Source organism: Rana temporaria, chromosome 12 (assembly GCF_905171775.1).
Source record: "Rana temporaria chromosome 12, aRanTem1.1, whole genome shotgun sequence".
Taxonomy (NCBI): Eukaryota; Metazoa; Chordata; class Amphibia; order Anura; family Ranidae; genus Rana; species Rana temporaria.
Window position 1 is genome coordinate 64,714,023 of NC_053500.1, and position 121,896 is coordinate 64,835,918.

The 121,896-nt window shown below is 45.3% G+C and overlaps 2 protein-coding genes across 2 annotated transcripts; one reads left to right on the plus strand and one right to left on the minus strand.

Moving 5' to 3' along the window:
• The first annotated feature begins 21,762 nt into the window (after positions 1-21,762).
• Positions 21,763-28,082, plus strand: LOC120918224 (histone H3.3A). The gene is made up of 4 exons (XM_040329726.1): positions 21,763-21,879; positions 25,825-25,959; positions 26,627-26,780; positions 27,905-28,082. The coding sequence occupies exons 2-4, from the start codon at positions 25,832-25,834 to the stop codon at positions 28,031-28,033; spliced, it is 411 nt and encodes a 136-aa protein (XP_040185660.1). The 5' UTR covers positions 21,763-21,879; positions 25,825-25,831; the 3' UTR covers positions 28,034-28,082.
• Positions 28,083-28,904: 822 nt separating this feature from the next.
• On the minus strand, positions 28,905-115,515 carry LOC120918226. Its single transcript, XM_040329728.1, has 16 exons — positions 115,315-115,515; positions 105,588-105,704; positions 102,118-102,193; positions 97,778-97,934; positions 94,829-94,874; positions 94,586-94,644; positions 91,695-91,730; positions 79,364-79,416; positions 69,547-69,679; positions 67,506-67,702; positions 67,379-67,424; positions 63,923-63,988; positions 52,510-52,569; positions 46,492-46,574; positions 39,037-39,131; positions 28,905-29,173 (listed from the first exon to the last, which is right to left on the minus strand). Exons 1-16 carry the CDS (start codon positions 115,349-115,351, stop codon positions 29,139-29,141), a joined length of 1,296 nt encoding a protein of 431 aa, XP_040185662.1. The 5' UTR covers positions 115,352-115,515; the 3' UTR covers positions 28,905-29,138.
• Positions 115,516-121,896: the final 6,381 nt, after the last annotated feature.

The following is a 121,896-nucleotide window of genomic DNA, read 5'->3' on the forward strand; positions in this document are numbered from 1 at the left end:
GTTAAATATGTTGCCTAGTGAGTGATTTTATCTGTAGGGGGAGGGGACTCACAAGGGGAGGAGACCCATGTCTGTTCCTCTGTAGTACTGGGAACACATATCCGTGTCTCCTCACCTCACAGGACTGTGGATGTATCCATGGTCCTGCCGTCATTGTGGGCAATGGCAGGTGGGTGCCCGGCGGACATCGCGCCCGCCGGAAACCGGGTCCCGAGCGATGCCGCGCCCACCCCCCCAGGCGGCCGGGAAGCCCAGGGAGATGCCATCTGTGGACGTCATATGACAATGGGCGGGTAGGAAAGTGCCTAAAAGAGGTGGTGACATGTCGACAAAAAAAAAAAAGAGGGGGGGAGGGCATACTCCATGGACCACAGGGTAATTTTTCTGCAATCGCCTTTCTGTGTCTCCTATCTACCTGTCACCTGCCCTCTGAAGAGCGATCACTTTTCAGAGGGCCAGCAAGGTCTGGTGTCGGTGCAAGCGTAGATGGGTTTTTTAGAGGCCTTTTCCACATGTTCTTCACTCTTCACTCTTTGGGGGGCAGGGGGTCTCACATCTTCAGCTCTGGGGGGGGGGGGTCATGCTGGAACCTGTAGTCCTTAACTTTGGGGAGGTCACACCCCCCTAAAGTAAAGGACTGTGCTGCCCCAATAGGGGCATAGAATATGAGATGCATAGCCTCAGTTAATATTAGCATTGTTATATAGATTGGAGTCTATATAGTGTGGTTTGCCTACTATTTTCTCATAGCTAAATCTATGTGTTATCCTATGCTGCCATCTAGTGGCCTTTGTTGCAATGCACATGTTTTTATGTGATTCTTTGAGTTACCACATATTTTCACTGTATGTATGCCCCTCCCTGCTTCCTGTGTGGAGTACTTCCTGTGTCATCTCTTCAGCCAGCAAGCCACATGTAGAAGGACACTCATGTACTCTGCCCAGGGTAGGAAAGGCATCATCTTTTGACCGTACAATACTATCACCATTCATCTGCTGTTCCTGTTATCTGCTGTAACCCCTGAAGTTAAAGAATAAACACCTCTTTTGAATGAATCGGTATTGACGAGTTCAGCTGTCTGACAAGGATTGTCCACAGTGAGTATATCTGCTTATACAGGCCAGGCATAGAGGTCTCAGCAAGGGATATATCGCTATCACAACAATCGGAGTCAGAATAGTCAAAAGATGCATAGAATTCTTACAGCCTGCTGGGTATATGTGTGTGCCTAATCTGCAATCAAGCTCAGTGCCAGCCGCCATCTTGTGTAAGCACATGGTCGCACAAGCTTACTGCGCTTCATGTGAATGTTGAAAGCTGTTTCTCTAATTGAACTGTGTTACCCCACCTGTCTAAGCTGCTGTTCGTCTTCTTAAAGAGACAGTACCATTTTTTACAAAACCGTGAGAAATGTCTAGACAAGGCTCTGAACACTCTTTTACGGCTGAACCAACGCAGATTCATCATGCCTCTGAACCCGCAGACGTACAGGGAGCAGACTCTGCAGATATTGCTGAACAGAGTGTAAGACCCAAGCGTACAATAAAACCAATACAGAAACTCAGAGAAAACTACGAATACACTAGAGATAAGTTCTCCAGCAAGCTATCAGACTTCTGGGACAGAACTTCACACTGCATGTCAGTTTTGCCACACTTTAATGATCAACCGGCTGAACTAGGAGATTCTATAGTTCGCCTATCTGCTGCGTATGAACACTACCAACGGCTGTCTGCAAAATACACTGCTTTCTTGCAAGACTGTAATATAGAGGACTCTTCAGCAGAACTGACCAAGACTGATGCATTGAACCAACAAAGGGATCTCTTAGTGAAAAATGCTCAGTGTAAGGCAGAACTCCGCATTGCTCAACTGCAAGAGACCAGATCTCACAGATCAACATCAACCAAGCACACTGCACGCTCTTCTAGATCCTCTCGCTCCAGAAGTTCAACATTAAGCGACAAGCTAATAGAGGCCCGCGCTGATGCTGAATCCAAAAAAGCGCAAAGCTCCCTTGCTAAGAAAGAAGCAGAGATGAAGGCCCAAAGCAAAGCTCTTGAAGCCCAGAGCAAAACTCGCCAAGCAGAGATGGAAGCCCAAATAAAGATTCTGCAAATAGAGAAAGAGGAAGCAGGTGCGCTAGCAAGGCTGAAAGTCCTTGAACAAGCAATGGGTCAAAGTACTAATTCAGACTGTCTTATCCCAGCAGAACTGGAAGATCCAATTGATCGCACCAGTGATTATGTGCTAAAGCATAATGTTTACAAAGATACAGAGTCATCTCCTGTACCTCCTACTAACAACACTGTTCTGACTCTCAACTCAGGGACCTCCCAGCTCAAAATGCCTGAGTCTCCTCAAGTCCACAACGCCAGAGCATCTACGCAGCAAACCACATCAACTCCTGCCATCAACAAGGTGACTTCCAGCGACAAGCCGCAGCTCCAGCCACAGCCAGCAGAAGCCTTAAAGACTACACCAAAGTTAAGCGCTCATGCAACATCATTTCATCCTGGTAAACCTCACCTTTCTTCACCAGAGAACTTTCACACCCAAGGGGTTCCACAGATTACTTTGGCACCAAAGAGTGAGAGATCAGACTTGAATGACTTAGCCAGCTATATGGCACGCCGTGAGCTCATTATCACCAGCCTCTCAAGGTTTGATGACTGTCCAGAGAGCTACAGGGCCTGGAGATCAACCTTCAAGGCTGCTATTGCTAATTTCAACCTTAATAGCAAGGACGAACTTGATTTGCTCATAAGGTGGCTGGGGCCAGAATCTGCAAATCGTGTTAAAAGACTGAGGACAGTACATGTTGACCACCCAGATGCAGGTCTTGTTGCCACATGGGCAAGACTTGAGCAAGCCTATGGTAGCTCAGAAGCCATAGAAAGCGCTCTATTCAAGAGACTGCAAAACTTCCCAAAAATAGGGAACAAAGACTATCGCAAGCTCCAAGATCTAAGTGACCTCCTCATGGAGTTAGAGTTGGCAAAGACAGACCCACGTCTACCTGGTCTAAGCTTCCTGGACACTGCTCATGGTGTCAATCCAGTGGTGTCTAAACTGCCATATGGCCTGCAGGAGAGATGGGCGCAGCAGGGCTCAAGGTACAAAAGAGACTATAACGTATCCTTTCCTCCATTCTCATATTTTTGCAGGTTCATCAGTGAACAAGCCTGGATGAGAAATGATCCCAGCTTCAGCTTCAGTGAACCCAACTTGCCTGCTTCATCACCATCTCCAAGGTATGACAACACAGCAGCTAAACACAGAGACTTTCATAGAGCAATATCTGTTAAAAGGACAGACATCTCACCACCCGTATCCTCTCATGCATACCAGAGTAATTCGGGTGACAAAGATCCTAATCGTCAGTGCCCTATTCACAAGAAGCCTCACCCTCTTAAGAAATGCCGAGAGCTGAGAGCAAAGACTTTACAAGAGCGCAGGGAGATTCTCCAGAAACTTGGAGTATGTTACAGGTGCTGTGCTTCTTATAGTCATTTTGCCAAGGACTGTAAAGTTGTCATCAAGTGCACAGAATGCAGCAGCGAAAGACATGTGACAGCTATGCATCCTACTCCACTTACAGACAGCCCACAGCAGCTACCTACCTCCACCCCTCTCTCAAATCATGGCGGGGAGCAACGAAGCCACGCTCTAGCCCAGGAGAACGTTTCTTCTTCATGCACAGAAGTCTGTGGAGAAGGTTTAGATCACAAGTGCTGTGCCAAGATATGCCTTGTTAAGGTATACCCAGAGGGTCAACCTGAAAAAGCTGCCAGGATGTATGCCATAATAGATGAACAGAGCAACAGATCCCTGGTCAAGCCTAAATTCTTTGAGATCTTTGGCATTGAGGGTCATGCCACACCGTATACTCTCAGAACCTGTTCTGGTCGCGTAGAGACTTTCGGCAGAAGGGTCGATGGGTTCATGGTGTCTCATATCGAAGGGAAAGAGGGCATACTCCTACCAACATTAGTCGAGTGTGACCAGATACCAGACGAAAGAGAAGAGATTCCTACTCCAGAGGTTGCATATCACCATCCTCACTTAAGGCACCTTGCTGATGAGATTCCCGCAATGGACATGAATGCTGAAATCTTAGTCTTGCTAGGAAGAGACATTCTTAGAGTACATAAGGTACGTGAGCAGTGTGATGGACCTGAGGATGCCCCTTATGCACAAAGACTTGATCTAGGCTGGGTAATAGTGGGCGATGTATGCTTGGATAGAATGTGTACATCATCTGAGATCCACTCCTTCAAAACTTACATGTTAGGAAATGGACGCGCATCCCACTTCAAAGAGTGCCCTCACCATTATGAAATAAAGGAGAAGCCTCTTGACATCATCCAAGTACCTGATGCCACTCCTATCCTGTGTGATGACAACCTAGGTACCACAGTGTTTTGTACCACAAGTGACGACAACAAAATAGCCTTGTCAGTTGAAGACAGAGAGTTCATCAAAATAATGGACAAAGAATTCTTCAAGGATGAGTCTAACAGCTGGGTTGCACCATTGCCTCTTCGTGCTGCAAAGGTCAAACTGCCAAACAATCGGGAACAGGCTTTATCCAGATTCAACTCACTTCAACGAACATTAAAGAACAGGCCTGAAATGAAGGACCATTTCATTACCTTTATGAAGAGGATCTTTGACAATGAGCATGCTGAGCCAGCTCCACCTCTTCAAATACACGATGAGTGCTGGTACCTACCCTTCTTCGGAGTGTACCATCCACGTAAGCCAAAACAAATTAGGGTAGTGTTCGACTCCAGTGCCAAGCATCAGGGCGTATCCCTGAACGATATTCTTCTCACTGGTCCTAACCTTACCAACAACCTTGTAGGTGTACTCATGAGGTTCAGAAGAGAGCCAGTTGCCATAACTGCGGACATTGAACAAATGTTTCATTGCTTTATTGTACGAGAAGACCATAGGAACTTCCTAAGGTTTCTGTGGCACCGTGACAACAACATGAACAATGAGATGATTGAATACCGCATGAAGGTTCATGTTTTCGGAAATAGCCCCTCACCTGCCGTCGCAACATACGGTTTACGAAGGACTGCTCTTGATGGAGAACAGGAGTATGGCGCAGATGCTCGACATTTCGTCGAGAGAGATTTCTATGTGGACGATGGACTTAAATCTTTACCTACAGCGGAAGAAGCCATAGACCTGCTCCAAAGGACACAAGTTATGCTTTCTGAGGCTAACCTCAGACTACACAAGATTGCCTCAAACAGTGTTGCTGTTATGAAAGCCTTTCAACCTGGCGATCATGCCACAGGGTTTAAAGACTTAAATCTGGGGATGGACATGCCACCTGTGCAGAGAAGTCTGGGCCTACGGTGGGACTTATTAAAGGACAGCTTCGGCTTTCAAGTCAGCTCTGCAGACAAACCATTTACCAGGCGTGGAGTTCTGTCAGTGGTGAACAGCCTATACGATCCAATGGGATTTGTGGCTCCCATCACCATACAAGGTAAATCCATACTTAGACAGCTCTCAGAGACTATCAAAGATTGGGATGCCCCACTACCAATAGACAAACTTTCAAGGTGGGAGTCCTGGAAACAGTCGTTACATGCCTTAGATGGAATCCGTATACCACGCTGCTACACTCCGACTTCCCTTGCTACCAGTCGGAGGAAAGAGCTGCACATCTTCTCAGATGCATTTACTGAGGCCATAGCGGCTGTTGCCTACCTCAAGGTAAGGGATTCAGCTAATCTGACCCATGTAGGGTTTCTGTTTGGGAAAGCTAAGTTAGTGCCCAAGCCTGAACACACAATTCCTAGGCTTGAACTTTGTGGGACTGTGCTAGCTGTAGAGATTGCAGATTTCATACTGCGTGAGCTAGACATTCAGATAGATGACATCAAATTCTACACAGACAGCAAGGTTGTTCTGGGTTACATATACAACCAGACTAAACGTTTCTATGTCTATGTCAGCAACCGTGTAGAAAGAATAAAAGAATCATCTAAACCCGAACAATGGCATTATGTTCCATCTGAAATTAATCCTGCAGATCATGGCACCAGGCCAGTGTCTGCGAGTGCCTTCGTAAATTCTTCTTGGTTAACAGGTCCTGAATTCTTGTTGGCTGATCCAGGAGAAACCACGGCTGACGTCTTCAGTCTTCTAGAACCCGACAAAGATCCAGAGGTTCGTCCTGAAGTTAAAACCCTTGTCACCAGAACTGAACAAAGACGTGCCTTGGGCTGTCAACGCTTTGAAAGTTTCTCCAAGTGGACAAGGCTGGTACGCACCACCGCGAGGTTAGTTCATATTGCACACTGCTTTCACACGAAGCTCACAGATGCTCACTGTCAAGGTTGGCACATGTGCCAAAAGCTTCTTTCTGCAAAAGACATTGCTGAAGCTGAACTGATCATAATACGCAGTGTACAACAGGATGTCTTTGGCTCAGAAATCAGACGTATCCGTGACAAGGGGGACATTCCAAAAAACAGTCCAATCGCTAACCTGAACCCATTCATTGACAATGATGGCACGTTAAGGGTTGGTGGACGCCTAAACAAGGCTAAGTTCAGTGAGCAAGAACAGAATCCTCTCATTATACCTGCTCGCCATCACATCACCACTTTGCTCATACGGCACTACCATGAAAGGGTGAAACACCAAGGTAGACACTTCACAGAGGGAGCCATAAGAGTTGCAGGCCTTTGGATTATAGGGACTGTAAAGACTTTCATCAGACCTATCACGGAACTCATTTTGCTCTTGCCGTTTGGAGACTGAACTTACTTGGGTATGCTGTTGGATCCTACCTGCGACTTCGAGAAGGAAGTATCTGGAACTTTAGTTGTCACAACTTGAAGCCTTATATTATAGTTGTTGTATTATATGCATGTTCTCCATTATGTCTTTCAGGTTTTCAAGACATCAAGCAAATTGCGCTGTTGTTTATTTGCATAACTACCATTGTATTATGTAAATAGTGGCATTATCATGCCAGACGGGGAGTGTGCTGCCCCAATAGGGGCATAGAATATGAGATGCATAGCCTCAGTTAATATTAGCATTGTTATATAGATTGGAGTCTATATAGTGTGGTTTGCCTACTATTTTCTCATAGCTAAATCTATGTGTTATCCTATGCTGCCATCTAGTGGCCTTTGTTGCAATGCACATGTTTTTATGTGATTCTTTGAGTTACCACATATTTTCACTGTATGTATGCCCCTCCCTGCTTCCTGTGTGGAGTACTTCCTGTGTCATCTCTTCAGCCAGCAAGCCACATGTAGAAGGACACTCATGTACTCTGCCCAGGGTAGGAAAGGCATCATCTTTTGACCGTACAATACTATCACCATTCATCTGCTGTTCCTGTTATCTGCTGTAACCCCTGAAGTTAAAGAATAAACACCTCTTTTGAATGAATCGGTATTGACGAGTTCAGCTGTCTGACAAGGATTGTCCACAGTGAGTATATCTGCTTATACAGGCCAGGCATAGAGGTCTCAGCAAGGGATATATCGCTATCACAACAATCGGAGTCAGAATAAGGACTATAAATCCCAGCATGAACCGATGATATCTAAAGATGTGACCCCCATCCCCCTCAATTTTGAATCTCCCAGCATGAACCCATGAGATCTAAGGGTGTGACCCCATAGATTTCACAGATCTATGCTGGGACCTGTAGTTCTTCACTAGTTTGGGGGGGTGTTACATCTTAAAGCGGTAGTTCACCCTAATTGGCAACTTTTTCTGTTTCAAACCAGCTTCCACAGTACGCTCTGCATCCGTTTTTTTTTTTTTTTAATTGGCCTCCTTACCTTTGAACGAGGGCCTTTAGTGAGCTGTCACTCACTTTTCCCCGCGGGAGTGGGCGTGGCTTTCAATCCCCACCAGCGCTATGTCTCCTGGGAGTTAGTCCTGAGAATCCCAGGAGACGCGCCGTGTTAGAAAATCCCGCGATATCTCGCGGGTCACGTGACTAGTAACTTGTCTGCTAGTCACAGCGGGGAGTGTCCTTTTCAGGACGCTGCCGGCCGTTGTCCTAGCAACGGCGCAGTGTTGACGGCGCTGCTCGCCGTCACACTGTGCGTGCGCCTGATACAATCACCGCATCCCGGAAGGGCTTCAGGAGGGCTTCAGAGTGCCCGCAGTCAAGATGGCAATGTCCATCATCGATTTTTATAAAATATTCTTTTGGGGGAAATCGTCTTCGTAGCGGCTGCAAGCAGGAGACTGGTGAGTACAATTTTCGTTGTACCATCAGTGTTACAAAAACTTCTTTAAAAAAAACGGTTTTCCAGCAGAACTCCCGCTTTAAGCTCTGAGGGGTTGATGCTGGGACCTGTGTCAGTTTCATTCCGGGACACTGTATTGTCCCAGAGTGAAGGTGCCCGGGACAGACCTGCAGAATGCGGGACTGTCCCGGGCAATCCGGGACACGTGGTCACCCTAGGCCTGCTGTGCTGATAATCAATGTCCTGATTATCAACACAGACCCCCCCCCCCCCTAAAAGGGAGAGCCGCAGATCAGCTCTCCCTGTCAGCGTAAACGGAGGAAAGCCGGTAAATGGCACTTCCTGGTTCACGCGATGATCAGCTGTGATTGGTCACAGCTGATCATGTGGTAAGACGCCTCTGTCAGAGGCTCCATACCACGATTGGAGTAACACACCGCACCTCCGTTCGCCACACTGCGCGCCCCTCGCCGTCTCTGTTATCCTGTTTGCGTCATATGACTAGGGTGACCACATTTACAAACTGCCATTCAGGGACACCCCCCCCCCCTTCCTAAAAAAAGATAACTTTTTATAAAAAAAAAATTGTGACACCCCCCCCCCCCTCCATGGTTTTTACCGGTACATCCTGGGACCTGTAGTTCTTCACTAGTTTTTATTTTAATTCTGCACTGATTGTCTTTGAAATTACCCCTGCCCCCTATTAAATCCAATCTGGGGACAAAACCAGGGACAGACTTGGTCCGGGGACAGTGTCCTCAATCAGGGGACTGTCCCCTGAAACTGGGGATGTCTGGTCACCCTACCTTAGATGAATTACGCCTGGATCTCCTTCAACTTGCCGCCCAGGTACCGACTGACAGGTGATCAATCCCTCAGTATCATGCTACCTTGATCCCAGGTGGTTTGTCCAGGCCCTTTTGGATCGCCAGCCTTTCAATGGCGCTCCTCAGACAGACTCCCCCCCCCCCCCTGAACAGCAATACAGCTTGGGATCCTCAAAGGTGGGAACCCAGTCGCTCACTGGGTCCCTGTCGCTGTTCAGATGCTCCGGGCCAACATGCACGCACGGCCCGGCCAGGTAGGCCATAACTCCGGGGCGCCGTGATGTGGTCACCCTAAAGGTGGGTGCCACACTAGAAGAAGAAGACCAAGAACCAATGGCGTCTGCCCCATAAATACCCCTCCCCAGCATGCACAGTGAGGCCAAACCCTCCTGATTGGCTGCTGGGAAAGAGCACCCAAACCTTGACTCCACTGCTGCCACCTGCAGCACCGGGGTTGGAAGAACACCACAGTACAGCAGAATGAACCCACAGCACAGCCAAGCTGAGACAGAGACCCTGTTTTGCACTTAAGAATCTGGATCAGAGTTTAACTACACTCTGATCTCCCTCTAAATTCAACTAGCACCAGTACCATAAAGTACACAGGCGCTTCACATCTTAGTTGTGTGGATGGGGGGATCTGCTCAGTTTTCTGTGATCGGACATAGACTGATAAAAAAAACTGATTCATTTATGGGCAGCCTCCAGCTTACCATAAACTATACAATATGATTGTACGATATATTTTGGATCTACCACCAACTATGTAGTACAAAGGCCTGCCTGATTGGATACTACTTAAATTAATTGTTTAGGTTTGACCATATATTACAAATTTTAGTAAATCTAACAGAGATTGTGTAGAGATTGTACAATCAGATTGTATAGATGCTATTCTTTGCAGTGTGATATGAGCCCATTCATTATGTATGAGCTCAAATCACACTGCAAAATATTGGTTATAGGTATCGGAGCATTTGCATGAGTACAAGTACTTGTGCAAATATTTAGTATCAGCAGCGACAGCGGTATCAGTACAACTCTAGTACACGCAATTTTTGGCATCCTCGCCCTGGGCACTGAAATACCTTGTCCTGCCACTGCATGTGACCCGAGCCTTAGGGCCCGTTCACATGGGGCTGTCCGTGTGCGGGCTCCGCTTTAGGTCTGAGCAGGCAGGTGACAGGTCTGTCTCTGCACACTGAGATGACTGAGCAGGCAGGTGACAGGTCTGTCTCTCCACACTGAGATGACTGAGCAGGCAGATGACAGGTCTGTCTCTGCACACTGAGATGACTAAGCAGGCAGATGACAGGTCTGTCTCTCCACACTGAGATGACTGAGCAGGCAGATGACAGGTCTGTCTCTGCACACTGAGATGACTGAGCAGGCAGAGGACAGGTCTGTCTCTGCACACTGAGATGACTGAGCAGGCAGATGACAGGTCTGTCTCTGCACACTGAGATGACTGAGCAGGCAGATGACAGGTCTGTCTCTGCACACTGAGATGACTGAGCAGGCAGATGACAGGTCTGTCTCTGCACACTGAGATGACTGAGCAGGCAGATGACAGGTCTGTCTCTCCACACTGAGATGACTAAGCAGGCAGATGACAGGTCTGTCTCTGCACACTGAGATGACCGAGCAGGCAGAGGACAGGTCTGTCTCTCCACACTGAGATGACTGAGCAGGCAGAGGACAGGTCTGTCTCTGCACACTGAGATGACTGAGCAGGCAGGTGACAGGTCTGTCTCTCCACACTGAGATGACTGAGCAGGCAGATGACAGGTCTGTCTCTCCACACTGAGATGACTGAGCAGGCAGATGACAGGTCTGTCTGCACACTGAGATGACTGAGCAGGCAGAGGACAGGTCTGTCTGCACACTGAGATGACTGAGCAGGCAGAGGACAGGTCTGTCTCTGCACACTGAGATGAGTGAGCAGGCAGATGACAGGTCTGTCTCTGCACACTGAGATGACTGAGCAGGCAGAGGACAGGTCTGTCTCTGCACACTGAGATGACTGAGCAGGCAGAGGACAGGTCTGTCTCTCCACACTGAGATGACTGAGCAGGCAGAAGACAGGTCTGTCTCTCCACACTGAGATGACTGAGCAGGCAGAGGACAGGTCTGTCTCTCCACACTGAGATGACTGAGCAGGCAGATGACAGGTCTGTCTCTCCACACTGAGATGACTGAGCAGGCAGATGACAGGTCTGTCTGCACACTGAGATGACTGAGCAGGCAGAGGACAGGTCTGTCTCTGCACACTGAGATGAGTGAGCAGGCAGAGGACAGGTCTGTCTCTCCACACTGAGATGACTAAGCAGGCAGATGACAGGTCTGTCTCTCCACACTGAGATGACTGAGCAGGCAGATGACAGGTCTGTCTCTGCACACTGAGATGACTGAGCAGGCAGATGACAGGTCTGTCTCTGCACACTGAGATGACTGAGCAGGCAGATGACAGGTCTGTCTCTGCACACTGAGATGACTGAGCAGGCAGATGACAGGTCTGTCTCTGCACACTGAGATGACTGAGCAGGCAGGTGACAGGTCTGTCTCTCCACACTGAGATGACTGAGCAGGCAGGTGACAGGTCTGTCTCTCCACACTGAGATGACTGAGCAGGCAGATGACAGGTCTGTCTCTGCACACTGAGATGACTAAGCAGGCAGATGACAGGTCTGTCTCTCCACACTGAGATGACTGAGCAGGCAGATGACAGGTCTGTCTCTCCACACTGAGATGACTGAGCAGGCAGATGACAGGTCGGTCTCTCCACACTGAGATGACTGAGCAGGCAGATGACAGGTCTGTCTCTGCACACTGAGATGACTGAGCAGGCAGAGGACAGGTCTGTCTCTGCACACTGAGATGACTGAGCAGGCAGATGACAGGTCTGTCTCTGCACACTGAGATGACTGAGCAGGCAGAGGACAGGTCTGTCTCTCCACACTGAGATGACTGAGCAGGCAGATGACAGGTCTGTCTCTCCACACTGAGATGACTGAGCAGGCAGATGACAGGTCTGTCTCTGCACACTGAGATGACTGAGCAGGCAGAGGACAGGTCTGTCTCTCCACACTGAGATGACTGAGCAGGCAGATGACAGGTCTGTCTCTCCACACTGAGATGACTGAGCAGGCAGATGACAGGTCTGTCTGCACACTGAGATGACTGAGCAGGCAGAGGACAGGTCTGTCTGCACACTGAGATGACTGAGCAGGCAGAGGACAGGTCTGTCTCTGCACACTGAGATGACTGAGCAGGCAGATGACAGGTCTGTCTCTGCACACTGAGATGACTGAGCAGGCAGAGGACAGGTCTGTCTGCACACTGAGATGACTGAGCAGGCAGAGGACAGGTCTGTCTCTGCACACTGAGATGAGTGAGCAGGCAGATGACAGGTCTGTCTCTGCACACTGAGATGACTGAGCAGGCAGAGGACAGGTCTGTCTCTGCACACTGAGATGACTGAGCAGGCAGAGGACAGGTCTGTCTCTGCACACTGAGATGACTGAGCAGGCAGATGACAGGTCTGTCTCTGCACACTGAGATGACTGAGCAGGCAGATGACAGGTCTGTCTCTCCACACTGAGATGACTGAGCAGGCAGATGACAGGTCTGTCTCTCCACACTGAGATGACTGAGCAGGCAGATGACAGGTCGGTCTCTGCACACTGAGATGACTGAGCAGGCAGATGACAGGTCGGTCTCTGCACACTGAGATGACTGAGCAGGCGGATGACAGGTCGGTCTCTCCACACTGAGATGACTGAGCAGGCAGATGACAGGTCTGTCTCTGCACACTGAGATGACTGAGCAGGCAGATGACAGGTCTGTCTCTGCACACTGAGATGACTGAGCAGGCGGATGACAGGTCGGTCTCTCCACACTGAGATGACTGAGCAGGCAGATGACAGGTCTGTCTCTCCACACTGAGATGACTGAGCAGGCAGATGACCCCTATGGGGAATCGGATGGCGACGGACCATAGAGTCTGCCAGATAGATGGAAAAGTAGGGTTTTCCTCCATCACACTTTGGCGGATCGGAGCGGGTCGGATGTCAGCGGGCATGTTACCTCTGACATCCGTGGCTCCATAGAGGAGCATGGAGCACCCGTTCAGGTACACCTTAAAAACTGACCGGCGAACCTGAACGGTCCGCCCGTGTGAAAGGGCCCTTACAGTAAATGTCAATTAGAGATAAAAGTTTTACCAAAAGGACTTCATAACCACCTAAAGGCCGGGCAGGTCACTCTGCCACATCTGTAGACACGCCATCACGGTGGCACCAGAGGGCGGTGGGTCCACTACAGAGAAGGACTCTAAATGCCTCTTTATCCAGCAATCGACTCCCATTCCCCTGTGTATGGGATCAAACAGCTTGTCCACTACAGATTGATTGTTTGGGGAAAACCATGGATCATTTCTAGAAGTGTGTATGGCTACTATATAGGATTTGTACAATCACGTTGTATTGTGTATGGCCACCATAAGGGCTCATGCACACAGGACGTTTTTAGCTGCTGTTAGGGGCGTCTGACGTTTGCTTTGCACTGCCTCTATGTTATCCTATGTGTCCATGCACACATCAACTGTCAGTGGCGATTAGGGGCAGTAGAAAAAACGTCAGTCTGTGTGCGTCCAGGAACTGAGACTGTTGAAAAGGCGTTTAGCCGCGTTTGGCATTTTTACATCATAGGGCGTGTTTTTACTGAAAAAACACAGAAAAACGCTCATTAACGCTATTCAAAAAGTTGCTTTTTCCTGGCAGCAGCGATGGCGTTTTTAAACATCCTGTGTGCACGACTCCTAAAGGGGATTGTACAATCAGATTGTATAGAAGAGGTCCACCGTAAAGGGGATAGTACAATCAGATTGTATAGAAGAGGTCCACTATAAAGGGGATTGTACAATCAGATTGTATAGAAGAGGTCCACTATAAAGGGGATTGTACAATCAGATTGTACAATCACCTTTATGGTGGACCTCTATTATATACAATGTGATTGTACAATCCCCTTTATGGTGGACCTCTATTATATACAATGTGATTGTATATAGTGTATGGGCATTATAAAGGTGATTGTACAATGTGATTGTATATAGTGAATGGGCAATTGGGCACCATAAAGGGGATTGTACAATCAGATTGTATATAGTGGAGATCCACCATAAAGGTGATTGTACAATCAGATTATATATAGTGGAGGTCCACCATAAAGGGGATTGTGCAATCAGATTGTATAGAAGAGGTCCACCGGCGCATGCGCGGAGGCACCCGTGATGGCTGCTTAAGCCGGGAGCTCCGCACTGACCCGGTCATCTCGCCGCCCTAGCCCGGAACGAACGGCAGCCGACGGCCCGAATTTTGGCCACACATCTGGGGGAACCTTAGGACTGCTTGTACATGTACAGCAGCGCGGTCCGGCGGGACCCGAGGACCCGTAATTCGCCGGTGGAGTTACCGAGCGAATCCAAGATGGCGACCGCGCCTCAGGTAACAGAAGCCAGCGCTGGGGGGAGACAGGAGGACAGACAAACTCTGTCCCAGAAACCCATCTCCTATGCAGACATGACTGCCCATGGCGCTCCTGCTCTCATGTCTCTCTCACCAGTGGCCATAGTTCCTGATATGGAGAACCCCTCACAGCAGCACTCAGCCTCTCATATCTCCCCCATGGGAGCTGCATTATCCCCCTCAGGCGCCATTTTCTCCTCAGGCATACCTGAGCCCATTATGCCTCAAAATGCAGGAGAACTTTTCCTCAAACTCTCTGAATTGCTGGAGAAAGGCCTGGCCAACACTGCCAACAAAATAACTAATGACATTAGAAATGACTTTCAAAACCTCGGCTCTAGAATGGAGGTGATAGAACAAAAATTGGATATCACTGTTTCTAGGGCTAATCAGAACACTGACCACATACATGCTTTGCAAGAACAGCTTGACACTGCTTTGAACAGAATTGACGACCTCGAAAATCGTTCAAGGAGAGAGAATTTTAGGGTCAGGGGGATCCCAGAATCCATTCTGGACGTTTCTACAGCAGTGCAGGACCTCATAAAGCACCTGCTACCGTCAATAAATGCTCATAAATTAGAATTGGACAGGGCACACAGGTCCCTTGGCCCTCTCAGAAAAGACGGTTCACCTAGAGACATTGTGGTAAAGCCACATTACTACACAGTAAAAGAGGAAGTAATGAAAGCCTCACGTCAACATCCCTCCATCCTGTTCCAAGGAGTCAATGTACAAATCTTTGCGGACATATCCCCTCTAACCATCCAAAGGCGTAGGGCCTTGAAGCCTTTACTTTCTATTCTAATGCAGAAAGAAATTCGATACTGGTGGGCCTTCCCATTTGCCCTGAAATTCTCACATAAGGGAAAAACTTATTCCTTCACATCCCTTCCTGAGGGGGAAAAACTTCTACTCTCCCTGAAGCTTATCACGCTGGATCCAGCGATGGACACCTCCACCCCACAGGCAGGATCGTCCAAACGGCCTACTCCTACCAGCCCTATTTCACCGCCATGGAAATTCAACAAAAGTAGACGTATCAAGGACTCAGTCACAACCTGACTTTTTTTTTTTTTTTCTGTGTCATCAGATATGTTTTCCTTTTAGGGTTCCTGGAATGCCCATGATGGGGCATGTTTTACCCGGGATTTTCCAACAACTTTGGGAGATCCCTGGTCCACTTGGTTCCCAACCGTTTCAACCACCTTAGGTTGTCTTTTTCTCCTTCACAGGATTAATTTTTGCAAAACTTAGCATATATTTTGTATATTACTGGTGTCGCCGGTTTTGGTCCGGGCCCCTTCTCAGTTTGGCGGGAGGGACCGGGATCAAGGCTCTTTTGGTATTTTATTGATGACATCCAAACTGATTTTTGAACCACTCGGGTTTCTATATATATATAGCCACTGACTCAAGGTCATTAAACCTGGACTTAAACTTAGTAATGTCCTGATTATCTTATATAGCATACTGATAGGTCCTAATTGGATCCCTTCCTCTTTGATCTACGGGCTTCGGCTGCCCTTGTTCTATATGTTCTAAACTGTTATAGTTTTTGGTATTATATATTAATAATAACTTTATGTGCCTTATTCCTTTTAGGGATGGCTATGACCGGGGCAGATGCCTTGTGCCCCCGTCCAACCCTCGACTGTGGATTCTCCGCTGTCGGGAGTTGGTCTGGTAACCCTTGACTTGGGTTACGTGTATGTTTTGTTTGGCGGGAGGGGGTTGGGACTTTTTCCACCCCACTCTTGCCGGTTTCATTTAATATGCTTTGTCATATGTTCCTTCTTTTTTTTCTTCTCCTGCTTTTCTTTTTTTTTTCTTGAGGTTGCCAAGCTGCGGACACAATTCCTTACTAGCTCTTCTCCGGGTCCAGGCCCTTTATATGCCGTTTGCTCTCGGATCCCACGCCTCCTATCCCCTGGGGTAAGTGCACATAGCTACCATACGCTCTTGTTATTTTTTGATTATGTCACGTAATTCCACTTCACCTCCACTTCTTAGAGTAGTATCCCACAACGTCCAAGGTCTAAATTCCCCTGTCAAGAGGAAGAAAGTGTTCCAATCCTATCGCTCCCAAAAACTAGAAGTACTTCTTTTACAAGAAACCCATTTCCCTACAAGTTATTCCCCTTCATTCATCCATACTCACTATCCTCAATTCTTCCTGGCAAATGCAGAGGACAAGACAAGAGGGGTTGCAGTGCTCTTCGCTAAATCTTGTAAATTTACATCATTATTAGTACACAGGGACCCTGAAGGGAGATTTATCCTAGTGAAAGGGTGGATAGATGAGCAACTTTTTTCTTTTGTCTCTTATTACGCTCCTAATAGAGGGCAACTCAAATTTTTTCAGTCAATGTTCAATGCCTTAGAAACACTCTTGGAAGGGATAGTCATATTGGGGGGAGATTCCAATGTGGCGTTCGACCAGAGTCTTGACAAGTCCAGACCTCTGTCTTCACAATTGACCCGTCCTACTAGGACAAGTTCGCAAATAGCTAAGCTCATTTTTCAGCGAAATCTAGTGGATGTTTGGAGGGAATTTAATCCCTCTAAAAGGGATTATACCCATTTCTCCAACCCTCACCGCTCATACTCGAGAATAGACCACATCCTTGTTTCCTCGAGACATGTCCCTCTGATCACTAAAGCACGCATAAAAGAGACAGCTCTTTCTGATCACTCAATGGTGATTTGCTCCCTTCAAAGCAGGTCAGGCGACTTTCATCATTTTCACTGGAAGCTTAATGAAACCCTCCTTAAAGACCCATTAGTTGTCTTGGAAATTGAGAAAGCACTTCAGGAATATTTTAACTTAAATGATGTAGAAGGGATCTCAGCTGAGACTCTATGGGCTGCGCATAAGGCTACGATCCGTGGTAAGCTCATACAACTTGCGGCTAAAATAAAAAAGGACAAAGCTTTGGAAATTGAAAAATTGGATAGGGAATTTACAGATTTATGCAAACGGCACAAGAAAGATCAAGCTACGATCCAGATTTCCCAACTGGACGCTGCTAGACTAGCCCTTAACTTAGCGCTTACTGTAAGGGCTGAGAGGTCCCTTGGGTGGAGCGGAGCGAAATTTTACCAACATAAGGATCGAATGGGTACTATGCTAGCCACCAAACTTTCACCGACTTACCGCACATTCTCTCTCCCAAAAATCAAAACTCGCGAGGGGGTTACTACCCGTAACCCCGAAATTATTCTCAAAACTTTCCAAGAATTTTATTCTGAACTTTACCAAGCCGGTGACTCAGCTGGGATTCCGGAGATTCAATCCTACATTGACAAACTGCCTATCCCTAACCTTCACATTGATCATGTGAAGCTTATGGAGGCTCCCATATCTGTGAAGGAAACCTTGGATGTGATTAAAAATTTGAAGGGAGGTTCAGCTCCTGGGCCAGATGGCTTTTCGGCCCCTTATTATAAAAACTTCGCAGATACTCTAGCCCCTCACCTTACAAAATTTTTCAATTCTAAAAGAACGGGGGAGGACCTCCATCCTCAGCTGAACGAGGCATTCATATCTGTTATCCCCAAACCTGATAAGGACCCGGAACAGGTGGAAAATTACAGACCCATCTCATTGATCAATAACGACGTGAAAATTCTCACAAAAATATTAGCTAACAGAATAAATTCATTTATCACCCATTATATACATAAAGATCAGGTAGGCTTCATACCGGGGAGACAGGGTCCGGACCAGATCAGGCGGGCGATAGATGTGGTTTCGTTACTACAGTCGGGATGGGATGGAGGTCCTTCCCAGGAGGGACTGCTTCTGTCGTTGGACCTCCAGAAGGCCTTCGATTCTATATCTTGGCCTTATCTATTTGAGATCCTGAAACGGTGGGGGTTTGGAGAGAATTTCCTGGGAACGCTGCGCTCCTTATACTCAGGACCGCAGGCGAAGGTCAAATTGCAGGGATATTTCTCAGATCCTATATTGATCAAAAGAGGGACCAGACAGGGATGTCCCTTGTCTCCTATCATTTTTGCTGTGGCAATAGAAACATTAGCTATTGCCATCAGGTCCAATCAGGATATTACTGGAGTTTCTTGTGGACAGCAAACCCACAAATGCGCTTTGTTTGCGGACGACTGTCTCCTATTTGTCACCTCCCCGGGAACCTCCTTGAATGCTATCTGTAAAGTGCTTGACTCATTTGGACATGTCTCGGGATTAAGGGTCAATATGAAAAAATCAATGGCATTGAACATAAATATACAACCTATAATGGTAGAGCGACTGAAGACTTTGTTTAGATTCCAGTGGGCGGACTCCTCTATCCGTTACCTGGGGATAAACCTGACTAATAAATTTGAAAACCTTTATCAGGCCAACTTCCCTCCTATGTTCCGCAAACTCGAAACTGATCTACAAACGTGGGCCACCCACAAAATATCCTGGCTAGGAAGGATCAATTCGGTCAAAATGACTCTCCTACCTAGACTGCTATATTTATTTAGATCTCTCCCCATTGCAATTAGGAAAGACCAACTTAAAAAATTCCAGGGCAAAGTGTTGAAGTTTATTTGGGATGGTAGAGGATATAGGTTGCCCCAAAATGTTTTATATGGACCCGTAACTAAAGGAGGTCTGGGTTTACCACTTCTTTTTCGTTACTATCAGGCAGCTAGATTGACCCAACTGTCATCCATCTACTCCAGCCGAGAGAAACCAGATTGGATTGAGATGGAGGGTCAGGCAGTTCCTAATAATCCCCTGGATGACCTGCTCTGGTGCTCCCAAAAACTAAGACCGGCCATAATGGCCCCAACACTCTCTCAGGCATTCAGGTTTTGGGATGACTTGCGGAAATCTCCTGCGATAATCTCCGATATGCGACCTCTAGCTAATCTGTTCCAGATTCCCCACTTTAATCCAAATAGAGACCCTACGATTTTTCGATGGTGGTTGGACAAGGGACTTTATAGGATTGGACACTTTCTCTCCCCAGTGGGCCTGATCTCATTGGCACACTGTGTGGGACCCTTGGGTATGCCGGACTCTGAAAGGGATAGATATTCCCTGATTTCCCATTTTATTACATCACTTTGGAAAAATAAACCAAATCCCCCTGAGTTCACCCGTTACGAAAAATGGTGCATTAGCACTACTGAACAGAGAGGTGGCATTTCTATTATTTATAACTCACTATCGGATCCTACTTCCAAATTTTCTTACATGGAGGCGTGGGAGAAAGATCTACGGATGTCCTGGACTCTGGAGAAGTGGCATGAGGTAGGATTGAGATCCTCCAAAGGTCTTATTAATATCTCTTTGATTGAAGCTAACCTTAAAGTATTAATGAGGTGGTACTTGGTCCCTTCCAGACTAGCAGCTATATTTCCAACCACATCTCCATTGTGTTTCCGGAATTGCCAAGCCCAGGGTTCCATGTTACACATTTGGTGGGAATGCCCAAAAATAAGGGGATTTTGGAACAAAATGTTTTCTCTCATCAGAAAGGTAACCGGTGTACCGGTTGAAAAATCTCCCCAAATAGCATTACTGGGGGTCGGTGTACCCCAAGCATCTAAATATACTCAAAGACTAATAGCCTTCATGCTCACAGGTGCCAAAATTACGCTGGCGGGTGCCTGGAAACAACCTACTGTCTCTGTTCAGGTGGCCAAGAGGAAGATCTCTTGGATCATGCACCAGGAGAAGATGGTAGGCTCAATACTCAATTCTTCCAAAACCTTTGAAGCGGTGTGGGAACCCTGGGCTAGACATTTAGGTTTACCTACGATATAAAGATGAGAGAGGGTGGAGTTCCGCCTGCTTGTTCTTGTCCTTGGCTCTCTGCTCTGGTTGTGTCCAGGGATTGTGGCCCGGTCAGTGTAGTCCGTAGCTGGCAACCTCAACCTATACTCTTTCTTTCTTTTTCTTTCTAGGTCTCTCTGACCTTTTACCTTCTTTCTTTCTTCTTTCCTTCTTTCAGTTACATCTTCATATAGATTTGAAGATAAAGTAGTCAGTTTAACTTTAATGATTACACTAGAGTATTTATAGTCTTTTTTATTTTTATTTTTTTATTTTTCCCTTCTTTGCTGTAAAGTACCACTGAAGATTACTGCCAATTTACTATGTTTTCTTCTGGTCTCTCCAGCCCTCACTGAAAATGTGTTTGTGAGATAGGATATTCCATACTCTGGGATTTGCCCACGACTCCGGATACCTCAGTTATTCTGGGACTGGGGGTTTGTTTTCACTTTTATTTAGCACATCCAATGAGTTTAATGTATTCACTGATTCTTAGGCACAGTGTGAACCCATTGAGGGTGCCGGGAATACAGTCAGTATTAGGTGCTATTCTCCCTTTTCTATTTTTTTTCTCTTTTTAATATTAATTTATTTCCTTATTTATTTGTTTTTGCCCGTTTTTCCTTTCTCTTCCCCTTGAACATTACAGGTTCGGGGGTGGGGAAGGGTAGGGGGGGAAAAAAGAAAGAAAATTATCTGGTTCTTCACATAGTTTTGTCTTTGCTATAAAATGATTTGAAGATTCTACCTCTGTACTGTATGTATATCATTCGGCCCCAGGCTGTTCTGGTGGCGCTTGCAATGTACTGTACTGCTTTTCAATAAATCTCTTTAAAACGGAAAAAAAAAAAAAAAAAAAAAAAAAAAAGAAGAGGTCCACCATAAAGGTGATTGTACAATCGGATTGTATATAATAGAGGTCCACCATAAAGGTGATTGTACAATCTGATTGTATATAGTGTATGGGCATTATAAAGGGGATTGTACAATGTGATTGTATATAGTGTACATGAATAGTTCTTGTAGTAGTAGTGATCCTTGTGAAGAGACAGCCAGTGCTCTGAGCTCACCCCTCTATCATTGGCTGTCATATAAAGTTCCTATCATTGCTCCTCCATACACATCTACTGTCTCCTCTACAATAGCGGAGCTTTGAAACAATGCAGGATACAAACATGCTCGGATTCAGCCAATCCCGAGTTAGGGGGAAGTGCCGCGCGTGATTGGTTCGCTATCTCTCCCAGAGGACCAATAGGAGCGCTCAGCTAAGAACCAATGGGATGCCGCCAATTTTAGGGCGAGACTGAGCACCGAGGAACGCCCACAATAATTACTGTGACCAATGTCAGACGGGGAAATTGGTAACAAACAGTGACGTAGCTGTCTGCGCGTTGTGCGGCTATATGAAGCGCGGTCCCGCTCAGTGACTTAGAGACTAAACGGCTCGGTGTATTGAGGACTTGTGGAGAAAGCAGTTGGAAGCGGTAAGTACGGCAGTGTGAGGGATAGGAGAGGCCCGTGTAGCGGAGTCCTTGTTCGGGGTGACTAGGAGGGTTCGGGGGGTGTACGGAGGAAGGGGAGAGGCCGCTCCCGGGACTTTCCATGGCGCCCAGTCACCTCAGCACGGCCATGACGTCATCCCCCTCCGTGTGACCTCCATCATTGTCCGCCTCGGCACAATGTCTGCTGTGTGGGGGAGGGGTTGGCGCCTCTTTTTTGGCCAAATCAACGGCATTTCATTAAAACTTCCCCCCTCCATCGGCTGAACACGGGACGTGTGTGGGCTTGTGCTGGGCAGAGTGTGGTGATCTGATGGTGTGAGTGCCCCGCCCTGCTGGTGATGAGTGAAGGTGCAGACTGCATAGAAGAACAAAGAAATCCGTCGCTCGTATTCCGAGTCCTGTCCTCTTCTGGGAATAATTCCTCTTTCTGAGTTCCTCATCGTATGAAGAGCAGATGTTGTAGAAAGGTGTCCTTGTATGGAGGGGGAGGGGACATGATGAGGGGTAAACATCTGTAATGATGAGGTGATATCCTGGGCTTCACCTCTGGGGGCTGCTTGTGTTTATACAATCCTTCATTCCTCTAGTACAGCTCTCCTTCCCACTCCATACATTCATCACATGGAACATCCTCCATTGTACCCAATCACCTGATCACCTCTCAGGAGGGGGGGGGATTACTTCCTGGGACTCCGCACCCCAAGCACAGGTCTGATGGTGACCACACACTTTACTAAATGATCCATTTCTGATTGGAGGAACAGATGTAATGTCAGCAACAAGATGCAGTATATCAATGTGACACATGGGGGAAGTAGAACAAGATCAGTTGTTGAACTCTAACTTTCTGTTTTCATACCTCATCAATGTCTATCAGACACTTCTGATCAATTTAGGATTGTTATCAAATCCACCGTTTGGCAGCATGGAGATGATTTGGTCATAGATCTGATTGAGGTAGGAAAACTGGAATAAGTTAGAGTTGCCAACTATGATTACTTTCCACTTCTCCAATAATTTAGTAAAGTGTGTGTATGGGCCACCATTAGACCCTTGTTTGGGGGGGGGTGCAAAGTACTAAGCAGTAATAACCCCCCCCCCCCCCCCCCATCTCTCTCCTCTGCTCCTGAGATGTGATCAGGTCATCATATAGAATGGAGGATCTTGTCTGCCATGTGATGAAGACAGGGGTATGAGCACATCTCCATGCTACCAATTGTTATGCCAAACGGTGGATTTGATTTCAATAATGAAATGTATGTATGGCCATTAATAAACTGGGCAAGGAGAAGATAAATTGTGTTAAAGCGGTCCTCCACCCTAAAGTGGAGTCCCGCTGATCGGAACCCTCCCCCCCTCCGGTGTCACATTTGACACCTTTCAGGGGGGAGGGGGGTGCAGACACCTGTCTAAAGACAGGTATTTGCACCCACTTCCGGCCACACGCTACGGGCGAAAGACGGGCATTCTGTCACATCCCGTCTGTCGCCCGTTGTGTGCTGGGAACACTCGGCTCCCAGCACACAGCGTGTGAGCCAATCGGCGGGCGCGACTCGCGCATGCGCCGTAGGGAACCGGGCACTGAAGCCGCAGCGCTTCACTTCCTGGTTCCCTCAGCGTGGATGGCGGGGGGAGCAGCAGAGTGACGAGCGATCGCTCGTGCTCTGCTGCGATCGGCGCTGGACTCCAGGACAGGTAAGTGTCCTAATATTAAAAGTCAGCAGCTGCAGTATTTGTAGCTGCTGGCTTTTAATATTTTGTTCCCATGGCACATCCGCTTTAAATGTATACAATAACAAAGTGTATCAGGCTACTCTTTACAACGGCACTTCTCAACAAAGCTACACATGCCCACATATCTAGTTAAATATAAAAGGTTAAAGAGGGAGGGCTTTTAAGGGATACTTGCTGACTAGGCCTTTTTTCTTCCACTTGTTGAAAAGTAAAAATCAGTATTTTTGCTAGAAAATTACTATAAACTAGAGCTGCACGATTAATCGTGAATTGATCTCGATTCTCACCCCCTCCTGCGATCTCCAGGCCGGATGACCTGCGATTTTTGGGTGCGGCTATAAGATCCGGAGCGGGGGCCATTTTGGTACACCCGACGGCGGCTGTCTCGTCAGGAAGTGACGTTTTCGCCGCCGCCATCTTGCTCCACCTCACACTCCTGCACAGTAATGTTGGTGAGAAGGGGGGGCGAGCGGACATCCTGTTACACCCAACAGAGTTTTAAATTTCATTTTTTTTTTTTCCCAACACAAAACGGAGCTTATATGCTTAAAGGATCACTAAAGGAATTTTTTTTTTTTTTTAGCTAAATAAATTCCTTTACTGCAGTACTGGTTTCATGTCTTCATTGTTAGTTTTTTGCTTTGAAGTTGCTGTGATCTCCACACTTCCTGCTTGTCTGGCTCCTTATGAAAAATCCCATGGCAGCTTTTCACTGTAGTCCAAGCTGTGTGGTTCTGAGGAGTTTTACACAATCGGATTCATTTTAAAAACAAAACACTGCCCTGGATTTGTTTGTTTTTGTTCTGTGGGTCTCTTTACTTCACAGAAACATGAAACCAAATTAAAAAACGAAAGTGAAACTGCAGGTACATTATGATTGAATTTAATCTATTTTTAATCATTTTTAAAAGGAATCAGTTTTATGTCTGTTTCCTTTAGTGACCCTTTAAATAAATTATGTGTAAATCTGACAGACTGTTTACATGTTACATTTTAAAATCTGCAGCAAACCTGCTGACCTTGCATGCTTGCTAATGTGACAGAACACCTCTGGTTTTCACATTTAACTAAATGAGAAAATCAGAGGTGGTGTTTCATGTTAGCAAGCATGTAAGGTCAGCAGGTTTGCTGTGGATTTTAAAATGTAACATGTAAACAGTCTGTCAGATTTACACATACTTTATTTAAGCACATAAGCTCCGTTTTGTGTTGAAAATAACATTAAATACCTTTTTTTTTTTTTTTTTTTTTTTTAATTGAGAGAATCATAATCTTCACTTTATGCAAAAGAATCGCAATTCTTTTTCCCAGAATCGTGCAGCTCTACTATGAACCCCAAATGTGTATTATTTTTTTATTTTTTCTTAGACCCTAGAGAATAAAATGGCAGTCATTGCCATTTTGTCACATTGTTTTTGCACTGTGGTTTATCAAATGTTTTTTTTGGGTTAAAAATGCACTTTATTGCATTAAAAAAAGTAAAATATACCTGTTGTCTTTTTATGATAAAGATGTTGCGGCAAGTAAATGGATACCGAACATGTCACTCTTTAAAAATGCTCATGGCATGGGGCCAAACTATGGTACTAAAAGGGAAGAGCTGCCTTTTTTATTTTTTTGGCAGCTGCAAATGCTGCAGCTGCTGACTTTTGCCTGTCCAGTGCGCCCGTAAGTCGGCATCCAAGGCCGACCTGGGCCTTGTATGCTGCCACCACCATCTAAGTGAAGCCTTGTTGCTTCACTTCCTGGTTCCCTACTGCGCATGTGTGACTCGCACTGCGCAATGCCACTGGTCCCTGCTGTCTTCTGGGACCCGTGTGTCTCCCAGAAGATAGCGATATGGGGGGTGATCTGCAGGGGTCTATGCCCAGAAGTGGGTGCAAATACCTGTCTTAGACAGGTTTAATTTTAGTGTGAACCTCTGCTTTAATCTCCATAGGTGATGCTTTAAAAATTTCTACAGGTTACCAGTTTGGAGTTGGAAGGAGGGCCTGTGATAGGACGGCCTCTGCTTCCAAATGTAACCCACTGGCAAATCTGCTGCTTGGAGCACTTTTATGAGACTGGTGCCCGGGCAGAATGATACCAGGGTTGTGGCATCTGGCTGCAGCCATAACCCAAATCATTCTTGGCAAATGTGACCTGTCACACATGACATTATACTTATTGTATCTTATTTATTTTTTTCTGCAGATAAAACATGGCACGTACCAAGCAAACCGCTCGTAAATCGACTGGAGGAAAGGCTCCACGAAAACAGCTGGCTACAAAAGCAGCCCGTAAAAGTGCACCCTCTACAGGCGGTGTGAAGAAGCCCCATCGTTACAGGTAAGCAGTTTTCTACTTGATGTAGAATAGCGTGACTAGTTGGGTGCTGCCCTCTAGCTGGTTCTGTAACTGCACAAGCCAGACGCGTTCCCTCCCCTATACTGTGGGGTGTTTGTATGTATTTATCCACTCCTACCTTGTGTGCTCGGTTAGCTGCAAATGGTGATTTGTAAACCTCATTTTATTTGGTTTTTAAGCATGTTGTACTTGCCTCCTCTGGGGACAAGTCCCCCCCCCCCCCCACCAATGTCACTGGCTCCTCATGTTCAGTGTACTTCCATAAGATGCTGCTTCCTATTGTGGCAAACTATTGGCTTGATCCAAACCCACACTGTCTGTGTCTTGACCCCACCATCTTCTCCTTGCCACGAGATTTGATTGACAGCAGCTGGAGCCAATGGCTTCACTGCTGTCCCATGAGGAAAGAGCCTTTGCACACAGAAGGTTGTGTGGAGGGTTTTTTTTTTTTTATTTTTTTTTTGTAACCTGTTAACCCTTACGACCACCATAATGCTCAGTGAGTCCCGCATTGTTGTGGTGCTCAAAGTGCCACCTGTAGGATGCAACTTCCATTTTTTTTTTCCTTCTATCTCATTGGAGAGCCAAGTCACTGGTACAGAATATGTAATGCTGGCGTTGGGATCTTATCAAAATCTATTTATTTCAGGCCTGGAACTGTTGCCCTGCGTGAAATTCGCCGTTACCAGAAATCAACCGAGCTTTTGATTCGCAAGCTCCCTTTCCAGCGACTGGTGAGAGAAATTGCACAGGATTTCAAGACTGATCTGAGGTTCCAGAGTGCTGCCATAGGTGCACTGCAGGTAAATGCCATTCTACCTACACTATTAGCTGGCACTGTAGAGATCACCTAGACGTCCTGCATCTTTCATCTAAATATTGAGTGGCTGATCTAATATTGGCTTGTGAGTGCTGGGTCCTGTTGGGTTGAAGTATACTTATTAGAAGTATAAAGGCTGCCATTGCTAAACTTGGGTGAAATCCTATGTATCTGAATGTTCTAAACCAGGGATATGCAATTAGCGGTCCTCCAGCTGTTGCAAAACTACAAGTCCCATCATGCCTCTGGGTGTCATTCTTGTGGCTGAGTCTTGCTATGCCTCATGGGACTTGTAGTTCTGCAACAACTGGAGGTCTGCTAATTGCATATCCCTGTTCTAAACCATTGGCTAGAATAGTTTCACAGATCAGGAACAAGCATGTGGATATGGAAAGTCGGTTCTTGGTAAAGGATTTCAACTATTCAAGCAAGCAGAGATGTATGATTGAGCAACTAGAATTTTTTACAATTATTATTATTTTTTTTTTTTTTTTTTTTTTTTTGTCTGCTATGGCAGCCTCAATGCTTCTTTCTCAAATCTATGTATTGTGTGCTGGGGATCAGGTCTGTGTGGGGAAAATTAATTGATTTGGCTTTCTGCACGGGGGTTTGCACAGTTTATAAATGGAAGGCTTTCCTTGTGGTGATGTGCACCCACAGCATGCCAAGATGTGGTAGTTTAGGTGTACATCAGAGTACATTGTATACTTGTGCCTTCACTACCAGGAAGTGACACTTGCCAGTCACATCAGCCTGGAATGCTGGGAGCCCAGACTGCAAAGTTTCTACAGAGAACTTGGTCCCTGAGAAGACCTTCTGGGGCAATACTGTTGTGTGGTCCTAGCTCTAGGAAGTACACAGTAATTTAGGGTGGAAATGTTTGCTTTTGTATATTTCCAGGGTGATTATATGCAGTAGCCCAGCTTTACTAACAAGACAGGCAGTTGGTGAATGTTCTGAGTCTTGGTGCCAGTGTGTCTTCACCCCATTACAGAAAGTGGTCTCCTAAATGAATAAGCGGGGACATGATTGCATTCATTAGCTGGTTCATATATAGTTTTCTCATGATAGTACACCTCCCTAATACCCTGTCTTTGATCCTTGCAGGAGGCTAGCGAGGCCTATCTGGTTGGGCTGTTTGAAGATACCAATCTGTGTGCCATCCATGCCAAGCGGGTGACCATCATGCCCAAAGACATCCAGCTTGCTCGCAGGATTCGAGGCGAGCGGGCATAGTTGCACCTGGAAAATATTTTATATTAAATGCTGTATATATTTGGTTTTATTTTGTGTTTATTTTATATAAATCTGTATTTTTATCTTACAACCATTCCATCTGCCACTCAGGGTAAATGATTATGCTCAAGGCTGCCCTTTGCTGCCTGCCTAAAGCAGGCACGTTAGTATGGGGACAGCGGGTGCTTTTTTTGCTATTTGTATGACAGTAACATGTTCCAGGGTGCTTTGCAGCCAATGCAATACAGCAGAACCTCGGATTACGAGCATAATCCGTTCCAGGAGAATGTTTGTAGTCCATGGTACTCGCATATCAAAGCGAGTTTCCCCATTGAAGTTAATGGAAATGCAAATTTTGTTTCGTGTTGACTTCAATGGCATGCAATACCGCATGTGGCCAGAGGGCGGCGGGGGGGGGGGGTGCCCGAGAGCCACAGGAAGGTCTTTCTGATCAGCTCGATGCCTGCCCCCTCCAGGCCAAACGTGGTACTGCACACCGTTTTGGCTTGAGTCATGCTCATTTTGAGGGAACACTCGCAAACCGAGTTAGAATTTTTTTTTTTTTAAATGCAGAGGTTTCACTTTGACTTGTTCTATTTTCAGCTTGAATAGTTGGGGCAGTGCTGCCCTCTAGCTGGTTCTGTAACTGCACAAGCCAGACACGGGGACACCTTCACTTTTTTTTTTTTTTATCACTTATTTCATGGGGTTCATCTGCAACTGTAGATGGGTACATCAGGTGATAATGAATTCTAGTCTACCACTGTGAACTTGTGTCTGTTCATTCAGCGTCTCATTGTAACTCCTAGCTTTGTAGTTGAGTTAATGTTCTGGTGCTTTTGATGTGTTAATAAGGCAGCTAAACACAATGTGCATTTAAGAAAGCTATTTTCTATTGTAGTGTCACTATTTTAAATTAAATTGTTTTACAATGATTCATGTTGTGTGCTCCTTCACTTTACACTGCATTTCATATAAAAATAGCTTTATTTACAGAAGTCTATACAATATACATTGTAGTACAAAGTAAAGGTTATCTCTCTAGTTATGGCTTCATTAACATTCCTTGGTCTTCATTCAGTACTTGATGTAGTATTTCTTTCATTCACACAAACCATTCTGTATGCTTGAATCCTGCAGCTGTAATGGAAGCATAGCAGGTTTATTATGGCCACGTTCACACCAAATGTGCAGCAAAAAACATGCAGATTGGGATTATTCACACTATATACAGACATGTTCTTTTCTACTGTAGGTCTCTGCAATGTTGTGTAAACGGGGCACTGGGAGAACAATTGTTTTCTCTGTCCTTGCAGAGACAGGTGGCAGAAAAACCCACGCCTCGTCCCATGGAGGGGGCATGTATCAAACTTGTGTCATGTTCCTGCCTTTTGGTTCTGCAGAAGCTGTATGAGATTTTAATGGGTGTTCTGAGCAAGAAGGCTTGCTGTCTTCATGGGTACTTGGATTGGGTTTACACACATTCATGGTGCACGCCTACATTAATGTGTCACAATAGCCTATTTTGAATTTCAAAATGAATGTTAATGCACTAAAGTACCTAGCGTGATCCCAGTCTTGGGTAATGAATACAATAATTTTAGCTTTATACACACAATGGCAGTGTAGCAGTAATCCAACACTGGTAAATGGATAAAAGTTCAGTCAGTAATGAGCTGGTACCACAAACTTAAAAGTAACGTGTTTGTTTTTTTCTTTTTTTTTGTTTTATTATCGTCTTAGCCAAAAAAACAAACCATAGCAGCTGAATGAATGACTTGTATAGCGCTACTCATGCGAACTGAATCGCCTCTGGGTGCTTTTTCCAGCCAGCGGCTGGTGCGTTCATTTTACCCTGTAGGATCGTGACACGCTTGGGACACGCAGTCATACACATAGAGATTATATATATATATATATATATATATATATATATATATACACTGGGCCAATTTAGAGAAGATCCAATTTACCTACCAGCATGTCTTTGGAGTGTGGGAGGAAACCGGAGTACCTGGAGGAAACCCACGCAGGCACAGGGAGAACATGCAAACTCCAGGCAGATGGTGTCGGGATTCAAACCAGCGACCCTTTTGCTGCTAGGCAAAAGTGCTACTCACTACACCACTGTGTAGCTGATCAGTTTCAAACTTGCAGGGGAAAGGTGCACATGGGGTAGGGGCAACATATAGATTCCTCTTTCAAACGCATACTAACTAGGAAATGGCTTTGGGGCTAAAATGGGGCGGGGGCTTAAGGGAAAAAAGCATGATTAGATTCTGTATAATATAAAGCTGACGTACTAATACACTTGAGGTCCTGAGGGCAAACCTGGGACTTGCAGATCTTCAGGTGGGGAGACCACCTCCTGATCCTATAATGATGTTGGCCTTATTGGCAGTGCCGCAATGGAAGAACCCAGTCCTCATTGCTGCGCACACAACCACTGTGTCATGAGCCGTCACAGCCTTATCCCCCTACAGGTGAAACTCAAACGATTTGAATATCATGCAAAAGTTTAATTTATTTCACTAATGCAACCTAAAAGGTGAAACTAATATGAGACTCATTACATGCAAAGCAAGATAGTTCAAGCCGTGATTTGTCATTGTGGTGATTATGGCTTACAGCTCATGAAAACCACAATCTCAGAAAATTAGAATATTGTGAAAAGGTGCAATATTCTGGCTCAGTGTCCCACTCTAATCGGCTAATTAAGCCATAACACCTGCAAAGAGTTCCTGAGCCTTTAAATGGGTTCACACTGGTACAGGCATACAACTTTTATCCTACTTTGCTCTGCGACATCGGTCTGACTTTCATGAACAGGATACTACTTTGATAGTCTGACTTGCTCTTTGACCAATCAAAACGATCCCAGAGAGAAATTCCTTTTACTGCTGCTGTAATCACAATGTCGGATGCCACAAGGATCCTACTTTGATCCGAATTCAATGGGCTGAAGTAGGATCAAAGTAGTGCAAGAACTTTTTTCAAAGTCGGAACAGTTAAGACCGCTCTCATAGGAAAACATTGCTTTTCATGCGACATGAGCTCATAATGTCGGAGCGTTTGTCGGACCAGTGTGAACCCCAGTCTGGTTCAGTAGGAATCACAATCATGGGAAAGATTGCTGACCTAACAGTTGTGTAGAAATCCATCACTGACACCCTCCATAAGGAGGGAAAGCCTCAAATGGTAATTGCAAAAGAAGTTGGATGTTTCCAAAGTGCTGTATCAAAGCACAATAATAGAAAGTTATGTGGAAGGGAAAAGTGTGGAAGAAAAAGGTGCACAAGCAGCAGGGATGACCACAGCCCGGAGAGGATTGTCAGGAAAAGGCCATTCAAAAGTGTTGGGGACTTTCACAAGGATTGGACTGAGGCTTGAGTCAGTGCATCAAGAGTCACCACACACAGACGGATCCTGGACATGGGCGTCAAATGTCGTATTCCTCTTGTCAAGCCACTCCTGAACAACAAACATCAGAAGCGTCTTACCTGGGCTAAAGAAAAACAGATCTGTCTGTTCTCAGTGGTCCAAAATCCTCTTTTCTGATAAAAGCTCATTTTGCATCTCATTTGGAAACCAAGGACCCGAAGAATGGAGAGGCACACACTGCAAGATGCTTGAAGTCCAGTGTGAAGTTTCCAGTCTGTTCATTTGGGGAGCCATGTAATCTGCTGGTGTTGGTCCACTGTGCTTCATTAAGCCCCCATTCACACCTAGGCGTTTTGTTGCCTGTAGTGAGACGCTGGAGGGATGAAAACACATTGCCCTCTATGGAGATGGTTCACATCTCCACGCCTGCCGCCTGAAAAAAAGTCCCGGACCTTTTTTTCAGGCGGCTTTTGGCGTTCGGCATAGGAGATGTGAACCATCTCCATAGAGGGGGTGAGGCTGCATTCACAATCGCGGCGTTTTGTCGCCGCAAATCGCAGTACAAAACGCCGCAATTTGTTGCCGCAATTCGCGGGACAAAATGCCTAGGTGTGAATGCAGCCTAAGTCCAACGCAGCCGTGTACCAGGAGATTTTGGAGCACTTCATGCTTCCTTCCGCAGAATGGCTCTATGGGGATGCGGACTTCATTTTCCAGCAGGACTTGGCACCTGCCCACACTGCCAAAAGCACCAAAACCTGGTTCAATGACCGTGGGATTACTGTGCTTGATTGGCCAGCAAACTCGCCTGAACCCCACAGAGAATCTATGGGGCATTGCCAAGAGAGACATGAGACTGAACAATGCAGAAGAGCTGAAGGCCACTATTGAAGCATCCTGGTCTTCCATAACACCTCAGCAGTGCCACAGGCTGATCACTTCCATGCCGCGCCGCATCGAGGCAGTAATTGCTGCAAAAGGGGCCCAAACTGAGTACATATGCATGCTTCTACTTTTCAGAAGTCTGATATTGTTCTATGTACAATCCTTGTTTTATTGATTGCATGTAATATTCTAATTTTCTGAGATTGTGGATTGGGGGTTTTCATGAGCTGTAAGCCATAATCATCACAATTATGACAAATCACGGCTTCAACTATCTTGCTTTGCATGTAATGAGTTTCTCTCATATATTAGTTTCATCTTTTAAGTTGCATTAGTGAAATAAATGAACTTTTGCACGATATTCAAATTTTTTCGAGTCATCTGTATATTAGAGCTGCACAATTAATCTTAAAAAAAAAAAAAAAATCATGCTCTCCATTCAATCCCTCCCTGATCTCTATGCAGAATTTCCCAATTCATTTATGTAAGTGTAGAGTTCTCTGCTCGCTCAACCGTCAAGAGAGAACCTGGGCAGCCTACCAAGTTTTTCACAACATTGTCAGCACTGGCAGATAACTATAAACATTGTAGCTTTTCATTCTTGGATCAACGGAAAGAACTTTGGTCTGTATATGAGGGAAGTTTAACCACCTAAGAAATGGAACTTTCGCTGATCTGGTCTCTCTGGTGTCACCTTTTCAGGGGGGAGCAGATACCCGTCTAATCCAGCTTATTGCTCCCGCTTCCAGCGAAAGATTGCCGCAGAATCTGCTGTGAACTACGCCACGTCCGACCTCATGCACTTAAGTATCCCACGCCCCCTAATACATGTATGCATGAAGGTTAAAAAAAGCTTCAGCCTTTACAGCCACTATAAGTTGCATTCTGCACCTGAAGGTGGCAGCATGAAATCCATCCATGAAGTAAGTACAGTGGCGTCCTTAAGGTAGGGTTTTTTGGGCTGGCTTGAAAGTAGGGCCTGTATTGTACATCTATGAAACATTCACACATTCCTGAGTAATTCCCCCAGCTGTATCGTGCACAGAACCATAATTGTACAATGCTAATGCTTTACAAGAGTCTAAATAGGAAGCTTGTTTAATTTGGATCAAATCTTTAGCAGTGGGAGTCCCCCCCCCAATGTCACAGCCGCAAGTCAGGCCCATGGTTCCCTCAGTGATGACTCTGCTGTGAGCAGATAAGTAAATGATCCAAAACAATTTGCTAGACGTTACCATCTCTGTAGCTGAACACCATCTTGTGGAGGGTTCCTATGCTAAAAAGGATCTAAATCCCTTGAAGGACTGGGAGGCATGGGCTCCAAGAGGTTAAGTCAAACAAGTGGTACGTACTATGGAGGCTTTCGGTACATTCAGCCTGCGGTTGAGTGCGTATAGCCAGCCATAGTAGCTCAAAACTGCTACTAAAATTTGTGATTATTCAATAAAACAAATGTCTTCCTATTTAGTAGGTTATAAGTAATGAGTTTCTGGGCTGCTTTGCAGGGCAGCATTAGAAGTGTGTGTTATATTGCCAGCTTACAGAAAGCTTATTTAAAAAAAAAAAGAGAAGAATAGAACTAAAGCGACTTTCTTAACCACTTAAGACCCGGACCAAAATGCAGCTAAAGGACCCGGACAGGTTTTGCGATTTGGCACTGCGTCGCTTTAACAGACAATTGCGCAGTCGTGCGACGTGGCTCCCAAACAAAATTGGCGTCCTTTTTTTCTCACAAATAGAGCTTTCTTTTGGTGGTATTTGATCACCTCTGCGGTTTTTATTTTTTGCGCTATAAACAAAAATAGAGCGTCAATTTTGAAAAAAATTCAATATTTTTTACTTTTTGCTATAATAAATATCCCCCAAAAATATATTAAAAATAAATAAATAAATGTCCTCAGTTTAGGCCGATACGTATTCTTCTACCTATTTTTGGTAAAAAAAAAAAAATCGCAATAAACGTTTATTGCGCAAAATTTATAGTGTTTACAAAATAGGGGATAGTTTTATTGCATTTTTATTCATTTATTTTTTATTTTTTTTATTACTTATGGCGGCGATCAGCGATTTTTTTTCGTGACTGCGACATTATGGCGGACACTTCGGACAATTTTGACACATTTTTGGGACCATTGTCATTTTCACAGCAAAAAATGCATTGTTTACTGTGAAAATGACAGTTGCCGTTTGGGAGTTAACCACAGGGGGCACTGATGGGGTTATGTTTGACCTCATGTGTGTTTACAACTGTAGGGTGTTGACATCAACACCCTATATCAGGTGTGCATAATTATTAGTCAACTTCCTTTCCTTTGGCAAAATGGGTCAAAAGAAGGACTTGACAGGCTCAGAAAAGTCCAAAATAGAGAGATATCTTGCAGAGGGATGCAGCACTCTTAAAATTGCAAAGCTTCTGAAGCGTGATCATCGAACAATCAAGCGTTTCATTCAAAATAGTCAACAGGGTCGCAAGAAGCGTGTGGAAAAAACAAGGCGCAAAATAACTGCCCATGAACTGAGAAAAGTCAAGCGTGCAGCTGCCAAGATGCCACTTGCCACCAGTTTGGCCATATTTCAGAGCTGCAACATCACTGGAGTGCCCAAAAGCACAAGGTGTGCAATACTCAGAGACATGGCCAAGGTAAGAAAGGCTGAAAGACGACCACCACTGAACAAGACACACAAGCTGAAACGTCAAGACTGGGCCAAGAAATATCTCAAGACTGATTTTTCTAAGGTTTTATGGACTGATGAAATGAGAGTGAGTCTTGATGGGCCAGATGGATGGGCCCGTGGCTGGATTGGTAAAGGGCAGAGAGCTCCAGTCCGACTCAGACGCCAGCAAGGTGGAGGTGGAGTACTGGTTTGGGCTGGTATCATCAAAGATGAGCTTGTGGGGCCTTTTCGGGTTGAGGATGGAGTCAAGCTCAACTCCCAGTCCTCCTGCCAGTTTCTGGAAGACACCTTCTTCAAGCAGTGGTACAGGAAGAAGTCTGCATCCTTCAAGAAAAACATGATTTTCATGCAGGACAATGCTCCATCACACGCGTCCAAGTACTCCACAGCGTGGCTGGCAAGAAAGGGTATAAAAGAAGAAAAACTAATGACATGGCCTCCTTGTTCACCTGATCTGAACCCCATTGAGAACCTGTGGTCCATCATCAAATGTGAGATTTACAAGGAGGGAAAACAGTACACCTCTCTGAACAGTGTCTGGGAGGCTGTGGTTGCTGCTGCACGCAATGTTGATGGTGAACAGATCAAAACACTGACAGAATCTATGGATGGCAGGCTTTTGAGTGTCCTTGCAAAGAAAGGTGGCTATATTGGTCACTGATTTGTTTTTGTTTTGTTTTTGAATGTCAGAAATGTATATTTGTGAATGTTGAGATGTTATATTGGTTTCACTGGTAAAAATAAATAATTGAAATGTGTATATATTTTTTTTTTGTTAAGTTGCCTAATAATTATGCACAGTAATAGTCACCTGCACACACATATATCCCCCTAAAATAGCTAAAACTAAAAACAAACTAAAAACTACTTCCAAAAATATTCAGCTTTGATATTAATGAGTTTTTTGGGTTCATTGAGAACATGGTTGTTGTTCAATAATAAAATTAATCCTCAAAAATACAACTTGCCTAATAATTCTGCACTCCCTGTAAAAGGGATCACACGATTAATGACGCAGCCTCAGTGTAGAACGGGGAAGCCGTGTTTACACACGGCTCTCCCCGTTCTTCAGCTCCGGGGACCGATCGCGGGACTCCAGCGGCGATCGGGCGCACGGCTGGACAATAGCACAGCATGTACCTGTACGTACATGTGCCCAGCCGTGCCATTCTGCCGACGTAAATGTGCAGTCCTTAAGTGGTTAAAGTTGTGGTAGAGTAAGGCCCCGTACACACGACCGAGTTTCTCGGCAGAATTCAGCCAGAAACTCGGTCGGAGCTGGATTCTGCCGAGAAACTCGGTCGTGTGTACACTTTTCAGCGAGGAAGCCGACGAGGAACTCGTCGGGCCGAAAAGAGAACATGTTCTCTATTTCCTCGTTAGTCAATGGGAAAAGTCGGCCCGCCGAGTTCCTCTGCGGCTTCCACACTGAACTCGACGAGGAACTCGATGTTTTTGGCACGTCGAGTTCCTCGGTCGTGTGTACGGGGCCTCAGAGTTACTCGCAATCCGAGGTTCCACTGTATTTGTAACGTGGTTAACGAGCGTTTCGCAATATGAGCACTGTTTTGAAAAAAAAAAAGTGACTCAGTTTGCGAATGTTGTCTCGCAGAACAAGCGCGATTCAGGCCAAAGCGGTGTGCAGTACTGCTTTTAGCCTGGGAGGGGGGGCCGGAGCCAAGCAGAGCTGAACGTCGCTGAAATGCACGGAAAGGCCCGAGGACAGCACGGCTGACCTCTGCAAATCTCCGGTAGGAAGTCTTTCCAAGGTTTGCTGAGGTCAGCCGAAGTGTCCTCAGGCCTTTTCGGCTGTTTCCGAGGCTCTCCGGCGCCCCCACCCGCCTCTGGCCGCATGCGGTATTGCATCCCATTGAAGTCAATGCGGAATGAATTCTTTTCATTGACTTCATTGGGGAAACTCGCTTTGATATGCAAGTAATTTGGATTACGCGCATTCTCCTGGAACGGATTATGCTCGTAATCTTCAAGGTTCCACTGTACCTTCTTGCACAGCATCACTGTTCGGGCAAGTGAACTCCCTCCTGATCTAAGGAAAGCAGCGGGAGGGGCTGAAATTCCCCTCTATCGTCAGCCGAGGGAGATCACGTGACCACACAGCGGCATTGTGCAAGAAGGTATTTAGAATTATAATTTTAGAAAAAAACTGATACACAGTACTTTATATCTTCATACAACAGAGGGGATGCCAGTTATTTTTATATCTTACTTTACAGCAGCAGAAGGGGAGGAGACTGGCTCTCGCACAGAAATGGCAGGGAGGGGGAGAGACTGAGTATACGCTGGATGACAGAGGCACATGAACTGACCATGGCTCAGACAGACCTGGAGCCGAATGAGGGAAAGATGGCCTCCGCTCGATTTCATAACATTGGATGGCGGAAGCGACATCAAACGTCACTTTCGCCTAATGGTCTTAAAGGGGATTTTTTTTTCTTTATTGCATTTTAATGTAAATATGAGATCTGAGGTCTTTTTGACCCAAGATCTCATATTTAAGAGGACCTGTCATGCTTTTTTTCCTATTACAAGGGATGTTTACAATCCTTGTAATAGGAATAAAAATGACCCAATTTTTTTATTTTATTTTTTAAAAGGACAGTGTCAAAATATATATTTTTTTTAAGTTAAATAAATAAGAAAAAATTTAAAGCGCAGAGCTTGCGTGCAAAAGCGACCACATACGCAAGTCGCGCCCGCATATGCAAACGGTGTTCAAACCACACATGTGAGGTATCGCCGCGATAATGCGAGTGAGAGCAATAATTCTAGCCCTAGACCTGTAGAACCGGTAACCTGTAGAAATTTTTAAACATCGCCTATGGAGATTTTTAAGGGTTAAAGTTTGTCGCAATTCTGCGAACGGGAGCAATTTTGAAGCGTGACACGTTGGGTATCCGTTTACTCGGCGTAACATTATCTTTCACAATATAAAAAAAAAAAAAATGGGCTAACTTTACTGTTGTAAAAAAAAAAAAAGAAGTGTATTTTTTCCCCAAAAAAGTGCGCTTGCAAGAACGCTGTCAAATACGGTGTGACAAAGTATTGCAACAACCGCCATTTTATTCTTTAGGGTGTCTGGGAAAAAATAAATAAAACATATATAACACACACACACACACACACACACAATATGTTTGGGGGTTCCAAGTAATTTTCTACCAAAACAAAAAACTGATTTTAACTTGTAAACAAGTGTCAAAAAGAAAATTACTCAGAACCCCCAAACATTATATATATTTTTTTAGCAGACCCTAGGAAATAAAATGGCGGTCGTTGTAACTATTTATTCACACAGTATTTGCGCAACAATTTTTCAAACGCAGAAAAAAAACTTTCATGAATAAAAAAAAAAAAAACAACAAAACAAGTAGTTAGCCCAATTTTGGGGGATAATGTGAAACATGATATTATAGCGAATAAATAGATACCTAATGTCACACTTTAAAATTGCGCACACTTGTGGAGTGGCGCCAAACTTTGCATAGGTGCCAAAATCTCCATAGGCAACGCTTACATTTTTTTCACAGGTTACCAGTTTAGAGTTACAGAAAATTGTTGCTCTCGCTCTAACACACACGACGATACCTCACATGTGATTTGACCGCTGTTTACATATGCGGGTGCGACTTACGTGTGCGTTTGCTTCTGAGCACAAGCACACGGGGGCATTTAAAAAATAAATAAATAATTGTTTATTTTACATTCATTTTTTGAACTTTCTCTTTATTTTATTTATTTTTTGGTCACTTTACATTCCTTGTAATAGGAATAAAACATCCTTTGTAATAGAAATGGTGCGTGACAGGTCCTCTTTATGGAGAAATGTGGGACTCCACATCTCTCCCCCAGACTGGAAAGATTTAGATAAAAAAAAAAAAAAGGAACGATCCCCCTCTTTTCAGGCATTGTTTACTTCCGCTGGCCAGACGCAACGTCATAGGCCACAGGCCACCAGAAAAGGGAGTATACTTCTAGAAGAGTAGTCTTCTTTTGCAGTAATCAGATTTTTTTCATGAATAAAAACAGTATTTACAACTCACCAATTCGCTTTATGACGTCTTCACACTCTTTGTAGTTAAGTGTCTCAAACACGTAACAGTTAAAGGAGTTCATATCTGGGGGTCCTTCCTTTTCCCTAGAGGAGATAATGTGGTTTTATTAAAAAACATCAGGACATTTATATTTCTGTACAGTTGTGTTCAAAATAATAGTGTGGTTCACAATAGCGTGATGGTGGAACCAGCACGATTCCATCGATGCCCACTGCCCTATGCAAACCGCTGCTGGTGTTAATTTACTTTCAATACGTTTTTATTAAATATTTCATATAGGAATACAGTCATCATATATACTTTTCAAAAATAGATATGGCACCTAGGATCATCACATAGCCGAATGCTAATAAATCTTGTAACGTTTAATACAATTAAATAAAATAATTCTTTGAGGAAAAAACAGAAGAAGTAGTGACTGTCTGGTAGGCTAAATAAAGTAGTAAAATTAACTACCCTCATGACCTAAGAAGGTCATTCTAAGTAAACTGTGGCTCGGAATCGAGGGCAACTCGGAGACCAGACCCTCAGCACCCCGTATGGGATCCTGCTGTGCTAAGGGAAAGGTCCCCGACCCCCGTCCCTCGCCATCCCCCCCCGCACCACTCTCACTAGTGCGGGCAAGTGGAGTGCAGCGGGATGCGAAAAACCCACTATGAAATTCCCCCTACAACACTTGCTATAAATAGAGGAGTCTAACAAGACATTAAAGTGTCAGTATCATCGACCGTAATCCTGTAAAGATCGCTTGGTTAAAAAAAAGAAAACAAGAGGATCTAGTACCAAAGGGATTCTGGTGTTAATTTAAAGGTAATAACACCCTCAGATCGGTTCACATATCGCAGTGCGAACTGTCAAATGGTACAGGACCAAAAAAAGGGAACCTGCACCATTTTGGTGCAAATGCGATACAATCTGTATGGCTGAATTTGCATCGCACAGACATCGTATGTGATCCGCACAGCAGTGTGGCGCCAATTACATGCAATGTAGAACATTGCACAAGTGCGAACCGAGCCTGAAACTCAAAATCCTTGCAATAGCTTTTATTTACAAATCAAAACGTGAAGAAAAATGTTTCAAGTTTGTCATTACTTTACAGAAAGTGAAGAAAAATGGAATATTAAAGTGGAGTTCCACCCATTTTTTTATGTTTGTCTGTGCTGCATGCTCTAATCTCATAGTGTTCAGAATGGACAATTTTTATTTAATTTGTTGCTTGTAAATACCTTTATTTTGTAGTCCTTCATTACTTCCTCCTCCTTATTTGCCTAGGCTATTTGCAAGGGTTTCTGGGATAGGCATCATGTTTCCCAGTAGTCCTTGCAAACCTGACTGAAACCTATTACATTGCTTGTGCACTGAGCATGTGCGAGATATGCAAAGCTAAAATCCAGGAAGTCATACAGTCTGGCTTCATGATGCCCACACTTAAGATGGCCACGGTCTATTTCTAGATTATAAACTAAATGCTGTAACAACCTAACAAAACGGACCTTAGTTTACAGACTAACTTTACTAGAATACATTAAGCTTGTGTATTACAGGGGTATTTATATTTAAAAAGTGAAATTGTGGGTGGAACTCCCCTTTAAAGGAGTTCTCTGACCTAAAACTTTTAACCCCCGCTGTGCCCGGGCTGTAAAACTATACAAAATAAACTTTCACTTACCTGCCTACGATCCCCCGTTGTTCCGATATCGCCGTCCTGTTCTCCGGTCCCGGTCTCTTCCGCTTCCTGCGTGTCGGTGACTCACAGTGCGCTCAGCCTATCAGCGGCCGCAGCAATGTCCCGTCGCGGCCGCTGATAGGCTGAGCGCACTGTGAGTCACCGACCCGCAGGAAGCGGAAGAGACCGGGACAGGATAATGGGACGGCGATATCGGAACAACGGGGGATCGTAGGCAGGTAAGTGAAAGTTTATTTTGTATAGTTTTACAGCCCGGGCACAGCGGGGGTTAAAAGTTTTAGGTCAGAGAACTCCTTTAAGCTTCGTACACACAACCGGTTTTCCCGGGAGGAAAACTGTCAGGAGAGCAACTAAGGGAGAGGGTATAACATACCTTCAAGCCTTAGCCTAAAAAGGTTAAGCGAACATGTTCAATATTTTAGGCCACAGGCCCATATACTTTAAGCAACAAATGTCAAGCACGTAGCATACGAGAATACTGTATGCGGTTAGCATATACTTGAGAGAGGCAACTATAGCTCAGATGGTTTCAGAGTGTATGTCCCTTTAAGATATTACACAGCTGTCAGCTGGAAGCACAGTAAGTATCCCAAGCAGTATTGTAGTATAAAGTGTAAGCAAATTCAAATACAGTACTTAGTAAATGCAATATATGAACCGGGTAATTCTAAAGTAGTAAATGCAACGTAGTAATGGTACTTATCCGTTTGCAGAGGATGGGAGTACTTCAATGAGTAACATAGTGTGGCAGCAATGGTTTACAGTGCTGAAGGAACTTCTGCTGCAAGATCTCTTAGGCCCCGTACACACGAGAGGATCTATCCGCTGGAATTTATCCGCGGACCGGTTTCAGCGGATAGATCCCCTGGTGTGTACGATCCAGCGGATATTTATCCGTGGATATTTTTCGGCCAGATGGATTTCCAGCGGATCAAAATTTCTTAACATGCTAAGAAATTGATCCGCTGGAATCCAGTCCAACGGATTGATCCGCTGGTCTGTACAGACTCACCGGATCAATCCGTCCAAATCCATCCCTTGCATGCGTCGTAATGATTCGACGCATGCGTGGAAGTCCTTATATCACAGCGTCGCGCACGTCGCCGCGTCATCATCGCGGCGATGGCGCGACACGTCACCGCGGAGGGAATTCCGCGGGGATTTTGATCTCATGGTTAGTACAACCATGAGATCAAAATCCGCAAGAGGATTTATCCGCGGAAACGGACCTCCGGACCGTTTCCGCAGATCGATCCTCTCGTGTGTACTAGGCCTCAGGGTGTCCCCAGCAACAGGAATATGCTTGGCAGCGTGAAAGCAGATAATGGGTGACTCTGAAGTAGCATGGATCCGGGTGACGCTGTTGTTCAGTTGAGGGGATATGCCAGTAGAATGTCTGTAGCGTGGTCCGGCTACGGCCGACAATAATAGAACGCTGTTTGAATGTGGACTGGAAGCATTTATAGGCAGCAGACAGGTGTATGTGGAAACAGCGGTGATCATACTGCGCACTTCCGCGTTCCACGCTGGAACGCGGACGGCGTGGGCCGATGGCGTCAATGCGCCGTCGCCGTATGCGTTCCAGCGTGGAACGCAATATGGCACAGGCGCCGTTTACACTGGGATTACCGGCCAAAGCTCCATGGCAGTTTTCCTGCCAGGTTCTCGGCTTTCCCCTCAGTTTTCTCGGAAGAATTTTTACCATCGAGAAAACCGAGCGTGTGTACAGGGCTTTAGTCTTTGCCCAAAAAAATAACAGTGTCTGCATTTTTCTTTACAAACACTATGTGGGGCTAGGTGGATTCCCGACTCCTCCTCCCTTACATCCACTGGATCTGGAGGAGCAAGTCCAGAGAACACCACCATGCCATAGGGCAGCAGAAGACGCAGTGTCATATTCATGAAGCCAGGTTTCGGTAATGGGGAGTAGATTAAATGAGTCAGCGATAAAGAGGTCGTGGAGGGAGGCGAGTTTGTTACAGGCAGAATTCTAAAGGGCACAAGAGAAAGGGAGTCTGGTCTTTGGAAGAAGAGACATGGGAACTAAATTGTGTTGACTGTGGCTGCTGCCAGAGGGTGCATGGGGTACAGTTAAATGATGGAGGCCCGCGGGTTTGGGTTATATCTCCAGAGGTTAGGAGAAGCAGAAGGGTGAGGGAGGTAATATGGGAGTGGGATATATATGAAGGGACAAAATGTGAAAAAAACTCTATTGAGGGATTTTCAAGGCAATGAAAAAAAGTATTTTTGAAAAAATTCATTTATTATACAAATATTAATGGAAAAAATTTCATTGAAAGTTCAAACATATTGCATATAGATATTAATACATTGTATATTGAAAGAAGAGATAAAGTGATACTGTCCGCCATATGATTCGGAGACCACCAGATCAACTGGTGGTAATGAAAGAGCGGTTGACCCAATGCGTTTCAAATGGTAATAATCATTAAAATCTTTTCATATGGGATATTGTATCACTATCTACAGAAAATCAAAAATACAGCATTTAGGAATTGCATCCGGATTGCATGCGTTCAAGTGCCATTTTCTGATTTATTATAGCCGTCCTTCCTGTAGAGCAGGGGTGTCCAAACTTTTTTCAAAGAGGGACAGATTTGATGAAGTGAACATGCGTGAGGGCCGACTATTTTGCCTGACATTCTTTGAACGATTAAAATTCGGTCTAAGTGTGTTTGTCTGAGCACCAATACACTGCCCAACAAGAATTCTCTTGCCTTTCTGGCTGTGTGTGGTAAAGAGATGAGCTTGAGAGTGTTATTTGGATATACTGTATATATTTGATTTGTGGCCCCCAACGAATCCCAGAGCGCTGCTTAGGACCAAGGATGAGCTTGGGCGTGTTATTTGGATATACCGTATTTATCGGCGTATAACATGCATGGGCTTATCATTGCCATGAATGCAGCCTCACCATTGCCATGAATGCAGCCTTACCATTGCAACCAATGCAGCCTTACCATTGCAACCAATGCAGCCTCAGATGTGCCATAAATGCAGCCTCTCATGTGCCATAAATGCAGCCTTACAATTGCAACCAATGCAGCCTTAGCATTGCAACCAATGCAGCCTCACATGTGCCATAAATGCAGCATCACATGTGCCATGAATGCAGCATCACATGTGCCATGAATGCAGCCCTACCATTGCAATCAATGCAGCCTCACATGTGCTATAAATGCAGCCTCACATGTGCCATCAGTGCAGCCTGAACAATGGCCATCTGCAGCCTCGGAGGGCAGAGGGAGGGGGGCGGGACGAGTGCCGACAGATTTCAAACAGGAGAATCTCTTGTTTACCCTGTGGCCTCTTTAATACAAAGTCCCGCCTCCTATGACAGACAGAACAGTCGTCCAATGGCATCCCAGGAGACGGGACTTCCAATAGAGACGCTGTTGAGTAAAGAGGAGATTCTCTTCATGTAATCCGACAGCGCACGTCCTGCCCCCTCCCTGTCACCTCCAAGGCAGCGGCAATAAATACAGTATATATCTTTTGTGGCCCTGGGGGCCACAAACAATATATATATCCAAATCCCCAGAGGGGCATATTAAATAAACAGGGGGGCCGCATTTGGTCCCCGGGCCGGACTTTGGACATGCCTGCTGTAGAGGATTAGGCATATACTATGTGGTTTTTGGACCTTTTCTTGCTGTCATCATGGGGAATGCACCTGCTATTTGAATAATTGAATGTATGTAATGTATTGAAAAGTTATCATTCTATATACTCATGGATAATATCTATGTGTATTGAATATGATTCTTATATGCAATTCCTAAATGCTGTCTTTTTGATTTTCTGTAGATAGTGATACAAATATCCCTGATAAAGATTTTAATGATTACAAATTGAAATGCATTGGATCAAACGCACTTTCATCACCACCAGTTGATCTGGTGGTCTCCAAATCATATCTTTATCTCTTCTTTCAATATACAATGTTTTAATATCTATATGCAATATGTTTGAACTTTCAATGTATTTTTTTCTATGAATATTTGTATAATAAATGAATTTTTTTAAAAATACCTTTTTTTCATTGCCTCGAAAATTCCCCAATAGGGGTTTTTCTATTTGTTTCATATTACAAGGGATGATGGCAATTACATGCCCAATCACATGAATCGGTTTGATTCTAAATGAAGGGACATGACCTAGGGTCCCTCAGATTTTTTGTGTGTGTGGATTTAGAATTATCAGGAGTTGGTAGGTGTAGTAATAAGGAGAGGACAGAGGTGAGGGTGATTATATATATATATATATATATATATATATATTCATAGGCGTGCACACGGGGTGTGCCTGGGCACACCCTAATGCTCAGGCACATCTGGCACACCCCAGGGCTTATTTTCTGGCAGCATGTGTAGGATCTCCATTTTGGCATCTCTGCTATGCCACAATGTCAGTGCTGCGAATGGGACCATTTTTAATTTGCCTCCTGTGTGTTCAAGCCACTGGCCACGGAGTAAGCTGACAGGCAGCAGTATTTTCCGATGCTACCTCTATAGTTCCGGTGTAGTGTCACAGTCTTCTGCCTATCGTAGAATGCTGCGGAAGTCACGTTTCGGCCAACTGCGCATGCGCAATGCGTTCCAAACGCAAGTGCGATGCGTTCCAATAGATTTACGACAGTACACACCAGCGAACCCGGCATTCAGGGCGACGTGGATTTAGAGGAAAGTGGCCAGTCGGCCTCACGTCCTTGCTTCGCTCAGAAGCAGAGCTTTAGGAGCGGTGAATACACCTTGGCAGCGTCGCTTTGTGGGTGCTTTTAACCCTTTTTTCGGCCACTTGCGGGGGTTAAAGCACCCCCTAGCACTCGAAAAACACCAGTAAAGCGACGCTAGTTTTAGCAGTGCTTTACCAGCGTTTTTCGGTTGCTGCCAGTGTGAAAGGGTTCTATATGACCTCCTGAGTCCCTCAATTGACAAGAAAGAAAATATTTAAATTCTGTTTGCCTTCTGTTAAACCCTGCAGTGTAGGACTCAGACTGGCAGAGGGAGGGTCAGCACTATATGCCACTGAGGGGGACAATACTTGACCAAGCTGAATTGGTGGTCAATGACATGGCAATTCTGTCTGGCAAGGGAACCTAGATTACAAGACTAGCTAAGCATAATTAGAACTATTTGGGCAGGTATTACACTTCACATACTGTATATGTATTTCAGCTGTATTTTAAGCAGATTGACTCAAAGGGGTTGTAAACTCTTGAGGTTTCACATTCAATGCATTAAGGTGAAAAACCTCCTGTGATGCAGTTGCCCCCTTTTACGTACCTGAACCCGGTCTTTCCAGTGACCGGGGCGAGCACACCAGCTCCAGCCGGTGTCCCGGGTCCTGATTGGATAGATTGATAGCAACGCAGCCATTGGCTCCCGCTGCTGTATCAAATCCAATGACACGGGGGCGGGGCCAAATCCTGCTGTCTGCGTCAATGGATGCAGCAGCAGGATACGGAAGTGTGCCCGCACCAGTGCCCAGAGGGAGAGCGGTTCTCTAACGGGGCACCCGAGAAGAGGAGGAGCCAGGAGTGGCGCTAAGGGTCCACAGAAGAGGAGAATCAGGGCCACTCTGTGCAAAACCAACTGCACAGACAAGGTAAGTATGACAGGTCTTTTCTTTTCTTTTTTTAAAATAACAAAAACGAAGCTATACATATCCTTGAAGTTCAGCTTTTGGAAGATGCTACACTATACCACAGATGTGTTTGACAAAATACTTACACGGCACATAATGCAAACACCTTCCGGTTATCCATTCTGCGTCCCACACTGGAAATCTCTGGGTATGGATATTGAAACATGACCTGTAGAATAAAAAGTTCTTGTTTGTAGATGCAATTAAAACGATGGAATAAAATTGATGGCCCCAATACCCAAACACACATATGCGTTAAGGTATTCTGAGCTTAAAGAACAAAAAACAAATACAGTTTGGGCATCATTGCGCATAGGTATGGAGCATGCAGAATTGCATTTTTTATTTTGACAAAATATATGATCTGTACAATTTTACATTGCTGAGTAAGGAGAATGCTTATAAAGTGCTGTTTTTCTGGTACACGACTCCCACCCGTCTTAATTAAAGTCATTTAACCTTCATCCTCGGACTGCTGCTGGCGCTGCTGTAAGGACCGTGGTACTCTGCTCCATATTTATTGGCATTGTCCACTTTATTGAACTAATTGAACATCGCTCAGCTGTGCGCTGTAGCAACTGTCCTTGTTTGTTGGATTTTTTGTTCTGGAATATCTCTTTTGATTCCCCTTTTCTCAATCTTGTTGTAAAATGGAAAATGTAATAAAAATTGTCAATAAAAAATAAAAAAAACTGTACTGTACATAGTTCTTAAAGTGGTGTTCCAGCCAAAAAAATAATAAATTAAAAGCTTTTAATAAATGGACACTTACCTGTCCTGGAGTCCAGCGATGTCGGCACCACAGATGATGTTTCCATCAGCTGTCGAGTGCTGCCGCCGCCATTGCGGGTAAGGGAGCCCGGCAGTGTAGCCTTTTGGCTTCACGCTGCAAACCCTACTATGCATTCGCAAGGTCCCGCTCCTCTCTCCTATTGGCCCAGCGGCCAGGGGAGGAGGAGGAGGGAGCCCCGTGTTGACATCACGGGCTGCCGTGCTGGACTCCCGGAAGTGGTAAAGGATACCCGTCAAAGATAGGTATCCTCTCCCCCACCGAAAGGTGCCAATTGTGGCCCCAGAGGGGAGGAGGAATCAGATGAGCGCAAGTTACACTTTAGGGTGGAACTCCGCTTTAACCACTCAGCTCCGGAAGATTTATCCCCTTCCTGACCAGGCCATGTTTTTCAATACCGCACTGTTACTTTAACTGGCAATTGCGCGGTCGTGCGACACTGTACCCAAATATATTTTTTGTCCTTCCCCCCCCCCCACAAATAGATATTTTGGTAGTATTTGATCACCTCTGTGTTTTTTATTTTTTGCGCTATAAACAAAAAAAAAAACAGTTAATTTTGAAAATAAATATATATTTTTTTACTTTCCGCTATAAAACATATCCAAAAAAATTATCATTTAAAAAGAATAATTGTCTTCATCTATTTAGGCCAATATGTATTCTGCTACATGTTTTTTGGTAAGACTAATCCTAATAAGCGTATATTGATTGGTTTGCGCAAAGTTATAGCGTCTACAAACTATGGGATATTTTTATGGGAATTTTAATTATTTTAATTATTTTTTTATTTCTACTTGTAATGACAGCGATTAGCGGCACTGCGATATTGCAGCAGACAAATTGGACTGTGCTAAAATATGCACTCACTTTTGCTGTACTAAGGACACTGGGAAGGGATTTAACATCAGGGGCGATCAAAGGGTTAAAACTGTGTGCCCAACTTGTGTTTTACTGTAATGTGGGAGGTGCTTTTACTAGGGGAAAGACATAAATCCTTGTCCTTTGCAGGAACACAAGATCCATGCCTTCCTTACTGACAGAGCAGCAATCTGCCTGGTTTACATAGGCAGATCACTATTCTGCCTGTGTATCATACGATCAGTGGGTGTCGGCGGACATCGGGTCCGCGGGACCCGCTGATAAGCTCCCGCTATGTAGATTCACAGATTCAAAATGCAGGATAATGTACTGTCTATATACACACACGTGATCCTGTGCAGCGCAGCCGCCATTTAGCAGTAAAACTGCTATAGGGCGGCCGGCAAGTGGTTAATCGGCTTGTTCAGTTCAGCTTTGAAAATTAACCACTTAAAAAAGGACCAGGCTTTTTCTGGCACTTTTTGTTCACATGTAACATTTTTATTTTTGCTAGAAAATTACTTAGAACCCCCAAACACACACACACAAACCGGAGTTGGTGTTAGGTCATCACTTGCGGGTTACCATAAACAGACATCTGATCAAAGCCGATGCTGGCTTTCTTCGGGTGTCTGACCAGGATGTTCCCTCCCGCTGTTTGTAATACCAATCGAGCGGCTAGTTAGCTGTTCCGATTGATATTACAAAAGAGCCCACTACTGGCTCTAAAAAAACGGTGCCAGGATGATGTCTGCAGCTTCAGGCATCATCCCGGTAAAACCATTTGAAGACCGATGACATACCAGATATGTGACTGGTCAGCAAGTAGTTAAAGATGGAAGCTGACTGGTTTCTATGCACAGCTGCTCCAGATTCTGGCCATTTCCCCATATGTGTTTTGTAAACCAAGAGCACAACAGAAGCAGTGTACCTAAAGACACCGTTTTGCCTCTCTTCATGTGGCTACATATGGAGATTCAATCTGAATAAAAAGAATGAAAGTGTATTCAGTTGTGTGTGTAAACATCATTTTGAGCTATTGAGCTCTGTAAGAAACTGGCCTTTTCTCAACAAAGCAGGTAAGGAGAGTGTGAAAAACATGACAATGATCCCAGCGCTCCACCTGCTGGCTGCATACAAAAATACTACTTACTGGTATTTATATTTCATACATACTGGATTAGAATTTTTTTTCAACTTTTATCTTTTGGTTCTAATCATAATAAAGAAAATACAGTGTATCCTATATGCAGTGAGGGAAAAAAAGTATTCGAACCCCTGCTGATTTTGTATGTTTGCCCACTGACAAAGAAATGAGCAGTCTATAATTTTAATGGTGGGTTTATTTCAGGCATGTCCAAAGTCCGGCCCGCGGGCCAATTGTGGCCCTCGTTCCAGTTTAATGCGGCCCCACTGGGAAATTTGGATATATATCTTTTGTGGCCCCCAATGAATCCCTGAGCGCCACTGGGATTTGTTGGGGGGGGGCCACAAAAGCTATATACTGTATTTATTGTTCTGGCAGCCTCGGAGGGGACAGGGAGGGGGCTGGACGAGTCCTGTCAGATTACATACTGGAGAATCTCCTGTTTACTCGATGGCGTCTGTAAAAGGAAGTCCCGTCTCCTGGGCTGCTATTAGATGACTGTTCTGTCTATCATAGGAGGCATGACTTTGTATTAAAATAGCCACCGAGCAAACATGAGATTCTTATGTATGTAATCTGTTTGCGCTCATCCCGCCCCCTCCCTGCCCCCTCAGAGGCTGCAGATGGCCATGGATCAGGCTGCACTGATGGCAATGGTGAGGCTGCATTCATGGCAATGGTAAGGCTGCATTGATGGGCAGTGAACCTTATTTTGCTTCACAGTTCTTCATTTAAAAAAAAAAAATCCCGAAACTTCTCTCTTAAAGAGGCGTGTGGCGTGTGTTATACGCTGATAAATATGGTATATCCAAATAACACGCCCAAGCTCATCCTTAGACTCCTCACCACACACAGCCACAGAGGCAAGATAATTCTTGTTGGGCAGTGTATTTTTTAATTTGCATTTAATTTTAATGGGTCAAAGAATGTCAGGCAAAATGGTCGGCCCTCACGCATGTTCACTTCATCAAATCTGGCCCTCTTTGAAAAAAGTTTGGACACCCCTGCACTACACCATGAAGGACGCAAGGTCCCCCTGCACAAGAAAGCACATGTACAGGCCCCTCTGAAGTTTTCTAATGAACATCTGAATGATTCAAAGGAGAACTGGGTGAAAGTGATGAGACCAAAATCGAGCTCTTTGGTATCAACTCAACCCGTGTTTGGGGGAGGAGGAATGCTGTCTATGACCCCAAGAACACATCCCCGCCGTCATGCATGGAGGTGGAAACATTATACTAGGGTGGGTGGGGATGGGGAGGGGTTTCTGCTAAGGGGACAGGACAACTTCACTGCATCAAAGGGATGATGGACGGGCCGTGTACCGTCAAATCTTGGGTGAGAACCTCCTTCCCTCCCTGAAAACAGATCGTGAATGGGTATTCCAGCATGACAATGACCCAAAACACATGGCCAAGGCAACTAAGGAGTGGCTCAAGAAGAAGCACATTAAGGCCCTGGAGTGGCCTAGCCAGTCTCCAGACATTAATCCCATAGACAATATGTGAAGGGAGCTGAAGGTTCGAGTTACCAAACGTCAGCCTCGAACCTTAATGACTTGGAGAGGATCTGCAAAGAGGAATGAGACAAAATCCCTCCTGAGATGTGTGCAAACCTGGTGGCCAACTACAAGAAACGTCTAAACTCTGTGATTGCCAACAAAGGTTTTGCCACCAAGTACCAAGTCATGTTGTGTGAAGGGATCATATACTTATTTCACTCATTAACCACTTCAATACCGGGCTTTAAAACCCACCTCCTTCCCGGGCCTATTCTGGCACTTCTTTCCTACATGTACAAATCCTCATTATTTTGCTAGAAAATTACTCAGAACCCCCAAACATTATATATGTTTTTTTAGCAGACACCCTAGGGAATAAAATGGCGGTCATTGCAACTTTTTATCTTGCACCGTATTTGCGCAATAATTTTTCAAACGGCTTTTTTTTGTAAAAAAAATGGTTTCATAAATTAAAAAATAACAAAACAGTAACGTTAGCCCAATTTTTTGGTAAAATATGAAAGATGATGTTACGCCGAGTAACTAGATACCAAACATGTCACGCTTTAAAATTGCGTACACTCATGGAATGGCGCCAAACTTAGTTACTTAAAAATCTCCATAGGCGACACTTAATTTTTTTTACAGGTTGCCAGTTTAGAGTTACAGAGGAGGTCTAGTGCTAGAATTGTTGCACACGCTCTAACGCACGCGGCGACACCTCACATGTGTGGTTTGAACGACGTTTACATACGTGGGCGGGACTTACGTGTGCGTACGCTTCTGAGCGCGAGCTACCGGGGACAGGGGCATTTTAATTTTTTTTTTATTATTATTTTTTCTTTTTTCTTTTACTTATTTCTTTATTTTTTACACTTTTTTTTTACATTTTTTTTTTTTCAATCGCTTTTATTCCTATTACAAGGAATGTAAACATCCCTTGTAATATGAATATGTGTGACAGGTCCTCTTTAAGGAGAGATGCGGGGTCAATAAGACCCCACATCTCTCCTGCAGGCTGGAAAGAATGAGATCGTGAAAAAAAATTCACAGATCTCATTCAAACTAGCCGCAATTGCGGTTTGTTTACTTACGGGGACCCGGGCGTGACGTCATCACATCGCGCCCGGGCCTCCGACGGTCATAGAGATGACTGGTGACCAGATGGTCACCAGTCTTCTCTATGGCAAACATCCGGCGGACGGCGATCATCTCTCCGGGCCCCCGGTGGGACGGGAGAGCCCGGAGAAGCACCGGATGGCGGCGGGAGGGGGGGATGTCCCCTCCCGCCGCCTGTAAGAACGATCTAGCGGCGGAACCGCCGCTATGATCGTTCTTACGGTGCGCAGGATCGCCGCCGCTAAAAAATGATATCTCAATGATGCCTCCGGGTGCAGGCATCATTGAGATATCCCCCCGCAAAGCCCAGGACGTCATATGACGTCCACCCAGGATAACAGGTCCCCGTTTTGGACGTCATATGACGGCGTGCGGGTGTCAAGTGGTTAAAATGCAAATCATTTTAGATCTTAAATTAAATGTGTTTTTCTGGATATTTTTGTGGTTATTCTGTCTCTCACTGGTAAAATAAACCTACCATTAAAATTATAGACTGATTATTTCTTTGCCAGTGGGCAAACGTACAAAATCAGCAGGGGGTCAAATACTTATTGTATACCCAGAACAAGTATCTTTAGCACCTATCTCCTGTTGGTTCTGGGAAGACACACATGTAAACTAGTCTACTTCCCTCTCCCTGTCATTAGTCTATCCTTTTAGAAGCCTGTGGCATTTCTCCATTTTACCTCAGATGTCTCCTTGTCTTTTACTGCCAATTCGGTCTCTTTGATGTCCAATAAAACATCCTATAAAAGACATATTTAAAATGTAATATGTTACTACAGATAAAAAAGGACTTCTATCAATACAATGACAGTAATACAGGACTAAAGTAAATTTCCCTATCATCTGTTGACAGACACTGTACTTCAGCTTTTACTGGTGTGACGTGCCTGCCCCTCTGTTTTTGTGATTATTTTTTCCTCTTATAATACAATCTATTTTTTTCATTTTGGATAGAGTAAGGGAGTGTCATAACCCCTGTCAGATTTTCACCACCCCCCCCACCCCCGTCTGTGACCATTGCGTTAATTTCCCTTTACTTCCTGTCCCATAGCAAAACAGGAAGTGACAGGAAATCCCTGCAAATAAAGGGAATTCCTTAGTGACCCCCAGGTCACCAGAACTAGTGTCCCCAATGTAAAATTTCCCCTCTTTTACTTTTCTGGGGACAATCCAAAATTTGGGTTTTACTTTCACTTTCAATAATAATGGTAAACACGAGAGAATGACTCTACTTAATGGGGGGCACAAACAGAAATAAAGACTGACAGGTATTCTAATCCCTCTCCACTCTATCCACAACTAAAAAAAGTTTTGCCTTTAGTTATACTTTAAGATGGGGTATTAAATAATTGGATTATAGGGTGGTGGCGCTGCTTGTGCTTATTGTTTAAGTGTCCACAAGATGTCCTATGTGTAGTAAGATATTGTATTTGTAGGGGAGCTCCAATTACTAGGAGAGACCAATGGAGGTGGGTCTCCTAGACCTGCATATCGTTTGTCCAAACGTCCAGGTGCTACCCCCTATTATTGCTTATAATCAGCACTGGTGACCCAATGATCTGTTGGTTCTTCCAGTGAAATTGATGTATGTGTTACAAAAGAGTGTAAAGGCAGCCAGTAGATTATATTTCAGTTCTGGTGATATCCTATGTACTTCTATCTAATTCAGATAGATGTATCCGATTATATTCAAAGGTGTCTCAAGTGGTTCCAAAGTGTAACCTCAAAGTGATAATATGTGCAATAGGTGCACAGATCCAATGTTCCGTGCGATCTAAATTATAAGATATATATATAAAACACAAAAAAATATATTAGTTATAAAGTGTCCCCCAGGGCACTGAGAGTGATAATTCAGGGTTTAACACCCTAAAATAGCTGTGAGATAGAGTGTCAAACGAAATTTATATAAATTGTTAGTGCCTTATCCAGGACACTGTGCAAGCAAAAAGTAAAATTTATACTATAGGCCTTAGTTAGATCAACTCTAGCATCAGGTGAGTTGAAAAATAAGTGTAAAGAAAAAATGAATAAAAAGAAACAATACAGTGTGATTAGGACCACCGACAATTATTGTCAGGTCTTAAACCAAAAAATAAGTGCAAAGCGACAATTGATTAATTGTGAATATATACCGTCCCTCGATAGGGTACACAGAATAAGATATTAAAAGATATATATGTTTGCTGTTAATTGTCACTTATGAGTGGAACCAGCAACAGTGAAAAGTGAACATGTAAGGAGTGAAGTTGAACGTCCGGGCTCAAATATATAGTTAATCCGAATAAACAAACAACCCTCAGTGGGTATAGGCAATTGATTGCTAGAAAGATCTCTTGGTTAGCCGGGATCTCAGAGACCAAACAAAAGTTCAGTTTGGAAACAATGTATCACTGATGACAAAGTGCATATTTAAGGAAAAGCAAAATAGTGACTTCATGTGATTTTCTTCTTGATGGATTTTATCGTGACTTTTGTGCTCCCCCTGCTGGGTCCCCACTCACCAGATGTTGGCACCCCTAGGGGCAAAAGGCAATGGTGGTGGTACCTCGGTATTTGCTGTTGCGCTGGTTTATATTTCTAAACGACAGGAAAATTCTTTATCACCTCTCCAGAGGGGGAGGGAAGAGAATCCAAGCAGCTTCCAGGTGTCCAAAGGATAGTAATTAAAAAAAGAAAAAAAGAAATCCACATAGCGTGACACTGCGTTTGCAAGAGAAAAAGACCATTCGTCTTTATTTAAAAAATGTAACCCCCCATGGGTAAATGACGGGTCCTCTCATACAGGACTTGTCCACTATGTATATAGGACAACACATCACAAACACAATGAGCTCTTTGTATATAATTATTTACAGTATTGGGCAACTATGGAACTTGGGCAGGATTCCTTCATTCTGACTCCAGTCTTATATTTTAATTACAATTACCTCATATACACTCTGAACTTGGATATTATTTCTTTAATATCTCTCCTTAACCATGTAGGTCAGGGAAAATATATTACCAACCTGTATCTTTTTAAAAATTAATTCATTTATTATTACTGTTATATATATATATTTTTTTTGTTGTGTACATGCATATAATAGTTTGCAGTACAATGGAGTTTTCAACTTAAGACCTTTACTAGTTACATGTTCACATTGTGGCAGCACTAATTGAGTAGCCAGCTATGTTGTTTATCATATCAATATAATTTCTAATAGAAAGAGCTATTTTTATCTTCGGCGCCGGCTGTGTCCTTCCCCTTAATACAATTGGATTCTACCAAGGGTTAACGGGTGGGAGGACTAGGGGCTGAAAGTAATCGTATAGCCAGCAATCAAACTCCTCACTACAGGCGGGACACATCTAAAGCCGTGTATAAAAATCAAGAGCGTACGTCTGGTGCTTGAATCGCCTTTGAGAACGTCATACGACGAAACGCGTCAGGTGACCCAGACGCAAGCACACACGTACGCACGGCCCACCAGCTGACTGTATCGTTGTCCTCCGAGCCGCGATTTGCCTGTACGGGAAGCCACGAACGCTCTTTGCTGACTGCACGGCGGTATCGTGTGACACAGGCTTCGCTCAGTAGCTCGTGAGTAGGAACGGATAACAGGGCTTATTGTGCCATTGCAGCTCTTTTTTATTTTATCCAAATCTGCATCCTTATTTTTGAATGGCCCTCTGATTTTTAATTTTATCATTAATTTTACTTATATACATTTTTTTAACTATTTCCTGGAAATGTCTTTTTAAAAACTATTTTTCTGCTAACTCTTATATATATCCCACAGGGATTTGGGATTACTGGTTGGTCTGTCAAAACCACCTAAAAATAAGCAGATTTATATATGGTTACATTTTTTAAATAAAGACGAATGGTCTTTTTCTCTTGCAAACGCAGTGTCACGCTATGTGGATTTCTTTTTTTCTTTTTTTAATTACTATCCTTTGGACACCTGGAAGCTGCTTGGATTCTCTTCCCTCCCCCTCTGGAGAGGTGATAAAGAATTTTCCTGTCGTTTAGAAATATAAACCAACGCAACAGCAAATACCGAGGTACCACCACCATTGCCTTTTGCCCCTAGGGGTGCCAACATCTGGTGAGTGGGGACCCAGCAGGGGGAGCACAAAAGTCACGATAAAATCCATCAAGAAGAAAATCACATGAAGTCACTATTTTGCTTTTCCTTAAATATGCACTTTTGTCATCAGTGATACATTGTTTCCAAACTGAACTTTTGTTTGGTCTCTGAGATCCCGGCTAACCAAGAGATCTTTCTAGCAATCAATTGCCTATACCCACTGAGGGTTGTTTGTTTATTCGGATTAACTATATATTTGAGCCCGGACGTTCAACTTCACTCCTTACATGTTCACTTTTCACTGTTGCTGGTTCCACTCATAAGTGACAATTAACAGCAAACATATATATCTTTTAATATCTTATTCTGTGTACCCTATCGAGGGACGGTATATATTCACAATTAATCAATTGTCGCTTTGCACTTATTTTTTGGTTTAAGACCTGACAATAATTGTCGGTGGTCCTAATCACACTGTATTGTTTCTTTTTATTCATTTTTTCTTTACACTTATTTTTCAACTCACCTGATGCTAGAGTTGATCTAACTAAGGCCTATAGTATAAATTTTACTTTCCTGGTGCCTCCATGGCAGCATACCAATGGTCATGGCTCCGCCCCCGACCGACCCACAGGACCTATTAACTCTCTAATAAAAGGAGTAATCCCCCCCCAGTTAGGCATTCTTTTTTCTGTCCTCATCCCCGCAGGATCACGCGTCAGCCCTACCTCACCGTCTTATGGTGTACCGTTGCAGGTTCATGCTCTCCTGCAGGATGGAGTCCTATCGCTTGGGTTGCTAAAGGCACCAGATAAGTATAGGAGCCCTTTTTTCTGTGGATCTTTTTTTGGCAATACACACACTTGTAACCTCCAGGAGCTTCTTCTCTCCTCGTTAGGTGCACAGGCTGACTGTCCTAAACATACATTTCCCCAGTACAAGCCACATCTTGGTACAGGAGCGCAGCCTCATCTGAGGTACTTTACCTGACCCCCGCCACCCCAGCCTCCGCTCGGTACGGCAGGGAGAGGGGGAGCGGGTCAGCTGTTTCCCCTGCTTGCGGCTCCACATGCTGTCGGCGCTTCGCGCGCGTCACGGAGCTCAGCCTCGTCATCTTGGTGGGCGGGGCCTCAGTCGGCGCGGCGGCGCATGCGCAGTACGTCGCGGGCGGCCATCTTGGTGCTCTCATCTACTTGAGGACAGGCTGTCTTGAGGGAAGCATCTCTCCACCTCTCCTGCTCTGATCATGGACCCCTGTCAGGGTAAGGCTAATTTTCTTATCAGAGAAAAAGGGAGAACCATCCTTTCTTTTAAGTGGATTGCTGTGCTTGTGTATATATATGTATATGTAGGTATGTATATATATATATATATATATATATATGTATATATATATATATATATATATGTATATGTTATCCAGCTGATCTTGTGTATAAAATGTATAGCTTCATTTTTAGTTTAAAAAAAAAAAAAAAGAGATAGTAATTTCTGAAATAAATCTACCCCTAGCTGCCCTGGACATAGTCATGCCGCTACAAAAAGATCCTCAACATTCCACTAGGTAAGGGCTGCAACAGCAGGTAAGCTTTTTTAAATAAAAGAGCACTACAACAGGTGGGAGTCAAATTAGCATCCTATATTTTTTTGTCTTCCCAGCCCGCAACGAGACTCTTCTCGCAGATCTTCCCAAGACAGAGGCTCAAGGAGCCATAGAAGCTCGGGACACTCAGCCCACAATTCCAGTAGTCACCAGAGTTCCTCCCACCACGCGTCCTCCAGACCTAAGAGGGACGATTGTTGGGTGTGTGGCAGAAAGGCCCTTCCTGGGAAATTAGCCTGTGGCCAGTGCTTTCTGGAGGCCACAGCAGAAAGACAAGGTTCCTCTAGTTCCATTAAAGATCTAATCAAGGAGTCTATCAGGGAATTGGCCACAGTACAGAGCACTCCCGCCTCCCCTCCCGCTGATCAGGAGGTCGCAGGGACATCCGTCTCTCGCCCTGAGGGAAGCATCTCAGAGGATGAGTCAATCCTGAATGAAGAAGAGCCTTCAACCTTTGACTTTGGCCTGGTTGAGCCCTTTGTGGTAGCGGTCAAGGACGCTATTCAATGGGAGGAAGACCCGGAACCTCCTTCCAAAACAAAAAAGTACTTCCCGCATTTAACTAAAAAAGTTTCCAACTTTCCCCTAATGGAAGAGATTAAGGGGGTTATCGTAGGAGAATGGCAAAAGGTAGACAAGAGGCCGGTCGCCTTTAACCGTCTTCAGAAATTATACCCATTAGCCGAATCGGATGCAAAACTTTTTGACTCTATCCCTTCCGTAGACGCTTCAGTTATGAGGCTAGCAAAAAATACGACCTTGCCATTAGAAGAGGCAGTCTCTTTCAAGGATACCTTAGATCGAAGGATCGACACGGACCTCAAGAAGATTTACCAGGCGACCGGAGGGGCTTGCAAACCGGCAGTAGCCTTATCTTCTATTTCTAGAGCGACCAAAGTATGGGCGGATAACATTGAGACAGCCCTCAGGGCTGGCATAGATTCCGAAGAAATTATAAAGGCCTTGGATGAGCTGAAACTGGCCTCAGATTTTATGGCAGAGGCGGCCATAGACGTCCTGAGGTGTTCATCTAGAGCAGGGGTCTCCAAACTACGGCCCTGGGGCCGGATGTGGCCCTTTGCTTGCCTTCATGCGGCCCTTGGGGAATTACTCCATCCAATATAAATAGGGCATAATTCTTGTTGCTGACACCAATGGGGCACTATTCCTCCAACTGACACCATCAATTCTTTACATTAACACCAGCGATGTGGCACTAGTCTTTCCACTGTCACCAAAGATATGGTATTATTTACTCCCACTGGACATTTTTTACTCCCTATGGCCCTAGTCTGGCCCCCCTAAAGTCTGAAGGACTGTAAACTGGCCCTTTGTTTAGAAAGTTTGGAGACCCCTGATCTAGAGCCATGCTGTATTCTATTACCGCCAGAAGGGCCCTGTGGCTGAAACCATGGGCGGCAGACGCATCATCTAAACAATCATGGTGCCGCATCCCGTACGACGGGAAGGCGCTGTTCGGAGAGAAGATGGACTCCGCAATCACCAGAGTCACGGGGGGAAAGAGTGGTCTGATCCCTCAAGACAGAAGCAGAAGAAAGAGGTTTGCCCCTAGGCCAGCGGCTCAACAGAGGGGAAGGGACTCAAGATTTTACCGCCCAGGTAGAGAATACAGAAGGGGCTGGAAGGGCTCACAAGCTTCCTTCCTCAAGCTGGGAAAGCCAAAACCCGCTACCTCAGTTGGGGATAACCAGAAGTCTTTTTGACTCCCCTACCGCCCAGACCAGCGTAGTGGGAGCAAGGCTAAGATCCTATGCGCAGATCTGGGTGGAGGGCTGCACAGACCAGTGGGTAGTGTCCACTATTCTCCAAGGTCATTTTTGGAGATTCAAGACACGTCCTCCACCATTTTCTTTTCAAAACACCAAAATCCCGGCCTCCAAGGAGAAAAGGGAAATATTATTTCAGTACGTTCAGATGCTCCTGCAGCAAAAGGCAGTTCTACCAGTTCCGGAGTCAGAGATAGACTCGGGATTTTACTCTCCAGTCTTTCTAGTGCCCAAAAAGACGGGAGGGTGGAGACCCGTGTTGGATCTAAAGAGACTGAACAAGTACATTCGTTTAGAACACTTCAAGATGGAGTCCCTAAACACAGTGATTCTATTAGTCCAGCCGGGGGACTGGATGGCCTCCATAGATCTTCAGGATGCGTACTTCCACATCCCCATCCACAGCCAGTTCCAACATTTCTTACGTTTCAAAGTGGGCAATCTACATCTACAATTCCAGTGCCTCCCCTTTGGAATCTCGTCAGCACCCAGAACCTTTTCAAAAGTCTTGGGAGCCATCCTGGCCCCCCTCCGAGAAAGGGGGATAAGAGTATTGCACTATCTAGACGATATACTGGTTCTGTCGCAACACAAGAGTACCCTGGAAGAACACACTCAAACAGTGTTAAACACCTTAACCAGGTTCGGTTGGTTGATCAACTTCACAAAAAGCCAGCTAGCGCCAACACAAAGAATGGTGTACTTGGGAGCCTTATTCAGCACCCCGGAGAGAGCAGTCTCTCTTCCTCCAGAGAAAATACCAGCATTAATCCAGAAGGTGAAGAGGGCGTTAGAATCCCACAGCATGTCAGCATCAGATTGCTTGAGCCTCACAGGCTCCCTCGCGTCGTGCATCCCAATGATAAAGTGGGCCAGATGGCACCTACGGGACTTCCAATTGGGTTTCCTGGCACAATGGGGGAAAGTACATCTCAGGCAGAGGATAATTATTACCTCTTCTATGAAGTCCGGCCTCTGGTGGTGGACAAGGCCATCCAATCTATTAGTACCTCGGTCCCTAGGGCCGATTGCCTGGACTGTTCTTACCTCAGATGCCAGTCAGCTCGGTTGGGGGGCTCACTCCCAAGGCAAATTAGTTCAAGGGAAGTGGCCGTTCAGTGCGGAGGGCGTGATCTCCAACGTCCTGGAGCTCAGGGCCGCTTGGATGGCGCTCCTACATTTAGCTCCTCTACTCAGGGGGAAATCAATCCTCCTCCAAATGGACAACAGAGCAGCAGTGGCCTACGTCCAGAACCAGGGTGGGACACACAGCAGATCACTATTCAGCGAGGTGACCCCAATAATTTCCTGGGCAGAGAAGAACCTATGCAACCTGAGGGCATCCTATATTCCGGGTCCCGAAAACCAACTAGCCGACCACCTATCGAGGTCGTTTGTGAGCAACAACGAGTGGTCGCTAGACCAAGAAGTCTTCAATACAGTATGCCGGCAGTGGGGGACTCCCCAAATAGATCTTTTTGCCTCACCCCTCAACGCGAAAACCCCACGATTCTTCTCAAGGGGCCCCTGTCCGACCTCGGCAGGGGTGGACGCCCTGATACAGCCATGGTCTTTCCGGTTGGGGTACGCCTTTCCCCCAACACCCTTAATACTACGCTTTCTCCAACGGCTGACAAAGGAGGATGTCACCATCTTAGCGATAATTCCATACTGGCCGAAGAGACCCTGGTTCCCACTCTTGGTCAGTCTGGCACTGGGCAATCCGCTTCCTCTACCTCACAAAAGCGGCCTACTGTCACAAGGAACTTTTCTTCACCCACGCCCAGAAATCCTGAGTTTGAGGGCCTGGAGATTGAACGGAGGAGGCTGGGCAGCTTAGGGTGTTCTCAGGAGGTGATTCAAACTCTCCTACAGGCAAGGAAGTCTTCCACAAATGCCACTTATTACAGGATATGGAAGAGGTTTATAGCTCTGGCGGATTCCAACCAATTCAACCCTCTAGTTCCCGGGATCCATAATGTACTGCTGTTTCTTCAGTCAGGTCTGGACCTGGGTCTTGGCCACAGCACACTAAAGGTCCAGGTATCTGCCATCTCAGCCTTAACGGATACCAGATGGGCCCATGACCCTCTAGTCGATCGTTTCCTTAAGGCGGTCCTAAGATTACGCCCCCCTAGGAAAACGCTATATCCCAAGTGGGATCTTACTGTAGTCTTAGAGGCGTTGGCACGTCCACCCTTCGCCCCTACAGAGGAATGCTCGCTGGAGGACATCACTTGGAAGACGGCCTTTCTAATTGCTGTCACGTCGGGTCGCAGAATATCAGAGATCCAAGCTCTCGGTGCTCAGGAACCCTATGTCACATTCTTCCCAGACAGGGTGGTTTTGCAGCCTATTCATCAATTCATTCCCAAGGTCCCCTCGGCCTTTCATCTTAATCAGGAATGGGTCCTTCCAGCATTTGGAGAAGATCAAAACTCCTCGAACTTACACGAGCTAGATGTGGCCAGGTCCTTAAAACATTACCTAAAACTCACACAGGGGTTCCGGAAGGGCCAACGACTCTTTATCATCCCCAGAGGGGCAAGGAAAGGAGAAGCGGCCTCCAAGACAACAGTAGCTAACTGGATTGTGAAACTTATTCAAAACACCTATCGGGCTAGTGGTCTCCCTATTCCCAAAGCGGTGAACGCCCACTCGACGAGAGGAATCGCATCATCTTGGGCAGCCTTGGCTCGGGTCTCTCCGGAAACGATCTGCAAGGCGGCAAGCTGGTCATCCTTCAGCACATTTATGGCTCACTATAGCCTAGATCCAGCAGCTCTCACCTCCCGCGATTTTGGGAGAAAAGTGCTACAGCAATCTGTTCTGTAATTCATTAAAATATATTTTTTGAGCAGTACCCTCCCTGTAAGCGAGTTATTGGACCATTGGTATGCTGCCATGGAGGCACCAGGAAAACGGAAAATTGAATACTTACCTTTCCGTAATTTTCCTTTCCTGGTGCCTACCCATGGCAGCATACACCCTCCCTTGTTGACTTGCTCTTTGGGTCTGAGGTCTAGTTACTAAGAATGCCTAACTGGGGGGGGATTACTCCTTTTATTAGAGAGTTAATAGGTCCTGTGGGTCGGTCGGGGGCGGAGCCATGACCATTGGTATGCTGCCATGGGTAGGCACCAGGAAAGGAAAATTACGGAAAGGTAAGTATTCAATTTTCCGTTTTTTGCTTGCACAGTGTCCTGGATAAGGCACTAACAATTTATATAAATTTCGTTTGACACTCTATCTCACAGCTATTTTAGGGTGTTAAACCCTGAATTATCACTCTCAGTGCCCTGGGGGACACTTTATAACTAATATATTTTTTTGTGTTTTATATATATATCTTATAATTTAGATCGCACGGAACATTGGATCTGTGCACCTATTGCACATATTATCACTTTGAGGTTACACTTTGGAACCACTTGAGACACCTTTGAATATAATCGGATACATCTATCTGAATTAGATAGAAGTACATAGGATATCACCAGAACTGAAATATAATCTACTGGCTGCCTTTACACTCTTTTGTAACACATACATCAATTTCACTGGAAGAACCAACAGATCATTGGGTCACCAGTGCTGATTATAAGCAATAATAGGGGGTAGCACCTGGACGTTTGGACAAACGATATGCAGGTCTAGGAGACCCACCTCCATTGGTCTCTCCTAGTAATTGGAGCTCCCCTACAAATACAATATCTTACTACACATAGGACATCTTGTGGACACTTAAACAATAAGCACAAGCAGCGCCACCACCCTATAATCCAATTATTTAATATTTCCAGGTTTTCTTTGAGACTTGTCAGGGAGGCAGCAGCTTAACATCCCCTTATCCTAAGCGCGGATCCCCCCGATCTATTAAGATGGGGTATGACAGGGCTTTTGGTTTGGTCTCCATAACGTCTTCCCGCTAGCGCCTCGATTACAAGGGCGGGTTATTACCTACCACCCCGCCAGTTCCTGGGTTATAGAGGGCACAATCTGAAGCATTCTTTGTGTGGTCCCAAACTACAGTAGGCATGGTAAGATGTGTTGGGCTTCATAGGGCCTTGTGTAGCACAATGCCCCCACTCTGATGAGGTGGCATGGCCTGCAACATGTCAGTGGCTGTTTGTATTCAGAAGAGCACAGTCTGCTAAGAGAATTTGTATGGACATTGTGCCTATACTTGCTGGGATGACAACCTAGGTTTTACCACACAGGGGGACCTTATGCTTGCTGGCATTTATTAGGAACCTCCTGAATAGGTTAGTGAAGTTGGTCCTAGGTGGTTACTTCATGCAGACTTGTGCCAGTATGCTTGGATTCTCTTTTTACTGCCTTGTTTTAATAAATAGTATGATCTGCACTACTTGGTGCGCCTGTGTTTTGTTACATTGGCTTTTCATATGGGTTGCTACAACACAGCCGACTAGTTATGGAGCTGGCCTCCAGGTTTTGTGTCTAGTGTCCAATCATCATGTAGACCGCTGTATAACCCATGGTTCTTGAATATAAAGTGCGGTGTCCCTCCATAGACTCTGAGAAAGAGGCTACAATGACCACAAAAAATGCCATTTCATCTGTGGGATACTAAAGTCCGTAATACCAAGTTTATAATAACACTTACCTTTGGTATGGGGTTCTGATTTCGCACCCTAGTTATTCCTTGATCCAGGATCTCTTTGCCCCCAAACTATTTTGAAAAAAAAAAAAAAAAAAATGTGATCATTAGTTATAATAATATTACAAAATAGTTAGTAGCGGCCCGTCCATTAGGTGTGCCCAGGCACTGCCCCCTCTATCCACCCCACCCCCTATATGAAAAATGGATAGATTCGTGCATAGCATGAATCTATCCACGGCCATCCCATATTTATGCGTCCGGCCCCTTTCATTACGCCAAGTGCCTGAATTACAGCGGCAGGGGTGTTTTTTTGAAGCTCCTGATTAGAGCCATAGCCAGAGTGGGCTCAGAGCACAGAGCATTGCGCCATGAGCCCACCCAGTGAATAAATATTCACTGTTGTAACACTGATCCTCAATCTGACAAATCAGAAGCAGATCTGAGACCCGTTTTCCGATTGGCTGAAAAGAGAAGACTCCTGATTGGCCGCCGAGGAGGGAGAAAACTGAAGCCACCAATGCCCGTGGAGAGCAGGGGAAGGGAAGGCCGTCGCCGCCCCCACTGCTGAGCAAGGGAAGCCACGAAGGGCTGCATTGATGGGGTAAGTGCACCAGACCCACCCACCGACTGAGGGGGGCTGTGGTACTGTTTGCTGCCCCCTCCTAAAAAAAATTAATTACCACTGGCCGCCACTGATACTGTATATTTAATATGGAGCTCATATGCCACACACAGGACTTGCATGGAATATTAAAAAAGAAAATGCTTTTTTTTAATTTTTTTTTAACAATATTATTCTTGTTACTTCTTGCCCATTGTCAGTGTATGTCATTGACAGCACCCTGGCTGCTTACTATTTATGTAACACAAGCTGGGATCACCTCCTTTAAACACCATATATAAAAGTGTCAGGCAAATACAGGAGCAGTCATTGCCAATCTTCTGCAAATGCTAGTTCCCTGGCTGTTATGTTGATGCATTGGCTTCATTATACTCTAGATCAGTATAGTATAGTGTAGTGGTTAGTATAGTGTAGTGGTCAGTATAGAGGTCAGTATAGGAATCCTGTTGGTCAGTGTAGTGTAGTGGTCAGTGTAGTGGTCAGTGTAGGAATCAGGTAGGTTAGTGTAGTGGTCAGAGTGTAGGAATCAGGCTGGTCAGTACTATTGTGGAAAGGGAAGGGATTTGGGGAGTGCTAAAAGTCCAAAACATATGTATAGTAGCGCTAAAAGTTATACCAAATGACATAAAACACTGTGGGGTAGATTCAAGAAGCACTTGCGCCCGCGCAATGGTGCAACGAGTGCTCCTGATTCAGGAACCTCGTTACACCGACTGCAGCCTAAGATATGACAGACATAAGCCTCCTTATGCCTTCATATCTCAGGCTGCATTCTTGCGTTGGCCGCTAGGGGGCGCGGCCATTGTGATCGGCGTATAGTATGCAAATTGCATACTACCACCGATTCACAAAAGTTGCGCGGGCCCTGGGCACGCAAGGTACGGAGTTTCCGTACGGCAACTTTAGCGCAAGGTTGCTCCTGCTAATAGCAGGGGCAGCCAATGCTAAAGTATAGCTGCGCTTCCCGCTCGTGAAATTTAAATTTCACGTTGTTTACGTAAGTGATTCGTGAATGGCGCTGGACGCCATTCACGTTCACTTAGAAGCAAATGACGTCCTTGCGACGTCATTTGCCGCAATGCACGTCGGGAAAGTTTCCCGACGGAGCATGCGCTGTTCGCTTGGCGCGGGAGCGCGCCTAATTTAATTGATTCCCGCCCCCGGCGGGATCATTTACATTAGGCAGCCTTACGCCCGGCTGTTTAGCATATCGCCCGCGCAATTTACGGAGCTACTGCTCCGTGAATCGTGGGCATCTCAAAATATTTGCGTGGGCGCAGAGAAAAATCTTTGCTCTTTGCCCACGCAAATATTGCGCGGATCTAGCTGAATCTGGCCCTGTGTATATAAATGATAATGAAATATATGATGAACATGTGTCTAGAAATACATATATATTATAAATGAAGAAAAAAGTCTCTAATGTGACGTGTAATATATTAAGTGACAGTCCAATAGATGTTGCTCCCCCAATCCAATCGTGACAAACGTTGTGAAGAAAAGAAGAAAAAGAAGCCGCCACCATCTGAAAAGAGGTTTACCGGAATTATTGAACCCTGAAGAACATACGTTCAAAAAAGGTCAATAAAGCATGATGGAAATCCTGTGGGACCCGATCCTCAGCCGCAGCTCTCATACGACATCCAACACACTAATGTGCCAAACCCAAAATGGATGGATTATGGATACTTGTGGGAAATGGCCCACCAGAGATCAGGCAACAGCACCAAAAAAAGAAAAACAGAAGACCACATAGCGCAATACTGTAGATAAGGGTAATTTAATGTAGGTAGGAGATTAGGTGATAAAAACAGCGCTGATCAGATAAAAGCAGCAACAGTGGAGTCTCCCGACGCGTTTCGCAACCTAGTGCATCGTCTGGGGTATCAAAAGTGGAGTGTTAAAAGTCTTCAGGTTAGGGGGCGCAAATTACTTGCCTTGCCCCGGGCGCTGACAACCCACGCTACGCCACTAAACACAGGCATCAATAAAAACCTCACAGAGGATTTAACCCTTCACCAATTTATCCAAAGAAAAAATGGCTTTAGATGCATTTTAAAATGTTATTGATTTGTGGTAAGCAATCCAACAACAAATTGAAGCCCGGAGTGGAAAAGGAACAAAGAGGAAAGTAACGCAGTGCTGGGCATGACCAGGTGTATGGGAGACCAGCAAAGGGTTAAAATGGGAAAAACTAAGGGGTAATGACAAGTGGAAAGTTTGCTTTAAGGGGGTGGGGCTGTATAAAAGGGGGAGGCGGGGACTTCCTGGCACAATCAGCAAGCGGATTGGCGTTTTCTTTCTTTTCTTTCAGGATCAAGGATTCGGGTCGTCATAGCAGTGGTGTAACGTTGGTGTCCTTGGTCTTTGATGGTGGAAGATAACAGATATGATGGAAGTGGTGGGGGGGGGTCCATCAGTGATATGGGCCCCTCTGGGGTATTCCAGTGGAACGGTGTCCGCTGGAATACAGTTATTGGTTGCACTGCGGAAAAAGGAGTGCCTCCGAACTGTGATACGGCTGGAGGCCTGGTATGGAAAAAGGTCCCGCAGTGTAGTGGTGGTAATGTTACGTTTTTGGGGTGCCGTCAAAGACCCTCAGGCTGTGTGTGTGCGTGTTTAAAATGTTGCCGTTAAAAATGTTATTTGAAATTATTTAATTAATTATTTTGGTTAATAAAACGGCTGCCATGGCCAGTTATACTCCAAACGCAGGTGTCGTCTCTTTACTGGGGGGTTTTAAGGAAGGGTATGTGGGGATGTGGAAATGGGTGTTGATGGGAGCTTATCCAGACTACATGGGTCAAGTACTAAACTTAAAATCTCTACATACTTACCATTCCAACATTAGCATGTCCAAGATACTTGACAAAATACAGAAGTCTGTGGAGGAAATGCAAAATAAAAGTGTTAAATGGTGGAATTCAGTGAGGTCACCCTCCACCACCACCACCAAGGTGTCACCTGCCGTCCTGCTGGGGACGATCGAGGTCGCTCTCCTGGTTTCTGGGCCTCTGCTGGAGTTGAAAGTTTGGGACCCGCTCCTGAACACCTCTTATGTAAGGGATTAGGGGACGGAACACTTCCCCGTCTTTCCAGCACCATCGGATTATCCGGAATACTAGAGGCTCCCCCTTCACTTTACCTAGTACTGTGCCAGCCTGTACAATGAATCATTCAACAATCATTTTCAAATGAAAGCTGGAATTCTACTTTAAGAAGTCATACAGAGCAGAAAGAGAGAGGAAGAAGAAGGTGTGAATCAATTATCTTATTCAGCTGTGTGTAATTGAGCTATTGAGCTCTGTAAACAACAGGCACGTTAACAAAGTAGTTAAACCTAAACTCTGGGCAGATATTAAATAATGCACGGATTAAGGCAACTACTGTAAGTAGCTGGTTTTTACTTAAAGCGGAGTTCCGGCCACAATTTCACTTTTTAAATATAAATACCCCTGTAATACACAAGCTTAATGTATTCTAGTAAAGTTAGTCTGTAAACGAAGGTCCGTTTTGTTAGGTTGTTACAGCATTTAGACACTTTATAAAATAGAAATTGACTGGGGCCATCTTAAGTGTGGGCATCATGAAGCCAGACTGTATGACTTCCTGGATTTCAGCCTTGCAGATCTCGCACATGCTCGGTGCTGCACAAGCAGTGTCAGATCAGGTTTCAGCACCTGTGCTGTCCAAGTCACATGATTCTTTGAGACTGGGGAGTGCACAGACTCCTGGAAAGTTACACCCACTACATTCCCAGGAGTCTGTGCGGTGTAGGTTAGGAAGCATTAAGCACCTAGGTGCAGGAAGTGAGAAGATTAACTATTCTGCCTAGCAACAACACTTTGAAGGCATCTAAAAAAAAAAAAATGTTTTCGTAAAGGACTAATGATATTTTTTTAAAACTACTGATGTAATGTTATATTTATGGGTGGAATTCCACTTTAACTGGCCATGCACTAGTAGATTTTTCCGAGAAGACTGCAGAAAGGTGGGGGACTGAATTTTGCATGGATCGCCAAGTCGATCAAAGAGGAAGTGGGAGCAAGTACTTGTCAAAGATAGGTACCAACTACCCCCCTGAAAAAATGACCTGCCAAATGTGGTAGAGGAGGACTTAAAGCAGAACTTCCCCTTTTGGGTGAAGCTCAGCATTAAGGCAGCCATAGACGGATCAAAGTTCAGCAGGAACTGGCCACATTTCAATCCATCTATGGGCAGGCTGGTTGTACTAAAGTCAATCAATCGACTTCAGTACAACCAGCCTGTTGTATTTTTTATCCATTCAATTACTGTCTGCGGCTATAGCCACCAGCTGTGATCATTGTACTCTAAAGGCTGGGAAACCTCCCGCTGTCAGAAACGTGCAGTGGAAGGGATTCACAGTCGGAGGGAGGGATAAACGCAGTCAGTTTTGATGGGGGAATCAAAAAATGTATTTCCTTCAACCTGTAGTTCATCAACAGAATGCCCATAATTTAAAGCGCAACTCCACTCTTGCAGAGAAAAAAAAAAAAAACATTCCCCTCTGAGTTATCTATGTACATTACAAAGATTTTAACCAACTTTGTTGCAGATTCCTACCGTTTGTTATTCTGAAGAAATCCCTGTGTGTTTGTCTGTGTCCATGTGGGAAAGTGAATCTAATGGGAGTGGTTTCATAATGATCAATCAGCTGCTGCACCTGCATGGATCTAATGAGGAAAGCTGCTGGGTCTGCATCCCTTTAGCCGTGATTTCCTATTGAAAGTATCTCACCAAAAATGACATTTTTCTTGCAGGGGATGTCTGAAATGTGACTTGTATCTTAGGGAAAACTTATGGGAAAATTGTGAGCCAATCACAAGGGCGGGAAATGATATATCTGGGGGTCTAATAGTACGGATTGTGCCTTGTATAGTTGGAACAAAAGTCTACCATAAGGGTCATGAAATAAGAGAAGTGGGTACTACTGCCACACAATGCTTAGAATGCTCACATTGCATTAATCAGACTAAATCCTTACCTGTCCATTATATGCATGACGTAGTGAGACTCCATTAATTTCATCAATAACATCTCCTGCAAGAACGACTTCATCTACTTCAGCCTGGCTGTCTGGAAGTACTTCTACCACAAGCACTCGGCCCTCCAGGTACCTGAATAATACACAAGAAGAGGTGTGAAAGCACTGCAATTCTAGAATGCCTGTACGTTAGAGCTGAGCGATTCTGCCCAAAATGAGAATCGCATTTTATTTGCTTGGAATAAAGATCACGATTTTTGCGGCGTAACATCATCTTTCACATTATATACAGAAATTGGGCTAACTTTACTGTTTATAACAACAAAACCTGGGGAATGCCCAGGGAAAAAACAAGCCTCCTTACCGACCAGCTCGCAGAACAACCAATCAACCTGTCTAACAGTATGCGTTAAAAACAGGGGTGTATTTTTCCCCAAAAAATTAAGTTTAAAAGACCGCTGTGCAAATACAGTGTGAAATAAAATATTGCAACAACCGTCATTTTATTTTCTAGGGTCTCTGCTAAAAAAAAATATATACAATGGGCTAGATTCAGCAAGAATTTACGCCGTCGTATCTTAGTTGCATATTTACGCTGGCCGCTTGGTGGCGCTTCCCTCGATTTCAGCGTAGAATATGCAAATGAGCTGGATACGCCGATTCAGAAACGTACGTGCGCCCGGCGGATTTTTTTACGTCGTTTGCGTAAGACTTTTTCCGGCGTAACGTTACTCCTGCTATATGAGGCATAGCCAATGTTAAGTATGGACGTCGTTCCCGCGGCGAATTTTGAAAATTTTACGTTGTTTGCGTAAGTCGTTCGCGAATAGGGCTTTGCGTAAATTACGTTCACGTCCAAAGCATTGACTATTTGCGACGTGATTAGGAGCATGCGCACTGGGATACGTTCACGGCCGGCGCATGTGCCGTTCGTAAGAAATTTAATTTACGTGGGGTCATGTTTTATTTACATAAAACACGCCCACCTCTTGACAATTTGAATTCGGCGCGCTTACGCCGGCAGATTTACGCTACGCCGCCGCAACTTACGGAGCAAGTGCTTTGTGAATACAGCACTTGCCTCTCTAAATTGTGGCGGCATAGCGTAAATAACATACGCTACGCCCGCACAAACTTACGTCCCCATACCTGAATCTAGCCCATTGTTTGGGGGGTTCAAAGTAATTGTCTAGCAAAAAATACAGATTTTAATTTGTAAGCATTAAGTGTCAGAAAAAGGTTAAACTGACCTCATTTACAGACCAAAGTTCATTCCTTTGATCTAAATTCTAAAGAACTAAAATTGTTACAATGTTTATCTCTGCCTAAGCTAAACTTGGTAGGATGCCCGTTTTTTTTTGTGAATTGTGATCTTGATTCTTTACAAATAATCGCGCAGCTCCACCATATGTTAATAACTAAAATATGAAGTTGAAATTCCAAAAATCATCTTCTGAAAAATGGCAGGTGCTTGGCTTCCAGAAAATCTTCCAGAAAGTCTATAAAATGTAGATTTCATATTAAAAGGAGGATACCAGTGGCCAGAATTGTCCACTGACATATTACTTGGGGACAACATTAGTGACTCAAAATGTTGGTTTCACTCTTCTGCAGCTGCATTGATTCTACATTATGGAAACACGGTTTACTCACTAGTGACACTATGGGGTTGATTTACTAAAGGCAAATATACTGTGCACTGCAAGTGCACTTGCTCCAGAGCTTAGTAAATGGAATTAAATTTCACATGCAAAGAATACTCAATCACATGCAAGAAAAAAGCCTTATACAGGATTGGATGATAGAAACCAGCAGAGCTTCCCCTCAGATCTAGAGTAACTACACCTAAAAGTGCACTTGCAGTGTACAGTATATTTGCCTTTAGTAAATCAACCTCCCCTGGCTTTGTAATATCTGAGCTAGTAACTGGCAGGATAATCTCACCAATGGATCCTCTACGAGTTGAAAGATGCCAGCATGCGATTCTGCTCATCAGCCAGCATGTAAAACAAAACCAAAAAAAAAGAAAAAGGGGGAAGAAAGCAATTGAACGCATGAGGCTTATTTGCAAAGGCCGAATTTTGGGCCGAAATCAGACCCGAATTTTGGGCAAATTTCAGACCTGAAATGGACCAAAAGATGCATAGCGTTTTTGCACAAAATGCACCGGACCCTCTGCAGTTCCCTTTGCAGGACTAGAGCAGCCGAGCCACCCGAGCCAATCCTTCACTAAGTGGCGATGCCCAGCTCGAGTCACTGTCAGGGGCAGGCGAACATTAGTAATCCTTTATGTTACTGGCCGCTTCCTCTATATGGATTCATCGGGTAGTGTGCGGGTATTCCGTCATTTCCTCGATGCCGCAATGTCTCCTGGGAGATTTTGTCATTGTTCCCAGGAGACATTGCGGAAGTCTGCCGCGAGTTATCGCGGGATTTAGAAAGAACTTGCTAAAAGTTCATTCTAAATCCCGCGATAACTCGCGGCAGACCTCCGCAATGTCTCCTGGGAACAATGACAAAATCTCCCAGGAGACATTGCGGCTTCGAGGAAGTGACGGAATACCCGCACACTATCTGATGAATCCATATATAGGAAGCGGCCAGTAACATAAAGGATTACTAAGGTACAGTGGATCAAAAAAAACATGCGGTTTAGTAAATATGCATATGAGCGTATCATTTTTTTTTTTTGGTGGGGGAGTGGATCTTGGGTGGGAGTTCCCACACTTTTTTCCCCAGGACTTGACCCCTGGTCTCCATAGAGAGCTAGTCAAAATATCCTGCTATTGCGATTTGGATGCAGGGATCCTGCAATGGTGTGAACCTGGCCTTCTAGACAAGTTATGCTGCTACTGTGCTGGACTTGGGATTTACTGTAGTGCTTGAACTTTAAGTCTGTGATAATTCCCAACCAGTAGTTTTGCTTTAATTCTTCATTTCCGTTCAGGGTCCCCACCCTGGGTGCCAAGCTACATTCCCACGTGTGGTTTCTCCAACTCGAACAACCAACCACGGCAAGACAGACTACACCTATCACATACGGATGATGGTATCGCAAATAATACATAGGTCCAAAAGGCTTGAGCTCAGGATGTCCTCTATAGTCTATAATATCCTTCTCTATACCAGGGCAGCAAGAACCTGAACAAGACATATGAAAGCAGCTTTGTCAGGTGATCAGTGTCAAATGACAGTGATCAACTGTTAGCTGATGTTTTTGGGTCTCAGTCCTCTCGCTTTTAATATTGGTCTGATCAAAGTTAACATTTGCAAATATTTGTACATGCATGTAAACACTTCTGCAGATGGAAATAAATGTGTGCAGAGGCATGTATAGGCACATACCTTACATTTACAACACAAAAATGTAATGTTTCTAATAGAACAAAAGCGAAAAGAGTAGGTGAATCTATCTAGCAAATAAACAGAGAGTAGTAAACACTAGGGGCCAGATTCTCAAAAGAGATACGACGGCGTATCTCCAGATACGCCATCGTATCTCTGAGTCGCGCCGTCGTATCTATGCGCCTGATTCTTAGAATCAGTTACGCATAGATTTCCCTTAGATCTGACAGGCGTAAGTCTCTTACGCCGTCGGATTGTAACTGCATTTTTACGCTGACCGCTAGGGGCGTGTATGCTGATTTACGCGTCGAAATATGTAAACCAGCAAGATACGCAAATTCACGAACGTACGCCCGGTCGACGCAGTACATTTACGCCGTTTACGTTAGGCTTTTCCCGGCGTATAGTTACCCCTGCTATATGGTGGCGTAAGTGCGGCGTACCAATGTTATGTATGGCCGTCGTTCCCGCAACGAAATTTGAAAATTTTGCGCGGTTTGTGTAACTCATCCGTGAATGGGGCTGGACGTAATTTACGTCCACGTCAAAACCAATACGTCCTTGCAGCGTATTAGGAGCAACGCACACTGGGAGATTTCCACGGACGGCACATGCGCCGTTCGTGAAAAACGTCAATCACGTCGGGTCACAGAAGATTAACATAAAACACGCCCCCCTGTCCCACATTTGAATTAGGCAGGCTTACGCCGGCCGATTTACGCTACGCCGCCGCAACTTACGGAGCAAGTGCTTTGAGAATACAGCACTTGCCCATCTAAGTTACGGAGGCGTAACGTAAATAGGTTACGTTACGCCCGCACAAAGATGCGCGCACCTACGAGAATCTGGTCCTCGGGGTGTAATCGTATAAGCGATGCATCGCGATTCAGCCTTTCAGTATCGATGCAGAAAAAAGGCTAAATCGTGATTGTATCAATGACATCATCTGTCATAGTCCTCCCATCCTTCCCTCCTCCTCATCTCAACCTGTCACAGGGCTTGCATGTGAAATGCCAGGGCAGGAGCTCACCACTGTGATTCAATTTCCCAGTATTGGATCAGTGTGCTGCCTATCAGTCTAGGAGGCGTGACTTTGTTACAGCGGCCGCTGGAGGAGGAGGAGGGAGAAGAGGAAGGGCGCGCCGGGATATCCATATCAAAACTCTGTGACACAGCGGGAGAGGCCTGCTGTGTGTGATCTAGGCAATGGGGAGGCTGCATTTGATGGGCACAGTAAGGCTGCATTGATGGGTACAGTCAAGCTGCATTTATTGATGGGCACTGGTGAGGCCGCATTAATGGGCAATTGACAGGCACAGTGAGGCTGCATTTGATGGATACAGTAAAGCTGCATTTGATGGGCATAGTAAGGCTGCATTTATTTATGGGCACAGTGAGGCTGCATTTATTTATGGGCACAGTGAGGCTGCATTTATTTATGGGCACAGTGAGGCTGCATTTATTTATGGGCACAGTGAGGCTGCATTTATTTATGGGCACAGTGAGGCTACAATAGACGGGCACAGTGAGGCTACAATAGACGGGCACAGTGAGGCTACAATAGACGGGCACAGTGAGGCTGCCTTTGATGGGCACAGTGAGTTTTTGATAAAACTCATGGGCATTGGGCAGTAATCGTAATGTCATGGAGCTTGCATCTGAAATGCCCAGGGTGGCCGTTCACCATTGACTGGATCACACACAGTGGGCATCTCTCGTTGTGTCACGGAGCTTTGATATGGATATCCCGGCGCACCCATCCACCTCACCCACCTTCTCCAATGGCAAACAAACTGTGATAGGCGGCACACTGATTCAATTTGCCGGCATTGGATCAGTGTTTTACCCATCAGTCTAGAAGGTGGGATTTTTTTACAGCGGCCGCTGGAGAAGGAGGAGGGAGAGGAGTGGCGTCCCGGATATCCATCTATCCGTGACACAGCAGGAGATGACCACTGTGTGTGATCCAGGTAATGGTGAGGCTGCAGTTAATGGGCACAGTGAGGCTGCATTGATGGGCACAGTCAGGCTGCTTTTATTGATGGGCACTGGCTGAAAGAAACGATGGGAGGGAGGACAAAGAGCCATCTATCTACTCCAACATTGGGCCCAAGTTGTTTGAATGTCTTCAGCAATTTTTGATTTGTTAGGTTGTACAACTGTACTACATTGGCAATGGATTTTTCCTACTTTGAAAGTTGGTGACAAATGATCTCTTCTGATATAATGCAGGAGGTAAAATATCAAAAAGGTTAAGAGGTGGGAGAGATGTGCATCATGGTCAATACCTAAAAGTAGCAAAACAGGGTTCAACTGTAGGGTTATATGCATTTTAGAAGTTAGAGAAACTAGGATGTTTGACCAATAGCTGTGGATCTGTAGGCAAAACCAGAACATGAGGAAGGACATCTGGTTACAAAGGATGGGGAGATGGCGAAGGTATTGCACTTATTCTTCTCCTCAGTCTTCACGAGGGAATCGGGGGCTTTAGTAACCAAAACTGCAGTGTTTATCCTCATGACACATCACAGGAAGCACCTCCATGGTTAACAGAGCACAGAATTAAAATTAGACTTGGGAAACTTAACATTAATAAATTACCGGGACCAGATGGCTTGCACCCAAGGGTATTTAGGGAACTCAGTCAAGTACCATTGTTCTTATTTTTACTGACTGGAATGGTACCAGCCGATTGGAGAAAAGCCAATGTATCACCAATATTTAAAAAGGGTCCAAAATACATCCCTGGGAATTACAGTCCAGTTGGCCTAACATCAATAGTATGTAAGCTCTCGGAGGGGATGATAAGGGACTATATACAAGATTTTAGTAATGAGAACGGTATCATTAGCAGTAATCAGCATGGATTCATTAAGAATCGTTCTTGCCAAACCAATCTAACCTTCTATGAGGGGGTGAGCTGCCATCTAGATAAAGGAAGGCCCGTAGACGTGGTGTATCTGGATTTTGAAAAAGCATGCGACACAGTTCCCCATAAACCTTTACTGTACAAAATAAGGTCAGTAGGCATGGACCATAGGGTTTCTTAAACCTTTGCATGCCTGCGCTTTATATGATGACTAAGCCCCTCCCCTTCATGACATTGTCAAAAAGGGGCGGAGCATGGGTGACCTTAAAATGATGTCCCCCCTGAAAATGGTGGCAGGGGTAAGGTGGGGGTTTGGGGATAAAGATTTAAAGGAAAGTAGGAGCCAACAGCACAAGGGACACATCAGGATTAACAGTAACTAATGTCCCTTGTGCTGATTTTTTATTTTGACTAAACGTTGCCTTTAAAGTGACTGCCATATACTTACCATTCTATTGTATACTATACACTCTTCTTATACATGGATAGCTTGCCTCAGCAACTCTTCTATAGTGAAAGGGTCACGTGTAATGCAATCAGACTGGATGCGTTTTTATTGGTAATTAAGGAAGGAAAAGAAGCCAAAAGGTGTGTCCTATATACACAGCACATAAAAATGACATAAGATCTAAACCTTTCCAATATAATTAAAAACTTGGAAAAAAAAAAGCTGGAGTTGGGTTTTAAAGCAGTGTCTTGTTTTACTTCAAATCCTAATTTTTCTGGGAAAGATTATTTTGTTTTCTTGGCACTTTATGGCCGGTTTAATCATTTATGAAAGTCAGAGAAAGTAACCGGACAAAGAGCTGCGGGTTTGAAGGATGAAGGTGCGGTCGCCCTGGCAGAACTTGTAAAACCAGTTATTGAGGCAATTCTAGATGACTTTATATATCTCACAAGTAGGAGAGGCCTGAGTGATGATCTATGCCAACACCCTATAAAACAACACAAGCAGTGGCTGGCATGCAGGTCAATGGCCATACAGGAGACTATTCCATTATAGCTACATGTGTCTGTTAGAACAACCTGATTGGGTTTTACATCTAGCCATAAACACTGCATATGACCAATATACTAATACTGTATAGGAGTACTGTATCATACCTCAATATTCATTGTAAGTGCCATCCAAAACTAGCAGGTGTGTTTTATAAGGAAGGGGAAAGTACTACGTTTATTATTAGTTGTTGAATTTTTATTTACATGGTACCCTAATTACCCCCCCCCCCCTCCCGTGGTAATGTGAGCTTTCCATTAAGTGATCTTGCTACATTAGATATACAGGCAGGGCTGCTAATAAGGCAGTACAACCAGTCCTCCTGTGCTGGGCCCGGGCCCCATCCATTCAAAAGTGGGGGGGCTCAGGTACCTGCTGAGCAGGAGGTCCTGCATTGCCATGAAATGAGATTTGCCATGGAATGAGATGGTCCGCCTCCATCTCATCCTATTGGCTCACTCATGTCACGTGACAAAACTTCAGTCACAGCTAGGCTATCATAGGGAGAGGATCTCCTCTCCCTGTGATAGCCCGATAGCACTGTCAGCAGCGTGCCTCCCGCTCCCCGATTAAGTACACCCCGCGCCCGCTCTACTCCCCGTCCCCCGCACTCTACTCCCCGTCCCCCGCACTCTACTCCCCGTCCCCCGTTAAGGCTCAGGGAACGGGGCGAGTCTACGCTATTACCGTAGACCTAGCGTTGGATACGTTAGTAGCGTACACCTGTGCATGCGCAGTATTTTCAACACCAGCCCAGTAGACCTAGCGTAGGCTACGTTAGTAGCGTAAACCTGCGTATGAGGTTTACGCTACTAACGTATCCAACGCTAGGTCTACGGTAATAGCGTAGACTCGCCCCGTTCCCTGAGCCTTAACGGGGGACGGGGAGTAGAGTGCGGGGTGCGGGGGACGGGGAGTAGAGCGGGCGCGGGGTGTACTTAATCGGGGAGCGGGAGGCACGCTGCTGACAGTGCTATCGGCCTATCACAGGGAGAGGAGATCCTCTCCCTATGATAGCCTAGCTGTGACTGATGTTTTGTCACGTGACATGAGTGAGCCAATAGGATAAGATGGAGGCGGACCATCTCATTCCATGGCAAATCTCATTTCATGGCAATGCACCGGTACTGTCTTAGTGCAAACACCGATCCTCTTGTGCAGCGCTGCCAGCTTCTCCTCTTCTTTCCCCCTCCAGCTGCACTGCAGGGGGACTGGTTCTAGCTAGGGTTGTCCAGATACCGATACTAGTATCGGTATCGGGACCGATACCGAGTATTTGCGGGAGTACTCGTACTCGCGCAAATGCTCCCGATACCTAAATAGAATACTTTTTTTGTATTTATCAACATGTTCTATGAAAATTCTTTGAGTTTTTTACTACTGCGTGACAAGCAAATAAAACATTTTTATTCATTTTTACTCATTTTTATTCTTTTATAATGTCTTGAGTTAGAGTTCTTCATAATTCTAAAGAAAATATCCTTAGTCTGTATTGTGGTTTGAAAACTGTCACATGACATTTAAAAAAAGTATCGGTATTCGGTATCGGCGACTACATGAAAAAAAGTATCGGTACTTGTACTCGGTCCTAAAAAAGTGGTATCGGGACAACCCTAGTTCTAGCACATCCGTCCCCTCCAACTGCTGTCTGCCCCCCCCCCCGTGTGCCCCTTTCCTTTCCTGCAGTGCTGCCAGCTTCCCTCCTCTTCCTCCGGCAGCTGCTGTAGGCACACAGGGGGATGTTTCAGGATGGATAGCAGGGAAAGGGGCCAGTAAATATGTAATTTACTCGCCGCTTAATTTCTTGAATGAACATGGTGAGCGATTGGTACCAATCACTCCATGTCCATTCATCACTGAAGCATAGTAAACTGTTTATTATGCTTCAGTTTGTGAACAGTATGCTTCAGTTTCATTCATCTGTGCAGCTGAGGCTACAGAGAATGTCCTCAGTCACTTTCAGTCAGGGGGGGGAGGCCCTGTCAGGTATGCTGTATGGAGCCCCATGATATCCAACAGCAGCCCTGTATATGGGATCTGCCATTGCTCTATTATCTTGGTCCTGGCTTGCATAGCAAGTCACAGAAAGCATGCAGCCAGTGAGATAAGAAAAGTCTGCTCCCTCTTCCTGCATGCTTGTTTAGATCAGTGCACAGGTGTGTGCAGCCTATTGCATTATGGTGTGCACCTCAAAGCTCAAACACATATGCATGTGTGACATATTTACCGGCCACTTCCCCGCTCTCCATCTTGAAACAACCGGAGAGAGGAAGAGGAGGAGAAACCTACTTTCAGCTCCTGCAGGAGAACAGATCGGTTCCACTAAATTCCACCCCAGCCATCCCTCCTGTCCAGGTTCTAGGGGTCAGCAAGGAAGGATGGTGGTTTACCCGTCACCTGCCCGCGATCGGCGGGTAGATCACGATTGATGGGTTGCCAACCCCAGGATTAGGATGTGCCCAGGCACATCTGGCACACGCCAATGAATCAGTGAGCCACCAGGTGGTGAACCTAAGAGAAGAATGGCGCCTTCATCAATCAAGGCCAGCATCCCCATAGTCTATCCTCACATGATGTTATATAGAGAAAGGGAATTTATAAGTCACCTCAATACCATTCCAAGCTCTCGACATGGCACAGTCTGATAAATGGCACACACCTAGAAGGCACAAGAGAAGACATTTTATTCTAGATATCTGCCTCATGCCACCTTGGCTCAACAGTTACAGCAGAGTTTACAAAAACTGTAAAAACATCAAAGATAGAACAGTAACAAAAGGTTAGAAGAACGAAGATGTACTGATCTGCCAATACAATGTATTAAAACCCAAGAATAACAATAGAATATTTTGCAGCTTGCCAGCCTCAGATGTGGTCATTGCATTAGTTATCTTTTTCTCCAATATTTTCACTTGGTGATCCCGTCACAAACACATTTCCCGTCTGACAGACATAACAAATTGCTTTCAATTTCAAAAAGGAACAAATACTGTAAGAGAAGGTCATTGATGGGTTTTACACACGGTACACTAATATTTATTTCTTGAATTTACGTAAAGAGTTATCAAACCATGTATCCATAAATGTGTGAAGATACCGTACAACAGACTGAGGAATGCGATAGATCCTCTTTAACCACTTGCCTATTGGCCACTTTTACCCCCTTCCTGCCCAGGCCAATTTTCAGTGCTTTCACACCTTGAATGACAATTGCGTGGTCATGCAACACTGTACCCATATGATTTTTTTATATTTTTTTTCATACAAATAGAGCTTTCTTTTGGTGGCATTTAATTACTGCTGTTTTTTTTTTGCTAAATAAACCCAAAAATACAGAAAAAAAACAAAAAAAAACAAACAACAACAACAACACTTTTTCATAGTTTGTTATTTTTTTTGCAAACAGGTACTTTTTCTCTTTCACTGATGTGCACTGATGGGCACTGATGGGCTGCACTAGTGGCCACTGATAAGGCGGCACTAATGAGCACTGATAGACTGCACTGATGGGCACTGATGAGGCTGCACTGATGGGCACTGATGGGGTGATTGGATGGTCACACTGATGAGGCTGCACTGATGGGCTGCACCTATGGGCACGGATAAGGCAGCACTAATGAGCACTGATGATCACCGACAAGGCAGCAATGGAGGCACAGATGAGACTGCACTAATAGGTGGCACAGATAATCAGGACATTTATAATCAGTGCCCCAATTATCAGTGTAGATGTCCCTTTCGCACAAGATAGTCATTAGATCTCCTCTCCTCACGCTATCAGCATTAAGAAAGGAATGCCGATAACGGACTTGTGTTTACATTGTTATCAGCTGTGATTTATCACATGGTAAAGAGCTGTTGATTGGCTCTTTACCCCCATCTGTGATCAGCAGTGTCCAAGGGACACAGTGATCACAGAGTGTGCTGCTGTGGGGGTGATCACGGGAGGACATCACATGACGCCCTCAGAGAACTGGCCAGCCACACTGTAGCCGTCATTCAGTTATAGCGCGGTCGGCAAGTGGTTAATAAAAACCAACCATTTCATTAAAGTTTATCTAAACCTAAGAACAGAAATGTAATGCATTGCATTCCACCAGTCCTTAGAGGTGGTGATGGTCTGGAGGAGGTCTGGCCCTGCATGTCACCTGCCCTGGAGCAGAGTTATGTGTTGGTACAGTACAGGTGAGCCAGTCACCATAAACATGGCAACAAAAGACACCATACTTCCTGGTTCTAGAGAAAGAGTGTTACGGCGCCAGCCCACCCACACCATGGCAGCTCATTGGGCTGGTCCAGGGTAAACCAGGCCCTGTGCTTGTGTCATGCCAAGGGAACCCAGACTGCAACCTGCTTGAGAAATACTGCCCTGGGACATGGAGACATTTGCTTGCATGCTGCTAGGGATGAGCCGAACACCCCCCCCCCCCCGTTCGGTTCGCATCAGAACCTTCTAACGGACCGAACGTTCGCACAAACTTTAGAACCCCATTGAAGTCTATGGGACCCGAACGTTTGAATTCAAAAGTGCTAATTTTAAAGGCTAATTTGCAAGTTATTGTCCTAAAACGGGTTTGGGGAGCCGGGTCTTGCCTCGGGGGAACATGTATTGATGCAAAAAAAGTTTTAAAAACTAAAGTTTTTTCGGGAACAGTGATTTTAATGATGCTTAAAGTGAAAAAAAAATTGAAATATTCCTTTAAATATCATACCTGCTGGGTGTCTATAGTATGCCTGTGAAGTGGCACGTGTTTAGAACTGTCCTTGCACAAAATGAGATTACTATAAGAAAAAAGTCATTTAAAAACTGCTTGCGGCTTTAATGTAATGTCTGGTCCCTGCAATATGGATGAAAATCATTGAGAAAAATAGCATGGGTTTCCCCCCAGGTCACCAGCCTCTTTGGCCCTATATACTTTGAACAGCAGTATACAGGCGGTGCAAACAAGACCGGGACTGTAGGTTTGTTGTTAAGTAGAATCTGTTTGTAATTTTGAACTGGTACTTTTTTAAAGTGTAGCTCCAGCCCAAAAAATTTTTTTTAAGCTTTTCGGAAAACATAGAGAAGGGTTATCACCCCTGTAACATTTGTTTTGCTGTCTGTGGGCATCTGTTCTGAAGATTGCACCTCACTTTCTGTCCCAATGACAAATGATTTTTTGAAAATTTGGGTTTTTTAGTGAAACAAGGATTGGTGATAAAGCATCAGTGTACAGGAGACACCTCTTGCAGAAGAGAATTTCTCTTCCTAGACGTAGATTTCCTCTCACTTCCTGTTGTCTCCTTCCGTTTGCAAGTAGGAGTCGTTTGTAAGTTGGATGTTTGAAAGTAGGGGCCTGCCGTATATACTCTGCAGAAATTTGGGCCCTAGGTGTTGCCACAACACTGTAAGCCCTCACAGTTAGGCCCCATACACACGAGAGGATTTATCCGCGGATACGGTCCAGCGGACCGTATCCGCGGATAAATCCTCTCGAGGATTTCAGCAGATTTCTATGCGATGGCGTGTACACACCATCGCATTGAAATCCGCGCCGAAATCCTCTGGCGATGACGTGTCGCGCCGTCGCCGCGATTATGACGCGGCGACGGGCGCGACGCTGTCATATAAGGAATTCCACGCATGCGTCAAATCATTACGACGCGTGCGGGGAATCCCTTTGGACGGATGGATCCGGTGAGTCTGTACAGACGAGCGGATCCATCCTTTGGGATGGACTTCAGCAGATGGATTTGTTGAGCATGTCAGCAAATATTCATCTGCTGGAAATCCATCCCAGGGGAGATTTATCCGAGGATAAATATCCGCCGGAGTGTACACACCATAGAATCTATCCGCTGAAACCCATTTGATGGGATTTATCTGCGGATAGATTCTATGGTGTGTATGGGGCCTTACACACCATAGAATCTATGGCCCTGCTGCAAAAGTATTGCATCAAAAATTGTAATTACACGCCCCTGTTGAACAGGGGCAGAAAAATTGGGCCTTAGCCACTGGTGGCGGTGCCCAGAACCAAAAATGTTCTTACAAGCTATCAGCATGATGATCATTGAGGAGGAAAAGGATAGTCACTCAGCATAACAGGATAGTCACTCAGCATAGGCAGTCTTAAAGGGATCTGACATTTAAAAAAAAATATTCAGTTACATCAGCATCAGGTGCTTGGTAGCTGGTGGTGATCCAAGCCCGATTAATTTTTATGAAGGTCAGTCGATCGACCGAGTCGGTGGAGAGGCGCACCCTGTGATCGGTTACAAAGCCTCCAGCAGCACTGAATGTGCGTTGGATGTTGGATGAAGAACGCTGGATGCAGGACAGGCCAGTAGCTCAATTGCATACTGTGCAAGCTCTGGCCAGTGATACATCCTCAAGACCCAGTAAGCCAGAGGATTTTCAGTGGGAAAGGTGTTCAAGTCTGATCTTGCCCCTAGGTATTCACGCACCATGTAAAACAGACGCTGGCGATGGTTGCTGGAACCGGTCATACCTTGGGGCTGAGGACTAAAAAATTGTCTGAACGCATCGGTCAGACGACCACCTTGAATGAATGAATGAAAACTTATATAGCGCAGCACATGCGAATTTAATCACCTCTGGGCGCTTCCACCTCCACTGCTCCTTCTGTGACTGACCGAAGCCTCAGCAAAGCGTTGCACAGACCTTTCTGCAAGGCCTCCCGAAGATGTTTCATCTTCTGCTCCCTCTGCGCCAGCAAGATAAGGTCCGCAACCTTACCCTTGTAATGTGGATCAAGGAGGGTTGCCAGCCAGTAATGATTCCTCTTCTTGATAGCACGAATACGAGTAGGTTTGCTGAGGCATTTGGTGCGGAGTCCTCTGGGTCACTGATGACGACATGATCTGCAGCCACCTCGTCCCAGCCACGTACAAGTCCATGGGTTTCTTGGGACTGTAATTGATCCCTTAAAGACTGCTGCTGATGCTGAGTGCTAGGCTCCACCTCCATGCTGACACAATCCTCCTCCTCCTCGTCCTCTTCCTGTATAATAGGCGGGCAAGCAGGAACACTGTCTGGATAAAGGGGGCCTTGAGAGGTAAGGAAGTCCTCCTCTTCCTCCCTCTGTTCTGCCTCAAGGGCCCTGTCCATTATTCCACGCAGTCTGTGCTCCAACAGATGGATAAGAGGGACAGTGTCACTGATGCGTGCACTGTCACTGCTCACCATCCTCGTGGCCTCCTCAAATGGTGACAGGACAGTGCATGCATCCCTGATCATGGCCCACTGGCGTGGGGAAAAAAAACAAGCTCCCCTGACCCTGTCCTGCTGCCATATTGGCACAGATACTCATTGATGGCCCTCTGCTGCGTGTGCAGCCGCTGCAGCATGGCCAACGTAGAGTCCCACCTGGTGGGCATGTCACAGATTAGGTGGTTCTTGGGCAGGTTGTATTCCTTTTGGAGGTCTGAAAGCCAAGCACTGGCATTATATGACCATCGGAAATGCACACAGAGTTTCCTGGCCTGCTTCAGGACATCCTGCAAGCCCGGGTACCTGCCCAAGAACCGCTGCACCACCAAGTTAAGGACATGAGCAAAACAGGGCACATGGGTCAGTTGTCCCTGTCGCAGGGCGGAGAGGAGGTTGGTGCCTTTGTCGCAAACCACCATTCCTGGCTTAAGCTGGCATGGCGTCAACCACCTCTGAGCCTGCCCCTGCAGAGCTGACAGAACCTCTGCCCCAGTGTGGCTTCTGTCCCAAGCACACCAGCTCAAGCACCGCATGGCATCTCTTTACCTGCGTAGCCCCTTGAACTCCTACGGAGCACCGCTGGTTCCCGAGGACACATCAGCACAGGAAGAGGCCACAGAGGAAGAATAGGAGGGGGTGGAGGAGAGAGGTGTGTCACAACCAGTAGTAGCATTTTGGAGGCGTGGTGGCAGAACAACCTCCAACACTACTGTACCTTGTCCTGCATCCTTCCCAGCTGCCAGCAGAGTCACCCAATGCACCGTGAAAGATAGGTAACGTCCCTATCCATGCCTGCTGGACCATGAGTCAGCGGTAATATGCACCTTACCACTGACCGCCCTGTCCAGCGAGGCATGGACATTGCCCTCAACATGCCGGTAAAGAGCCGGAAGCATCTTCCGTGAGAATAAATGCCATTTGGAAACTTGCCACTGAGGTACCGCACATTCCACAAACTCATGGAAGGGGGCAGAGTCTACTAACTGAAAAGGCAGCAGTTGAAGTGCCAGCAATTTAGCTAAGCTAGCATTCAACCGCTGGGCATGTGGATGGCTGGGAGAGAACTTCTTGTGGCGTTGCAGAAGCTGGGGCAGGGAAATTTGCCTGGTACAATCTAATAGATTGCCCGCAAGTACTTGGCTGTGACACACCTAATTCTACACCTTCAGTTCTATCAGTGCAGGCTTCAGAGAGGACTGAGGGTATAGTGGGGTTGGAGATCCCAGCTGATGATGAGCAAGGAGAGGTCCGCTTTGTTCTTTGGTGTGGGTCTTTGAGGTACGCTTTCCAACGAACTGCATGGCAGGTCGACATAGGTCTGGTCAAGCATGTGGTGCCCAAGCGGGTGATGTTTTGGCCACGCGAGATACGCTTGAGACATATGTTGCAAATAGCAGCGGTGCGATCTGATGCACTCGTCTCAAAAAAGGCCCACACCAAAGAACTTTTGGAATAACGCTCAGAGACAGCAGCGCCCTGCACATGCGGAGCTCTGCGTTGTGATGCAGTTGGTGTGCTGCCCTTAAGCTGGCCCCTGGAGGGCATCCTGCCTCTTTGGAGATGTGCCTCATCCTCCTCCTCTTCTCTCCTATCAGGCACCCACGTGGAGTCAGTGACCTCATCATCCCCTCCCTCCTCATCACTGTAGACAACCTGGCAGTTTGCTGCAGCTGGGGGAACATGACTGCCATATTGCTGTCCTTCTTGGGGACCCACTCTCTCTGGGCTCACGTTGCTGTCTTCCTCTAGCTGTGTACCATCATCGGAGCCTTCAAAATGCTTGCGCATCCTCCTGCAGCATGTACCCAACACTGTGGTCAAACAGTTCGGGGGACTCTTTAGGAGGATATGGTAGTGCTAGGGAAGGAGTGACTGATGCCATTGAGCAGAGGGAAGAGGCCGTGTTGGCAGCTGCTTTGCCAGACAAAGTACCCTGAGCCTGGGTGAGAGAGGATGAGGAGGATGAGAACAGCTTGGTCATCCACTCTACCAAGTCTTCGGCATGTTGTGGCTCAACACGGCAAGCTGCCGAAAAAAAGGACGAGCATGTCCCTTGGCCACGTGCTGATGAGGATGCACCGTTTCCACAACCAGCACTGTTGCCTCTAGATGCAGAGCCTGCTTGCCCTCTTTTATCGTCTTGTGACTCTCTGCCTCTCCTTGTTGTCCTTCTAGACATACTAATGGCCTGCAGGGAGCTGCACAAATACTGACAATACCTGCTGATCCCTGCCTGTGGTATTAATATGAGCAGATCTCTGCCTGTAGGAATTAATATGAGAACACCAGCTTTTTGTAGCTTTAGGTGCACACTGTGCAGAGGACACAGTTAGTACACACACACCACGTAGCTTTAGGTGCACACTGTACAGAGGACACAGACAGTACACCACGTGAAAGTACTTGCAGAATAATCCCCTGCCTGTGGTATTAATATGAGCAGATCCCTGCCTCTAATATGAGAAACACCAGCTTTACGTAGCTTTAGGTGCACCCTGTACAGAAGACACAGACAGTACACCACGTGAAAGTACTTGCAGAATGATCCCCTGCCTGTGGTATTATTATGAGCAGATCCCTGCCTCTAATACGAGAAACACCAGCTTTACGCAGCTTTAGGTGCACACTGTGCAGAGGACACAGACAGTACACCACTTGAAAATACTGCAGCTAGCACAATCACCTGCCTGCCTGTCAGTATATTAGGAAGAGCGAATCTAGCTAAACTTAATACAGTGTATATATATATATATATATATATATATATATATATATATATATATATATATATATATATATATATATATATATACACATACACACACACACACACAACACCTGGGATGCATATATATCCTCTACACACTAACTCTAACTGACTAGCCTGCCTGCTCTATCTAACTGCAAAAAATGACACTCTGTCTCTGTCTCTCTCGTCTCTGTAAACCACTGCAACACACTACACAAGGCTGCCAGGGAGGCGACCTTATATAGTGTGGGGCGTGTACTAAACCCCCTGAGCCATAATTGGCCAAAGCCACCCTGGCTTTGGGCAATTATGGCTCTCTGTTTTTTTGCAAGCTGTGATTGGCCAAGCATGCGGGTCATAGTGCATGCTTGGCCAAGCATCAGCCAGCAATGCACTGCGATGCCGCAGTGAATTATGGGCCGTGACACGCCACTCGAATTTGGCGTGAACGGCCCATAACGTTCGTAATTCGTCGAACATGGGTTAGACTCGAACACCAAGCTCATCCCTACATGCTGCCTGTTTCCCTTTGTGGATTCTTATTATATTTGTTTTGTCCAATGAATTTTGATGATTGGTATGCAAAACAAGCATCAAGCACTGGGCTTCTGGTCTGAAAGCAGAACTTGATCTCTCAATCAACATTGACTATTTGTAATCCTTATGTTGCTTGCCTTAGTAAATAGGAAAGGTATATGATATTTATTAATGATGTAAGAAATTTAGAGTTGTTCTTCCTGTGTTATGTCAAGGAGTCCAATTAGCCCTTCTAGGTGTGATCTTGGAACTACAGAATTATCAGTGGAAAGGGATAGGGGAGAGCTTGAGTAGTTTAGTAAAGGCAACTGAGCAGGGCTGACACCACTCATTACACAAAAATGCTGTGTGTTGTCAGCTCACAAGAGGACATAGGAACGGAGGACATTTTTGGGCAGATTAACAGGTATTTGTTCTCCATCTGAAAGGTCAAAGGAATAAAAGACGGGGAAATAAATGGCTATGTATTGCAGAGATATAATTTTACCCGTACATACACTTTAATATGGTGTTCTCATTCTCTTTCCCTTTTTTTTTTGTTTCCATGCAAGTTGGCCCTTGTGCACATAGGAGTATGCCTGCATGACTAAGCACCCGTTCACACCGGTGCAATTTGTCATGCGATTTGACAGTAACAAATAGTATGACAAGTCATACCCTATTGTTATCACTGGAACCATTCAAATTGACGAAACTCATGTCACAGTGACATTAAAAAAGGTTCCTGCAGTACTTTTTGCTGTTTTCATTGCGACTTGCATAGACTTTTGTTGAATAAAGTTGCAAGCCACAATGGAATCAGCAGTGCAAATCGCACTGATGTGTTGCTTTTAAGCCACACTGAAGTATTATTATTATTATAATACAAGATTTATATAGTGCCAACAGTTTACGCAGCACTTTACAATGTAGAGGGGGGACAGCACAATTACAGTACAATACAGAAGGTACAGGAGGCCGGCCTTGCTCGTACAGATTACATTCTAGAGGGGGTGGTGGTTCAAAAGGTAATAGCTGCAGAGAATGATTTCATGGGGGTGGCTCGGGGACAGTTGTTAGGTGGGTGGGGGATAGGCTTCCCTGAATAAATGTGTTTTCAATATTCTTTCACAGTTCTTCTGGGGAAGGGGGTGGGTGGTATGTGGCAGTGGACGGTGTCAGTATTTTTTTTTTATTTTTAATAATTGATTTTTTTACAATTTAATTTGTTTCTTAATTTTTTTTCACAATGCTTTTTGGGGGGAGGGGGGTTGAGGCAGTGGACAGTGTTGGTAGGGCAGGGAAGAGTGGTGTCAGTAGTTTTTTTATTTTGTTTTTTTTTACACTTTTTAGAATCTTTTTACAGTAATTATTTTTATATTTTTTGGGGGGGCTTTGGTGAGATATCAGGGGTCTAAACAGACCCCTGACATCTCCCCTTTGAGACAGACAAAGGCACTAAAGACACATTCCCCAGTCCCTTTCTCAGCACTAAAGATGAATGAACAGGAGAAAGAGACTCCTGTTCATTTATAAACTGAGCAGAGTAAACACTTTATATTGTCCTATGTTGTAAGGACGTGTTTTTTTTTTTCTCGGAAAATGGTGGCGCCTGGCCAGAGACTCAACACAAGAAGAACGTTTGTTCTCTAGCATTTGAGAATTCTCCCATTAAAATCAATGCAATTTGGTCCACCACAAAATGGCCGCCAGCCGAAGCCCTAATTACAAGGACAGATTGTTCTTTAGTGTTGTAGGGGATGCTGGGGGCGGAAGCTGTGTTTGCAGAGACGTCTGGGGGACAGAAATCAGTGTTCACAGCTGTTCCCCGCCGCAGCAATCTATCCTGGGAGATCGCGAAGTCTCCCGCACCTAGCAGGAGACTTGAGATGTCCGAGTACACTGATTCGCTTTGGCGTTATAAATAGCGGACACATAGGCTAACATGGAGGGGTGTTTAGAGGCAGGGTAAAAAAAAAGAGCCCCTAAGAGCAGCATTAAAACAAGTCCAGTGTGCATGAGGCCTACAGCATTTGAGAATTTTTAGCATTATGTAAATTAATAAAATAAACTGGTTTATATTGACTGGGGCCAAGTCACGGTGATGACCTGATCAAAATCAGCTATTGCAAATGAAGGTGTGCATCATTAAATCAGTTCAAAATCACTGACTTCTACCTAACCGTCAAACACTGACAGGTATTCACATTTTTATTTGTTTTTATTCTTATTATAGAATGCACAATATAAAGCACAAATATGTTGGTACACGTTCGGAGGAAAGCACAGCCACATGACCTGTTAAAGTCATGTGACCAGCCTCGTCACCAATCAAGTGCACTTAGCAGCATTATGCACAGAATGAGGGACACCACAAGCTCCTCGCCATGGCCTGCATTTAAAGTGGTATTAAACTGAAAGCAAACATTATATTGTAGCGGACTAATACTTAGTTGTGACAGGTGCATTCGTTTTCTTCTATTTTTATCTGGTGATCTGGCCAATAAGTCTGATGTTTTTCAAAAGAACACGTGCTCCAACAGTTACAGGGATGAGACAAACCATTTAACACTGGCAGGGGTGCTTTAAAATATTATTTATGTAAAACATGTATACAAAAACAGTTTGCTGTAACTGATTACAGTGAAACCTCGGATTGCGAGTAACACGCTTAACAAGCGTTTCGCAATACGAGCATTTAAAAAAATAAATAAATCAATCCTGACTCGGTTTGCGAGTGTTGTCTCGCAAAATGAGCAGGATTCAAGCCACAGCGGTGTGCAGTACTGCATTTTGCCAGAGGTGCGGGGGCGCCGGAACCGAGCGGAGCAGTTCGGAAATACTTGAGAAAACTCGGAAATACTCCGTTCCCGAGTTCAGCCGAGCTGTTCCCGAGCCTTTCCGAGTATTTCCAAAGCTCTCTGGCGCCCCCCACCTCTGGCCACATGCGATATTGCATGCCATAGAAGTCAATGCGGAACAAATTATTTTCGTTTCCATTGACTTCTATGGGGAAACTCGCTTTGATATGCGAATGCTTTGGATTACGAGCATTCTTCTGGAACGGATTATGTTCGTAATCCAAGGTACCACTGTATAATGTATTAGCTGGAGTTCAGATTCAATTTCTTAGTGAATCTGCTAGTACATCTCAGTGTTGCCAACTGTCCGTATTTTTACGGACAGTTCGTAAAAACTGGCACTTTTTTCGCCCGTTCGTAAATGTCCGTGGTTGCGTGAATGTGCCAGTAAATATAGCCGAGATCGGTTCAGCTTGGAACTGCGCATGGAGATTAGAGGCAGGGGGTGATTGGAGGCAAGGGGTGGTGGTGGCACCGCAGAGGGGGATGGAGGCAGGGGGCAATAAAGGCAGGGGAGATTGGAAGCAGGGGGTGATGGTGGCACCACAGAGGGGGGTGGTGGCACCGCAGAGGGTGGGGGATGGAGACAGGGGTTGTTGGTGGCACCGCAAAGGGGGATGGAGGCAGGGGGTGATTGGAGGCAGGGGGCTTGGGGGAGATTGGAGGCAGGGGGAGATTGTGGCACCGCAGAGAGGGGTAAAGGCAGGGGGTGTTGGTGGCAGAGGGGGATGGAGGCAGGGGGTGATTGGAGGCAGGGGGCTTGGGGGAGATTGGAGGCAGGGGACGATGAAGGTAGGGGGAGATTGTGGCACTGCAGAGAGGGGTGAAGGCAGGGGGTGTTGGTGGCAGAGGGGGATGGAGGCAGGGGGTGATGTGACTAAATAATTTGCTCTTATTATACCGAAAATAACAAAAATATGTTTTTTTACCTTAATATCTACCTTAAATCACATTGCTATTTGCCTAGCGTACTTGTTTGTAGCCTAAATACTGAGATTTGCACCTAAAAATTTAAATCTAGTAACTTTTGTGAAATGCCAGTAAAAACCTGGCTGCGCCAGTAAATTTCGGGTGTCGTGACAGAAAATTTCAATCTGGTAGGTTGGCAACACTGGCACATCTAACACTCCCCTCCCCCCCAGACTGACAATGCCGCTGTTGAAATGTGCTCTATCATCCAGAGTGAGGACACGAATACAGGACGGGAGTCCAAGTGCCTGAAACATGTTAGTACAAGGGTATTGTGCAATGTAAAAGAGCCCGATTGCCACACAGTGCTGCCACCACCAGTAGTTCATTGACCTCCCTGCCTGTATCGGAGGCATGCACAGACAGCTCTACTGACAGTCTGCAGGAGCCTGGCATTGTACCCTCAATCTGACTGTGGGTCCAATGCTTTGAAGGCTCCTAACAAAAGAAAATTAAAATGCACATTTATTTTTTTTTATCTGCGCATTTATTATTATTTTTAAGGTGAACTTTAATTTAGCATGGAAACTTAGGGTTAGCAATACAGCGATTAAATACTTTTTAACAGAAAAATCTAAAGCCACCACCATGGAAGACATTCTACATAAATCAGCAAGGATAATATTTACCGGTATAAGCCAGCTCTCATCAAGGAAGCTGGAATTCTGAAAGAAAAATACCAGAAATGTGCCTTTAATTACCAAGATAGCCAGCAATGACAAGATTATGTATGCATACTCCCAGAATTATTGGTCAAATAAAGCACAATTTAGTAGATAAAGCCCTGTATATTCAACAGATATGTATATTCAATCGATGATTTAAAAAAAATATCAGATTTTCATTTTTATTTAAATCCGATTTTTTAGATTTTTATAAAATGTATTTTAATAAAATCCTTTTAGAGTAAAAATCGATCTATTTAAGATACATAACTAATTGATTTTGTTTTTCAGCATGAAATGGAGCTTAGTTTTGTAGCACGAGGCTGTATATTCTGCAATATTTACATTTTTGGTAAACTCGTTCAATGAATCCAAGCTGAGATAACATGCACTCCATTGATGCATTCACACAATTTCACAGTAACCATGAGAAAAAAAAAAATCAGGAATATTCCTTTATCCCACTGTTTTGTAAATCTATGTACACTACAAACTGTATGATTGGATCGGTTCTGATATCGCTGTTTTACTAACCTGATAGCTTATTATTCTAAATAGAAAACCTTCATTTTGTTTGCAAATATTAAAGATTCTAAGTACCGGCAAGAATGAGTCCTTACATTTAACCACTTGCCTACAGGGCACTTACACCCCCTTCCTGCCCAGGCCATTTTCAGCGATGTCGCACTTTGAATGACAATTGCGCAGTCATGTAACTCTGTACCCAAACAATTTATTTTATAATTTTCTTCACACAAATAGAGCTTTCTTTTGGTGGTATTTATTGGCGTATAACACTCACTTTTTTACCCTGAAAATAGAGGGTAAACTGTCCCTGCGTGTTATACGCAGGGGTCTGTGGAAAGTTTTTTTCCTGAAACTTCCCTCCTAAAGTTCGGGTGCGTGTTATACGCCGATAAATACGGTAATCACTGCTTAGAGCCGAAAGTCTTAAGTCTTGCGACTTCTGATCTGACTTTGCCCTGCGACTTCATGTCTGACTTCCATGCAGCTTCAACGAATGGGATCCAACTTTGATCTGACCATACCAGACCCTTCGAGACTGAGGGGAAAACCCCACTCCAAAAAAAAAAAAAAACCCATCACAAACCCGGGGAGGGGGGCAGAAATGTCCCCAATGGATACACAGATAACTAGAATACTGGACAGGCAATCTTCCCCACAGTAACCAAGTGAGTCTGCCCTTTCCCATGCAGAGTAATACCACAGGATACCTATAATCCTCTCCACAGCGGCACATACTCACCTTTACTTCTTCCACCATCCCTCTATTTGGCTGCTGGCAGCAGGTGAAATGGCCCTGTGTAGGCCAAGAGTCATGGGGCCATGGACTCTCCCCCATGTGACTTTCCTGACGATTCAGGATTGGCCCAGAGCTGCCACATGCTCCCCCATACCCATATATACCAGGTATTTTCAGATCTGAGGGGGGTAGGCAGTGCCGGGACAAGGTCATCTAGAGCCCAGAGCAAACTGCACCCCCCCCCCTTCCCCAAGATGCATGGACATTGTGTCAAAAATCCCCCCCCCCCTCCAAAAAAAAAGCACTGATCTGCATGATTATCCCCCCCCCCCCCAAGCATAAATCCTCCCTCTTCCTAGTACAAATCTGCCCCACTTCTGAAATCCTGACAACCAGAACAAACCTTTGCTCTCCCAAATCACCCTCCCCCCCCCCCCCCAAAAAAAACAGTCACTCTTCCTAGCACAAATCCTCTACCCCTAAAATTTCCCCTCCAAGTTCACATCCTCTTCCCAAATTGCTTTCCCTTCCTAGCACAAATTCCACCCCCACCCAAAAAAATGACCTCCCACTAGCACAATCCCCCACCATATTACCTCTTCTAGCACAAAAACTCCCAATCCCCCCTCCTAGCACAAATGCTCTTCCCCCATCCCCTCTTTCAACACAGATCCCCCTGAATCACCACTCCTAGCACACACACCCAAATTTCCGCTCCTAGAACAATTCTTACCCCCTAAATTCCCCCTTCCAACACATATCCCCTCCCCCCAATCTCCTTACAGCACCCTCACATGATACCAAAGTGCCCAGGGCAGCCTTCCCTCCTGCCCACCCCTTGTCCCGGCCCTGGGGGGGGGGGGCGGGGGGGTAGGTGCTGCTGTTGAGAAAGAGAATATAATGCCGCGTACACACAATCATTTTTCAGCATGAATAAAACGTTGTTTTTAAAAAAACGTCATTTAAAATGATTGTGTGCACATCGTTTTTCAGTTTCTGAAAAACTACCAAATTTTTTTTCGAACATGCTGCATTTTTTAACGTAGTTTTAAAAAATGTTGTTTTCTCGGGTTGTAAAAAATGATCGTGTGTGGGCTAAAACGACGTAAAAAAACAGCGCATGCTCAGAAGCAAGTCATGAGACGGGAGCGCTCGTTCTGGTAAAACTACCGTTCATAATGGAGTAAGCACATTCGTCATGCTGCAACAGACAAAAAAGCGCGAATCGTCTTTTACTAACACGGAATCAGTTAAAGCAGCCCAAAGGCGAATGGAACTTCCCCTTTAAAGTGCCGTCGTACGTGTTCTACGTCACCGCGCTTTGCTAGATAATTTTTTTTTAAAAACGATGGTGTGTGGGCAACGTCGTTTTAATGATGAAGTTGGGAAAACGTTGTGAAAAACAACGTTTTCTTTCATGCTGAAAAACGATCGTGTACGCGGCATCACAAACCTGTTGCTTTCCTTTGAATGGGCAAAAATAGAAATTTGCTTACAAAAATTTTAGATTGAGCTTCACATTCACCACTGAAAACTGTTAAAAAATGTTGTCAATGCTTTATGCAGGTAGGTGTACGGGATCTCAACTTACCTGAAGATCTAGAGCAAAATTGCTTTGAGACACAACCAGGAGCAAAGACAGGAAGGGTTCTGGAAGACAAAATTTGTTTCTCTCGGTTATTTTAGATTTTGGGAATTTTGTGTCTGAAATGTACAGAGGAGATGAAATGTACAAAACCCGAGCTGACTGGCAAATGGGCTGCATACTAGGAATAAAGTAATATACCATCATCATGTATTATAAAGGCTCGCCGAAGAAAAGGCTTCACATTACCTAAATGTTCCTCATTTCCAAGCACAGAGAAGAGCGGGTCATACCACTGAAAGAAAGGAATGTCAGTACAGAGGACATGGCGAGGAATATGCAGTGCAAAGTAATGGAGAGCCACCCAGCAAAAACAAAGCTAAACTCTAAGGAGATAAACACACTAAAGATACACAGCAGGAGGCTGATATCAAAACAAAAAATGTAATGATAAATGAATAATTATCTTCATTAATTCAGGTCTTTTAGATCTGCTCAGCTTTAAATCACATACACTATATTACCAAAAGTATTGGGACACCTGCCTTTACACACACATGTGAACTTTAATGGCATCCCAGTCTTAGGGGCAGATCCACGTACATCGGCGCATTATTGCGTCGGGCGTAGCGTATCTAAGATACACTACGCCGCTGTAACTTTTTTTTTTTTTGGAATCCTCAAAAAATTTGCGCCGTAATTTAGTGTATCTTTGGCGGCGCAAGGGCGCGGAATTCAAATGGATGTGATGGGGGCGTGTTTTATGTAAATCCGTTGTGACCCGACGTAAACAATGTTTTTATTTAACGGCGCATGCGCCGTCCGTGGGGGTATCCCAGTGCGCATGCTCGAAATTAAACCGGAACAAGCTAATGCTTACGACGGTGACGTCATCCTACGCAAATCCCTATTCGCGAACGACTTACGCAAACGACGTAAAAAATTCAAAATTCGAGGCGGGAACGACGGCCATACTTAACATTGAGTATGCCACCATATAGCAGGGGTAACTATACGCCGGAAAAAGCCGAATGCAAACGACGTAAAAAAAGCGCCGGACGGACGTACGTTCGTGGATCGCCGTAACTAGCTAATTTGCATACTCGACGCAGAAAGCGACGGAAACGCCACCTAGCGGCCTGCGTAATTCTTTTGTGGATCTGCCCCTTAGTCCGTAGGGTTCAATAGTGAATTGGCTCACCCTTTGCACCTATAACAGCTTCAACCCTTCTGGAAAGGCCGTCCGCAGTTCGTCTATGGGAATGTTTGACCATTATTCCAGAAGTGCATTTGTGAGGTCAGGCACTGATGTGAGAGAGAAGGCCTGGCTTGCAGCATGCACTCTAAAAGGTGTTCTATCAGGTTGAGGTCAGGACTCTGCAGGCCAATCAAGTTCCTCCACCCCAAACTCACTCATCCATGTCTTTATGGACCTTGCTTTGTACACTGGTGCGCAGTCATGTTGGAACAGGAAGGGGCCGTCCCCAAACTGTTCCCACAAATTTGGGAGCATGAAATTGTCCAAAATATCTTGGTATGCCGACGCCTTAAGCGTTCCTTTCACTGGAACTAAGGGGCCAGGCCCAACCCCTTAAATAACAAACCCACACCATAATCCCCCTTCCACCAAATGATTTGAATTAGTGAACATCAAGGTCCATAAAGACATGGATGAGCCAGTTTGGGGTAGAGAAATTTGACTGGCCTGCACAGAGTCCTTTCCTCAACCCAATAGAACAGCTTTGTGATGAATTAGAGCAGAAACTGCGAGGCAGGCCTTATTGTCCTGACTTCACAAATGCGCTTCTGGAAGAATGGTCAAACATTTCCATAGACACACTCCTAAACCTTGTGGACAGCCTTTCCAGAGGAGTTGAAGCTGCAAAGAGTGGGCCAATTCAATATTGAACCTTACAGACCAAGACTGGGATGCCATTAAAGTTCATGTGTGTGTAAAGCAGGGTTTTGACAAATTTGCTTGGAATCTAGGAGCCAGCTAAAAAAGTTAGGAGCCAGAAAACCCTATCCCCCCCTTTTTTTAACAGGAGCCAGAAAACATAACCCAGTCCCGGAGAGCTCGCGTGCAGTAGCGCCCGTATATGTAAACGGTGTTCAAACCACACATGTGAGGTATTGCCGCGATTGGTAGAGCGAGAGCAATAATTCTCGCCCTAGACCTCCTCTGTAACTCAAAACATGCAACCTGTAGATTTTTTTAAACGTCTCCTATGGAAATTTTAAAGGGTAAAAGTTTGTCGCCATTCCACGAGCGGATGCAATTTTGAAGCGTGACATGTTGGGTATCAACTCGGTGTAACATTATCTTTCACAATATAAAAAAAAAATTGGGCTAACTTTACTGTTGTCTTATTTTATTAAAAAAGGTGTATTTTTCCCCAAAAAAAGTGCGATTGTAAGACCGCTGCGCAAATAAGGTGTGACAGAAAGTATTGCAATGACCGTCATTTTATTCTCTAGGGTGTTAGGATAAAAAAAATATATAATGTTTGGGGGTTCTAATTAGAAGGAAGGAGATGGCAGTGAAACCACTGGGGAAGCTTCATTAGAAATGCTGGTTTACTTGTCATGCCAACGGCCACCACAAGATGGCGCCAGATCACAGAAGGAAGCTTAGGCCTACAGAAGGCCACAAAGCCGCGGCCTCAATTACCGGCAGGAGAGGTGGGGGCGCACAGAGACGCAGGTAATTGAGGCCGCGGCTTTGCGGCCTTCTGCAGGCCTAAGCTTCCTTCCCCGGGCGCCAGGTCGATAATTCTAGTCGCAATTGCGACCGGTTGCTCGGCTTTTGTCGAACCCTGGTGTAAAGGCAGGTATCCCAATACTTTTGGTAATATAGTGTATATTACATATACCAAGCACACCACAACCATTACAGCTGGAGCACACTCCATCCCCTTTGACATGACCTGTACACAGAATATGGTTACAAATGGCAGATGCAGAACCTGGTTGACTGGTTTTCTAAAATGATCAGAAAAAAAGTGATTAGGGTAAAAAGAAAACCGGTATAGTTAGTAAAATACTTGAACTCTTGATCTCTTACTCATAAAGGATAACGCACATTGGAATATGCACTGTCCTAATGAACATTTGGTATCACAGAGGCAAATACTTCCAAGTTTCCTTCTCTATATGTTACAGCCATGCTACAATGTCACAATCAATGCTGGAACCTACCTCCAGGAGTCTCTGCGTGTGCTGTAAATGCTGCACCGCAGCCGCTATGAACTTTCTGTTGAGAGCCAGTCGCAGAAAATACCTTCCTCTTCCCTGTGCAGTTAGAACCTTCGTACAGACAAGAGTATGCTGGATCATGACGGAGAGGTGTGACAGCCTATCAGACAGGAATGTCATCAAATTTATGTCTCCTGAAAAGGATATCAAATCTCCCAAAGGTGATCGGTTAACCCAAAAATGTCTGTACCATACATTCTGAATATCAAAAACACTATAGGGAAGGCAATTTGAACATTAGTGTTGAATTATATGGGGGGGGGGGGCGGGCAAATCGTGTTAGAGTTGGTGTTAAAAGATAGTGGGGTAGATTCAAAAAGCAATTGCGTCTGCGTAACCATAGTTGCGCAGCGCAATTGCTTACTTGTGATGGCGTATCAAATGCTCCTGATTCAGGAACCTCGTTACGCCGACTGCAGCCTAAAATATGACTGGCATAAGGCTCTTAATGCCGTCATATCTTAGGCTGCATTCTTACGATGGCCGCTAGGTGGCGTTCCCGTTGTGGTCGGCGTAGAGTATGCAAATTGCATACTAACGCCGATTCACAACCGTACGCGCGCCCTGCATACGCAGTTTACGTCGTTTGCGTACGTCGGGTTTTGCGTAAGGCTGCCCCTGCTATTAGCAGGCGCAGCCAATGCTAAGTATACCCGTCGTTCCCGCGTCGCGAAATTTGAAAATTACGTTGTTTGCGTAAGTGAATCGTGAATGGCGCTGGACGCCATTCACGTTCACTTTGAAGCAAATGACGTCCTTGCGACGTCATTTACCGCAATGCACGTCGGGAAAGTTTCCCGACGGAGCATGCGCACTACGTTCGGCGCGGGAACGCGCCTAATTTAAATGATCCACGCCCCCTACGGGATCATTTAAATTGCGCGCTCTTATGCTGGGCATTTTTCAGCAGCGCCCACGCAATTTACGGAGCTACTGCTCCGTGAATCAAGCGTAGCGCAGGAAATTTACGGAGGCGCAGCGGCAAAACGGTGCGCTGCGCCTCCGTAATAAATGGGCAAATGTACCTGAATCTACCCCAGTGTTAGGATTACAGGCAGGGTTAGTGTTAGGCAGTGGCGGCTGGTGCTCCATTTTTTGGGGGGGGGCCCACTTGCCACCCCCTCCCCTCGGTCTTTAGGTAGGTTGGTCACGCCCCCCGTCACTCGATCATCAGCCCACCAGCCCCGCACTTATCCCCATCTAGGCCGCAAAAAACGCTTCCTCCTAGGCCGCTTCACCCTGCATCTCCTCTCGGCCAATTGGGACCCGCTTCCTGATCGTCCGGGAGAAGAATTAGGAAGACAATAGCAAATATTAATTTGATATGGTCACACAACTGGGTGGGCTCAGGGCACAGTGATCTGCGCCCCAAGCCAAAGCCAACCCTTTTTTAAACCAATTAGAGCCTCTGGCCTCAGGGGATCTCACCCACCTTTTGTGGAGATGTCAAAAATGATCCTCTAATGCTGCATACACACGATCGGAAATTCCGACAACAAATGTTCGATGTGAGCTTGTTGTCGGAAAATGTGTAGGCTCCATTGGACATTTGTTTGAGAGCTGGTTCTCAAATTTTACGACAACAAAAGTTGTTGTCGGAAATTCCAATCGTGTGTAGACAATTCCGACACACAAAATTCCACGCATTTTCTGAATCAAGTACGAGATAGAAGCGCTCGGTCTGGTAAAACTAGCGTTCATAATGGAGATAGCACATTCGTCACGCTGTAACAGACTGAAAAGCACGAAGACTGAAAAGCGAGAATCGTCTCTCACCAAACTTCTACTAACACGACTGGTATTGAACTTCCCTTTTCTAGTGCCGTTGTACATCTTGTACGTCACCGCGTTCTTGACGGTCGGAATTTCAAACAAGATTTGTGCGACCGTGTGTGTATGCAACACAAGTTTGAGCCAAAATCCACGGTTTTCTTGTCGGAATTTCCGATCGTGCGTACGCGGCATAAGGCTCCGTGCACACTGGACGTTAAAATAATGTTAGAAAAACGCCAGTAGCTTTGCAGTGAGTCTTTAAACGTTTTTGCAATAGCATTTTAGCCTTTTTTTTAAATGGATCAAAAAACATAAAAAAACGCCGGTGAGCCATGTTTTTGAGCATTTATCAACGTTTGACATTTTTTGTCAGAAAAATTACTCATGATTTTAGGGCGTTCAGAAAACAGCCCATAAACTCCACTGCTAATAAACATCTAAAAACTTCCATGAGTGCATGGACACATAGGATAACATAGAGGGGAGTTTATGGGCTTTTAAAAAAAAAAAACAACACAGAGGGCCAGATTCTCGTAGTTTGGCATAACTTTGTGCGGGCGTAACGTAACCTATTTACGTTACGCCTCCGCAACTTAGACGGGCAAGTGCTGTATTCTCAAAGCACTTGCTCCGTAAGTTGCGGCGGCATAAATAGGCCGGCGTAAGCCCGCCTAATTCAAATTTGGAACAGGGGGGCGTGTTTTATGTAAATGTTCTGTGACCCGACGTGATTGACGTTTTTCACCGCCGCAAGGACGTATTGGTTTTGACGTGAACGTAAATTACGTCCAGCCCCATTCATGGACGAGTTACGCAAACGACGTAAAATTTTCAAATTTCGTCGCGGGAACGACGGCCATACTTAACATTGGTACGCCGCACTTACGCCACCATATAGCAGGGGTAACTTTACGCCGGGAAAAGCCTAACGTAAACGGCGTAACTGTACTGCGTCAGCCGGGCGTACGTTCGTGAATTTGCGTATCTCGCTGATTTACATATTTTGCCGCGTAAATCAGTGTACACGCCCCTAGCGGCCAGCATAAATATGCAGTTACGATCCGACGGCGTAAGAGACTTACGCCTGTCGGATCTAAGGGAAATCTATGCGTAACCGATTTTAAGAATCGGGCGCATAGATACGACGGCGCAACTCAGAGATACGACGGCATATCTGGAGATACGCCGTCGTATCTCTTTTGAGAATCTGGCTCAGAAACTCCGAAAAACTTCCGTTTATGAGCCCCAGTGTGCATGGAGCCTTATTGGAGGGGCATAGTGACTAAAGTCAACTCAATATTTAAAGGTATCCTTCCCACTAGACCCAAGAGCCTGATTGTTGGATGTACTGGAAGAATATGAATGGGAAGCACATACCAGAAAGGCCATCCATAGAGCTCTATTCCAGGCTCGGACACTGATTATGGTTCACTGTAAATCAGAAGAGCCTCCCAACAATAGGGGATTGGGTTAAAAATGTTGGTGAGGTGTTAAGAATGGAGAAACGTATTTACCAACATAGAGGAAGTACAGTTAACCACTTAACAACCGCCCTATAGACGAAATACGTCTACAAGGCGGTTGCTTAACTCTGGGAGGGCGTCAATGTACGTCCTCCCAGAATCGCCCTGTGGGGCGCGCACACGGGAGTCTCCGTGACCGCCGGGTCCTCCCTGCAATGTCGTCTATGGGGATTTTTAAGTAGCAAAGTTTGGCGCCATTCCACAAGCGTGTGCAATTTTGAAGGGTGACATGTTGGGTATCTATTTACTCGGCGTAACTTCATCTTTCACATTTATGCAAAAGAATGAAGAAAAAATACTAAATTTGCCAAATTTTATAACAGAAACAAAGAAAAATTATTATTTTTTACAGAATTTTCAGTCTTTTTTCTCTTATAGCGCAAAAAATAAAAAACCCAACGGTGATTAAATACCACCAAAAGAAAGCTCTATTTGTGTGAAAAAAAGGACGAAAATTTCATTTGGGTACAGTGTTGTATGGCTGAGTAATTGTCATTCAAATTGTGAGAGCACCGAAAGCTGAAAATTGGTCTGGTTATTAAGGGGGTTTACGTGCCCAGTGGTCAAGTGGTTAAATATGACAGAATATGAGCACCATGGTTGGATGTACTGGGGCTTGCACCGGTGAATCTGATCATGGATAGGTTCCTCGGGCTCAACATAGGCTAAAGTGTTACAGAGGGTATTATATTTGCATGGTCATTGTGTCTTGATGTTATTGACAAATTCCTTTTCATTGTTTTTGCACTGTAATGTACATCTGATGACTACTCTTTAATAAAACCAGTGGCGGCCCCCCTGAAAAAGAATTGATGGTGTATAGGCTGTATGGCTACATGTTTTCTCTGTATATGGTACATTACAATCAATGGTCAAATGCCAAATCAGATACCCAGCAGGCATAGTATAAGTGAATGGCAAGCTTTGATTTCCCACTGATCCACCCTCTGACAATTTTTACCAACCATGCCCAGTTTTGGTTCACACCTGCCACAGGAATCCTGCTGAGGAAGATCCTCTATCCAGTGCCAGTAATCTCTTCTCTTTAGCGCCAAGACCCCACCTAAAAGAAATAAAAAGGTATGAAGATAGAAACGTACTAGACATTCTATGCATTTGTAGAATTACTAAAGTTGGCCATACATGGGTAGAATTTCTAATGAAAATTCTTTGGAAAAGAATGTTCTAAGAAAGTTCATTTTTCTAGTCATTAGTGGGGTCAAATCGACATTCATTTTCAACCGCAATGACAAGATATCAAAGGAGCAGAATAAAACTTTTTTTCTCAAATTAATGAATTGCCAACAGGGGATGTGGCCTCCATTTGGTAAAGTCCATTCATTCCAAAATCAAACGTTAGAAGCAAACTAAAACTAAGAATTTTCGTATTCATTTTCCAAAGATTTTGCCTAAGAATTTTCATTCTAGGTTCTATCCATCTATGACCAGTTTAACATAAACCACTAGTGCTAAAAGCCAGGCCCGCACTGGCCATAGGGCACACCGGGCATTTGCCCGGTGGGCTGGGGCCACCGGGCTCAACCTTGGGGGCGGGGTCCGATGCCTGTTGATGACCGTGCCGCACAGCGGGAAGTAAGCGACAACCGCGGCCTGGAGAGGGTTAACACAGGCTGGGGTCGCCACTTACCTCCCGCTGTGCGGCCGTGCCTGTGTCTCCTCTCCAGGCTCTCCTGCCCTGCCGACGATGTCTTCTATCAGCAGAGCAGAGGCAGGAGGAACTGGAGATCTGTACAGGGAACAGCGTGACTCGTGCTGTGCGAGTGCAGGGATCCATGGTTGCTAGGCAGCATGTCGGGTCCAATTAAAACAGCGATCGCTGTCCACGCAGGCGTGCTGCGGCCGGCGATAGCTAGGCAACGGGACGCTACCAGGGCTGGGGCCGCTGATGTCATGGAAACGGATGATGTCAAGTAAAGAAAATTACCCAAGTAATAAAAATAAAGATAAATAAAAAAGTGTGAAAAAATATAAAAATAAAAAATTATAAAATTAATAATAAAAAGAAAAAAAAAGGAAAAAAAATAAATAAATAATAAAAATGAAAGAACATGAAGTGATTGGTAGGGGCACTGTGATGGGGGGGCTGTAATCACAGGGGCACCGTGGTGAAAAGGGAACTGCACTGTAAAGGGGGAATGTAATCATTACAGTGCAGTCCCCTTTATATCACAGTGCCCCATTACATTACAGTGCGGAAGAACCGACTGCTTGATTATCCCATCACCAACTGCCCTCGTGAACGGGCGGTTGCTGGAAAATTGGCTGCTCAGCCTAAATTGCCCGGGCCTATTTTTTGTCCCAGTCCGGGCCTGCTGAAAACACAATGTCATTGGAAATGCATCTTAATTTTACCATCATGGCGCTTTTCACTCAATTTGTGGTCATGGACCATAAATCCTTCTCATAAGGCAGTGGGCTCCAAACTGCGGCCCGAGGGCCAGATGCGGCCCTTGAATTGCTTTTATCTGGCCCTTGGGGCAATATTTAATCCTCTGACACCAGCAATGGGGCATAATTCCCCCCCCCCCCACCCCAACACAATGAAGGGGCACAGTTCCTCCCAATGACAGGGCACAATTCTTCCCAGTGACTTCAACAATGGGGCATGATTGCAATGATGTGACACAATTTCTCTCATTGACAGCAGAAATGGGGCATATCAATGCATTTTTGTGTCCCTGCGTTTTTTATTGCAAAATAGTGCTTTTTTTTGGTTCAATAGACTTCAATGGAGAAGCTGCAGAAAAGCATGTAGTGCATTTATACCGTGATTTACGTTATGCATTTTATAATCTGTCCAACAACAAATTTGCCCAAAAAACAAACAAAAAATAAATAAATAAACGCAAAACATAGCAAAATCCTGGATATGCCCCAGTTGAAGACCATTTGAGCCGAAACGCGTAGAGGGAGCATTACTGCACCCCACATTGCTTTTACATGTTTTTATTGTGATCGCTCTTCTATTTTTGTATGCCCCTTTTTTTTAAATAAACCATACCTGGTTTGATCTGCACCATTTGGAGCCTCTCTTTCTATTTTTTCCCTCCATTGGAGCCTGTACGGAAACCTGTTATCCATCTGCTGATTAAAGAAAGTCCACATTGCAGCTGATTGGACCATTGTTCCTATCCAGGATTTATCCGGGTTTCCGAGACCTTCTGGGACCATCCTCACCCTGATCCAGACCCATTGGGATCACATGCCTATATGACCCACTGTTGTACAACAGATGAGTCCACCCCATTTGGTAAAGGTATTTTACCTATTTATGTTTGAAGAGTTTGGAGATTAACTGCAGACAAGTGGTTTTCTCACCTGAGTTGTCCTATGGGAGGAATTTCTTCAGTTTGTTTAGTCTTCACACGGACTATTTTCTCATCTTGAAGCCTTTGAGCTTCTCTGAACTATTTTCACAAGGAGTTATATGTTCACATATTTGTTAATTATTCATGATTGCATTTCAGTGTGCACCTTTTCTATATACTAGCGCTGCACTAATTATCCACACATTTGTTTACTTTGTTTGAGTGCCAGCAGCTTTTTTTCCTTATATTTGGGTTCTAGCGCAGTCTTTTTTCTATTCCACCCCCCCGTTTACTTACCTGACCCCTCGAAAGTCCTGTGCCATTCATTGGTTGATTGATAGCAGTGCAGCCATTGGTTCCCGTTGCTGTCAATCAAATCAATGACGAGGCGTGCCGGGGGGCAGGGCCGAGTGATACAGTCGGCTATAGCCGCAGGCTGTATCACTGGAGCGCGCACGCAAGAACTAACCCCGATGGGAGAGAGCTTCCCAGAACGGGGGTTAGTTCTTGAGGGGAGGGGCCGAGACAGCCGCCGAGGGACCCCAGAAGACCAGGATGTGCAAAACGAGCTGCACAGTGGAGGTAAGTATAACATGTTTGTTATTAAAAACATTGTCGCGTCCCATTCAATGCAATGGAACCGTTCTAATAGGAGCGACGCAAGTCGCTCCGACTTAGAAAAAGGTTCTTGTACGACTTCGGGGACGGCTCAGGGCAACCTCCATTGACTTCTATACAGAAGTCGTTTTGCAAATCGCCTCTGAAGTCGTCCTCAGGACGACTTGCAGAGTCGCCCCCGAATTTGTGCCACTGCTGTGTGAACCGATTTAACCCTTTAAAGCGATTGTAAAGCTTCCTCTTTAAAAAAAAAAAAAACAACAACCTTGTGGGGGTTACCTTGCGGGCGAGCTCCCAAGTCCAGCATTCGGCATCCATAGGCACCAATCACAGAATGCCCTGTATTTTTCTTATTGAATGCAAGATATTCTCTGATTGGACAAGGTGGAGACTGTGACATCACCACCCCATCTCATCCAATCAGAGAGCGCCTTGGGCAAAATTATAAACAGGAATGCTATGCTTTAGGATGAAGGGATAATTCTAAGGTAGGCCATCTGTTAGACTTACTCTTACTCTTTATTCCTTTACGCAGGATCATCTCAATGACATCACACAGCGGAGTCACACACGGGGAATCATCTGTGATCGGATCAGAACCAGCCTCCTGCAGTTCAAGGACGCACACTGTGAAGAAAACACATTTATTATACATCTAGAAAAAGCATTGGCTGCTAAACAATACAAGTAATAGTGCTGAGCTTCCACAGTGTAATTCCTGAAACCTTCCATCAGATCGCAATAATAAAGAAAATATGAATAGAACAGTCTAGAGCAAAATGAATGCAACCACTACAGTGCCAATTCATTCCCATCCCAAACCATAGCAGCCAGTAGATTCTTTTTTTTCTTTATTTTTTTTACAATACAGGAGTTTGCTTTTTTTGAAAAAGTATGAGTACAAAAACAATCCAAATACAAATACAATCAAACAAAACCATATGACATGGTGAGCTCAGTAGATCAAAGGTATACAGAATGGACAAGTGAGAGATAGTCCAACATATATCAGGATAAACAACGGGGGGGGGGGGGGGGGGGTTGCCAGCAGCATGCCTACCTAGGCAAAGGTGCATTTTGGTCCCCCCACAACGACAGTCCTGGAGCCATTTTTTTTTTTATGTTTGTTTACATGTTTTAAAAATAATTTTAAGCCTGAAGAATTACTTAGAACCCCCAAAATAATATTTTTATTTTTTGAAAGCTGACACCCTAGAGAATAAAACGGTTGTTCAAATTTGTTATGTTACATGACATTAGCACAACATTTCAGTAAAAAATACAATACCGTTAATTTCTGGGTACATAAATGCAATTTATTACTTTTTTTTTTTTAATAAAATATAAAAAGATGAGGTTGTGCCGAGTAAATGGATAGCCATGTCAAACCTTAAAATTGCGTGTACCCGCAACGCTTTAAAAGCCCCTACAGGTTTTCAGTTTAGAGTTACGCAGGAACACTGGTGCTAAAATGATTGCCATGACTCTGGCGTTTGTTCTCATATACAACATACATAGGGAAAGCGCTGTTTTCTTACGTAGGTGCCCCAATGCATGCACTTTTGTAGGTGGAGGGGGGTCTAAAAAATTTTTTTATTTTTTTTTAATAAATGGTATATGTCTCCTTATATATTTATGGTTCTAATTGTATTTATTTTTTACATAACTGTTATTGCTATCACACAGGAGACCAATAGCCCCCATGTGATAGTATATAGGTGACAGGTTCTCTTTATGGAGACACCCAAGGTTTATTAGACCCTGGATGTCTCCTCTCTGATCCACTGCAGCTGATGGAACACCCAGAACTAATCCTGGAGGATGACATCTCCGATCCAAGACGTGACATCTCCGATCCAAGACGTGACATCTCCGATCCAAGACGTGACATCTCCGATCCAAGACGTGGCATCTCCGATCCAAGACGTGGCATCTCCGATCCAAGACGTGACATCTCCGATCCAAGACGTGACATCTCCGATCCAAGACGTGACATCTCCGATCCAAGACGTGACATCTCCGATCCAAGACGTGACATCTCCGATCCAAGACGTGGCATCTCCGATCCAAGACGTGACATCTCCGATCCAAGACGTGACATCTCCGATCCAAGACGTGACATCTCCGATCGAAGACGTGACATCTCCGATCCAAGACGTGGCATCTCCGATCCAAGACGTGGCATCTCCGATCCAAGACGTGACATCTCCGATCCAAGACGTGACATCTCCGATCCAAGACGTGGCATCTCCGATCCAAGACGTGGCATCTCCGATCCAAGACGTGACATCTCCGATCCAAGACGTGACATCTCCGATCCAAGACGTGACATCTCCGATCCAAGACGTGACATCTCCGATCCAAGACGTGACATCTCCGATCCAAGACGTGGCATCTCCGATCCAAGACGTGACATCTCCGATCCAAGACGTGGCATCTCCGATCCAAGACGTGGCATCTCCGATCCAAGATGTGACATCTCCGATCCAAGACGTGACATCTCCGATCCAAGACGTGGCATCTCCGATCCAAGACGTGGCATCTCCGATCCAAGACGTGACATCTCCGATCCAAGACGTGACATCTCCGATCCAAGACGTGACATCTCCGATCCAAGACGTGACATCTCCGATCCAAGACGTGGCATCTCCGATCCAAGATGTGACATCTCCGATCCAAGACGTGACATCTCCGATCCAAGACGTGGCATCTCCGATCCAAGACGTGGCATCTCCGATCCAAGACGTGACATCTCCGATCCAAGACGTGACATCTCCGATCCAAGACGTGGCATCTCCGATCCAAGACGTGGCATCTCCGATCCAAGACGTGACATCTCCGATCCAAGACGTGACATCTCCGGGCCAAGACGTGACATCTCCAGGCCAAGAAGTGACATCTCTGGGCCAAGACGTGACATCTCCAGGCCAAGAAGTGACATGTACAGGAAGGATGGAGGTCTGCTGAGCTCCTGCCGCTCTCTCCAGCAACACCCGTCATATCAGCATCGGGTCAGCAGGTGGGACAGTGAACATGGCAGGGCAGGGAAGGTGGCACATTGCGGCAGTGGTCATGGAAGTGATAGGTGACTTCACAGCCCCTTTATCACTTCCACATGAAAGCCGACAGTCGACTTTACTTGTTTAAAAAAAAAAGAAAAAAAAAGGTCCGCAGCACTGTAGTAGCTGGGGATTCGGATTTTACCGCCCCCTATCCTAGTGCCTTAAGGCGGCTGCCTAAGCTACCTTATGGGAGTGGCGGCCCTGCCTGAAGGAAGGCTGTGTGGATACGTGACTGCGAAGAAAAGCTTGCAAAAAGCTAATTTTTCACAAAACTAAGGCCGAGTTTTCAGAGGCGGTGGCAGGGGCTGCCGCAAAAGTAAAGTGATCTATGGTGGATTGTTTTGCAGAGGGCAGTTGACAGGTGGCTACATTTTGCCTCTTCACTGCCAGCATAGGCGTGCACCCCAAAACACACATGACTTTCTCTGCAGTCTCAGCTGCACGGAGCTGTGATCGAATGGGAGGTGCCGAGTGGCTTTCTGCTCATTCAAGAACAGAAGCATAGTAAACACATTTTACTATGCTTCAGTTATTAATGAACAGAGTGAGTGTGTTCACTGTGCTCATTTAAAAAAAATAGAAAGCACTGGTAAATTACATATTTACTAGCCCCTTCCCCCACTCTCCATCCTCAAACATCCCCCACAGTAGCTGGGGGGAGAGAGAAGCCAGCAGCACTGCAGGGCTGCGGAGGGCCAACACAGGTGGAAACCCAGGCAGTAGGGGGGGATCAGCACTGCACGTAGTGATTAGGGTGTGCCCAGGCACATCTGGCACACCCCCTGCGCATGCCTAGGAGTGCCTGTTTTTAGCCCTTTTAAGCCTGCGCTGCAACTGCACACATTGGCCCAGATTCAGGTACATTTGCGCGATATTTGCGGGGGAGCAGGGCAACGACTTTGCCCTGCGCCCCCGCAAATATTTTGCGCTGCCCTCGATTCACGGAGCAGTAGCTCCGTAAATTGCGAGGGCGTGCCGGCAAAATTGCCCGGCGTAAGCGCGCGCAATGTAAATGATCCCGCCGGGGGCGGGAATCATTTAAATTAGGCGCGCTCCCGCGCCGAGCGTACAGCGCATGCTCCGTCGGGAAACTTTTCCGACGTGCATTGCGGCAAATGACGTCGCAAGGCATCATTTGCTTCAAAGTGAACGTGAATGGCGTCCAGCGCCATTCACGAATCACTTACGCAAACGACGTGAAATTAAAATTTCACGTCGCGGGAGCGGCGGCTATACTTTAGCATTTGCTGCCCCTACCATTAGAAGGGGCAGCCTTGCGCTAAAGTTGCCGTACGGAAACTCCGTACCTGGCTTGCGCAGGGCCCGCGCAAGTTTGTGAATCAGTGGTAGTATGCAATTTGCATACTACACGCTGATCACAATGGGAGCGCCCCCTAGCGGCCCACGCAAGAATGCAGCCTAAAATCTGCGTGGCATAAGAGCCTTATGCCGCGCAGATTTTAGGCTGCTGTCGGTGTAACGAGGTTCCTGAATCAGGAGCATTCGTTACACCGGCGCAAGTAAGCAATTGCGCCGTGTAACCTATGGTTACACGGGCGCAATTGCTTCTTGAATCTGGGCCATTCACTTGAATGGGTCGCGCTAGGCAGCAGTAAAGCCCGCAAATGCAACAGCGGGTATCATTTTTGCATAAAGCAAAGCATCACGTCTGCAGCATGCGTACAACCCATCTGGCTGTCATTGCAGCTTAAGAGAGGTGGTACAATTGCGGCTCAACCACCAGTTTTTACTGCCCCCGACCACAAGTGTACATGAGCCCTGGGTGGGTGTCATATTGCTACACAATGAACATTTCCTTTATTCCAATGTGCTTTTAGTGTTGTCTCTTTTCTACAGGTTAGTGCTAGTTCGCACTTCCTGTACAGTAATACCCCATACAGGAAGTGTCAGCTCTGGACGGCAGTGCCCTGTGTATTTAATCAGATCACTGTTTACTTTTCTCCCCCTTGTTTTACCTGTATTGAAATGTCACAGGGGGACATGCCATTCATTTCTCTGCACAGCAGCTAAGTTGCGGTGTTTAGAAACAGAGCTATGGGCGAGTTGCAGGACAGAAAAACACAGATCTGTATCACAGAGTGAAAGTGAAAGAAAAACCTACATTTTGTGTTGTCACCAGAACAGGAAAAGAGGGGAAATCTTCCAATGGGGACACTAATTCAGGGGTTCCCTCACTTTGGAGAGGATTCCTCTCACTTCCTGTTTTGGTTATGGGATAGGAAGTGAAGGGAAATCACCCTAATGGGAGACAGATGGAAAAAACCTGACAGGGGTTATAACCCTCCCTTATTCTATCTAAAATGAAAATACAATGAATGTTGTACCTCAAGTTCTACTTTAACCGCTTTAGGTCAGCCCTATAGCAGTTTTACTGCTGCAGAGCTGCACCTGTGCACCAGTGTTGCCAACCTACCAGATTGAAATTTTCTGGCACGACACCCGAAATTTACTGGCACAGCCACGTTTTTACTGGCATTTCACAAAAGTTACTGAATTACATTTTTAGGTGCAAATTTCAGTATTTAGGCTACAAGCAAGTACGCTAGGCAAATAGCAATGTGATTTAAGGTAGATATTAAAGCGGAGTTCCACCCAAAATTGGAACTTCTGCTTATCCCACGCCTCACCCCCTTACATGCCACATTTGGCATGTAATTTTTTTTGGGGGGAAGTGGAGGCTTTGGGAGGAGTGGGACTTCCTGTCCCACTTCCTCCTTCCGCCGAGAGGCTGGTTAGGCGATTAAGCTTAATCGCCTACAGCAGCCCCTTCCTGTAGGCGATCGCCTAGGACACGTCACAGGTCCTAGGCGATCTCCTGTCCAATCAGACGGCGCAGCGCCGGGCCGCGCGCGCATGCGCAGTGCCGCTCGCGCATGCGCAGTGGGTGCCCGGCCGTGAAGCCGAAAGCTGTCACGGCCGGGTGCCCACAGTTGAAATGAAGACGCCGGCCAGGGAGGGGGGGAGAGGAGCGGAGCCCCGGCCGGCTCGTCGCTGGAATGCTGGAGCAGGTAAGTGTATGTTTATTAAAAGCCAGCAGCTACACTTTTTGTAGCTGCTGACTTTTAATAAACATAAAAATTGGCTGGAACACCCCTTTAAGGTAAAAAAACATATTTTTGTTATTTTCGATATAATAAGAGCAAATTATTTAGCCACATCACCCTCTGCCTCCATCCCCCTCTGCCACCAACACCCCCTGCCTTCACCCCTCTCTGCGGTGCCACAATCTCCCTCTGCCTCCAATCTCCCCCTGCCTCCAATCACCCCCTGCCTCCATCGTCCCCTGCCTCCATCGTCCCCTGCGGTGCCACCAACAACCCCTGTCTCCATCCCCCACCCTCTGCGGTGCCACCATCACCCCCTGCCTCCAATCTCCCCTGCCTTTATTGCCCCCTGCCTCCATCCCCCTCTGCGGTGCCACGTCAGCCACCATCACCCCTTGCCTCCAATCACCCCCTGCCTCTAATCTCCATGCACAGTTCCAAGCCGAACCGATCTCAGCTATTTATACTGGCACATTCCCGCAACCACGGACATTTATGAACGGGTGAAAAAAGTGCCAGTTTTTTACGAACTGTCCGTAAAAATACTGACGGTTGGCAACACTGCTGTGCACCAGATCGCATATACTGTATACACGCGATCTGACACTTCTGGGTAGGGGGCACACCCACCACGGCAGAAGCCGTTCACCCAATCTCCTCCGACACCCACCGATCGTTAAGCAGAACACGGCAGATCATCATTCTGACAAGACTAAAGGGATGTAATTTGTGTCTCTCTGCAAAGCAGGGAATAAATTCCATCTCTTCCCATAGTAAAAACACACTGGAGTAAAACACTGGCTAGCCACTTGACCTCCGGAAGCTTTAACCCCCTTTTCCTTAATGACCAGGCCATTTTTGTGATACGGCTACGGCACTGCGTTACTTTAACGAATTGTTCCCAAATAAAAAAATATATATCCTTTTTTCCCCCCACAAATAGAGCTTTCTTTTGGTGGTATTTGATCCCCTCTGCGGCTTTTATTTTTTGCGCTATGAACAAAAAACGACCAACAATTTTGAAAAAATATATATACATTTTTTACGCATCCAATAAAGAAATAGAAAAAAAAAAAAGAAAAGTCTTCATCAATTTAGGCCAATATGTATTATGCAACATTTTTAAATCTCAATAAGCGTATATTGATTGGTTTGCGCAAAAGTTATCATGTCTACAAACTATGAGATATATATATATATATATATATATATATATTTTTTTTTTTTTTTCGTAATGGTGGCAATCAGCAACTTATAGTAGGACTGTGACATGGCGGCAGAAATTCTGATAATTTTTGAAGACCAGTCATACTAATACAGTGATCAGTGCTAAAAAATATGCACTGTCACTGTACTAATGATGCTGGCTGGGAAGGGGTTAATATCAGGGGTAATCAAAGCGTTAGCTGTGTGCCTAGCCACTTGCCAACCAGGCCAATGCTGACATTTCTCGCCTACATTTTTTTTGATAGAAAAATACATAGAACCTCGAAACATTATATTAGTTTTTTTTTTAGCAGAGACCCTAGAGAATACAATGGCAGTCATTGCAACTTTATGTTGCGTGGTATTTGCGCAGCAATTTTTAAACGCGTAAAAAAAAAAAACAGTTTTATCCTTAAAAAAAAAAAAACAGTAAAGTTAGCCCAATATTTAGGGATAATGTGAGAGATGAAGTTACGCCAAGTAAATAGATACCTAACATGTCACGCTTAAAAATTGCACACGCTCGTGGAATGGCGCCAAACTTCAGTACTTAAAAATTCCCATAGGCGACACTTTAAATGTTTTTACTGGTTACCAGTTTAGAGTTACAGAGAAGGTCTAGTGCTAGAATTATTGCTCTCACTCTTCGGTCCCTCCTCCTTCATCCCCGCAGCCTTCTGGAAGACACACAGAAGACTGTGGGACCATTCACAATGCGCATGCGCAGTAGGATACCAGCTGTGGAGCTGGAAGGCTTCACTGTCATTTTCCCTTACCCAATGCCAGCCCCTGCACCTGATTGAAGAATTGGCTCGGGGTACCAACATCACCAGATCCCTGGGCAGGTAAGTGTCCTTATACTTATACAGTATTTGTAGTTGCTGACTTTTTTTTGCCCAGACAGGAGCTGATTAAACCCTCTTCCCTGTATGCAGCACATTGACCACCATTCATTGATCATTCCATAGGAAGAGATTGATCCGAAAATACATTGATCATTTATTCAACTGTGTATGACCAGTATAAAGGGGATTGTCCAATCAGATTGTATAGTCACCATGAAGGGGAATTCTCCAATCAGATTGTATAGTCACCATGAAGGGGAATTCTCCAATCAGATTGTATAGTCACCATGAAGGGGAATTCTCCAATCAGATTGTATAGTCACCATAAAGGGGATTGTCCAATCATATTGTATAGTCACCATAAAGGGGATTGTCCAATCAGATTGTATAGTCACCATAAGGGGGATTGTCCAATCAGATTGTATAGTCACCATGAAGGGGATTGTCCAATCAGATTGTATAGTCACCATAAAGGGGATTGTCCAATCAGATTGTATAGTCACCATAAGGGGAATTCTCCAATCAGATTGTATAGTCACCATAAAGGGGAATTCTCCAATCAGATTGCATAGTCACCATAAATGGAATTCTCCAATCAGATTGTATAGTCACCATGAAGGGGAATTCTCCAATCAGATTGTATAGTCACCATAAAGGGGATTGTCCAATCAGATTGTATAGTCACCATAAGGGGAATTCTCCAATCAGATTGCATAGTCACCATAAAGGGGAATTCTCCAATCAGATTGCATAGTCACCATGAAGGGGAATTCTCCAATCAGATTGTATAGTCACCATAAATGGAATTCTCCAATCAGATTGTATAGTCACCATGAAGGGGAATTCTCCAATCAGATTGTATAGTCACCATAAAGGGGATTGTCCAATCAGATTGTATAGTCACCATGAAGGGGAATTCTCCAATCAGATTGTATAGTCACCATGAAGGGGATTGTCCAATCAGATTGTATAGTCACCATAAAGGGGAATTCTCCAATCAGATTGCATAGTCACCATGAAGGGGAATTCTCCAATCAGATTGTATAGTCACCATAAAGGGGAATTCTCCAATCAGATTGCATAGTCACCATAAAGGGGATTGTCCAATCAGATTGTATAGTCACCATAAAGGGGAATTCTCCAATCAGATTGCATAGTCACCATAAAAGGGATTGTATAGTGTGTGGCAAACTTTAGGCTACAATCACACCTTTGCTTGTTGGAAACACATACAAAATTGTGCCCCCGAACACACACTGCCCTGTAGCAGACATGAATGGGTAATGGCCCCGCACACTGGCACCACATGGTGCATTGTTGGAAGAGTCTTCTTTGCTGGTGTGACAGAAGAGTACCTGTGTGGGGTCACACCTGCAGGCCTAGGGGCCGCTTCACACGGGAGGGCGTGTTCCATTTTTGATGGCACATTTATTTTAATGGTCTGCCAAAAGAACAAGAGCGTGCAAAAAGTATGGCAGGTGCAATTTTTAAAAATCATGCCTCACCAGTACCATGCAGTTTGGTGCCACATTTGCTAGGTTGCATTTGGAGAGGCGATTTGCAGGCGATTTTGTGTGTCGCATAGGGCTAGCCTGTTCACTTGAAAGGGCTGCCAGTAGGGTAGTGGATGGTGTCGCAAGAGCAGACGACGGTCTCAGGGGGGCAGAGGAAGGACTCAGTAAATCAGTGGACAGTGTCAGTAGAGCAGTGGACGGTGTCAGTGTGACATGTGATTTGGGCACAACTCTGCCCACACTCCCAAATTGTGAATGGAGCCTGAATGACACCTGCGTTACTTCTGGCAAGGGCAGCACATTCCTCTGCGGTGTGGGCTGACACCACCTCCGGTAGCCCTTTGGACAGGAAGTTTATAATGGAATACAGGATGACTGGAGACAGGGAAACTTCAGGGACAGTCCCCTCTATAGTGATAGCGCCCCGCCCCCTGCTCCCCCTCTGTCATGTGTCCCCGCCCCCTGCTCCCCCTCTGTCATGTGTCCCCGCCCCCAGGGCCCCCTCTGTCATGTGTCCCCGCCCCCTGTTCTCCCCATACACCGACCTTTCAGTGTAGCCAGCAGCGGCTCTCTTCCTGCCATCCTCCTCTGTCCGAGAGATCACACTCACCCAGCCTGCAGACATAGGCTGAGCGCCAGTGCCGACCCCCCTCCTTCTCCCGTATAATGGACTGATCCGAGGGGAACTGTGATCAGAGTGGAAGTGGCCGAGGTGTGGTCAGTGCTGCACCTATACGGACCGCTCCATGTGCCCTCCCCCCGGGGGTGGAATAACTGCATTCCAGTGCAGGTGCGAGGCTGGGCTCATCCTCTGTACAGTGATCAGATCTGTGATTGTATAATAAGGGGCAGTCATCCTCATCCTCTGTACAGTGATCTGTGATTGGATAATAAGGGGCAGTCATCATCCTCATCCTCTGTACAGTGATCTGTGATTGGATAATAAGGGGCAGTCATCATCCTCATCCTCTGTGTACAGTGATCTGTGATTGGATAATAAGGGGCAGTCCTCATCCTCTGTACAGTGATCTGTGATTGGATAATAAGGGGCAGTCATCATCCTCATCCTCTGTGTACAGTGATCTGTGATTGGATAATAAGGGGCAGTCATCATCCTCATCCTCTGTACAGTGATCTGTGATTGGATAATAAGGGGCAGTCATCATCCTCATCCTCTGTGTACAGTGATCTGTGATTGGATAATAAGGGGCAGTCCTCATCCTCTGTACAGTGATCTGTGATTGGATAATAAGGGGCAGTCATCATCCTCATCCTCTGTGTACAGTGATCTGTGATTGGATAATAAGGGGCAGTCATCATCCTCATCCTCTGTGTACAGTGATCTGTGATTGGATAATAAGGGGCAGTCCTCATCCTCTGTACAGTGATCTGTGATTGGATAATAAGGGGCAGTCATCCTCATCCTCTGTGTACAGTGATCTGTGATTGGATAATAAGGGGCAGTCATCATCCTCATCCTCTGTACAGTGATCTGTGATTGGATAATAAGGGGCAGTCATCATCCTCATCCTCTGTGTACAGTGATCTGTGATTGGATAATAAGGGGCAGTCATCATCCTCATCCTCTGTACAGTGATCTGTGATTGGATAATAAGGGGCAGTCATCATCCTCATCCTCTGTGTACAGTGATCTGTGATTGGATAATAAGGGGCAGTCCTCATCCTCTGTACAGTGATCTGTGATTGGATAATAAGGGGCAGTCATCCTCATCCTCTGTACAGTGATCTGTGATTGTATAATAAGGGGCAGTTTGCCCATGATACCCATAATAGACCACCCTACATGCACCAAACAAGCTCTGCCACCTTCTCAGCTCCATGCATGTTTCCAGCACGCAGTTTGCAGCACATGTCTGTATGCTGCGTTTGGGGCGCCATAACACCTCCGCACACGTTCCCACAACACACCGACGCAACCTAATTGTTAACCACTTGCCATTTTTTACGAAACAGCACTGCGCTACTTTAACCACTTCATCCCCAGAGGATTTGACTGCCAAATGACCGGGCCATTTCTTGCGATTCGGCACTGCGTTGCTTTAACTGACAATTGGGCGGTCGTGCGACGTGGCTCCCAAACAAAATTGACGTCCTTTTTTCCCCACAAATAGAGCTTTCTTTTGGTGGCATTTGATCTCCTTTGCGGTTTTTATTTTTTGCGCTATAAAAATAGAGCGACAATTTTGAAAAAAAAAACAATATTTTGTACTTTTTGCTGTAATAAATATCCCCATTTTTTTTTAAAAAAAGCAATTTTTTTCCTCAGTTTAGGCCAATACGTATTCTTTTACATATTTTTGTTAAAAAAATCGCAATAAGCGAATATTGATTGGTTTGCGCAAAAGTTATAGCATCTACAAAATAGGGGGGTAGTGTTATGGCATTTTTTTTTACTTGTTATGGCGGCGATCTGCGATTTTTATCGTGACTGCGACATTATGGCGGACACCTTTGACACTATTGGGACCATTGTCATTTATACAGCAGGCAGTGCTATACACATGCACTGATTACTGTATAAATGTGACTGGCAGTGAAGGGGTTAACCAGTAGGGGGCAAGGAGGTGGTTAAGTGTGTCCTAGGGAGTGATTCTAACGGGGGCGTGGCTTACTGTGACATGTCACTGATCCCGAGAGGGAGCAGATGATCACTGCTGTATCTCTAGGCAGAACAGGGAGATGCCTTGTTTACAAAGGCATCCCCCTGGTCTGCCATTCCGTGGCACCGGCAGACATCAAGTCAGCGGGACCCGCAGGCACGGTCACGGAGACCGCTAGGGGGCAACATTCAAAGCAACGTATATATACGTTGCTTTGCCTGCCCGTGCCTTCCTGCCGGCATAAATGTGTGTGAGACAGTCGGCAAGCGGTTAACTGACAATTGCATGGGCGTGTGTTGTACACAAATAAAATTGACATCCTCTTTCCCCACAATTAGATTTCTTTTGGTGGTGTTTGATCACCGTTGCGGTCTTTGTTTTTTTGCGCTATAAACAAGAAAAAGCACCCATGAAATGCAGCCTCACCAGTGCCCATGAAATGCAGCCCACCAGCGCCCATAAAATTCAGCCTCACCAGTGCCCATCAAATGCAGCCTCACCAGTGCCCATCAATGCAGCCTCACCAGTGCCCATCAAATGCAGCCTCACCAGTGCCCATCAATGCAGCCTCACCAGTGCCCATCAAATGCAGCCTCACCAGTGCCCATCAATGCAGCCTCACCAGTGCCCATCAAATGCAGCCTCACCAGTGCCCATCAATGCAGCCTACCAGTGCCCATCAAATGCAGCTTCACCAGCGCCCATCAAATGCAGCCTCACCAGCGCCTATCAAATACAGCCTCACCAGCGCCCATCAAATGCAGCCTCACCAGCACCTATAAATGCAGCCTACCAGTGCCCATTAAATGCAGGCTCACCAGTGCCCATCAATGCAGCCAACTAGTGCCCATCAAATGCAGTCCACCAGTGCCCATCATATGTAGCCTACCAGTGCCCATCAAATGCAGCCCTATCAGTGTCAATCAGTGCAGCCTCATCAGTGTCTATTAATGCAGCCTCATCAGTGCCTAATAATGCACCCTTATCAGTGCCCATTAATGCAGCCTCATTAGTGCCCTACAGTGCAGCCTCATCAGTGCCGATTAATGCACCCTTATTAGTGCCCATTAATGCAGCCTAATCAGTGCCCTACATTGCAGCCTCATCAGTGCCTATTAATGCAGCATCATCAGTGCTCATTAATGCAGCCTCATCAGTGACCATTAATACAGCCTCATCATGCCCTACAGTGCAGCCTCATCAGTGCCTATTAATGCAGCCTCATCAGTGCCTATTATTGCAGCCTCATCGGTGCTTATTAATCCAGCCTCATCAGTGCCCTACAATGCAGCCTCACCAGTGCCTATTAATGCAGACTCATCAGTGCCTATTAATTCAGACTCAACAGTGCCCATTAATGCAGCCCTATCAGTACTCTGCAGTGCAGCCATTTCATGTACCCTACAGTGGAGCCTCACCAGTACCCATTAAAGCAGCCTCATCAGTGCCCAATAAAGCAGCCTTATCAGTGCCTATTAATGCAGCCTCATCAGTGCCCAATAATGCAGCCTCATCAGTGACCGTTAGTGCAGCCTAAACAGTGCCCATCAATGCAGCCTCAGCAGTGCCCATCAGTGCAGCCTCAGTGCCCATCAGTGCAGCCTCAGTGCCCATCAGTGAAGAAAAATTACTTATTTTCAAAATTTGATAACAGATACTAGGAAAAAGTTTTTTTTTTTTTTCAAAATTGTCATTATGTTTTCGTTTGTTTAGCAAAAAAAAAATACTAAAAGGAAAGCTCTATCTGTCTCAAAAAAATGATAACAATGTCATTTGGGTACAGTGTAGCATGACTGCGCAATTGTCATTCAAGGTGTGACAGCGCTGAAAGCTGAAAATTGTCTTGGGCAGGAAGGGGGTAAAAGTGCCCGGTATTGAAGTGGTTAAGGTGCATTCACAGCCACGATACTGTATGGTACTGCATGAACAGATGGTGCGGAGTGATTGTCATGCCTGACGTATTTCTGGAATTAATAGGCTGCCAAAAATGCGCGGGAATGCGGAAAAACGCATGCACCCTTATGCACCAATATGATGTGAACCGGCCCTAAAAACATATCAGTGGTGACTTCCATATTTCTATCCTCACCAAGTAGAACTAAAGGCAAAACTTTTTTTTTTCAGTTTGGATACTATGGGCTCATTTAGACTCATGGTTGGGGGCTTTTTAGCGCTCCCTAACGGACCCCCCTTAAGTGGACGCTCACATGCTGCAGTCCCTATGCCTTTCTTTGCACCCACAGCAAAAAATATCACTTATGATGCCTTCAACGGGTGGCACTGCCGCCATACATGACCCATTCAAGTGAACTGGGACAAACTGCAAACACCCCTCATTATTGCACATTAGTGTGGCATTTACAGGGTTAAAACAGGCAGAAGGGAGGTGTCATGTTGCCTCTGAAACCCATCTGAACGCGTATCACTTTTCAGAGGCAGTTTAGATGAAGGTCTACACTTAGCCTAAGGCTGCATTCACACCTCGGAGTTTTGAATCGTGGGCAGATTTGCCGCGATTTCTAAAGACCCACGAGCGAACGACAAATCGCAGCACGCACTTTTGCGATGCCATTCATTTGAATGGCACCTAAAATCACGTTTTGGTTTTGCCACTAGCATCCTTTGATGAATTGCGCTGCAATTGCATGAAGTATGTCACTGAAAAGAAAGAAGCTCCTGAACTTTTTTTGGGGCGACAAGCTTCACGTAACGCAGTTTGCCAGGATTGCAGCGTGATTTACAAATGCGGCAGAACCACGCTGTGATTTTAGGTCCATCCACAATCCAAATGGAAGCAAAATCCATCTACAGAGTATAAAAGAGAAGAGAGGCGCCTCTAAGTGTAGCAATATGGTCACATCTAATGAAGGTGCAAAATTTAGCAACTCACATGGTTGAGGATTAAAACAGACAAATCTGAGTATGCAGGGATCAGGGGTGAAGCGATCCACATAGACCGTCCTCCACACCCCCGCCTCTCACTGCTGTCAGTCTGCAATCATGACTGGGAAGACTACCCTGCAGTAGAGTCATCTGAAAGTGAGGCTTGAACCGCTCGTGGAGCGCAGCGTGGAAGGGATGACATCGATGGTGGTGCAGAGGACGGTCTATGTGGACAGCTTTACCCCGGATTCCTGCATACATAGATGTGCCTTTTTCATCAACCCTGTGAGTTGCTAAATGTTGTACCTTCAATAAATGGAACCATATTGCTACACTTAGAGGCGCCTCTCTTCTTTTATACTCAGTTGTGACATTGCAGCGTCCCACTCAGGACATGTGGGAACTGCAAAAGTATTGCTTCTTTGTCATTTTTATATTGCATGTCATTTTGCATTGTATACCTGTGGTATCCCTGTTCATAGGCTGGTCAGGTGTGCTTCTTACTTCCCACCACAAGATGGGGATAGCACCTCTCTGGGAAATCTATCCCAGCTCAGGCTTATCCGTGGTCAGTTGGTGAGTACAGGAAGCAGTATGGAGAGAGAAAGGTGAGAGAAAGTCAGTCCAGAGAAGGGACACATTTAAACTGCTAAAATCAAAGGATAAAAGCCATTAATCGGCAGCAAGGACCTTTGAGTATACAGGTGAAGGATTTATTAGCCTCCGGCAACCTCACCCATGTCACTGGATTCAAAAAGGACCAGACACAAGTAAGCATTATTACTGAACCACACCCTGAGTCCAGGCCTCCTAAAGTCTATTAGCAGTGGATCAGCAGAACTCCTCTATTTACCCAGAGACTGTATTCTAACTGGATGTTTGTACTGCAACCAAAACCAGACACAGTAAAAGTTGTGAGTTGTATTCTGCCACTGCCTATCTCATTCTTTAACATTGTTACTACAACTGGTTGTACCACCATTAACGGTACTGGCGTCACGACAACTATCATCAAGGGACCCAGCCGCCACAAGCACTCTAAACACCCCTGTCATCACGGGCACCTCAACCACCATCTTGGCTGGCGTTTCCCTATCGCAGAGCGTGCCCCGGAGGATCCTGTGCTGTCTTCCCTTTCACTGTGCGACCGGCCCAGGGAGGCTTTCTGCTAACCGTGAGTAAACCGATGAACTGTATTATTGCTGTCTCTCATCGGCCCACCGTGCACCTCACGTGTTCCCCTGCAGTTCTGGCTCGTCGCATAAGAAAAATTGGCGTCACGAACAGGATAATTACCCCTGCGCCCTATCTAAAAGACTGTTGCATAAGAATAAGCCCCTTTGCTTTATTGAGAGACTATTTACTTATTGCATGCTGTGTGGGGCCACAGAACTGTTTAAACTGTTTAAAAATTGCATGGAAGCGTTATCCCAGTTATCAGCATAAAAATCGCAGCATCCAATTTGTGTGTTAACAAAACTGCATGCAGTATTTGAATTGACTATTTCCATTCACTTAAAATGGCTGCCAGAGACCTTCTTGTTCAAAAATTCCTACGCCATCACTGTGGATAAGTTAGTGACACCCCCTGAAGAGCGGGAAAGTTTGGTGCCACCTATTTAT

Bases quoted from the DNA above. Each gene is read 5' to 3' on its own strand.
- LOC120918224 (XM_040329726.1), top strand. From the start codon at position 25,832: ATGGCACGTACCAAGCAAACCGCTCGTAAATCGACTGGAGGAAAGGCT. The intron at 25,960-26,626 runs GTAAGCAGTTTT...TATTTATTTCAG, and splicing joins AAGAAGCCCCATCGTTACAG to GCCTGGAACTGTTGCCCTGC. The intron at 26,781-27,904 runs GTAAATGCCATT...TGATCCTTGCAG, and splicing joins CTGCCATAGGTGCACTGCAG to GAGGCTAGCGAGGCCTATCT.
- LOC120918226 (XM_040329728.1), bottom strand. From the start codon at position 115,351: ATGGCAGGAAGAGAGCCGCTGCTGGCTACACTGAAAG. The intron at 91,731-94,585 runs GTAAGTTGAGAT...TTTTTCTTTCAG, and splicing joins ATTTTGCTCTAGATCTTCAG to AATTCCAGCTTCCTTGATGA. The intron at 52,570-63,922 runs GTAAGTGTTATT...TGTCTTTTATAG, and splicing joins ATCAGAACCCCATACCAAAG to GATGTTTTATTGGACATCAA.